The sequence below is a fragment of the Mesoplodon bidens genome (assembly GCF_964165515.1).
Source record: "Mesoplodon bidens genome assembly, chromosome: 13".
Classification (NCBI taxonomy): domain Eukaryota; kingdom Metazoa; phylum Chordata; class Mammalia; order Artiodactyla; family Ziphiidae; genus Mesoplodon; species Mesoplodon bidens.
Window position 1 is genome coordinate 5,936,723 of NC_138169.1, and position 142,009 is coordinate 6,078,731.

Here is a 142,009-nt window from a genome sequence, read left to right on the forward strand (position 1 = left end):
CTCAGCGGCCAAGGCCCGTGGGCCCAGCTGCTCTGCGGCATGTGGGATCTTCCCGAACCAGGGCACGAACCTGTGTCCCCTGCATCGGCAGGCAAACTCTCAACGACTGTGCCACCAGGGAAGTCCTTTTTTTTTTTTTTTTTTTTTTTTTTTTTAACATGAATGATCTTGAGGACATAATGCTAAGTAAGATCAGCCAGTCACAAAAGGGCAAATAACGTAGGATTTCAGTCATATGAGGTCCCTGGAGAAGTCAAATTCATGGAGACAGGAAGTAGAATGGGGGTTGCTGCCAGGGGCTGGGGGAGGGAGATGAGGAGTTGTTGTTTAAGTGGGACAGAGTTTCAGTTGGGGAAGATGGAAAAGTTCTGGAGATGGATGATGGTGATGGTGGCACAACAATGTGAATGTACTTAATGCCACTGAACTGTACACTTGCAGGATGGTTAAAATGACTAAAGAAAAACAGTGCACACATGGAAAAGTGTTTAGGAAATAGGTGGAGAAACAGAAAATAGTCATAGAGGCTCCCATTTGGTATCTTCTCCTATTAGGGATCGAACCCGTGCCCCCTGAAGTGGAAGCCCAGGGTCTTAACCACTGGACCGCCAGGGAGTTCCCGGTTATGTGTCTTTTTGTTTTTTTATTTTTTAAAAATGTATTTATATTTGGCTGCATTGGGTCTTCACTGCTGCGCGCATGCTTTCTCTAGTTGTGGTGAGCGGGGGCTACTCTTCATTGCGGAGCACGGGTTTCTCTTGTTGCAGAGCATGGGCTCTAGGTGCGTGGGCTTCAGTAGTTGTGGCACGTGGGCTCAGTAGTTGTGGCTCACGGACTCTAGAGCGCAGGCTCAGTAGTTGTGGCGCCCAGGTTTAGTTGCTCCGCGGCATGTGGGATCTTCCCGGACCAGGGCTCGAACCTGTGTCCCTTGCATTGGCAGGCGGATTCTTAACCACTGAGCCACAAGGGAAGCCCTCTTATGTGTCTTTTTAAAATCACAATTTAAAATGTTTAAAAAGTATTTTTAGAAAACAAGCGCACCAAATATGTCATAATATTAAGGTTCAATAGAGCTGGATGCTGAATATGTTATTCCCTATGCTTTCATGAATGTTTAAAATATTCCACAATCAGGAAAGAATTCTGAAAGTAGTTCTTTAGGATACATGGGCAAAAAAACCTATGATGTAGAATCTTTTTAGCTTTTATGTAAATCTTTAAACTTTAAAAGCAGCAATAAGGCTTTGATTATCTTTTTAAAATTATAAATTTATTTATTTACTTATTTATTTATTTGGCTGTGTTGAGTCTTCACTGCTGTGCGTGGGCTTTCTCTAGTTGTATGAGCCGCGAGCAGGGGCTGCTCTTCATTGCAGTGCACGGGCTTCTCATTGCGGTGGCTTCTCTTGTTGCAGAGCACGGGCTCTAGGCACACGGGCTCAGTAGTTGTGGCGCATGGGCTTAGCTGCTCCGCAGCATGTGGGATCTTCCCAGACCAGGGCTCGAACCCATGTCTCCTGCATTGGCAGGTGGATTCTTAACCACTGTGCCACCAGGGAAGTCCCATGTCTTTTTAAAATTAAAAAAATACCTAATACATATACACGATTTAAAAAAATTCAACAGTATTGCTTTGATTATCTATTGCTGCTTCATAAACCATTCCGAACTTAGTGGTGGAAAACCACTATGATCTATTCTGATGATCTCCCATGGTTCTGGGGTGAGTGGGCTCAGCAAGGTGGTCGCTGCAGGGATCTCTCACGTGCTTGGGGTCAAAAATGGGGGGAGGAGTCAGGGAGGCTTCCTCGAGCTGGTTTTGGCTGGGACCTCAGTGGGGGCTCTTGCCAGAACTCTACACAGAGCAACTTCATGTGGTTAGGGGTTCCTCCCAGCATGGTGGCTGGGTTCCAAGAGCCAGCAGCCCTTGAGAGCCAGGTGAACACTGCATCACTTCTGCCACCTTCTATGCCTAAGAAGCAAGTACAGCTAGAAGGTACAACTTCAAGGTCATGTTGTTAAAAAGGAACCTGGTTGTCCTCCACTCACTTTCCCTCTGCCCTTGGGCTGGAATGGGGACAGGCTGCCAGTGAGCCAGCTCTGACCCTCTCGGGCGGGGTAAGTGTACGGCAGAGCAGCGAGACAGCTGCCTAAACATTCAAGGGGAAGAGAATTAGTTTCTACTTTTTTGTTCTGGTTTTTGCTTTCTTTCCCCGCCCCACTCCAATGTGGTTAAAAAACACATAACATATAATGTACCATCTTAACCATTTTTAAGTATGCAGTTCAGTAGTGTTAACTATATGCACATCTTTGTACAACAGGTGCCCAGAACTTCTGCATCTTGCAAAACTAAAAGTCACTGAATAACAACTTCCCACCCCACTCCACCCAGCCTCTGGCAACCAGAATTTTACTTTCAGTCTCTATGAGTTTCACTACTCTGGGTACCTCATATAAGTGAAATCATACAGTATTTGTCTTTTTTGTGACTGGCTTATTTCACTTAGCATAATCTCATCAAGGTTCATCCATGTTGTATCATGTGACCGGATTTCCTTCCTAATTTTTAAGGCTGAATAATATTCCATTGTATGTGTATACTACATTTTGTTTATCCATCCATCAGTGGACTCTTGGGTTGCTTCGACCTCTTGGCCGTCATAAATAATGCTGCTATTTGCATGGAGGTGCAAATATCTCTTTGAGGTCCTGCTCTGAATTCTTTTGGGTATATACTCAGAGATGGAATTGGTAGATCATATGGTAGTTCTATTTTGATTTTTTGAGGAATTGCCATACTGTTTTCCATAATGGCTGCACCATTTTACATTCCCACTAACAGTGCCCAAGGTTCCAATTTCTTCACATCCTTCCCAACACTTGTTATTTTCTGTTTTATTTGTTTGTTTGTTCATTTTGTTTTGATAGTAGCCATCCTAATGTGTGTAAGGTGATATCTCACTGTGGTTTCGATTTGCATTTTTCTGATGATCAGTGATGTTGAGCATCTTTTCATATGTTAGTTGGCTATTTGTATAACATCCTTGTAGAAATTTCAATTCAAGTCCCTTGTCCATTTTTAAATTGGGTTATTTGATTTTGGTGTTGTGGAGTTGTAAGAGCTCTTTATATATTCTGGATTAACCCCTTAGTAGATATATGATTTGCAAATATTTTCTGCCATTCTGTAGGTTGCCTTTTCGCTCTGTTGACCGTGTCCTTTGGTGTATAACAGGCTCCACCTTTTCATGGATAAATGTCAAAGAATTCACAGGCATGTTTTAAAGCTACCACAAGCATGAAAGGGTTTTGGGGGGGTAAAAAATGTCTCCCTCTGCTTTGACTGCCTTCCGCTGAGATAACCTCTGTTACTGGTTTCTTGTGCAGCTTTCCAGAGGTTTTCTTTGAGGCTTTGTGATGTAAATTTTCCATAGAAGTTGTGCACAGTTTGTATTTATGCAAAATGAACTATGAGGTGGGCCTTGGATCCTCTGGAACAGGTCTCTCGGGACCTCATGACCCTCATTTGTAACATAGGACAGTTGGAGTGGGTGATTTGCAAAGACCCTTCATCCTGGATGAACACCGGCCACATGCTGGAAAAGAGCACTTTCCGGGCCTCCCTGGTGGCGCAGTGGTTGAGAGTCCGCCTGCCGATGCAGGGGATACGGGTTCGTGCCCCGGTCTGGGAGGATCCCATATGCCGCGGAGCGGCTGGGCCCGTGAGCCATGGCCGCTGGGCCTGCGCATCCGGAGCCTGTGCTCCGCAACGGGAGAGGCCACAACAGTGAGAGGCCCGCATACCGCAAAAAGAAAAAAAAAAAAAAAAAAAGAGCACTTTCCCATGTGCTCCTGGAGCCTCCTTTCACTCAGTTTATGGAGGTTTGGTCTTGCCTTGGAAACGATTTCTTAAAGGAGAAAGCATTTGCTCTGAGCAGAGTCTGAGTTGCTCATTCACGGGAATCTAAGTTTGTGTTTTGTTTCACTTAAATAAGAACACATTTCCTCTTGTCAGTTCCGTGCTGGGCAAAACTCTAATTTCAGTTCTTACTTTTCTGAAATTGCAAAGGATGTGAAACGTGGCACACACACACAGCAAGAAACAAATTTGCTGCCTTGGCCTAAGATTCTTCTCCAATCTGAGATTCGTAGTGTTGAATGAAAAAGGTTCTCAGACTCCAGTAAGTGTCATGATGGGCTGGATTGTGGATTAACAATGCAGAATTCTTGGAGTTTCAATCCATACCTGCTAAATCAATCTTTGGACTTGGCTATAAATATACAACTTTACTTATCATGGAAGAAAGGATCCAATTTACAATAGCAACCATAATGATGAAATATTTAGCAGGAAACTTCTCAAGAAATGCGGAGGATATAAATATAAAATGTGTTAAAATTCTACTATTAAATATAGAAGGAAGCTTGGATGAGTGGCGAGATGATCTTAGTTCTTAGAGAAGAAGAATCCATTTTGGAATGATGTCAGAGTTCCCTAAATATAGCCAGAAATCAGTGCAATCCCAGTTAAATAACCAACAGGAAATTATGGGGGACTTTGAGAAAATGGTGCTGAAGTACACAGAAAAAAATGAATACGTGAGAATTGTCAGGAAAATTCTGGAAATGGAGACTAGAGAGGGGAGATTAGCTTTACCAAATATTATAATGAATTATAAAGGTGGAGTATTAGATACAGTTGGCCCTAGAGAAGGAATGGCTGGATTGAGCATTGTCATAAGAGAAAAATCCAGAGAGAGATGAAAGTATATAAAGAAACTGGCTTGTTAAAGATGGTGACTTCATTCAATGGAGAAAGGACTTGTAATACATTGGATTGGCATAACTGGATTCCTTTCTTACTCCATAGCTGAAAACAAATTAATTCCAAATAGAGCAGAGATATAAAAATAGAAACACCTACAAATCCCTGGAAGAGAATGCAGATTTTAAAAAAATTCTTGGTTTGGGAGACTTTTCTGAATATAACACAAGACTAAGAGTTCATAGAAAAAGTAAATCTGATCACGAGAAAATAAAATTTCATCTTTTGCAAAATATTGAAGGCAAAGCTGACTTGGAAAATATATTTGTAACTCTGATGTTAGGCAAAGAATTGGTGTCCTTCATATACAAAGAGCGAGTGCTAACAAACAAGCCAGTAGAAGAAATGATCACAGGAGGTCAACGTGAAGTTCACAAATGGCTGATAACTATATGAAAAAATGTTCGGCCTCATTTATAATGAACAGAAGTGCAGAGCCAAGCAATTAGTAATTTTTCACCTCTCCAGTGTGCGAAAATGAAGAGTTTGAAAATACCCAACTGTTGAGGATACAGAAAAGGTTCTTGTGTATACTGTCACTGGGAGTATAAATGGTGATACTCTTTTTGGAGACTGGCTTGGGAAAGCTTTTCAAAATGAAAAAGGTGCATACTTTGGATCCAGCGGGCTCAGGGCTGGGTGTTCAATCCCATGGACATGCAGGTGGCACTGGTGGTTGCCTCGCCAGGATCTTTCTCCTCCTTCCTTCTCTGAGGCAGAACCCCCTCCTCTACAACGCATGTGTCCTGCGTGAATGCTGATGGGCCCACCCAGCAAGATGTAGACAGGGCCTCCAGCAAGCCCCTAAAATAAGACTTTCTGGTAACTTTTAAACAGAGGCTGAAGTCAAAAGGACAGGGAAGCCACAGCTGGTCGGAGAGTCTTTCCAGGCAGCGGGGAACAGCATGTGCAAAGGCTCGTGGCTGGAAGGAGCTGCAGCCGTAGGGGTGTGGGTTTCTAGGTCATATCACTTTGAGGGCTCTGGGTGGTAAGTAAGGAAAAATCCAATCAAAAGCGACTGGGGGGGGGTGGAAAGCGACTCGAACAATAGAGACCTTTGTTACGTTGCGCAACAAGGTGCCAGAAATGGGGCTGCTCCAGTAGGGGTTAATTTAGTACCTGAACATCGCCACAAGGACCCAGATTCTGGCTTTTCCCGCTGGCTGTCAGAGCACAGAACTGAATGAACTGTAATCCGTGGTTCGCACCACAATCTCATCATTTGGTCCTTTCAAGTCCTGCTTATGTTCTTTTTAACAGTTAATTGGATTCCATCTATATGAACTGTGCGAATAAGCAAATCCACAGAAACAGAAAGCAGATTAGTGGTTGTCAGGGGCTGGGGGAGGGGGAGCAGTGAGTGACTTTTTAAAGGGTATGGGGTTTCTTTTGGGGGAGATAAAAATGTTCTGGAATTAGATGGTGGTGAGAGTTGTACAACATTACGAACGTACTAAAACCCATGGAATCGTATGCCTTCAAAGGCTGAACTTTATGGTGTGTGACTCAATAAAATTGTTTTTTTTAAGAGGAAGTTAAGGGACTTCCCTGGCGGTCCAGTGGTTAAGACTCTGCCTTTCTACTGCAGGGGGCCCGGGTTCGATCCCTGGCCGGGGAACTAAGACCTTGCATACCATGTGATGCGGCCAAAAGGGGGACAGGGGAAGAAAAGTTAATTGGTTATTTTTTTTAACGGAAAAAAAATTTTTGACCACACTGCACAGCATGTGGGATCTTAGTTCTCCCACCAGGGATTTGAACCTGTGCCCCCTGCAGTGGAAGCTCAGAGTCCTAACCACTGAACCGCCAGGGAATTCCCCCTGTTTTTTTTTTTTTTTTTAAACATTCTGCTTTCCTTTATAACCCACCAACGCAAAAAAAAAAAACAAAACAAAACCAAAAAACTCCGTAGGACAAAAATGGTTTTGTACATGGGAGGAAACAATATAAATTCAAAACTTACAGATAAGGGTTAGCTCTATCACGCATCTCTTTAAAAAGTTTATACGAATATCCAGTCAACACCAACTCCCCCTGTTATTTTAAAGTAATCCATCATCCAAAATAAAAACCAAGGCTTTGACAATGACTGAGATCTGACTTTGTACGGTCCCCCCACCCTATTTTTCCTCACCATCCTTCAAAATCTGTCTTTAACATTGCCTTGTTTTTTCATATATACACATAAATATAAAGAGAGATGCAAACTGTGTGTGTGTGTTTTAAAACTTCCGTTGTTTTTAGCAGGGAGGGATAAATTGGAAGTTTGGGATTGACATATACACACTGCTGTATATAAAATAGATAACCAACAAGGATCTACTGTATAGCACAGGGAACTCTACTCAATGCTCTGTAATAACCTAAATGGGAAAAGAATTTGAAAAAGAACAGATACATGTATGTGTATAACTGAATTACTTTGCTGTACACCTGAAACTAACACAACATTGTTAATTAACTATACTCCAATATTAAAAAAAACAACTTCCGTTGTTTTACCTTGACATTATAACTATAACATATAATATCATAAGGATGCCAGGTTCTAGGCCTGAGGAAGGCTTTGCAAACTCTGCTGGCCAAGCACAGTCAGGGCTCTGTGAGCTGGGGAGGAGGGGCCGAGGAATGGCTGCTGGGCAGACCTCTGCTGTCAGAGTCTGCAGGGGAGCTTTTGGAGGTTTTCAATTCTGAAAAAAATTATGGTGCCCTCTCCCAAAGAAGTGATTCAAAATGACCACGTGGCTCAGCAGTAAAGTGGGTAAAGCAAGTCTAACAGCTTGCTTGCTTGTTTTTTTTTTTGGCCTCACCTCATGGCATGAGGAACTTCTCCGACCAGGGATTGAACCCGTGCCCACTACAGTGGAAGCCCGGAGTTTTAACCACTGGACCACCAGGGAAGTCCTCTAACAGCTTTCTGATGATCTTCTCACGCTGGCCACTTGGATGCATTTTAAAAATATTAAATACAAAATCGTTTCAGAATTGTACGAGTGGAACAGGAGGCTGGGGGACAGGCGAGGGAGGGGACTGGCTTCATCAAATAGGCCTTTCTGTTTCTCTTGAATTTTGTAGCTCTTAGGCTCTGAAATCTGAAGACCTGGGTTCAGATTCAGGCTTGGTCACTACCTGGTTGTGTGACCCTGGACAGGTCACTTCACTGCTCTGTGCCTCAGTTTCCTCATCTGGAAAGTAGGGATATTATGGGTTCTGACTTCAGAGGGTCAGTGTAAGGATTCAGTGAGCAAAGATATAAAGCATTCAGAACAGCGCCCGGCACAGTTCAGGGTCCCTAAATGTCAGCTATTATTATTTTTTTTAATATTTATTTATTTATTTTGGCTGTGCGAAGGTCTTAGTTGCGGCATGTGGGCTTTTCATCGCGGCACGCACGCGGGATCTAGTTCCCCGACCAGGGATTGAACCTGGGCCCCCTGCATTGGGAGTGTGGAGTCTTACCCACTGGACCACCAGGGAAGTCCTAATGTCAGCTCTTATTATGATCAATATCTGTTATGGTTGAACTGTGTCCTCCAAAAAGGTACACGGAAGCCCTAACCCCCTCAGAACGTGACCTTATTTGGAAATTGGGTCATGGCAGATTAGTGAAGATGAAGTCATATTGGAATAGGGTGGGCCCCTAATCCAAGGTGACTGGTGAGACACCTTTTAACGTGTCTGTGGGTCAGCGATCTGGGTACAGCTTAGCTGGGTGTTCTGTTCAGGGCCTCTGAAGACACACAGGGAGAAGATGGCCACGGGATGAGATGTGTCTACAAGTCAAGGAACACCAAGGAAGCCAGCGACCACCAGAAGCTGGAAGAGGAGAAGAAGGATCCTCCCCTGGAGCCTTCAGAGGGAGCGTGGCCCTGCCCACACTCTGATTCCAGATTTTAGCCCCCAGAATTATCAGGGAATACATCTCTGTATTTTAAGTCACCCCGTTTGTGGTACTTTATTACAGCAGCCCAAGGAGACTAATACAATATCTATTGAAAATTACTTGATAAAGTCAAAGAAAAGCAGTGCTTAAAAGCGATTCTTCCTCTATTTCTTCTTGTGCCCTGGAGCAAGGTGGAGGTGTCAGTTCCAAGTGCCCACAGCTGAGACCAGGCAGTAAGGGTGGCTTGTGAAGGTGTTCGGACTTTGTCCTGCAGGTCCTGAGAAGCTCCTGGAGGTTTTAAATCTGGGAGACACAGTTTCCAAGGTGAGTTTTAAGAAGCTCTGCCTGCCTGCAGGTGGAGGATGGAGAAGACAGTTTAGGCCATTTGGGGGATGGGTCTGTCGTCCAGGCAGGATGATGGTGTTTCAGTGATTCTCAAAGTGTGGTCTCCAAAATAGCAGCATCAGTGTCTCCTGGGAACTTGCTAGAAATGCAAAATTATAAGCCCGTCCAGACCTACTGAATCAGGCCCCCGGGTTGGGGCGGGGCAGATCTTTGGGTCCCCCCTACCCCCATCCCACCAGGTGATTCTGAAGTGCCTCAGGTGTGAGAACCACTGGTCTAACCAAGGCGGTGGAAATGGGGCATTCATTTGCTAGGACTGCCATAACAAAGTACCACAAACTGGGCGGCTTCAAACAACAGAAATGTATTTCTCAGAGCTCTGGGGGCCAGAAGTTGGAAATCACGGTGTCGCATGCTCTCCAAAGCCTCTACCGGAGGAAACATCCTTGCTTTTTCTGCTGGTGTTCCTTGGCTTGTAGACCCATCACTCCAGCCTCCCCTGTGTCCCCTCCTCTTATAAAGACACCAGTCATTGGATTTAGGGCCCACCCCAATCCTGATGACCTCATCTTCACTTGGTCACACCTGCAAAGTCCCTATTTCCAGATAAGGTCACACTCACAGGTCCTGGGGGTTAAGACTTGAACATATCTTTTTGGGGGGACACAATTCTACCCACTACATATGGAGAGAAATAAAAGGATTCGAGAAATATCAAGACAAGAGAAATCTTAATGGTTAGCTGGGAGTAGGAGGGAGAGAAAACAGAACGAAGAGGAAAAACGACTCAAATGCTTTTACATCAATAACAAAGCCTGGACTGACGCTGGTGTCTTGCTCCTCTCTGAATGAGTTCCTTAGGGTAGAGTTTCAGGAACTTGATTCCAGTATCTTATGACCGGTAAACACCTTGCTGAAATAAACTCCTTCCCGCCTGAGAACCTGTCTCCGTTCCCCGCGGGCCAGGTCTGGGGAGAGAGGAGCTGGAAGAGAAGATGCCCTTCAAGGCCCATGGAGCCTTGCACTAACTGCAATTCAGGCCACACTTGAGAGCCAAAATCAAAATCAAGGTCACAGAGCCCGAGGACATCTGAAGCTGCTGCAGGTCTCAGCAGCCTCAAAGGAAAGGATGGAATGGGAGACCATGGGCCTGTCTCCGGGCAGAGGAGCTGGGGGACCCGTCAGCGTGGGAGTCCCTCCCTCCCAACCACAGGCTGCACTCAAAGCATTTGTTCTTCTGGAAGATTCTTCTCCTCCCTTCTCGCAGTCCCCAGGAGTTCTGATCCCCTGGAGGGCTTGTGAAGACACAGATCTATGGGCCTCACTCTGGAGTGTCTGATTCAGCAGGTCTGGGGTAAGGACCAAGAATTTGCATTTCGATTTTGTTCCCATCTCTCAGAACGGAGAACCACAGCCCGAGATGAATGGCTCTGAGCCCCCGCTGCACGTGGGGGTCACACAGGGAGTTAAAAACACCAACCCCAGTGCTGGACCCCGGACCCCAAAAATCTCCGAGGATGGGGCATGAGCTCTGACTTTGAAGCCCCCCAGGATTCTAAAGGTCAGCTAAGTTTGAGGTTGACACCATTCCCTCGCTATGATTGGCTGAGAAGTGGGCACGTGACCAAATTCTGGCCAATAAGACGCGGGGGTGGTGTGCTGGGGGACTTCCGGGTTGATGGCTGCCGCCTTGCACTGGCGCAGATGCTGGGCCGGGAAGATGCAAAGAACGTGGGTGCTCGATGATGTCCATCCTTGACCACGGAAACTGAGAACCCCAAAGCTGCTCCATCTCAGGACTTGCCCCTTTTGTGGAAATAATAAATGTCTTCATTGTTCAACGGCTCAGGTTGGTGCTTTCTAGTACTTTCAGCCAGAAGCATCTCAATGGCTGAAGATGTGAAACCCTCTGGCAAGGAGCCAGCAGCCACAGTCAACAGCTTTATTGATTTACTTAGGCAGTGGATGTTTACTGAGTGTCTTCTGTGTGTCAGGATGGTTCTGGGTACTGCAGAGCATGAGAGAGGTCCCCGCTGTCGTAGAACTGCATTCCAGCGGGTGGAGACAGACACAACAGCAAGCCCACAAATAAACCAACAGAATAATTTCAGACAGCGTTCAAGAAGGAAAATAGAGTGGTTTGCTGGAGAGGGAGGGAGGGTGGGGCTTCTCTGGGAAGGTGACATTTGAGCAGAGAACTGAATGAAGAAGAGCCAACTGTGTGAAGAGGGGCAGGGGAAGGATTCCAGGCAGAGGGCACAGCAGGTGCAAAGGCCCTGGGGTGGGAGTGCACTTTGTTCAAGGAACTGAAATGTGGAATGTGAAGGTGGCATGATTATGCCAGCAGCCTCAGGGAAGTATCTAAAAGCACACAAAAGCCCCACAGTCCAACTTTTTCTCTCTCTTTCTCTCAATTTCTTAGGGCTTTTGTTTTCAGGTCCAAAGTGTGCTAGGACTGGTTTGTTGAAATCTGAGCGGAGTTTTTCAGGCTTCTCTTCCTAACTCAAGAGAACCACTTAACCTCTCACCGTGTGTGGCCTGCTGTACATTGGCTTTCTTCAATGAAAGCCAAGTGTTCGTGCTTCAGCCTAACTAAACAGCTCTGTCTGCAGCAGGTCCCCATCTGTTTTGCTGTTTTTCCTGCCAGAACATTTTCTGTCCTGCCCAGAAAACTGCAGCTCCTGTCACGGCCCCTTCCTTTACAACACCCACCTTGTATGCCTGGGGCCTGCCGACGCCCGGGGATACATCCCACAGCAACAGAGCAAGAGGACGGCCGCTGTGCCAACAGGCAGGAGTGTTGTTGAGGCCAACGTTGGTACAAAGACTCCTTTAGGATAGAAAAGGCCTTTGCCCTTTTAAAAAATTCACTCAACTGTAGAACAGCAAAGTTGCCATTTTCTTTCCTCAGTGGGGACACTGTTTCTGGACACCAGGTTGAGGTGTGTGCCAGGGGTGGCTGAAACCCAGGTCCAAGCAGGTTCCGGAAATATTCTTTGGCAAGAAGTGGATGGCAACACCATTCTGCACACGGCTGCCAGCAGCAGAAGCTCCCATTTGGGCAGAGATGGAGTGGTGCTGAGAGGGACCACAGGACACTCACTCACAGGGTTCTTTGTTTAACTGTGTTTACTGAGAGTTTCCTGTGAGCAAGGGGGACACGGTCTCACACAGGTCCCAGACCAGTGGGGACAAAGATATTATCCTCACACCACTGAGTCTATAATGCCACCTGCACCTGAGAAAAATGCTCTCAGGGAAAGGAATCTGCTTCCGGGAGGGTGTATTACAGAGGTCGCAGAGTGAACCTTTTTCAAAGCAAACAAGATCGAGTTACTTCCTGCTTAAATCCTGCACTGGCTTCCCGTTGCCCAGGTATAAAGCCCAGACCCCTCCCCAGGGCCCACAAGGCCCTGCAGCTCTGGTGCTGGTCCAGGTCCCCCACTTCCCCTGCCACTCCCTGAGATGCAGCCTCCCTAGCCTCTTGTGGATCTGCTGATGTGTCCAGCCTGTGCTCACCCCAGGACCTTGACATGTGCTGTGCTCACTGCTCTAAGCACTTTTCACAGGTCCCCACCTTCTCCCTCAAAGTCTGGCTCCAATGCCACCTCCTCGGAGAGGCCTCCCCTGGACGGCCCATCTCAAGTAACTCTCCTTATGACGTCTTCTTGTTTTATTTTCATGGCACTCTAATTTTACCCAGCCTGATTGCTTATGTCTGTCCCCCCCACTACTATGAAAGCACCACGAGGGCAAAGACATTGCCTGTCTTCACAGCAGGGCCCAATGCATGCCATGGTTTGTGGAATGAATGAATGAATGATTGAGGGACCTGACCCCATCTGGGCCAGCCAGTGAAGGCTTTCTGAATTGACATATGGTGGACAAGGAGGGCCTCACCTCTGCTTTTTTGGGGGGGCGTCACCGCGCGGCATGTAGGATCTTAGTCCCCTGACCAGGGGTTGAACCCGCGCCCCCTGCAGTGGAAGCCAGGAGTCTTAACCACTGGACCACCAGGGAAGTCCCACCTTTGCTTACTTTTTGACCTCACATCTCACATTCTCACCTCTCCCCTCTACCAACCTGAGACCTTTCAGTTTGTTTGTTTTATTAAATAAGCACGCTAAGGTTCTAAGGGCTTCACAGATAGGAGCTCACTTGATTCACACCACAGACCTCTGAAATAGGTATTATTAGCGCCATTTTACAGATGGGGCAATTGAAGTCCAGAGAAGTAAATATCATGCCCACAGGTGAGCCGAGATTTGAACCTGGATTATCTGGCTCCAGACTTGCTGTTTTTGTGTGTGTGTGTGTGGTATGAGGGCCTCTCACTGTTGTGGCCTCTCCCGTTGCGGAGCACAGGCTCCAGATGCGCAGGCTCAGCGGTCATGGCTCACGGGCCTAGTCACTCCACGGCAATGTGGGATCTTCCCGGATCGGGGCACGAACCCGTGTCCCCTGCATCGGCAGGCGGACTCTCAACCACTGTGCCACCAGGGAAGCCCGGGACGTGCTGTTTTTAATGACTATTCTTTCTTACCTCCAGGCTTTTGCCCCAGAACGCTATCTCTAGGATTCTCTTCCTCTTCTCTAATTAATTCCTTTTTCACCGCAGAATCAGTTCTCATATCTGTCAGGGTCCAAGCAGGAAGGGGACAGTGCACTAAAACTGGGAGATTTTGAAGAGGGTTTAGTACAGGGACTGTTTTAAAGGTGTGAGGAAAACAAAAGGAGTCGTGAAGCTGTTCTCACTCCTAGGGCTGAAGGTTGGAGGGGAGGGAATGACCTTGGAACCTGGAAGGAGAGGGGCTGCCTTACTTGGCAAGGGTCGTGGCCAGCCTGAGCGTTTCTGTTATCCGTTGCTGCTAAAAAAAAAAAAAAAAAACCCAAAAGGTAGTGACTTAAAACAACAAAATTTAGTATTTCTTATCATCTTCTGGCTTGAATAGTTCTGGAATGCCATGGTCCTATGCCAGGATATTGCCTGGCAGGTCCACAGATGCTGGCTGCCAGCTGGGAGCTCAGCTGGGCTGGTGGCTGAGGGCATGGTCCTCATTCACATGGCTTCTCCACACAGCTGCTTGGGCTTCCTCACAACATGGTGGCCGAGTTCAAGAAGGAGTGTTTTAGGAGGTGAAGGCAGAGCTGCTGATGGATTAAGGTCCACTCTTGGAGGCTACCCAGGGTCACTTCTGCCACAGTCAACCTGTGGTTGACAGAGGTCACAGTGTCAGCCCAGATTCTGGGGGAAGGAAAATGGATTCTAGATAAGAGGAGTAGCAAAGGAGGATGAATGGTATCTTTACTAAGAACATAGCACCAGAGGAGGCTGGGGAACATCTCATTTTCCCTCACTCAGCTTCTTCAGATCTCCTACCTCCTAGTGGCCAGAGCCAGCTAGAAACCAGAGGACAAAGGAGGCTGCTGACCTGGTTTCTGAGGGTCACCTTCTTAGGGAAGACATCAAGATGGAGAAGCAGAAGGTGGTTCTTGAGGGACAGGACAATATCCTGGCATAGGACCTCCCACTCTCAAGCTCTGTGAGAACTCTCTCTTTTTCCTTTGTTGTGCAGTTTGTAATTCTAGACCTCTGTGCTAATTTATTGTCAGTCTCTCCTTCAGTACTGTGAGCTCCAAGAGGGCTGGGACCATGGCTGCTTCGCCCAGCACTGGGTCCCCCAGCGCAGCACTGTGTCTGGCACAGGGTAGATGCTCAATGAATATTTGTTGAATGACTGAGCCCTTCCTGATATGACACAGATTTCTTCCCCGCCTTTACCCCTCACCCCCGATCCATCCGTCCCAAATACACCTTCCATCCGTCCAGGTCTCCCTGGCTTCCCCAACCCAAGTCACTACAACCCAGGCTGCTCAGGGCAACCTCATTCTCATCCTAGCTGAGCCACACTTTTTACTCTTGACCCTCAAGCAGCAGTCAGGGAGATGTATTTTTATTCTTTAAAAAAAAAAAAAAGGGAAATTGTCTTAGTTTGCTGTGTCTGCTGTAACAGAATACCGCAGACTGGGTAGCTTATAAACAACAGATATTTTTTTTCCTCATGGTTCTGGAGGCTCAAAGTCCGAGACCAAGGGGCTGGCAGATTCTGTGTCTGGTGACAGCCCACTTCCTGGTTCATAGATGGTTATAGGTTCCCTGTGTTCTCATGTGGCTGAAGTGGTGAGGGAGCTCTCTGGGGTTTCCTTTATACGAGCACTAATTTCATTCAAAATGGCTCCAACCTCATGACCTAATCACCACCCAGAGACCCCCCATCTCCAAATACCATCACGCTGTGGCTTAAGATTTAACACATGACTTTTGTGTGTGTGTGTTGTGTGTGTGGGAGGCACAAACATTCAGTCTATAGTAGGAACAGACACAAAAGTAGAGAAAATCGTACCATGAACCTCCATGGACCCATTTTTCAGATTCAACACCTATCAAGTTTTTTTGTTACAGCTGCTTCATCCATCCTCTTCACTTTCTCTTTTAGTGAATTATTTTGAAGCTACTCTCAGACACAATGGCCTTTCTCCCGTACATCCTGCAGTACACACCTCGAAAATGCTTCATGTAACAGTTATCACCCCTTCAAAATTAGCAATCATTGAAAGTTTAGTTTTTTTGGTCGCACCACACAGCACATGGGATCTTAGATCCCTGACCAGAGCTCGAACCCGTGCCCCCTGCAGGGGAAGCGTGGGGTCTTAACCACTGGACCGCCAGAGAAATCCCATATATTTCTTTTATTTTTTATTTTTTGGCCGTGCTGCGCAGCTTGTGGGATCTTAGTTCCCCGACTAGGGATTGAACCTGGGCCCTGGCAGTGAAAGCACAGAGTCCTAACCACTGGACCGCCAGGGAATTCCCTGAAAGGTATTTTAAAACCTAAATCAGATCACTCTGATTTAGGTTATTCTTCTGGTATGAGATCTCCACGGCTAAAATTGGAATTCTTTACCATGGCCTAAGAAAAACCTAACAATTCATTTATTGCACAAACTTTGAGAGTAAAAGGGGGAGGGTGCTAGCAATAATCATATTGGGACAAGAGATAGAAACTGGGCGGTCATGCTATCTGAGGGGCCTGCTCTTCATGGCACCGTCTCTGCTTATCTGTTCCTTGAACAGATGGGACATCTCCCTGCCACAGGGCCTTTGCACTTACTGGGTATTTTGCCAGAATGTCCTCCCCGGTCTCACCCTTCTGGTCTCACCCCTCCACCCCCTCATTTCTCTGGGGTGTTACCTCATCTGTTTCTCTCATTGGCACTTTAGCATCATATAAAATCCTTATTTATTTGCTTAGGTGTGTTTTGTTTTAAAATCTCTCTACCCTGCTGAAACGTGAGGCCGGGACAGAGGGGACCTGTCTGTCTTGTTCACTATTCTATCCCCTGCCCCTAGCACACAGTAGGCCTGGCACAGAGTGGGTGCTGGGTGAATATCTGCTATATGAATGGATGGATGGGTGTTCATCCCTGCAGGTCTGGCAGGGCCAGGTGACCTCAGAGGAGCCTCCTGGGTCCTGGAACTGGAACCATCCTCACGTCTCCAGCCATCTGGGCTGTGGGAACAGGCAGAGGCTTTTCTCTTGTGATCCGGCAGACACAGAACAGAGTTGTTAGCTCCTGGTTGCCAGCTGAGCCCTCCCACACACTTACACCTTTGAGATGGAAGGTGGTTTTGTGTTGGAGACTTAGCTCTTGCCAGAGAGACGTACATGTCTCAAGTCCTGAGAGGCAGGGGCAAAGGTGAAGTTCAACTGGCAGCTTTTAGTGAAGGAAGACGTCTGGAGACTCCCAAGGTGGTGGATGATTCTGCAGGAAGTCAGGGTTTTGTAGGGGCTTGGCTGAGTCTCCTAGGGGATGTGGTGGTGGTGGTGAGACTCTGGAGACCTCCACTAACATTAATATGCACACAGCTGCAAGGGTCTGTGTGTTTCCAAAATGGCGGCGGTGATGGATGTGGATACCTGGGGTGGCACCAGCATCAGTGCAGGCAAGAAGCACTTTGACATGAAAAGGGGGAAATGTGGTAGCCCTCTGAGCCTGGGATAGCGTTGTTGGTAACTGTGCCATCTGCAGGAACCACGTTATGAATCTTTGCATAGAATGTCAAGCTACTCAGGTGTCTGCTACTTCTGAAGATGCGCCGTTGCACGGGGGAGTTTAAGCACTTCCCCTGCATCTCCCGCTGCCTCAAAACACAGTAGTTGTGTCCGCTGGACAACAGAGAGCGGGAATTCCAAAAGCATGGGCATTAGAAAAAGAGCATTCGTTGATCAAGCTCAACTGTTTTGTTCTTCATTTAATGACTTGCCCTCCTGTTACTTAACTGTTCAATAGAACTGTGTCTCTCCTGCTTTGTCTTTTCAGTTTGCTCTTCCTGCAGCCCTATTGTACTCTGTGTCAAATAAAATCTACTTTCCTAAATTCTAAAAAAGTGTTCCGGGAATTGCCTGGCAGTCCAGTGGTTAGGACTCCGTGCTTCCACTGCAGGGGGCATGGGTTCAGTCCTTGGTTGGGGAATTAGGATCCTGCAAGCAAGCTGCCTGGCATGGCCAAAAAAAAAAAAAAAGGATTGTAAAAAAAAAATTGCAGGAGTCATTTTCACCTACTGAAGAAAAACAGCTCCTAAGAAGTCATTTGCATCAATGGGATATTATAGCATCTTAACGAACATCTATCCAGGCACACTCCTGCCTCAGGACCTTTGCACTGACTTGTTGCCTGGGCCTGGAAAGACCTTCCCCAGATATCTACGTGGCTCGTTCCTGCACTTACTTTAAGTCTTTGCTCAAATGTCATCCTCTCACAGAGGCCCTCCCCCAACCACCCCATTTAAATTGCAACCCTGCCCACTGGGGGCACTTACCCTGTTCTCTTATTTTTCCTGCTAAATCATGTATCATCCTCTAACACAGCGCAGTCCAACAGAAATGCAATGGGAGCCACATGTGCAATTAAAAAAAATTTTTACCGGCAGCATTTTATTTTTTTTTTGGCTTGTGGTATCTCAGTTCCCCAACCAGGGATCGAACCCTCACCCTCGGCAGTGAAAGTGTGGAGTCGTAACCACTGGACCACCAGGGAATTCCAGTAGCTGCATTTTAAAAAGTAAAAAGAAACAGGAGAAATTAATCTCAATAGTATTTTTTTTTTTTTTTTTTTTTTGCGGTACGCGGGCTTCTCACTGTTGTGGCCTCTCCCGTTGCGGAGCACAGGCTCCGGACGCGCAGGCTCAGCGGCCATGGCTCACGGGCCCAGCCGCTCCGTGGCATGTGGGATCTTCCCAGACCGGGGCACAAACCCGTGTCCCCTGCATCAGCAGGCGGACTCTCAACCACTGCGCCACCAGTGAAGCCCTCAATAGTATATTTTTAATTAGCCCAACATATCCCAATGTTGTCATTTCAATGTGTAATCAACATAAAAATATTGAGATATTTTATGATCTTTATTTCACAGTAGGTCCTTGAAACCTGGCGTGTGTAGGACACAGCAGCTGTCACGTGAACATCAATTCGAGTGTCTTGTCACCGTGCGTGGTCAGTGGCTACCGTATAGGGCAGCGCAGCCCTGGCATGTTATAAAAGTTACCAATGATTATGTTTACCATTTATTGATCTTGCTTGTCTGCTGGAATAGAAGATCAGCAAGGCTTTGTATGTTCACTGCTGGGTCCCCAGCACCTAGCAGAGTGCCTGGCATATAGTAGGTCAATATCGGCTGAATGAATAAAAGCAGCGAATGTGAGCTCTGGGTCCGTCTTCACCCAGTGGCGACCTAGGTGGCAGATGTGGCCAAACGTGATTGTTTCCTCTTCCTCGTTGGCTTTTTCTTTTTTCCCTGAGCTTTCTCTCACCCTCCCCAACTACTTCCTGTTTTCCCTCTCTCCACTTTTTCTTCAGCAAAGGGAGTAATGATTCATGTCTGGGCTCTGGAGCCGAGTGACTTGGTTCCATCCCTGCTCTGCCGCTAACCAGCTATGACTCTTCTGAATCAAGCCATTCAGCTTCCATGCAATACCGCTCATGCATTGCCCCAGGAGGTAATAAGAATTCCTCCTGGGCTGAGGTGGGGCGGACCAAGTGTGGCAGCCTGCACGCAGTGAGGATCCCATGTAAGGATGGCACCTCGATAAGTGTGTAACCAGGATTAGCTGATTTAATCCCATGACTACGCCAGGAGGTGGGCACTATTGAGATGATCTCTACTGCATAGATAAGGAAGAAGCCAGGGCACAGAGAGGTTAAGCAACTTGCCCAAGGTCACACAGCTATGTAACCTGGCTGCAGGTTCTTTTTTTTTTTTTTTTTTTTTTTTGCGGTACGCGGGCTTCTCACTGTTGTGGCCTCTCCCGTTGCGGAGCACAGGCTCCGGACGCGCAGGCTCAGCGGCCATGGCTCATGGGCCCAGCCGCTCTGCGCGGCATGTGGGATCCTCCCCAACTGGGGCACGAACCCGTGTCCCCTGCATCGGCAGGCGGACTCTCAACCACTGCGCCACCAGGGAAGCCCTGGCTGCAGGTTCTTAACCATTGGGTTCTTATAGCTGTTGTTTATCAATGCCTATTGATTAAGGACCTACCATGTTCCAGGCACTGTTCTAGGAGTTGGGGATACAGCAATGAACAAAATAGACAGATTCCTGCCCTCATGGAGACTTTTTCATTCCAGAGGAGGAAGAGAACCAATAAAACAAGCAAATACAGGAATAATGTAGTGTTGGATGGTGGTGAGCATAATGGAGAAAAATAAAGCAGGGCAGGGAGATGGGGGGATTGTGGGTGTGGCTGTAATTTGAGAAGGTTGATAGGAAGGAAGTCTTTGCTGAGAAGAGGACATATAAAGAAGGACTTGAAGGAAGGGAAGGTGACCACATGGAGGTTTGAGAGAAGAGTGGTCCAGCAGAGGGACCAGTAAGTGCAAAGGCCCTGAGGCAGGGGCAAGGCAGCAGGTTTGAGGAACACCTAGGAGGTAGAGCAGAGTGGGCTGGGGGAGAGGGGGACCCACAGAGCTCACAGAGCCTGTGGTGAGGACTTGGGCTTTTACTCTGAGTCAGGTGGGAACCACAGGAAATATGCTATACTTCATATAGCACACAACCCACTCATGTAAAATGTACAAGTCAATGGGTTTTAGTCCATTCACAGAGCAGTACAACCATCCCCACAATCGATCTTAGAACTTTCTGTCACCCCAAAAAGAACCCTTAACAGTCACTCCCGATTCTTTCTGCCCCCCAGCCTAGGCAAACACTAACCAACCTGTTTTCTGTCTCTATGGATTTACCTGTTCTGGGCATTTCATGGAAATGGAATCATACTGTATGCGGTCTTTTTTTTTTTTTTTTTTTTTTTGCGGTACGCGGGCCTCTCACTGTTGTGGCCTCTCCCGTTGCGGAGCACAGGCTCCGGACGTGCAGGCTCAGCGGCTATGGTTCACAGGCCGAGTCGCTCCGCGGCGTGTGGGATCCTCCCGGACCGGGGCACGAACCCGTGTCCCCTGCATCGGCAGGCGGACTCTCAACCACTGCGCCACCAGGGAAGCCCTGTATGTGGTCTTTTGTAACTGCCTCTTTCACTTAGGGTAATGTTTTCAAAGTCATCCGTGTTGCAGCATGAGTCAGTACTTCGTTTTTTAATATTAAATAGTACTCCATTGTGGGATATTGCACGTTTTATTTATCCATGTGTCAGTGGGGGTATTTAGGTTGCTTCTTCCACCTTCTGGCTACGATGAAGACTGCTGTCATGTACAAATTTTTGTGCGGACACAGTTTTCATTTCTCTCGTGTATACCCAGGAGGGGAACTGCGGGGATTTATGGCAACTCTGTGTTTAGTCTTTGGAGGAGCCGTTTCCAGACTGTTCTCCCCAGTGGCCGTGCCATTTTACAATCCCACCAGCAGTGTATGAGGGTCTCAATTTCTCCACCTCTTTGCCAACACTCCCACTAACTGTCTTTCGATCGTGGGAGGGTTTTGAGCTGAGGAGGAACGTCATCTGACTTGGCGTTTACAGGATCTCTCTGACATGCACGTTGATAATATTTTGCTATCTTTAATCTTTCTTTTCCTTCTGCATCATTGTCTTGCCTCGTCCTGGAAAAGCCTCCCTCTGAAACATGACGAAGTCTTTTCTCTGGCTTCTTAGGTCACCGCCCCCTACACCCCCAGTGGATGTGACTCCCCACAGCGAGGTCACAGCTGGTCACGTGTCTCAGACATCCTTTCATCTCTGCTTTCTCTCTTGTCAAGTGACAGTGTGGCGTGACATGAGAACACTCTTGCTGTGGCCTTGGGGGCTCTCTTTGGTAAGCATCACGTACATTTGGACCTTGAAGACTTGAAAGTTAGATTGGGTGAGATGGTCAAGGCGAGCCAGTCCTTGCCGAGGGAAGCTGGGTATCAGAGAAGGGGGTGGCGTCAGGGCGAGCACAGACCCCAGATTTTAGTTAATTCGTTAATTCCCAAGAACTACAAAAGTCAGCAAACATAAAACAATCCCCATAGCTGATAGCCGCTGAAGGCCTTAAGGAATTCAATGAAATTATATTAATTAATGAATGAGTTGGTTAATGAATTAAAGGTTAATTATTTCAAGCCTTTATTGAGTATGTACTAGGTGCCAGGCATTGTTCCAGGTGCTGGGGATACATCCATTCGCAAAAACAGACCAGCTTTTCTCTCTCTTGGGAGCTGGGGAGAGAAAGAAGTAAAGAGATAAACGAATAAGACAATTTTAGATAAAATGGGGTGATTTGATAGAGAGTAACTGGTGGGTTGGGACTTTCATTTTGGACAGATTACACAGGGAAGGCCTCTCCAAGGAGCAGGCTTTGAAGTGAGACCTGCAGGAGGAGAAGGCGTCAGGTGTGGGGACGTGTATTCTTTTTATTTATTTTAATTAATTAATTTATTTTTGGCTGTGTTGGGTCTTCGTTTCTGTGCGAGGGTTTTCTCTAGTTGCGGCGAGCGGGGGCCACTCTTCACTGTGGTGTGCGGGCCTCTCACTGTCGTGGCCTCTGTTGTTGCGGAGCACAGGCTCCAGATGCGCAGGCTCAGTAGCTGTGGCACACGGGCTTAGTTGCTCTGTGGCATGTGGGATCTTCCCAGACCAGGGCTTGAACCCGTGTCCCCTGCATTGGCAGGCAGATTCTCAACCACTGCGCCACCAGGGAAGCCCGGGGAAGTGTATTCTAAGCAGAGGGAACAGCAAGTGCAAAGACCCTGTGGCTGGAAGGAGCTGGGGCTGTTTAAGGAACAGAAAGAAGGCCCAGAAGGCTGGGGTAGAGAGAACAAGGGGCAGAGGTTGGGACATGGGGGCAGAAAGGTGAGCGGAAGCCAGGTCAGTTAGGACCTCAGGGCAGCAGCAAGAACAGCCAGCTTCAAGGTGCTCTCACCCTGGGGCACTATTCTACGCACGGTCACATCTTCCCAACTCATTTCATCCTCGCAATAGCCCTTGGAGAGAGGCTCTTATTATCCCCATTTGACAGGTGAACAAACTGAGGCACAGAACGGGCCAAGCCACTTTCCCCAGGACTCTAGGGTAGGAAATCCTGTAGCATGGACTTCTTGGAAGCTGTCCCCATCTGACACCACAGCCGCCTCATCTAGCCACCTTTGCCCCAGCCATCTGGATCTAGGTCAGGGGTCGGGTCCCTGCTCCCGGTGCCCTGGACAATGTTGGGTCTCTCAAGGGGAACACAATGCCAGGCAAGGCTCTCTGGCTAGTCACAGCAGGTGCCTGATAAATACTGACTCAGGCCAGGCTGTGTTGCTTAAGGGTGGGCCTGGGAGAAGGCTGCTTCCTTCCAGGGTTGAAGAAGAGTTTCAGAAGGCCTCATTCTGAGCCCTCAGGGACTGGCCTGCCTTACGCAGGTGCTGGGGACACTGCCCTCCTATCCCTGCGTGGCCCCCACTAGAGACTGAGGGGACTGGTCTACATCAGGGGTCCAGAAGTCCAGGTGGGGAGGAGGGCTTGCAGGCATTAGGAGCAGGTGGGTGGGGCTTGAGGGCTGCAGCGGAGCGCGCACCCAGGTTTCATTCCTTGTAGCACTTATCTGCAATCCCTCTTTCATTTGTTCACTTGCCAATCGCCTGTCTCCCTGTTCGTTAGAAAGCAGGGACTTGAGTTTGTTGACCTAACCCTCTGTGCCCATTTCCTTATCTGTAGAATGGAGTCGCTGTGGGCCAGGCACTTAGCACAAGGACCCCACCTAGAAGGCTCCTCGCTGATTCATTCTAAAACGTTCCTTGTGAGCAGGCGTTCCCAGCCAGGCAGCGCTCAAGCTTTGTCAAGAGACGAAGCTTCTGCCTGTAGCATTCTAGCGCCTGGCGATGGTCAGAACGCAAGAACACATGAACGTGGAACAGGCCAGGTGGTGGCCCGGTGATAAGGGTGAGGGGTGAGGGGAGAACTGGCCGCTATTTTATTTCACACAGGGTGGCAGGGAAGAGCCTTTCTGATAAGGTGGCGGAGCAGTCGTGAAGGAAGGAGCCGGGCAGATATCTGGGGGGGGACAGAATTCCAAGTCGTAGGGGTACAAGGTCCTGAGGCGGGAGTCCGCTGGGCTTGTTCCACGGAGAGAGAGGCTGCAATAGCATGTGTGCAATAGCATGTGCGCACACGCGGGAAGGTGTGTGTGGCGCCCTGCGGGGAGAGGAGGTCGCAGAGCTGGGGGCGGGCGCTCTGGAGTCCCTGCCAGAGTTGGGCAATTCCTACTAAATACGAACAGTGACGACGCTCAGGACAGAGGAAGTGGGAGGGGAGGAGGGGAGAAGAAGAGGGGAGGAGGAGGGTCTGGGAGGCAGGGGGAGGAGGGAGAGGCGGGGGAGGACGAGGAGACATTGGAGGAGGGGGGAGAAGATGGGGAGGCGGGAGCAGGAAAAGGGGTGAGCGGGGAGCAGCTGGGAGTGAGGAAGGGGAGAAGGGTTACGAGGTGCAGGGGAGCCGAGCCCAACGTTGCACGCAGCCCACGAGACCTCCGAGCCTCCCTCCCACGGAAACGGAAGCTAGAGCTTGGGGCCGGTGGCCGTGGCCCCGCCCCAATCGGACCATCTCTCCGCGCCCTGCCCCGGCCACGCCCCTTGCGAACTTAGGCCCCGCCCCTCCGCCCCCGCCCGCTGCTGCCCGCCCAGATGCTGGCGCCCGCCCAGATCTTGGTGCCCAGGGCGTCCCGGGGGCGGTCCGCCCCGGCGATGGCACATAAAACCGCTGGCCACCTGCCGGGCCGCTCCTCCGTGCGCTGCGGTCCGGGGCCCGCCGTGCCGCTGCGGCCCGCGTCCGCGGAGTCGCTGCCTCCGTCACCTCCGTCCCCGCCTCGGTCCCTCCACAGGCGCGGAGCCCCGCGAGCACCGCACGGGCGCCGGGGCGCGCAGACATGGGCAGCCGCTCTAGAGCGCGCCGGGCGGCCGCGACGCTGGGCTTCGCCGGGCTGCTGTGCGCCGTGCTGGGCGTTATCATGATCGTGATGGTGCCCTCGATAATCAAGCAGCAGGTCCTCAAGGTGGGTGAGGGGCCCGGGGGTCAGTGCACGCGGGCCCCTCCGGGGCTGGAGGGCGCTGGGCGCCGAGGAGGGCCGGGGCCCCTGAGCACCGGAGAGACCAGAGGGCATGAGGAGGGGCAGCTGGCCACCTTCCCAGGAACCTCCCCGACCCAGGACGCAGGCTGAGTTTGGGGGCCAAGGAGGGCATCCAGGGCTTTTGCTGGAGGCGCAGGCCCGGGTTGGGGAAGCCTGAATTAGAGACCACCTGGGAGCCTGACCTCACCTTAAGCGTCTGGGGTCCAAGGCGGGCCTGGAGTGTGGCCACGTTTCTGGTACTGCCTGGAGGAGCCCAGGAACGGGCTCGCATGCTTCTTGCCTCTTCTACGGCAGCCTGTGACAGCGTGTGGTAAAACGAGGGCTGCACTTTGCTTGTTTCCTGTGAGCACAGGAGGACGGGAACCCTCCATGCATGTGCATGTGAGACTCACATGGGTGCCCAGGCCGGTGGGTGCTCAGGAGAGCGGTCTCTGCTGTCCAGAACCTCCCCATACGAACCCCTTCTCAGAGCTGGAATGGGCTGCTCTGTCCTTCCCGGAGCTGCCTTCCTGATGCAGATTGGCAGCGATAAGCCGCTTTTCTCCCCAGATCCACACAGAGGCAGGCATAAGCCCAAGGCTGCATAAGCAGGGTCCTTGGGGAGTCCACAGCCTGAGAGCTTTCCTGCGGTCCTAACCTTATACACCACTGCCCTTTCAACCAGGGAGACAAATTAAGGCTGTCAGCTGGCCTTCAGACCGTCAGACTCTGCCCTGGGTGTCTGGTGGCATTTTTGAATGAGCCTGGAGTCACTGAAGGACAGGGAGATTGCAGAGTATCAGACTTGAGGTAAAAGCATTCAGCTCTTTGAAGGAAAGGCCAGCACCTGCAGGGCCGGGAGGGGAAACTGAGGCTCACCTTGGCCCAAGATCCAGCCAGACGCGTAAAGATGTGGCTGTCATCACTTGCTAATTGATTTCGCTTTTCCCCTTAACCGGCTTCTTTAGGCGAGTTTCTTGAGAATGGGGACTTGTCCCCATTTCGTGTCTGTGCCCCATGCCCAGCGCAGGATGCTTGGGAGATGAATGAATGAGCGAATGAATGAAGACTGCATCTGCTTGGACCCGGCTGCCATTTTTTGGCTTTAAAGCTGGAGCAACGTTTGGTTTTTCTCGAGGTCTCTGGGTGAGCGGTTGTCTGAGTCATCTTGGCCACACTGTGTCCTTTGTTTTGTTGTCAAATCTTGTCCCATTAAATCCTGTAATCTGATTGCAAGGAGATCCTGGCCGATGGTGACACTGAGCCCCGAGCTCCTCTTAGTGGTTTTTTTTTCTTGCCTGTGAAGTGGCGGGAAAAAGTTTCTTGGGGAAGCCTGAGAGCGACCAGAACTGCTTCTTTCTCTCCCGTGGTGGCCAACGGCTGTACCTGTTTTGCTTTACAAAGTAGCTGTGAGAGCTTTATCTTAGTGAAAGCCGGCGGTAAACGCCCGCCAAATTTGTGGTTTCTGTACTGTGTGAGCCCTGGAGAGACCATCACTTGGGTGCTGTAAGCGTGGCAAGCCCGTCGTGATCCCGTGCAGAGAGCCTGTTGCTTTTGGGGGTGTGGGGATAAGTGGGATTTATAGCTGATGCAGAATCTTGTCAGCCCAGTCCTTCTTGGACTTAATTCAGGTGTTTTCTTTTCACGGCTCTCAATCAGATGAAGGATGTGTGTGTGTGTGTGTGTGTGTGTGTGTGTGTGTGTGTACAGGCACACCTGCACGCCCTACCTAATTTCCCACTCCTCCTCAGGGCTTCCAAAGAGGAAAGCGCCACTGTCCTCAGTTGTCCCAGAGCTAAGATTTCTGGGCTTAAACTTGAGTGAGAGCCACCCAGCGTTCTCCGTGAATATCCCAAAGGTGATTGGTTTGTGGCTGAGTGGCGTGAAGGCACGGAGGCGAGCCCAGCCTGTGACAGTTTCTTCTTGGACAGCTCAGGCTGAGCCCTGGCCAAGCGCCTTCCCTTGGAAGAAGAGCATCTGTGTTCAGGGGACCGGGTGGGTGGGATGCTAGGAGAGGGAGGGATGGCCCGCTGGTGTTTTCTTTGGCTGCACGTGTCCACGTACAACTTGAATGGGAGGGCTTGTGCTTTGATTTCTACTTTTTTTTTTTTTTTTTTTTTGCTATACGCGGGCCTCTCACCGTTGTGGCCTCTCCCGTTGCGGAGCACAGGTTCCGGACGCGCAGGCTCAGCGGCCATGGCTCACGGGCCCAGCCGCTCCGCGGCATGTGGGATCCTCCTGGAGCGGGGCACGAACCCGTGTCCCCTGCATCGGCAGGCGAACTCTCAACCACTGCGCCACCAGGGAAGCCCTACTTTTTTTTTTTTTTTTTTTAATGCTTTGGGGTTAAAGAAGTCCGTGTATATAAAATACATGGATTCTTGTTTGTAAAAAAAAAAAAAAAATTCAAGTGGAAGGAAAAAAAGGTTCCCCCCATTTTATTCCCCTCCTGTGATAGTACCACCGTCATCTGAGAGTATCTTTCTAGATTTTTATGGAGATACACATCACGAGCATGGATTTAGACACATTAATATATATATATTTACATATATTGAACTAAACTATGTCAAAATAGCCTGCAGTCTGCTTTTCAATTCACAGATATCGCTTGGGAATTTTTCCGTGTCAAAACATATAAATCAGTCACACTTTTCACTGCTGCATAGTATTCCTTTGAATGGCTGTACACTTAATTACTTACCTGTTTCTCCGTTGACTGATAATTTTCTCATACATACATCTCTGTGTACCTGGATGAACACTTCCACCGGGTACATTTCTAGAAGAGAAGCCTCTAGTCCAGATGGTATGTCCAGTTTGCATTTGGACACAGCCTAATGGCCCTTCTGAAGACTGAGGGCATTTATAGTCCCATCCACAGAGTATGAAACTAGTCACTCCCCTGCATCTCTGCCATTATTGGGATTACCAATTTCTTATTATAATTTTGGGGTGGGGGTTAATCTGATGTGTGTGAGTTACATTTCTCAGGTTACTGATGGGGTTGCATAGGGGCGTAGCTTGTTTTGAATCCGATGTCAGTTTCCAGAGCTCAGGGTTTGCAGACCTGGCTGTGCCATTTGCTGGCTGGGGACCTCAGGCCAGTTACTTCACCTCTGAGCCAGGACATGTGTCTTCAGCTCTGAGGCAGGGGTTGGATTTAGTTTGTTTCCTGGCAGGATGATAAAGTACAAAGGCGGTGACCTGTGTGTGAAACTGCTCTGGATGTACCCGGTTTACACAGCTTGTAGCAGTTTCGGGCAGGAATCCTGACTGCCAAATCTGGTCTACATTTCAGTAGGGGCATAGGAAGTAAAGCAGGAGTCCTTCATCCAGTGGATTTCTAGGTGAAAGTTAGAGAGAAGGAACTAGATATTTACGTTTGGGCACAGAAAAGTAGAAAAAACACATTACTAATTGAAAAAAAGCTTTGAGGCTACTCGTGTTAGAAAAAACCAAAACAACCCCCCAAAACTCCACAAAACGATACTCTGTCTTTTCACTGGGTTTCTATCAGTGCATGTAAAAGCACAGAAAAAGGTGTGGAAGGGTGTGCACCAGACTGACAAAAGTGGTTACTCTCAGGGGACTGGGGGTGTGGCAGGGGAAATATTTATGCATTATCTGTAAGGCTCATACTTTTTCTTTGTAAATAAGGAGAATGTATTCACGTGTTATGTGTTTAGTTAAAAATTAGTAACGAATCCATAGCTTTCCCCAAAGAATGGCCAAATGAGTTAGATGCAGAATGCAGGAGGCACACAGTGGAGGGGCCCGGGAGATGGAGGTAGCTGGGAGAGGCCTTGGGGGAGAATGAGACTAATTTCTTCTCCTTTCCCCCAGTGGGTAGGGTTGGGCAAGAGGTGTTCAGACCGAATGCACTCAGGAGTATAATCGAGGGTGATGGTGTGCTAGGCATCTTTGTAAATGTTAATCATTTCCTTTAGTCCTGGGAGAATTCTGGGACACACATCTCACTCTCATCCACCGTTAGAGAAACAGAAGTTTAAGAGAGTAATTTGCCCAAGTTACCTTGCTGCTCTGTGTGTGTGTGTGTGTGTGTGTGTGTGTGTGTGTGTGAAAAAATCCTGAGGCAAACCCCAGGAGGACGGGCGCTCTTATATCCACAGCCTAGAACAGAGCCTGGCATGCGTGGCCCTCTGTGTTTGCATGGATTAGGAAGCACAGTCCAGGTCGTGTATTTCCAAGTTACTGGGTGTCTCTGGTACACCAGGGAAGGCCCCGCTGGGCCACAGGGGAAGGGGTTCGTTCGCTGGGCCACCATGTGCCATGATGGGCCTGGTGGCCTTCTCCACGGCCGGGGGTGGGGTGGGAAGCTGAGTCCCCCTCTGCTGTCTTCTATGTTTTCTAGTTGGAATCAGCCTTGGGTGCTATCTCCATGAATTTTTCCAGCTGCCAAGGTCTTCTCCCATCTGTGTCCCCATCTCAATAAGTGATAGCTCCATTCGTTCCCTCCAAGAGTAGAGGCAAAAACCTTGGGTCATCCTTGACTGCATGCTTTTTGTGATATCCCTGTATCTGGTCCATCAGCACATCTTACCGGCTTCCCTTCAGAGGCATATCTGCATTCGGACCCCTTGTCAACGTCTCCGCCACTCTGCCCTCCTCCATCCACTGCTTGGACTAGTGCAGTGGTCTCAGCTCTGGTCTCCATAGACAACCAGATCATGTGCCCCCTCTGCTCACAACCCACTGAGGTTTCCCGTCTCACTCTGAGTGAATACCAAGGTCATTTCAGTGGCCTGAAGTCCCCCCGCCACGAGGCAGCCCTCCTTCCCTCTCTCACCCCCTCTTGGCTCCTCTGCTCACCTGCCATGCTTATCTCTTTGAAGTCCTTGAACCCGGCAAGCCTGGTCCCACCAAACTCTGGCTTGCTTTCTCTACCGCCCAGAAGGCTCATCCCCAGATATCGGCACAGTTCACCCCTCATGTCCCTAAAAGTCACCCCCTTACGTTATATGTTTATTTGTGCATTCTCTTTCTGCCTCATGAGCAGGGGCGCGGGCTGTCCTGTCGCTCTCCCTGCAGTGTCCCCAGGACCAGAGCAGTGCTTGGGTTCACAGTAGGATGGTGGGGTGAGCAGACGCCGAGCACTTGGAGGTCAGCCTATTTCCTTAGCCTCTCCCCACCCCCACCCCCAGCCTCCGACTCTATTTTGCCCACTCCTCCCTTGGCGAGGGCCACCCAGAGAGCCTTCAGGAATACTGTGCCCTGCCCCCGTGCTTCGTGCCCTCTGGCAAATCTCCTTTGCCTGTCAGTTCAAAGGCAGGGGTTGGGGAGGGAAGACAGTCAGTGGAACCTGATTATGCACTAGACATTCAGTCACTTCATTTAGTATCTAAATAGCTCCCTCTGCCTCTCTTTTATTGAGGGAAATGGAAGCACAGAGCCGGAAGGACACTTGCCCCAGGTCACACAGCTGACGTGGCGGAAACAAGATTCCAGCGAGTCCGCCCCCTGTGGACCCCGTCCTCCCCACTCTCCATACAGTATTTCTGAGCAGCTCGACTTGACATTTGGGGGCAGGGCAGGCCCTTCCCCTGTTCTCTGCTTCGGTCCACCTTTCCTTGTCTTTTTCCTGCACAGACAGCGGGGCAGTGGGGTCCTTCCCAGGCCTTTCCCCTGATAATCACCTCCCCCAAACTACGATTACAGAGTACGTCCTGAAGTCTTCCCTCCAGGGCTGTCTGCTAGGCCCGGGCAGCTCTAGAATCACAGATGCCAAGGGAAGCTGCGGAGGGCAGCCTCTCCCTGGCCCTTGGTCCCAGCGACCCTCAGGGTGACCCCGCCTGTCCTGCAGGGTCTGCTCGGCCAGCTCTGTGCCCTGCCGTCCGTCTGGGCCTCCACAAAGCCCCGGGGTTGCGTCTCAGAGGGCGTCACGGCGTCCGCGGGCTGACCGCCTCTGACCACATCAGGCTCCATCTGGCCGCGGACTTGACCCATGGCCACGGACGGGGGGACGGTGCTCCCTTCTCGGGGGGCAGTGGGGTCGCAGGTGTGCTCCGATTCTGCTGTGTTTTTCTTCCTCTTTCCTGCCGGGAGCTTCCTATCCCTCCAGAGCCACAGCTGAAAATACGGGCTATTTTTAGTCTCCCCGAGCGTTGGTTATTTTTGTTCCCCTCTTTGCTGCTGACAGATTCGCTCCTCCGGCTTCATGTGTGTGCACACGTGTGCCGGCTGTGCACGCTGACTGGTGACACAGGAACACGTGTTGGCATGTGCCCATGCACGCCTGCGTGTGGCCATGTGCTGAAGCACGCACACACAGACAAGTGTTGCGTGTCAGCATGTGTTGGCATGGAGCACAGTGTCTGTGATGGCATACAGTGTATGTGCATGAACACATGTGTACACACATGACGTGAGCCCACGTGTGGTAGCCTGGCACACACGGGTTCACACGTGCCGTTATATATGTGTCTATGTGTGGGCTCACACACGTGTGTTGACACTGGTTGAGTGTATAGTTACACACGGGGACATGTGGACACACGTGTTCACACGTATCCGCATGTGTTGGGGTGTGTGCACACACGTGTGGCCATGTGTCCCACCACGGTCTGGCCTTCCTGAGGCCTGGCACAGGGCTGTGTTCAGTGCGCCTGGCTCTTCCCATTTCAGGACACGTTCCCCATCCCTTCCTAGAATGACTCATACTGGCTGGGCCTCCGCTCCATGACTCATGTGATTAGCTAGAATTTGGTGACAGTTACCTGGAATCATCCTGTTCTGGCTTCAACTTCCAGCAAACGGGACAGAAGTGAGTCAGTGTCGAGGACTTGTTTGTTGAAGAGCTTCCCTTGGGCAGTTTGGTCCCGCTGGAGCCCCGGCACAGGCATGTCCGCTCCATCAAAGACCGTGGGTCCTCCCGGTGGTCATGGTGCCCGGAAGGGTGATCCTATGCCCTTGGTCAACAGCAGAGAGGCCCCTGGGGTCATAAGCCGCCCCCAAGGCTGGTTTCAGCCACAAGGCTGACCTTTCTGGCTCATAATCTTAGAACTAGAGAATTCAGTTATGGGGAGTCCACCCTGAGCACCCACCTCCCTCTCACACCCCGGCCTTTCTGTGCCACAGAGATCTAGCAGCTTCGTCCCCATAAACACATTTATGGTGCAAAGAATTCAACTGCAGCAATCGGCCAGAAATAAAAAAGCAAGACAAAAGGTGAAGTCCTTTCATGTGCCTCGTCTCCCTCCCCCTTGGTCAAATGCGACCTTGGCCTCCACTGGCCCTGGGAGTGGCCACCAGAGCTGAAATGCAAAGAGAAGTAAAAACAACACACAAAAGTTAATTCTTGGCTTTAGAGATTTCCAGGGCCCAGGAGCTGGTGAGTTATAGGTGGTTCTGATTTGAAGCTCAGGATCATTTTGCTCAGAACCTCCCCAAACCCAGAGGTCCGGGCCCCTGATGGCTCAGGGCACAGCTGGCTTCATTGTCTTGCTTCCTTCCCCCACCTCCGCCCCACTGTTTCCTACTGTTCCCTGATTGCTTCGTGCTGGGGCGGAGGAAGGAACAGGAGTGCCCTGAACTATGCTTACTTCCTGGCATTTTGGGTGACGTTCCTTCCACCTTTTCTGGAAGCTTCTAGAAGGACTCTTTTTTTTTTTTTATACAGCAGGTTCTTATCAGTTATCCATTTTATACATATCAGTGTATACATGTCAATCCCAATCTCCCAGTTCATCCCACCCCCCGAGCCCTCCTGCCACTTTCCCCCCTTGGCGTCCATACGTTTGTTCTCTACATCTGTGTCTCTATCTCTGCCCTGCAAACCGGTTCATCTGTACCATTTTTCTAGAAGGACTCTTGAGACGCTTTAATGTGTGCTCTTCTGGGCCGCTCGTGGACTCAGATGCTGGTGTCTCCTTATCTCCCTGACCGCCGGCCATTGGCACGTCCCAGGGCTCAGGCCTTTCCTGGCCGCGCTCACCCGGTCTCACGTGTCAAATGCCATCTCTGTCCTGGCACCTCCCAAATTGATATCCCAGACCCAGACCTTTCCCCTTGAACTCCAGCCTCAAGCATCCAGTGGCCAACTCCATATCTCAACCTGGGTGGTCAAAGGCAGCTCACGCTTTCCCTAGCCAGCGCCTGACTTCCCATCACTCCCCGTGAAACCCACATTCCCATCTCAGGCCGTCGCTTGTCCATTCTCCAGCTGCCCAGGCCGAAAGCCTTGGAGTCAGCCTTGACTTTGTCTCACTTCTCACCCTGAACCATCAGGATATTTTATGACTTCATCTTCGAAATATAACCAGAATCCAACTTCTCTCCACACCCACGGCCACTCCCCTGGTCCAAGGTGCCATCGGCTCTCACCTGGATTCCTGCAGGATCCCTGCGCCCACCTTTGCTCCCTGGTCAGGTTTTTCAGCACAGCAGCCAAAGGAATCCTATGAAAATTGCCCCGTCCTCCTCTGCTGAAAGCCCTGCAGTGAACCTGCCCCGTCCCCTCCGAGTCAAGGTGAGCCCTTCTGTTGTCCCTTGAGGCCTGTGCCATCTGATCCTGACCCTGCCTGTCCTCCCCTTCACCTTGACCTTGCACAGGGCCCTTCTGGCAGTTCCTCAGACTTACTGGCACATCTGCCTGACTAAGTTCCTCCCTCCGCCCACAGCTCTTTCCCTGATGTGACATGTGCGTGATTCACGCTCCCACCTCCTTTAGGCCTTTGTTCAGATCTCACTTGCCCACGGATCTCTCTTTTTGAATATTGCAAGTTCCCTTCCCATTCCCTGGTGCTCCGAACCCTCCTTACCCCGTTGTGTTTTTCTGTCGTCCTGTCACCTGCTGAGATACGGCCGACTTTACCTAGGCATCCTGTTTATCACTTATTGTCTGTTTCTCCCTGTGAGAATGTCGGGCCCATGAGGGCAGGGGCCTTAGTGTTTGTTCATCGCTGTGTCCCAAGCACTTGGAACGACGCCTAGCACATAATGGTAGGTTCTCAAGTAGTTACTGAACGGATGCTTAGAAGATGAGGGTGGTTTCACAGGGAGGTCCGTGATGAGTGTCAGGTTGTCGTCCTGTGCGGGGACCTGGGGACCGCGCCCCTCCCGCTGCACGGCCCCCACTCCACATCCAGCCGTTCCACCTCTCACCTGCTGCAGGAGCTTCCTCTCCTGCCTGCCCGCTCCTATTCCTGCCCCTCTGTTGTCCGTTTCCCCTGCTGCAGCTAGAATGCTCTTTAAAATACTGCACGTTGGACCATTCCACAGCCCTGATGAAAACCTTCTTGCGTGTGGTCTGAAACCCGTCTGCCCGCCATGGCCTGTCAGCCACTTGCCTCCACGCCCTGCACTTCCGCCCTGCTATAGCCTCACAGGCCCTTCTTTTCCTCCAATACACTATGTTCTTTTCTGCCTCCGGACCTTTGCACAGACTGTTCCTTTCTCCTGGCTTTTATGTTAGGTTCCTCTTATGTTTCAGCTCAAATGTGACCTCTTGAAGAAGAGACCCCCCCTCCCCCCATGAACCCCACCCCAGCTGTGTTATAAGCGTTCCGTGTTACTGTCTTCCAAGCCGTCACCATGCTCTGGAATTATATGGTTCACTTGCTTGAGGTTCCATGAGGCAGGGGCCTTGTCTGTCTCGTTCATGACTGTATTCCATGGTTGGGGACCCTGGTCCAGGGCAGAGACCTGGCTGGGGTGGGACCTTGGGTCGAGGCAGTGAGACGATTCCAATCAGGATCCTCAAAAGCATGGAGTTTTGAAGCCAGACTCCTTGGCTTCCAATACTGGCTCTTCCCCTCCTCTCTGTGTGCCCGGCACCAGGGAGCACCCGGCACCAGGAGCACCCGGGAGCCTGCTGTCCGTGATGTGTTCGTGGATTCAGGGCCTAAGTCTTAACAAGCCCTGCCTGGATTCCAGAGACGTCTCTCTGACTCCAGTGACTGGGTGTTTCTACTGGCTGAGTGTTGATTGACCCCTCCTCCGTCCCAACGTGAAGGCGGAGTCGCCAGAAGGAAGGGACACAGGTTTACAAAGATATCGTTGGGGCCATCTGGGGGTGGTGGGTAAAGAAGGAGCATCTGTCCTGTCCAAGGGGCCAGGGGAGGCGTGGAGGCTGGTCTGGGGCTGCCTCGATCTGCCTCTCGGAAGGAGAAGGGATCTTCATGCTGGCATCTTGGCCTCAGCTGGGTGGCTTGGACTGGGGGTGTGGCGGTGTTTCCCTCCTGCTGCATTCAAGCCCAAGTTCAGCCTTAAAGTGGAGCCACTTGCGTTTCCTGTCCTTATGAGTGGAAACCTCATGAGGCTGGAGTTGGGAGACCCAGGTCCAGTTTGCTGGTGATACGTACTTGCTCTGTACGTACAGGATCGCACATCAGCTCAACCAGGCAAAATCTTTCACCTGCACTCAGTTATCCACAAGTCGACTGGGTTAGTGTTGGCCTGGAGAGCGCAGAGAGGGTGGGGAGGGAGCTTCTTGTGGCCCTGCTCTTCCTCCTGTGGGGTCCCATAATGGGTCCCGCTTGAATGCAATCCAACAGTTAAAAATTCATTTTTTGTATGCGTGCTTTTGTATCACTGGCCAGCAGCTTTATCTGGGGCTCAGATGGCCGTCTGTACCACATGGGGGAGAAACTGGCTCCTCTGAATTTCCCCAGAGGTCTCCAAAGGGAAACCTTATGGAGGGACCTTCAAAGATAATTAGAGAATTTTCCCAGTGGCTGGGAAAAGTTGTGGTGTGAATGCTCATGGGCTTTGATCGGCTGGGCTTGTCTCTCATGCTTATCCCTGAGCCAATCACTGTAGCTTGAGAAATGGACTGCTCCGACTGGTCAGGCTTGGATTACATGCCCATTCTTGGAGCTGGAGAAGGAGGACTTTTTTCCCCAAAGCAGAGGGACTGAGGTGGCGTGGGATGGTGCCCTAAAGGAAAAGGTGGGGGGGGGGCACTGTTAGCAGAAGGAGGAAAGGGTGACAGGCAGCAAAAATGATTGATGTGCCCTTTTCCCCAGAGTAGCTTTCTCACTTCATCTCATTGCTTCTTGTTATTATAGTATTAGAGATTATTTTCTTTGGCTTGACCCAAGACCTCTGGAGGAGATGGTAGCTTATCAGCTAATTGTTTTTATCAGGAAAGGTTTCATAAACTCAGATTTCTAGGTCTGGTGCTTGGGTTTTACTCAGTTCCATCTTTTATTTTTTCTTTGGGGAAACCAGAACCCAAAGGGAGCAAAGATTTAAGTAAGGCCACAGAGCAAATTAGCAGTGAGTACTGGCAGGGAAGACTGTCTCAGGTGGGCGGGGGATGTAGGTGGAAGTCAGATGGGCCCCCGGAGCAGGGCTTGGAAGAAGCCAAGTAGTTGTAAAAGCAAGTCATTAGCTAGCATTCTTCAGGCAGAAAGTCCCCAGGGTCCCCTGTCTGTATTCCTGTCCGCCCACCTCCTGGCACGATGGGAAGGAGGTGTGTGTTGTAAACTGGGAGAGGTGTCAGGGCTGGGGTGTGCCAAAGTGCAGGCTTTGTCTGCCCCGGGTGGGAGGCGCCAGTGGTGTGCCCTGGAGGGGATGGGCCAGAGGAGGGATGAGTAAAGACTCTGACCGTTATCATAATCTGCCCAGGTACAGTTGCCGAGGAGTTGATCTGGAATCCCTGTTGCCAGCAGGTGTGTTCTGCAATGTGAACCAGCACCTCTGTCATCAACAGTCCCCCGGATGAACGGCTGCCAGCTTGTTGGCCCTTGCCCCAAACTCTGGGGCACACCCTTCTTCACCTAGGACAGCAAGGAGCTGTGTGTGAGAGGGACCTGCCTGGACAGCCAGGCCCCCAGGGCCTCTGGGGGCATCCCTTTGTGTGCTGAGAGAGCCCTGTGTGCCCACATGATAACCTTCCACCTGAGTGAGAGGCATGAGGCAGACTGGAACATGGGGAGCTGGAAGGCAGTGGGGGCATGTCACCGTCTCAAGGTCAGGCATGGGTTCTCAAACCTGCATGACTCTCTCTAGCCCTTGGCCAGGGTTTTGGCATCCAGGAGTTTAGGTGGACCCAAGAGCATAGACTTTGGAGCCAGACAGCCTGGGTTCAAATCCTGGTTCTGCCCCTTTCCAGCTGTGTGTCTTTGGACAAGTAACTTAACCTCTCTGTGCCTTATTTCCCCCTCTGTAAAATGGCATTAATGTTAGTATCTCCTGTACAGGGCTCTTATGAAGATGGAGGAGTGGACACATGTAGAGCCCTTAGAATAACAGCTTGGCAAGTGTCACATAAGTGTTTGCTGTTGTCATCATCTTAACCTTATACACACACCTATAGTAGGATTAGTTAGTCTGTCATTTTACCGAAACGGGACCATACTATGCCCACTTCCCCACATCTTGCTTTCCTCACTGCGTCTCTTCTCTAAACTTTCCCCGGTTGCTTGGGTAGCTCTGACTGGGTATCTAGATGACTGAACATCCCACGGTGTGGATGTACGAGCCATTCCCAGGAGGGAGCTTTCAAACTTGTGAAATAATCCATAAAGCAGCCGAAAGTGTTCTTTTCCCACCTCGACGTTTCAGTTTGAAAAATTTTATTTTGGAAAAATCGCAAGAACAGTGCAACGAATTCCTGTAAGCCGTTTCCTGAGCTCCACCAATGTTTACAATTTGCTGCATTTTCGTTCTCCGTCTCTGTCTGTCTGTCTGTCTCTCTCGTTGCCAGACCATTTGAGGGTTGCTTGCAGACGCCAGGACACCTCGCCCCAGAATACTGCAGTGTGCGTGTCTTAAGGACAAGACTATTTTTTTCTGTAACCACAGACCACAGTCACACTCAGGAAAGCTCGTAATAATTTACATCTTTGACGCTCAGGTTACAATCAGAGTCTCTTATTGACCCAGGAGCACCCTTTGTAGCAGTTTTTTGGTTCTTATTGTTTAAATCACGTCCTGTGTCCAGTTGCCTTGTTTATTTCTCCTCCTTTAATCCAGACCAGTCCTCCAGCCATATTCTTTTGACTGGGTCCTTCACAACACTGGCGTTTATTAAGGGACCAGACCAGTTTTTCTGGCGGGATGCCTCTCGAGTTGGATTTGTCTAATTGTTTCCTCGTGAGTGCACATTTTCTTCCGACGGAGTCCTACACAAAAGCCTCCTTGTGTGAGTCAGATGGGAGTAGAGGTCTCCTGGCGGAGTTGGGATGGGCGCCTGGACCCCACCCGCATCCCAGCTTGGTGACCCCATCCCACAGCAGGCCTGCGCCCCCAGGCGAGTTTGAACCTCCCCTCGGACGGGAAGAAGCCAGTGATTCCATCAGGCCTTGCCTCGCTTAGCTGTTCCTCCATCTGCTTCCGCATTTTCTCAGCTCTGATTCCTTGCCCTCATGCCCAGGCGTGCGGATCCTTCCAGCAGCCCTCGGTCAGCCTGTCTCCTCCCCTCCAGCCCTCCCCATCTCCCAGCGCCATGGACTTGAGGGCCACGGGCTGGGTTGGATGCTGCCTAATCCTCTGGGCTGGGAAGGCGTTGCAGCCCTGGGGTGTCAGGGCCTGTCTGGTGGAGATGGGATGGCAGGTGGGGGGGCTTCTCATCTCTGCCGCCTGTCCCTCTGAGGCTCGCAGAAATTCTTGTGCCAGGTCCCCCTGGCCCCATCTGGCCCTTTGGCTGGCACAGGAAGGTCACTGTGGCTTTACTCGGCTGGGAGCCCGCTGTAGCTGGAATCCCTTGGCAGCTTTGAAAGACTCTCTAGGCCTCAGGACTTCCTTTGACCGCTTGTTCCCAGGGTCCCCGGATTCCACCTGCAGCAACCTCCTGCTTTGGACCTTCAACTTTGATTTCTGTTTATTGTGAAATCTTATGCACTTCAAGGAAAGTGCCTGAGACACACGCAATTAAATAAATAACTAAAACGAACACCAGTGTGATCATCCCCAGATGAGAAAGCAGAACCTCATCTGCCCTCCAGTAGCCCCTGCAGAGGAGACTTGTTCCCAGCTTGCTTGGCTTTTTATCGTGTTACCCCATCTATATCCCTAAACACTGGGCTTAGTTTTGTCTGGTTTTGAACTTCACTTGAACGGAATCATATTGCTATGGTCTGAATGCCTCAAAATTCATGCGTTGAAATCCTAATGCCCAAAGGGATGGTGTTAGGAGGTGGGGCTTTGGGGAGATGATTAGGTCATGAGGGTGTAGCCCTCGTGAATAGGATTAGCGCCCTTGTGAAAGAGACCCCGGAGAGCTCCCTCACCCCTTCCACCATGTGATAACATAGCGAGAAGTCTGCAAGCCAGAAGAGGGCCCTCATTGGACCATGCCAGCACCCCGATCTCAGACTTCCAGCCTCCTGACCGAAGGAAATCAATGTCTGTTGTTTATAAGCCACCCAGTCTGTGATGTTTTGTTACAGCAGCCCAGCCCTAACGGAATAAGGCACATGCTCTGTATTTTTTTATTTTGTCTTGTTCTTGCTTCCCATTATATTTGTGAGACCCATCCGTGTTGTTGCAATAAACCACACCCCATCTTTTAAAAAATTAATTAGTTAATTAATTAATTTATTTGGCTGCGTTGGGTCTTTGTTGCGGCACACAGGCTTCTCTAGTTGTGGCGTGTGGGCTCTGTAGTTGTGGTGCGCGAGCTTAGCTGCCCTGCGGCATGCGGGACCTTAGTTCCCGGACCAGGGATCAAACCCGTGCCCCCTGTGGTGGAAGCGTGGAGTCTTAACCACTGGACTGCCAGGGAAGTCCACAAGTTTTTTAATTAATAACCTATAGAGATGAAATTCAAAGAACATAAAATTAATCATTTTAAAGTGATCCATTCGGTGGCAGTTAGCACATTCACAGTGTGAACCATCACCTCTTTCTGCTTCTAAAATGTTTCTGGTCACCCCAAAGTGAAACCCCACTCTCCATCTTTTCTTCCTTCCAGCTCCCCCCTTCCCTGTCAGCCGTTAGTCTGCTTTCTGTATCTGTGGATGTATCTGTTCTGGACATTTCCTATAAATGGAATCCTACCCTGTGTGGTCCTTGGTGCCTGGCTTCCTTCACTCAGCATCACGTTTTCAAGGTTCTTCAAATGGTAGCTTGGGTCAGTGCTTTACCCCTTTTTTTTTTTTTTTTTGGTGGTACGCAGGCCTCTCACTGTTGTGGCCTCTCCCGTTGCGGAGCACAGGCTCCGGACGCGCAGGCTCAGCGGCCAAGGCTCACGGGCCCAGCCGCCCCACGGCATGTGGGATCTTCCCGGACTGGGGCACGAACCCGTGTCCCCTGCATCGGCAGGCAGACTCTCAACCGCTGTGCCACCAGGGAAGCCCTATGTGCTTTACTCCTTTTTATGGCTGAATCATATTTCACTGTGTGGATGGACCACATTCTGTTTCCTCATCCATCAGTTGAGGGACACTTGGGTTATTTCCACCTTTTGGTCACTGTGAATAGTGCTGCTCCGGATATGTGCGTACATGTGCCTGTTTATCTATTTTCCCTTATCTCCTTCTATTTCCTCTTCTTCCCCTTATCCCTCTCATGTCTCACCCCTGCTTGCCCTGGCACCCATTCCCTGGGTGCTATGTCTTTTAATAGGACATGTGTGTCCTTGTGCCACAGGTGGTGCCAGGAGTCTGCTCACAGAACAGTGGGCTGGAGCTCAATCCTGGAGCCAGGTGGGCATGGGGGCCAATCCTGGCTTTGCCACTTGCCTGCGGGTGACCTGGGGTAGGTTCCTCGGGTCTCGGGTTTGGATAGGCTCCTGTAAAATGGGACACACCACACCTTCCTGTAGGGTTGAGGTGAGGACTGAGCAGGCTAACAGGTGGTAAGTGCTTTGAGCTGGGCGTGGCCGAGCAGGCCCCACGCGCAGCACATGGGCTGCCAGAGCCTGGGGAGAGGGCGACCTCTGCCCTTGGTACCTGACTCCTGCTCTGAGCCCTACTTTTCTCCCATCACGCTCTTGGAAATCTATCTATGGTGCCGTATTCTTATCTGGCTCATGGCTTCCTGCTACTGCCTGGGTTTCCGAGTTTACATTCCTCAAGCTTTGTTTATTCCTTTCGTGACCAGTACCTGGTTCCGTCCGCTCCTGCCGCCCCAGACAGCAGACATCCTGGAACCTTCCATCTTAAAGTTCCCAAGAATTTCCTCGGGATGTGCGGGGAGTGGAGCTGCCAGGTCCAAGGGCACGGGAGGGGGGAGGCAGGGAGCCAGTGTCATCAAATGTGCCTTCCAGAAGGGCCGTTGCCGTTCCCTCCCACATCTGCTCCATCGCCCGATACCGTCTGGCTTTCTAGTCTGTGTGTGGTTGTGATGGGTGTTGTTTTGATTTGTATTTCTGAGTTGTGTGTTTGAGCCTTCTTCCTTTTCTAAGTCAGTGGGGGGATGGGGTCTGAGGCTCAGAGAGTTGGAGGGGCTTGCGGGGTGTGGGGGGCACACAGCAAGCTAGGGATAGATCCCGGGACTTGGACTTGGTTTCATCAGAAATCTTTGGTCCTCGGTGACCGAGGTCAGCTGCAGGGAGAGGACAGTGGATGTGAGGGGCCTCTCTTCAGCTGAAAAGGCTCAGAGGGAGAGGTCAGCCTTGTGCAGGACGGGGAGGGAATGTGGCTGACCCCACATACCCGCCTGCTGTCTGCAACCGGCTTAGGGGTCCCCTCCTGCTAGGGGCGGGCCTGTGGCCTCCTTGCTGTGTAACTGTAATGTGTGTATTACTTTCCGAGGCCTTTGTCCTCACGTGGACGTCCCCTCTGTGTCCTTGCCTCTTCTTATAAGGACACCTGTCATTGGATTTAGGGCCCCCCCAAATCAAGGATGACGTCATGTCGAGATCCGTAAGTTGTTCACATCGTCAAAGACACCATTGCCAAATAAGGTCAGCTTCTGCGGTTCCATGAATTCTGGGGGACGCCATTTGACCCACAACCAAGTGTTTGCCCGACCTGCAGACCCACAGAACTCCGGGTTGAAATCCAGGTCCTAGTTCTTGGGTTCTCTGGGAACTTGATTTTCTTTAAAAGCCGATGTCCTCTTTTGCAGTTGGGGCTGATTTTCTTACCTCCCACAGATTAAAATTCAGGTAGAGCAGCCTCGGATGGTCGCGTCACTTATGACAGCTGGATAGGATGTGCTTGGCAGGGCCAGCTCTTGCCCAGACAGCCCCCACTGGCATCAAAAATAAGGAAAGTACAGTGGGGTACAATGAAAAAAGATTGGAAGCATTACAACCTCAAAAAAAAAAAAAAGGGCACAATGTGAAAAGTCACCACTGTCTCTCCCCACAGTGGGTCTTGGCTCCAAAGGCAACTTGGGTTAATAGTTCCTTCCTGAAAAACATCGTTTGTGTCCACAGGGACCGGGATATCCTCCTGTCCCAGGTCCACCCTTGAGGACCCTGCATGCCTTTTTCCCCCTTGGGTTTGGCACTGAGGGGTGGATCTTGGAGACCTTTGTACTGGCCCAGAGCTCACCCTCCTGTGGCCTGTGGGTCTGCCTCTCTGCCCGGCGGGCTTTGTACACGGAGCGCTGCAAAGGACGGGGCTGTTTCCCTGTTACTGCTGGAGCAGTGATGCAAGGCCTGCGTGGGAAGGAGTCCTCGTTCCTTGGGACCTGGCAAAGGAAGGTGCAGGTTGGGATCCATTCTAGAAAAAATCTTCCTGCTGGAGACGCCTGTGTGTCTTCTGGAGCTTTCTCAGGGAGCATATGTTTCCTGGGGCTGCCATAACACGTGATCACAGACGGGTGGTTTAGAATAGAGATGTATTCTCTCCCAGTTCTGGAGGCCAGAAGTCTGAAATCGAGGTGTTGGCCGTGCTCCCACTGAAGGCTCTAGGGGAGGATCCTGCCTTGTCTCTTCTGCTCCTGGTGGCTCCAGGCATTCCTTGGCTTGTGGCCGCATCCCTCCAATTTCTGCCTCTGTGTATGCTCTTCTAAGGACACTCATCGTTGGATTTAAGGTCCACCCGCATAATCCAGGATGATCTCACTTTGAGAGCCTTAATTAAATCTGCAAAGACCCTTTTTCTAAATAAGGTCACATTCATAGGTTTTGGGGCAGAACTTAGTATGTGCCAGGCACCAAGCTGCGTGTGGTACAGGTTCATTGTCTTCATAACCCCCTCCGAGGTGTGGTTATGCTTATTTTCTGGCTGGAGTCATGGCGGCTCAGAGAGGTTGAGGCACCTGCCTGAGGTCACACAGCTGGTGGTAGAAGCGGAACCTGGAACCCTCACTTTTGTCCCAAGGTTACAGCCCAGCCTCTCCCAGACCCAGACCTCGCTGGAGAGGTGTTTTGTGTGGCCCACGCTGGTATTTAAAAAAAATTAAAAAATTAAATTAAAAATTAAAAAAATTATATCGGTCGCCAGCATTTAAAGACAGGCAGATTTAGATCCAAATCTACATTTTGAGGCACTCCTGACAGTTTGGAAACTCTACACGGCAGCTGTCGGCCGGGGGCGGCCCCCGTTGGATGAGGTCTCTTCCTCGGCAGATCTCATTCTCACCAGGTTGATGCTTCCCAGCTCCTTGGCCGTGGGCAAGTGACTTGGCCCCTCCAGACCTTGATTTCCTCATCTGTAAAGTGGGGATAATCATGGCCTGGCCTCATGGCTGTTGCTGCGACGGATAAGTGGGTTGATAAATGGGAAGTGAGTGAGTGCTACTGCGTCAGGCTGGCCTTGTGGCTGTTAATTACCAACCTTCTTTTGGAATAAATTCAGACTTAGTTCATGGAGGCCGTCCAGGGTCCTGGGTCATGGACGCGTTCATCACAGAGGAAAACTGGGCAGTCGGGAGCCCCTTGGGGTTCTGATGCAGCTTATGGCCTGAGGCTCATTGTAAGCCTCCTGCCTTAGTTTCCTCATCTCTATCAGCACCTGTTCTTTCTACCTGCTCAAATGAGGGAATAATGAAAGGAATTTAAAAATATAATTTTTTTTTCTTTTTTGCGGAACGCGGGCCTCTCCCGTTGCGGAGCACAGGCTCCGGACACGCGGGCTCAGCGGCCATGGCTCACGGGCCCAGCCGCTCCACGGCATGTGGGATCTTCCCAGACCAGGGGCACGAACCCGCGTCCCCTGCATCGGCAGGCGGACTCTCAACCACTGCGCCACCAGGAAGGCCCTAAAAATATAATTTTTGACTGTAATTATTATTTTAATATATGTAGCAGTATATAGAGAGTTGAGGATTCAGAAAACTGGCCATACTTGGGCAGCGACCTAATCTTCCTGAGCCTCAGTTTCCCCAACTGTAAGGTGGGATATGTTAGCATCCACTGCATGGGGCGTCGTGAGGACTCAGGGAGCCAAGTGCTTGAGTGTTGCCCCCTCCTGGTGAGAGCAGTGGGGATGGTGGGGGTGGCGGTGGGGATGGTGGAGGTGGGGGTGGGGATGGTGGGGGAGGGGGTGGTGGGGGTGGGGGTGGGGATGGTGGGGCGGTGGTGATGAAGGGTGTGTCAGGCACCTGGAGCTCATGGCCTGGGGGCGTGGGAGTGGAGGTGGCTGTGGCCATAGGCCTGGGGGGGAGCCTGTTCTTGGGGGGCAGCCTGGCCCTCCCTGTCCTCTGCTGCAGGAGAATGACGTCACCTCCGTGCTCCCTTGGGCTCCGGCAGCTTGTGTGTGGCCGCGGAGCCCAGATAAGTGGGGTACAGCTGTCAGCAGTCCTGGCCATCTGTGTCCTTGGCGGGGGAGGGAGAAAGGCCGGGGGCTGGGGCAGCGTCCAGCTGAGGTTTCAGAAGTCCTTCAACCCCGGTGGCGGGGGGTAGGCGTGGGGAGGGTGTTCTTTGACTCCTCTTTGTGGTTTGGGACGTAAGCAGCCTTCAGCGCGTGTGTTCTGAGCTCGTACTGTGTGCTGGGCATTGTACCAGGCATGGGAGCTGCAGTCCTGGACACCCCAGGCCGGGTCCTTCTCCTTTGGGTAGGTGGTCAGGAGGGCCTCCCTGAGGAGGGGCCGTTGGAGCTGATGAGGAGTTGGGCGTAGGAACAGCACGCCAGGCACAGGGCACAGCAAGTGCAAAGGCCCGGAGGTGGGAAGTGGCTATCACATTGGAGCGATCAGCAACTTATCACTCTAATGTGATAAGCAGGCCAGTGGGCTTGGGGACAAGGGGGTGGTGAGAGGGGAGAGGCGGGCCGGGGCCTTGTAGGACATGGGGAGGAGGTGAGATTTGGGTTTCAATTCCTTGAGATGCCAGTGGAGGGTTCTGAGTGGGGGGCGGGGCATGATCTGATGCCTGTCTTACAGAGCCCTCTGGCTGCTGCGGGGCGAGGAGGCAGTGTTGGGGGGTTGAGAGGAGGCAGGGAAGACAGGGGGTGCCTCGGGCCAGGGCAGAGGCAGTATAATTGGAAGGAGGGAACAGAGTCACGATTCCTCTTGTAGGGAGCGTGAACCAGGTATGCCGCTGCGTTAGACTTGGGCTGGGAGGGGAGGAGAGAAATAAGTCTCTTGAACTTCTATCTGAGGGACTCAGTGGCTGGTGGAGCTGTTTTCTAAGATGGAAATATCCGGGAGGGCAGTCAAGAGCAGATGGAAAGTGTGGGCCGTAAATCTGGTCCTAAATTCTTGGTGGGACAGCTCATTCACAACAGAAACCGACCTGATTAGAAAACGGGCCAAGGACTTCATAGAGATTTCTCCGAAGAAGATATGCAAGTGACCAACAGGCACACGAGGAAGCGCCCCGCATCACTCATGATTAGCAGAATGCAAATGCTAACCACAGTGAACCATCACCCGTGCCCACCAGGCTGGCTGCTATCAAAAAATGACAGTGATTAGTCAGGTTGTGGAGAAACTGGAACCCTTGTACAGTGTTGGAGGGAATATAAATGGTGCAGCTGCTGTGGGCAAGTCTGGTAGTTCCTCAAAAAATTGAAACATAGAATTACCATCAGATGCAGCAATTCTACTTCTGGGTACATATCCAAAATAATTGAAAGCAGGGACTTGAAGAGATATTTGCACACTCATGCTCATCGCAGCACTATTCACAATAGCCCAAAGGTGGAAACAACCCAAGTGACCATCACTAGATGGATGGATAAACAGAATATGGTCCATCCATACACTGGAATGTGATTCAGCCTTAAAAAGGAAAGAAATTCTGACACAGGCCATACATGGATGAACTTTGAGGATATTATGCTAAGTGAAAAAAGCCAGTCACAAAAAGGCACATATTGTGTGATTCTGCTTATATGAAGCAGAATATTTTGTGATTCTACTTATATGAAGTCCCTATGGGGGGCAAATTCATAGAGACAGAGAATAGAGGGTGGGTGCCAGGGGCTGGGGGAGGGGAGTTAGTGTTTAATGGGAATAGAATTTCAGTCGGGGAAGATGAAAATTTCTGGAGACTGATGGTGGGGATGATTGCACGACAGTGTGAATGTACTTAATGCCACTGAACTGTACGCTTAAAAATGGTAAAGATGGTACATGTGCTGTTATGTGTATTTGACCACAGTTTTAAAAAGTGATGGGGGAAATTCCCTGGTGGTCCAGTGGCTAGGACTCCACACTTCCACTGCAGGGGGTGCGGGTTTGATCCCTGGTCAGGGAACTAAGATCCTGCGTGCTGAGTGGCCCAGCCAAAAAAAAAACAAAAACAAAAAACCTCATGATGGGGTTTAACCTGAGGGGGATCAGTACCGGTCCCCCTCCCGCCCCTCCCCCCGCCCCACCAATCCAGGCGTCAAGGATCGGTTTCGGGTTCGTAGGTGGTAGAACGGATTGACCAGCCCCTGGCCAGGGTGATTACAGCACGCTGAGCCTCTTGCAAAAGATTGAGCTTTTGGAGGAGGCAGCCCCGAGCCCCTGATTCCTCCAGGCTCAAACCACCACTGCACCATCTTACGAGACCTTGGCAAGCTTCCGCACGCGTTCTGGAACCAGGGCCAAGGTGAGTGGCGGAAAGCTCATTTAGCAAGCGTCCTTGTGGCCCGTGTACACCCGGGTGCCTTCTTCAGAGCAGTGCGTGTCCTTGTCACTTGATTCTCGGTACTGCCACCAAGGAGGAAAGGGAGGTACTCACGTCTCCATGTGGCCGGTCAGGGGACCAAGGGGCAGAGGACAGGGGTTGGCACACTCTCTGTAAAGGACAAACAGTGAATATTCTCAGCTTTACGGGCCAAACAGGTTCTGTCTCCGCCTCTCACCTCCGTAGCCGTGGTACAGAAGCTGCGTGGACCATATATCTGTGAGGGGGCTGGCTGAGTGCCACACAGCTTTATTTGTCGACACCAACATGTGAATTTTATGTAACTTTCATGTGTCTTGAGTTAGTATTCTTCTGTTTTTTTTTTTTTTTTTTGAAACATGTAAAAATGTAAAACCGTTGCTAGCTCCCGGGATGAACAGAAACAGGCCAGATGTGGCCCGCAGGCTGTAGTTTGCTGAGCCCTTTCTTGCGTGCAAACAGGCTGCTTTATGATTGGGGTGAAATTGTGGTGTTTGAAGGAAGGGCTGTCCTCTGCCTGAATTATGTGGAGAAAGTGGGGCACAAGTCAGCCCTGTGCTCGTCCCAAAGAGCACAGACAGGTAGACTGCCTGGAGTTCCCATCACGGTAGTGTAGTTGGTGGGTCGGCTTACAGGTGGAGGGTGAGAGTGTGCTTGATTTGCCTGGGAGCCTGGGATCGGAACTGCGTGCGCCTTCCAGCAGTCATCTCCCTTCCCTGTGAGCCTTATCTATCCACACCTGCGGTGAGCCTCTATGGAGGCAGTAGAATGTTAGAGCTCAGGCTTTGGGGGCAGACTGGAGTTGAGGACCCTCTGTCACTACTGGGTTTGTGCCCTTGGGCAAGTAAGTAGTTTAATCTCTCTGTGCCTCAGTTTCCTCCTCAACAAAACAAAGCAAATAATGGTACCTACCTCACGGACTAATGGTCATATTTAGATGAAAGCAAGCATTGCATCGAATGGGATGTTTTGGGCTGCAAGCAACAGAAAAGCTGCTTCCAAGTGGCTGGTATAATACAGAGGTTTATTATTGTGCTTCATGAGAGACTGGAGGTGGTGGATGTCTCCAGATTTATTCAGCTGTTCAGTGATGTCAGGGGACTGGGTCAGTGTCTATGCAACTCTCTCAGCCTTGCCCTCATAGCCTCATGATGGCTGCCACAGTGCCGGACATCACACTGTCACACACATCATTCAAAGCCAGAAGGAGGGATGGTGCAATGGGAGGGCTCTGTTCAGTTCTTCCTCTTATTGGAAGAGGATCTTTTCTTTTCTCAGAAGCTGCCAGCAGACTTCTTTTTCCTTCTCATTGGTTAGACAGGCTCATGGGCCTGGACTACAGTCTGGGCCCATTTTCTCTGAGACTTAGGGCTTTCTCCCCAATACTAGAAGCAAGTCAGGGTTCACTTAGTGGGAGGAGGGGATAAAGGTGGCCTTTGGGCCTGCCACATCGAATGCTTATTTAGCATATGGCCTGGCACCCAGTAAATGCTGGCGTCATTGTCAACGTTAGCCTAGTACATGTCAGGCAGGCAGAACTTTCACAACCTAACATCCCCAAGTAATCAGCAGCACCCCCAGAATCCCCTGTTGCTACCCAGCCCCAAGGGTGACTGCTACCCTGACTTCTTCCAGCATAGCTTAGTTTTACCTGGTTTTGTACTTTATCAAAATGGAGTCAGCCAGCGGGTACTGTTGTGGTCTGGCTTCTTTGTTCAACATTAGGCTTGTGAGATCCACCCACACTGCACATGGCTGTTCTTTCTCACTGCTGTGTGAACATATAGTGATGTCTGATTAATATTTGGGTTGTTTCTGGTTTGAGGAGTAAAGCTGCTGGGAACATTTGTGTACAAGTCTTTGTGTGGACATGTGTTTTCGTTTCTCTTAGGTGATACCCAGGAATGGAATCACTGGGCTGTAGGGCATGGACTTTAGCTTTAGTAGCTAGTGCCCCAACAATATTCCAAAGTGCTTGTACCTAGTGACAGTCCTAATGTTAAACGATGTCTGGTGCTGGCCAGTGGTTGCCAATAAATACATTTGATGAGCTGAGCTCTTCCTGTTGTGTGTCTGAGTCGTTTGTGAGTAACCTGTCATTTTTCCAATCCCTGCTCAGCTCCTCTCCGATGAACTTTGCCCCCCACAGCACTGAGGACCAGCTTTGAGCATATTAGATGCTCAGGCAGGGTTGGAATGAATGAATGAATGAGTATCATGTTCTCATCCTGTGTTGCTGTAGGACAGGGATTGCAAACTCAGATACCCGTGAGGGTCATGCAGCAACTCCGGTGAGTGAAGCCACCTGGTGTGAGGCGATAGGGAGCACTGAGGCCTGTGGTAACCTGGAGAGCAGATCCCACACCAGGAGCAGCTGCTGCTCAGCTCAGCAGGCCCAGCGCTGGCACACCTCCTGGTTTTTCAGAATTTATCTGCCATTTTTATTTTTATTTTTAAAAATTATTTATTTATTTATGTTTGGCTGTGTTGGGTCTTCACTGCTGCGCGCGGGCTTTCTCTACTGGCGGCGAGCGGGGGCTGCTCTTCGTTGTGGTGCGCAGGCTTCTCAGTGCAGTGGCTTCTCTTGTCGTGGAGCACGGGCTCTAGGCGCACGGGCTTCAGTAGTTGTGGCACGTGGGCTGAGTTGTTGTGGCTCGCGGGATCCAGAGCGCAGGCTTCAGTAGTTGTGGCACTCGGGCTCAGTAGTTGTGGCTCACGGGCTTAGTTGCTCCGCGGCATGTGGGATCTTCCCGGACCGGAGCTTGAACCCGTGTCCCCTGCATTGGCAGGCGGATTCTTAACCACTGCGCCACCGGGAAGCCCTATCTGCCGTTTTTAAGATGTTGTCAGCAAATTCAAATATTTTGAAATACCATGTGATCCAAAACTCATCCACTGGCCAAATCGGACAGTTTGTGGAGTTGGCTTCAGGAAGACAGAAGACCTGTCTTTTTCTTTGGGGGTGGGGGAGGAGTTCGAATCTTTAAGTGGTTTAAAAGAAACTTGTTATGAAAATTTCAAATGTCCATGAAAAAAAAGGAGAGAACTCGGGACTTCCCTGGCAGTCCAGTGGTTAAGATTCCGCCCTTCCACTGCAGGGGGCGCGGGTTTGATCCCTGGTCCACATGCCGCGGGGTGTGGCCAAAAAAAAAAAGAAAAGAGAGAGAGAGAACAGTATGATTGCCCTGTGCCACTCATCTGCGTTAATGGACATTGAGTCCCGCGCCCTCTGGTTTCATGTGTACCACCACCTGCGTCCATTTCTCCTTCCCCGAGTTATTCTGAAGCATGTATCTGACGTCAGTTCGTCTGAGTCTCTAACACGGTGGTTCGCGGACTGTCTCCTGCAGCAGAAGCCCTGGAGGGCTTGTTAAAACACAGATGTCTGGGCCCCTCCCCCAGCGTTACTGAGTTGGCAGGTCTGAGATGGGGCCTGAGAGCCAGCTTTTCTATCAAGTTCCCAGGTGATGCTGACGTTGCTGGTCCAGGGACCACGCTTTGAGAACCACTGCTTGAACAGGTACGTGGTAAACAAGGACATGAAGCAGAAGACCCCCTGCCCCTGTTGCTGCCCCGATGCTGTTATCCCGTGAAAACAAATTCCAAGGAAGAGCCATGAGTTTTTGAAATGAGGAACCTGATCAGCTATTCAGAAATGCCCTGCGTCCCCACCCCCTGCAGTTGAGTCCCTTTTGGGGGGCTGAGGAAGTGCGGCTCAGTGGTCGATCGGTCTCTGCCCAGCCAGGAAGCTCCCCGAGGCCCCCTAGCATCCCGAATCACTCTGTCCTCTGACCTTTGCTCCCCCGAACCTGTCCTGTGGGAACCTGTTGGCTTTTGGAGGCCTGCTTTGGGGAGATGCCCCGCCCTGGTTCTGATGTTGCCCCAGGAGAGGGGAGGCTGGCCTTCCAGGGCCCCTCAGCCCCTCCTGCCCCGTGTTCCCAGCTGACACTGCAGCTGGCTGAGCCCTTTGGAGGGTGTCTCAGTTCCTGTTCTGAGGGACACCCTTGTGTCACCGTGAAGCCAGACTGTCCTTTGGTCTTAGAATTCGGGAGGAGGCAGGGGCCCGTCTGCAGCCCAAAAAGGGCTTCTCTGCAGATGCAAGCTTTGAGAACAAGGTCCCACCCACCCCGCACTGCAGCACTTGCACGAAGTCCCACCCAGATTGTGTTCAGCCCTGCGTTTCTTTTAAGGAAGCTCGGGCTGCAAATAAAGCACAGGGGTTCAAACAAGGAGGGGTGGACCGAGCATCCTGGGCCGGGCGTGGGGCTGCACTTCAGGACAGGGGGCTTCCCACGGCGGGACCTGGTCCACCGTGTCCCCGGCGGGGGCCCCGCCTGTTGGCTGCAGACAGGGATGCTCTGGAAAGGAAGCGGTACATGAGGAACAGATGTCCCTCTGCCGCGGCATTTGGGTGCTCCTGGGTGTGGAAGGGGCTGTATGGGAGGAAGCCCCGCATCTCTCAGTGGGTGTGGCAGGCGGGACGATGGGCCCCCCCCCAAAGACATCCTGATCCCGGGACCTGTGAATGTGTTGCCCCGCGTGACAAAAGGGACTTTGCAGATGTGATTAAGGATTTGGGTGATGGGGAGATTGTCCGGGATTATCTGGGTGGGACCAGTGCCATCCTAAGGGTAAGAGGGAGGCAGGGGGGTCAGAAAGTGTGATGATGAAAGCAGAGGTTGAAGTGATAAGGGCGCCACAGCCAAGGAATGCGGGAGGATTCTAGAAGCTGGAAAAGGCAGGGACTTGGATTCTCCCCGAGAGCCTCCAGAGGGAACGGGCCCTGCCGACACCTTGATTTTAGCCCTATTTCGGGGTGAGACCTATTTTGGACTTCTGACCTCCCAAAGTGTAAGGTACTAAATTTGTGATGTTTTAAGCTGGTACGTTTTCGATCATTTGTCACAGCGGCAATAGGAAACGAATGCAATGAATTTGCTTCCATGAAAGCCAGGGAAGTAAACTTCTAACACATTCTGGTTCCCGTTTAAGTAAAATCTTTAAACGTAAAATCATATTCTTTTCATATATCTACTTTTAAACATTTCAGTATTTTTTCAACGACTTTAATGTTCTGGAAAAAGAATGTATCTAGGGGCTCACATTTTTCCTTTGCTTCAAACTCTGATGTGACTTGGCCAGGCACTGATTTGAACCTCACGGTAGCCCTGTGAGATAGGTCCTGTTTTGTGTTTCAATAGCTTCCTATTTTAGAACAGTTTTAGATTTACAGAAAAATGGAGGAGATAGTACAGAGTGTACCTCACACCTGGTCTTCCTGTTGTTAGCATCTTTAATTAGTGTGGTCCATTTATTACAGCGAATGAACCAGTGGTGATACTTTAGTATTAACTAAAGTCTGCACTTTGTTGGGATTTCCTTAATTTCTATTTCACCTCCTTTTTCTGTCGCGGGATCCCGTCTGGGACACCATGTCACACTTAGTCACTGTGTCCCCTCAGGCTCCTCTCGGCCGTGCCCATTTCTTAGACCATCCTTGGTTTTGGTGACCTGGATGATTTTGAAGAGCACTGGTCAGGGGTTTTGTCAGATGTCCTTCTCTTGGGATTTGTCTGATGTTTCTCTCATGATTCGACTGTGGTTTCTGGGTCTGGGGAGGAAGTGCACAGAGGGCAAGTGCCGCGCTCATCCCGTTATGTCAACATGACGCCCCTGTTGAGGCTGGTCCTGTTCCCAATCCCTTTTTACAGATGAGGAAACCGAGGCACAGGAAGCTGTGTCGGGCCCCTGTTGGTAGGAGGAGAAGGGCAGGAAGTTAGGAGGTAGGGAGCAGCTCGCTGCAGACGTAGGGCTGGGTCTCCTTGCTTGTGAGGGGGCGCTCCCGGCCCCCCCCTCCCCGTGCCTCCAGCAGTCTCCTCGCTGTTCTCCAGGGGGTTAGGCGGAGAGCTTCGGAGGTCCGATTTGATGGAACGCAGCCCCCTTGTTGAGCCTTCGTGGGCTGAGGCTCCCCTTGAGGGAGTGATAAATGGCTTAAAAGCACTCACCTCCATATTAAATTTTTGCTTTAATTTTCTTTTTCATTAAAAAAAATCTAAATTTAGGGAATTCCCTGGCAGTCCAGTGGTAAGGGCTCTGTGCTTCCACTGCAGGGGGCACGGGTATGATCCCTAGTTGGGGTACTAAGACCCCACAAGCTGTGTGGCTCAGCCAAAATAAATAAATAAATAAATAAATATCTAAATTTAACATCCATACAGGAAAGTGCACAGCCTCAGGTGTGGAGGTTGATGAATTTTTATGTGGGCGTGCACACTTGCCACGCTCACCTGTAGAAGGCTCTCCTGCACCCCTTTCTGTCAACGCCCACCCCTATCACCAGAGATTAGCTTTGCCCGTTCCCTGGAACAGCACAGAAACGGACTCATGCAGCGAGTTCTCTTGGGTGTCGAGCATCTCTTCGTCACGTTGTGCTTGTACGGTTCATCTGTGTCCACTCCCTTTCTTTGCTGAGTGATGCCCCATTGTATGAAGGTGCCCCCATTTGTCATCCATCCACTTGTTTGTGGACATTTGCGTTATTTAGCTTTAGGAGATAATGCCACAGTGCTTTCTATGGCAATTGTACCAAATGACACTTCCACCAGCAGTGTGTGAGCATTCTTTTTTTTTTTTTTTGCGGTACGCGGGCCTCTCACTGTTGTGGCCTCTCCTGTTGCGGAGCACAGGCTCCGGACACGCAGGCTCAGCGGCCATGGCTCACGGGCCCAGCCGCTCCGCGGCATGTGGGATCTTCCCGGACCGGGGCATGAACCCGGGTCCCCTGCATCAGCAGGCGGACTCTCAACCACTGCGCCACCAGGGAAGCCCATGTGTGAGCATTCTTGGTTGCTGCACATCCTTGCTGACATTTGTTATTGTCAGTCTTTTTCTTATCCTTTTCTTTTTTCTGTTATATATATGTATTTAATTATTATTATATGTATATTTTTTCAGATTATTTTCCATTATAGTTTATTATAAGATATTGAATGTTGTTTCCTGTGTTATACAGTAATCCTTGTAGCTTATTTATTTTATATATAGTAGTGTGTAACTGTTGATTGCATACTCCTTATTTATCCCAATAGGTTTTTTTTTCGGTCAGTCTTTTTCATGTTTGCCTTTTTGGTGTATGGTGTAGGATCTCCCTGTGAGTCTAATGGACCTTTCTCTGATGACTACACTGCCCAGGGCAGGTGGGGTGGCTCTGTGAAGTCACGGGGATTGAGCTTCCTGTCTTTCTACTCTACCATCCTTTGTGTGTGGCTTCCATTCTCAAGACTGCCTCATGATCCAAGGTGGCTGCTGTAGCTCAGTCCATCCTGTCTGCAGTCCAGGCAGCAGGAAGGGGGACTTGTCAACAGATACGTAGGAATTGCCGATGTTGATGATGCTGGGAAGACAAAACAGGTGATGGATAGAATGTGATGGGGGAAGGGCTACTTTAGAAAGGGTGGTTTCTTTGTCCATGTCATCCACTGCTAGAGTCCCCAGACCTAGAACAGAGCCTGACATGCAGTGAGAAACCAGTAAATATTGTTGAGGGAAGGTCTTGTTGAAAAAGTGACTTCAGACTTGAGAAATGAGGGGGTCACCTATGTGGGCATCGGCGGGAAGATTGCCCTTGGAGGAGCAAACAGTGAGTGCAAAGGCCCTGTGGCAGAATCTTGCCCAATGGGCTCAGGAACAGTGAGGCCAGTGTGGCTGGATCAGAGTGAGCGAGGTGGACGGCAAAGGGAGCTACGCTTGGTATAGCTGCAGGGAGCCAGACGGTGCAAGACCTTGTAGGTCACTGTCAGAGATTTGGATTTAATTCCAAGATAAGTAGGGAGCCGTGGGAGGTGTTTGAGTGGGGGGAATACCATGATCAGATGTACCTTTTGAAAGGGTAACTCTGGGGCTTCCCTGGTGGCGCAGTGGTTGAGAGTCCGCCTGCCGACGCAGGGGACACGGGGTCGTGCCCCGGTCCGGGAAGGTCCCACATGCCGCGGAGCGGCTGGGCCCGTGAGCCATGGCCGCTGAGCCTGCGCGTCCGGAGCCTGTGCTCCGCAACGGGAGAGGCCACAAGAGTGAGAGGCCCGCGTACCGCAAAAAAAAAAAAAAAAAAAAAAAGGGTAGCTCTGATCTATGCGGGAAATAGACTAAGGACAAAAGCAAAAGTGAGAAAACCAGTGAAGAGGTGACTGCATCTGTCGGGGCAAGTGATGATAGGAGCTGGGGTGGTTGGATGGATTTTTGGTGCATCTTAGAGCAAGACTTCCTGATGGATGGTTTTTGGGTGGGAGAGAAATGGAGGAATCACGCATGACTCAACTTCTTAGCTTAAGCAACTCACCCCGCTGTTTCAGCAACGTGCTTGGGTTTTCTATACAAAACCTTTTCTTTTATCCTTCTTCCTTTAAAATCAAAAGAAGTTGGAACATTAGCCAAGGGTGTGGCGTTCCCAAATTCCAGACTGAATCAGCCCATGCTGCAGTCTTCCCTGCGTTCATGGGCCCCACGGGGCTGGGGACATCTCTGGAGCCCTCGGATGCAGGGGGTAGGAAGTGACTTATTGGAGTGGGAAGGGTCTGGTCCTGTCCCAGAACCTGGCCTCAGACAGGTGAGTCAGCCTCCTGGCTCATCTGGTCAGACGTGTGTTTCCTGTTATCACTTGGGGAGGGATTGGGTTTTGCAATTCAATGGCCAGGTCAAAATTAATGATTAATTTGCGAAACTCTTGTCCTGTGTGCTCTGAGCCCAGTGGGAGAGCAATGTGAGGACACTGGCCTGCATGTTGATGCAGGACCTGTGGCTTGGTCTCTTCCAGCACCTGTGACATCGGGGTGATGTTTGGCCCTCGATCTTCAGTGTCTGTGTCTGTTCAATGGGCCTTTGAGAATTTAATGAGGTGAGGTAGGTGGAAGTGTTTTGCTACCTGAGCCGTGCTTTACAGATGGTGGATAGGATTCTCCAGCTCCCCGACCCTCCCCCAGCTTCTCAGGGGCCCCGTCTTGTTCATCTTTAAATTCAGAACATATCATCTAGCACGGGGTGGGTGACTGTCCACAGAATGACCTGGGTCCTATGTAGGTCAGAGCAGGCTCATTGTAGTTAGCTCCCCAAAGGCTTCGTGGAGGAGGTGGCACCTGGAGAGTGGGGTTTTGGATTTGGCAGTCAGGGCCATCCTGGGAGCAGGGAGAGTGCCGTGGGAGGGCAGTGGCCACTTGTGGGTTCAAGCGACACCCTGATCACTTCGCTTTGCCCTGGCTTTTTGCCCCTGGGTTGGGCTGAATAGGGTCCCCCCCCAAAAAAAATGGTACGTCCAAGTCCTAACCCCCGTTACCTGCGAAGGTGACCTTATTTGGAAATAGGGTCTTTGCAGGTGTGATTAAGGTAAGGGCCAGGTGGGCCCCAAGTCCAACACGAACGTCCTTATAAGGAGAGGACACGTGGCGGGGGGACGTGATGACAGAGGAAGAGGTTGGAGGGATGCGCCTAGGAAAGCCCGAGACCACCAGGACCTAGACAAGCAAGTTAGGAGCCTTCCCTGGAGCCTTCCAAAGGAGCACGGCCCGGCCCACACCTTGATTCCGGACTTCCGGCCTCCAGAACTGGGAGAGGATACATGTTCTAAGTCACCCAGTGTGTGACTTTGTTCCAGCGGCCTAAGGGGCCTAACGCAGATGCTTTACTGCTCGGGAGATGGGCGAGAGGAGATTTCCTGGTAGGTGGTTTCACCGGGGTCACGGACTTCCTGGCCCTCGAGACCCGGCAAGAGATGCTTTTTCTGGCCTCTGAGGTCCCATGCTCTGGCTGTTGGCTCCTGAGGGTGAAGGTAGCGGTCCCTGGAGTCATGGGGCCCCTCTCAGCCTCTGCCTGCTTCTCTACTCCAAGCTCATCCCATGCGTGTGCAGGAGGCCTGCCTGGCTGACCTGAGGCCCCTGGAGGGACAGCCGTGTGAGGCCTGGGCCTCTCCCCTGCCTTCCGCTGGCCTCTCTGCGAAGCAGAAGGCTGGCCTGGTGTCCCTCACCCTGCATCCTCCGGGCCTCAGGACATCTGCTCTGCCCTGTCCCCGGGCAGGGTCCTCACTGCCTGGCCTGGAAAGGAGATGGGGTCTGTTGGAGGTGGGACCACCCTTGGATGGGACAGTGGCCTGAGCCTCATCATCCGTTTACCCCAGTCCTGAGGCTGTGGCCTGGCCTGTGAGGTTGCAGCTCACATTTTTATTAAAATGGTGATTTTTAAGATGTATTTCATTGAAACATGAAATTTTCATTTGTTCCATCACACATCCACTGAGCTGCTTGGGCCCCAGATAGGCCATGGTCCCTGTGTATTTAAAAAAAAAAAATTATCTCGGGAATTCCCTGGAGGTCCAGTGGTTAGGACTCTGCGCGTTCACTGCTGTGGGCCCGGGTTCAATCCCTGGTCGGGGACCTAAGATCCTGCAAGCCATGCAGCACGCCCGCCTCCCCACATTCCCTCAGTTACGAGCTTTTTAAAACATACACAAAGGAGAAAGCAGATCACCGCTCCCTAGACGTTTCTACTTTGATTCTATTTGTTCCCGAGCTCACATTGCTGAGCACCTGCTGAGTGCCAAGCACTGTTCCAGGCCCTGGAGGTACATCAGTGAGCAGCTGAGGATCCAGTCCTGGTGGATTTATGATCTAGCGGGGCGGACAGATGAAGAACAATAGACACAATTAATTATAATTATGCCGGAAGGTGACAAGGACTATGGAAAAACCAGAGCAGGTTGGGGGGTGTTCAGGAATTTGAAGGTGGATGGGGTGGGTCTTCCTGAGAGGGGGCATGTGAGGAAAGATTAGGAGGGGTGAGAGATTTGGCCATGCTGCTACGTCAGGAAAAACATTGAGGGCAGAGGGAACAGCCCATGCAAAGGCCCTGGGGCAGGAGTGTGCCTGCATATACAGGGGACAGCAAGGAGGCCAGCATGGACGGGCTGAGTGAGTGACAGGGACATGGTAGGATGTGGGGCCTGGAGAGGCCGCAGGGGCCAGACCAGATGGAGGGACGTATAGACCAATGCTGAGCTGGCAGCTTTTAGGTTAATATCATTTCCAAGATATAAAATGTTCCATGTTATTTTGTGTGTTTGAAAAATTCGTGTGAAGAGCCAATAGTGACTGTTACCTTTCTGCAGTTTGCCTTTTTTTTTCACTCAAGATTCTTTCTCTGAGCCTTATCCAGGTAGACCGGGTCCTTTCATTCATTTTGCGTGATATAGTTGTGTGCAGAAGCCCGATTTATCTCTGGCTGAGAATCTGCTGAACCGTCTGATCCTTTTTGAGATTCGACGATTCTGAGGCATGCGGGATCTTAGTTCCCCGACCAGGGATCGAACCTGTGCCCCCTGCAGTAGAAGCTAGGAGTCTTAGCCTCTGGACCGCCAGGGAAGTCCCCCGACGATTCTTTTGCAGCCCTCTCGCACACACGTGGGACTATCTCTAGGGCAGAGTTGTCCAGCTGTGGGCTGTGGTCCGATAGAGGGATGTGAGGTGAGTGGGGTCAGTGGGGACCAACACTGTAAAAACAGAATGGACTGGGAGAGAATATCTGAGGAGCAAATAATCCGTTGGGAGTGTGACATCATATTGGAAAGGCGGGTGTTCTTTCCTGAAGCTTGTTTCAGTCACCCCAAGTGTGTAGGTTGTGGTCCTGGGCGGGGCCAGCAGTGTCTGAGAGCCAGTGTGCAGAGCAGGAGACCGCAGGGTCATGGGGGCGTGCCTCACGTTCTGGGGCACCTCTGTTTCCCCACACCTTTACTCGCACTTGGTTTTCTCAGGTGACTTAATTTGTGTCCATCTTTTGGGAAATATCTCCTTTTAATTTGCAGCTAATCTTTTTTCTTTTTTAAATTGTGGTAAATTTCACTTAACATAAAGCTCACCATTTAAACTGTTAAAAAGTGTACAATTGAGTGGTATTGAGTCCATTTGCAATGTTGTGCAGCCATTACCACTGTCTAGTTCCAGAACTTCTTCATCACCCCAAAAGGAAACCCTATACCCATAAAGGAGTCCCTCCCCAATGCTCCCTTGGCAGCCACCAGGCTGCTTTCTGTCCCTATGGATTTGCCTATTCTTTTTTTTTTCGGCCGCGCTGCGCAGCTTGCAGGATTTCAGTTCCCCGACCAGCAATTGAACCTGGGCCACAGCAGTGAAAACCCGGAATCCTAACCACTAGGTCACCAGGGAACTCCCTTGCTTATTCTAGACACTTCACGTAAATGGAACCATACAGCGTGTGTCCTTTTGCAACTGGCTTATTTCACTTAGTAATGTTTTCAAAGTTCATCCATGGTATATAGCCTGTGTCAGAATTTCCTTCTTCTTCTTCTTTTTTTTTTTTTTTTTTTTTTTTTTTTTGCGATACGCGGGCCTCTCACTGTTGCAGCCTCTCCCGTTGCGGAGCACAGGCTCCAGACGCACAGGCTCAGCGGCCATGGCTCACGGGCCCAGCCGCTCCACAGCATGTGGGATCTTCCCGGACCGGGGCACGAACCCGTGTCCTCTGCATTGGCAGGCGGACTCTCAACCACTGTGCCACCAGGGAAGCCCAGAATTTCCTTCTTTTTAAAGGCTGAATAACATTGGATACACCACATTGCATTTATCCACTCATCCATCGATGGACACTTGGGTTGCTTCCACCTGTTGGCTATTGTAGATAATGCTGCTGTGAACATAGATGTGCTCATATACCCCCTTTTAAAAAAGGCTTGATGAAAATGTCCCTTCTCCTGATTTTAGTTTCCACGCTGGTGAGGTATATACATTGGATTAAAGCTCAACAAACTACACATAAAAAGGATGAATGATCAGGACCTCGATAACATTTTGCTAAGTGAAAGAAGACATATGTGCTTTTTGTGTCTCTGCTTGTTTTTAAGAAATAGAGAATTATGGACACATTTGAAGACTAGTATGATTCTCTTTATCGGAGAAAAGGCAAATCCGTAGAGACAGAAAGCAGACTGGTGGTTGCCAGGGACTGGGGGAGAGAATTGAGTGCTAACGAGGTTCTGTTTCGGGTGATGAAATGTTCTGAAATTAGACTGTGGTGATGGCTGCGCAACTCTGAGAATAGACTAGAAACCATTGAGTCGCACACTTTAAATGGATACATTGTGTGGTATCTGAATCAGATCTCAATAAAACTGTCAGAAAATCCTAGTGTCGTGTTTTCAAGGTTCATCCATAACATTCATCCTTTTTAAGTGCAGTTTGATGAGCTTTATCAAATGTATGCATCTCACCAAAATCAAGGGATGGGACGTTTTCATCACCCCAAATAGCTTCCTGGTGCCCTTTTGCAGTCAGCTTCCTCCCTCCCCCGAGCCCCTGGCAACCACTGATCTGGTTTCTGTCCCTAGCGTTTTCCCTTTTCCACAATGTCATATAAGTGAAATCATATAGTATGTAGCTTTTTGTATCTGGCTCTTTCAATTTAACATAGGCTTTCTTGTCTAATTTTTTTTTTTTTTTTGGCCTTGCCTTGTGGCATGCGGGATCTTAGTTCCCCGACCAGGGATCGAACCTGTGCCCCCTGCATTGGCAGCTCAGAGTCTTAATCACTGGACCGCCAGGGAAGTCCCTAACATAGGCTTTTGGGGTTCATCCATGTCGCATTTATCAGCAGTTGGCTCCTTTTTATTACCGAACATTTATTCTATTGTATGGATGCACAGCAGTTGGTTTATCCATTGTGGATGTTTGAGTTGTTTTAAAAACAAATTTGTGGGCTTCCCTGGTGGCGCAGTGGTTGAGAGTCTGCCTGCCGATGCAGGGGACACGGGTTCGTTCCCTGGTCCGGGAAGATCCCACATGCCACGGAGCGGCTGGGCCCGTGAGCCATGGCCACTGAGCCTGCGTGTCCGAAGCCTGTGCTCCACAACGGGAGAGGCCACAAGAGTGAGAGGCCCGCGTACCGCAAAAAAAAAAAACACCAAAAAAACATATTTGTGATTGACGGACATTTAGGTAAGTCATGCTCTTAAAGGCTTCCTAGCCTTTGCAGAGGTTGGGCGCCTGCCAGGACCGCCCTCCCCATCTTCCTTCCCTGGCAAAGCCCAACTCCTTTGTTCAATCCCCAGCTCACATGCCCTCTCTTCCAGGCAGCCCTCCTGACTGTCCGGAATGAGCCTGGAGAATCTGGTTGGATAAAAGGGAAATCTGGTTGGATAAAAGGGAGTGGCGTCCAACGAGGGATCACCTTGGCCTTCTCTCTCAGCCTTTGTTTTCGGGCTGTGATCTTTGACCTTAGGGGAGGGGGCAGGGATAGAATCAGTTGTTAGTCAAAAGGCCCTGAGCTTGGCCTGTGCACTGTTATCTAATCAGCTGCCTGGTCCTGATGCCTCTGGTCCGTTGTGACCGAAACAAAGTTATCCTGTGGATCGCAAGCAGTGCAAAGTCCAACCCCCACTGGAGGTGGGGCAGTGACGGGGAGGAGGAAGGGCTGGTCACTTCGTGCCAGGTAACTGCATGGCTGATCTTCTGGGTCCCCAGGCTCTACTGTACCCTGTTCTAAGCACTTTACCTCTACATACCCACTTATTTTGGACGCTATCATTATACCCATTTTATGGATGAGGAAACTGAGGTGCAGAGAGGATCAGTGACTTATCCCAGAAGGCAGAGCTGGGTCACAGGAGATTGCCCAATGAACAGGGGTGGGACCCCAGGGCCCCAAAACCCCTTCTGTTGGAGGGAGAGACACATGGCTTCATCTGGTGACTCATCGGTTTGGCGCTGATTTATCCCTGAACCAGGTGGGCAGGCCAGGAGATTAGGAAAGCACAGAGGGATTCCAGAATTCCAAAAAAGCCTTGTCCGGGTCAAGGTTCCTTTGCCAAGAAACAGGGCTGGGGGAGGGAGGCAGGAACTGGAAACTTTTTTTAATTTTAAACCACTTTATTGAGGTATCGTTGACATTTGAAAAAACTATATGTATATAATTATGCAACTCGATGAGTTTGGAGAGAAGTATACACCTGTGAAACCATCACCACGATCAAGACGTCCATCACCTCCGAAAGTTTCCTCCCAAGCTCTTTATTTATGTTTGTTATTATTGGTAGTAGTAGTAACAGTAGTTATGCATGATGAATAAGAGTTAGCAATACTGCGTTGTATATTTCAATATTTGCTAAGAGGGTAGATCTCATGTTATATATTTTTGCTACCGAGTCCAAGCTCGCTCTGCTTGCCGCATGCCAGGCCAATAAATCAGAGACGAGGTGCTGAGGCAGGCAATACGAATTTTTTTTTCAACATTTTTATTGGAGTATAACTGCTTTAAATGTTGTGTTAGTTTCTGCTGTATAACAAAGTGAATCAGTTATACATATACATATATCCCCATATCCCCTCCCTCTTGTGTCCCCTTCCCACCCTCCCTATCCCATCCCTCTAGGTGGTCACAAAGCACCGAGCTGATCTCCCTGTGCTCTGCGGCTGCTTCCCACTAGCTATCTATTCTACATTTGGTCGTGTATATGTGTCCATGCCACTCTCTCGCTTCGTCCCAGCTTACCCTTCCCCACTCCCCATGTCCTCGAGTCCATTGTCTATACGACTGTTCATTCGTAAAGCCAGCAGACGGAGAAGACAGCCGACTAATGTCTCAAAGTAACCATCTTACAGGGTTTGGATGCTAGTTTCTTTTATAGCACAGAGAGGGGGAGGAGATGAGGAAGTAAAGTAAAATGGCCATACGTTTTGTGAATATCCCCTGGAATGTCCAGCCTCGGGGAGGGGATGTGTTCATTTCTTCTTTCTTGCAGCCATCCACAGGTGGACAGGGTCAGGATGCTTCCCTGAACAAAGGCACTTTGGTTTAACATTCAGGCAGGGGGACCGGGTTCCCCGAGGCAGGCCGTTCTGTATAGACAGAGTCCTTTAAGTGAACACAAGCAGCGGAAAGCAAAGTTTAAAGTAAAAGAAACAGATCCAACGTGGAGTCCGATTGGGCTCTTCCCTGTTACATTTTATCCCAAACACGTCAAAAGAAGGAAACTGGATTGATGTCGCGTTTTCTCCTGGCCGAGTGCGCTGACTGAAGCCAGGACAGGCGGGCCCCCTACCTACTAGCCCCGGGTGTACCTGTTCTGTGGATGGGGGATGGAGAGAGGGCATGATGGCACCGCCCGTCTGTCGCTCCTCCCCGTGGGCCTGTCTTTGTTGCTTTGGGTTAAAGATTTCCATCCTGCATGACTAACAACCGCCCCCCCCCATGCCTGCAACCCCCAGAGCAGCCTCCAGGCTGACGTTTGAATTCCACTCTCCAAGCCTGTGGCTGGTGGGAGGGAGCTGGGGGAATGGCCTCTGGGGTGGGACCTGCTGTGGGCCAGTGGGGAGGGGGAGAGCTACCCAGCCTCCCAGGCCCCAGCCCCACCCCCGCCGTAACACAGAGAGGTCACCCCCTCCGGGAGATGGTGCAGGTGAGGTGCTCCGGCAGGTGTAACAAAGGGGCATCCTGGCGGTCCAGCCGTGGCCTGAAGATGTGTGATCTGCCTCTTGGGTGTGTTTTTTGTTTTTTTTTTTTTAATGTGATGGAACTGCACATTTAAAAAAAAAATTATTTTTTAATTTATTTTTATTTTTTGGTTGTGTTGGGTCTTCGTTTCTGTGCAAGGACTTTCTCTAGTTGTGGCGAGCGGGGGCCCACTCTTCATCGCAGTGCGCGGGCCTCTCACTGTCGCGGCCTCTCTTGTTGCGGAGCACAAGCTCCAGACGCGCAGGCTCAGTAGTTGTGGCTCACGAGCCTAGTTGCCCCGCGGATATGGGATCCTCCCAGACCAGGGCTCGAACCCGTGTCCCCTGCATTGACAGGCGGATTCTCAACCACTGCGCCACCAGGGAAGCCCCCGGGTGTGTTTGATTTTGAAAAATAAGTTGCTGCCATTGAAACAATTGGGAGATGCCATAGAAACATCTGGATTTATGGCAGCTCACAAAACATGGGAGGAGCTGGAAAAACCCAAGCCCCGGGGACCTCAGGGGCCTGGAGGGAAGTTGCAGCTGCTGCCTTTGTTTTGGGGGGGGTGACCCCTTCCGTCCACCATGTCCTCCCCACCTCCATGCTCACGCGAATTGCCCTCTTGGTTGTATGTGTCAGGACTGAGCTGGGGACGGGCCCTGCCTACAGCTGTACACGGGGACTGCCACTCCATTCCTCCTCCCCTTCTCCTGGCCAGCCCCGGGATGTGCCCCCACTGGGCTCTGCAGCTCCAGAGCTGGGGGCTGGGAGGCCCGGATGCTGGCTTCCCCCTCCCTGCCTTAAACTTGGGAGAGGCGCGCTCAGGGCTGGCCCCCACCAGGGTCTTGTGGCCTTTTCCCTCGCACTGAAGAGGTCAGCAGTCACCTGTCACAGTGGACCCTCCTGCACCCTGCACCGAACTCCCTCACTTACGTCTTCACTAAAACTGACAGAGGAAACCAATAATAATAATAGTAATAATAATTATAATCATCATAATAATAATAGTGGCTGCCTCGAAGGATCGTGGTGCTAGTCAGGGAAGTGACAATGCAGCTAAGAGTCTAGAACAAGCACCTGACACAAGGCCCGCTTGGGAAATGCTCGTGTTTTTCTTTTTTTAGTTTTATATTGGAGTATAGTTGATTTACACTGTTGTGTTAGTTTCAGGTGTACAACTAAGTGATTTATATATAGTAGTGTCTATATGTTAATCCCAACCTCCTAATTTCCCTTTGGTAACCGTAAATTTGTTTTCTGTGTCTGTGAGTCTGTTTCTGTTTTGTAAATAAGTTCATTTGTATCATTTTTTTTAGACTCCACATATAAGTGATATGTGTGATATTTCTCTTTCTCTGTCCGACTTACTTCACTTAGTATAGTCATCTCTAGATCCATCCATGTTGCTGCAAATGGCATGATTTTATTCTTTTTTACGGCTGAGTAACATTCCACTGTATATGTGTACCACATCTTCTTTATCCATTCTTCTGTCGATGGACATTTAGGTTGCTTCCATGACCTGGCTATTGTAAATAGTGCTGCAGTGAACACTGAGGTGCATGTATCTTTTCGAATTAGAGTTTTCTCTGGATACATACCCAAGGGTGGGATTGCTGGACCATATGGTAGTTCTATTTTTCGTTTTTTGAGGAACCTCCATACTGTCCTTCATAGTGGCTGCACCAATTTACATTCCCACCAACAGTGTAGGAGGGTTCTCTTTTCTCCACACCCTCTCCAGCAGGGAAATACCCTTTTTTGTTGCTTTGTACGAACCGTGTTTACTAGTCACCTTTATTTGCAGGTACTGGATGCTCGGGTTATAAAAATGATCCTTGTGACTCCCGTAGCTGGTAGGAAGACGTGTTTATCAATAAAGGATTGTTACACCTGAAGGCAAGTCTCTGATCTCCTGATATTTTCAAGAGAACCCTGAAGTCCAGATTTTATGTTCAATCTCCCAGTTTTTTGTTCTTGGCAATGAGTTCAACTTTTCTTCATTTAAATGCCACGTAGGTCAAATGAGGCACAGCTGAGGCTATAGAGTCACTGGCCCCATTGTACAGATGGGAAAACTGAGGTTCAGGGCCGACCAACTTGCTCGAAGGGCCCTCGGGTCAGACTCCCTCCAATCTGCTCCTTCCCAGAGCCTGCCGGTTGGGGACACGGGGCCGAGCCTGACCTCCAGCTCCAGCCTTCTGCCTCCTCTGGGGCTGCTGCCCATTGGTTCTGGGACAGTCTGTTTGGGGACAGCGGGGGTGGCTGTCCTTGTCCTGGAAGACCACGTTCAGAGAAAGGGTGAGGGTGACGCAAGCTGCCCAGACATCTAGCTTTGCAACATTGAGCCTCTATCTGATGGGCTGGGTCAGGCTGGGTGGGGGAGGGGTTGGGTGGCACTGGGGGGACCTCCTGTGTCACTGGGGCAGGGAGCTCAGAGCTGAGGAGCGAAGCAGGGATTAGAGGCCAGTGTATCTGACAGACTCTCCGAGTGAGCTTCAGACCTGTTATCTTCCGCCGTTTAAGGAAATCAAATTTTGGCCAAGCTTTATAAATCTGGAGATTTATAGCTTATATAAATTTCTGCTTTGCTGGCTTTTCGTGGAAAACTGCTTCTGGTCTCATCTCCTTCTGCTCTCCCCCTCATAGACTCTGCTCTGGCCATGCTGGCCTCCTTGCTGTTCCTGAATGCTCGGTCTCAGCTCCTCCCTGCCTCAGGGCCTTTGCACGGGCTGTGGCTTCTTCATGGACTTACCCACCACCACCAAATACACGTGTTCCCCTCAGTGCCCTTAGTTTTTAATTTTGGTTTAGTTTTGGTCTTTTGTTTTTCCTTACATTTCACCTGCCTGACTCCTCTGTTTAAAATTGCAGTCTTCTTCCCTGTCCCTGCTCTGTTTTCACTATGCCCTGCCACATAGCATGCACTTTACCCTAATTATTGAAGACCTTTCCCTTACTGGAATAAGAGCCACACGACGTTGGAGATCTGGGTCTGTCTTGTTCGCTCTCCTATCCCCAGCTCTTAGAAAAGGGCCTGACTTGTAGTAACTGCTCAATAAATGTGTGTTGACAGACATAGAAAACAAACTTACGGTCACCAAAGGGGGAAGTGGGATGGGGAGGCCTAAATTAGGAATTTGGGATTAACAGATACACACTACTATATATAAAGTAGGTAAACAAGAAGGACCTACTGTATAGCACGAGGAACTATATTCAATATCTTACCTATAATAGTAAAGAATCTGAAAAAGAATATATATATATATATGTAAAATTGAATATTTTGCTGTACACCTGGAACATTATAAATCAATTATACTAAAGTTTTTTTAAAATGTGTGTTGAATGAATGAGTGAATGAATGAATGACACATTTGGCCCACTTTCCGCTGGGTGCCAAGTGCTGTGGTCAAGCAGCAGCCACCTCCTGGTCCCCCAGTCAGGCTGCCGTTATGAAAACACATTTTAAAAATAACACATGGGGCTTCCCTGGTGGCGCAGTGGTTAAGAATCTGCCTGCCAATGCAGGGGATACGGGTTTGATCTCTGGTCCAGGAGGATCCCACATGCCGCGGAGCAACTAAGCCCGTGCGCCACAACTACTGAAGCTCACGTGCCTAGAACCTGTGCTCTGCAACAAGAGAAGCCACCGCAATGAGAAGCCCGCACACCGCAATGAACAGTAGCTCCCGCTCGCCGCAACTAGAGAAAGCCCACACGCAGCAACAAAGACCCAATGCAGCCAAAAGTAAAATAACTAAAAAATAAAATAAATTTATAAAAAAAAATACCATGTAAAAATAATATTACCTATTAACATTAATTATGTCAACTCCAGAGCAGCATTCCCACCTCCTCCTGCCCCCAGAGCACCCCCCTCCAGGGAGCCCCTTCCCTGATGTGCCTGTGGAGTCTGCAGCACAGGCTGGCACCGGGCAGCTGTTTTGGAGCCGGGTGGGTAGGTGGGCGGGGGCCCTGGCCCTCCTCCTCACGGACCTGTTTGTCTCACCCCCACAGAATGTGCGCATCGACCCCAGCAGCCTGTCCTTCAACATGTGGAAGGAGATCCCCGTCCCCTTCTACCTCTCTGTCTACTTTTTTGATGTCGTCAACCCCAAGGAGATCCTCCAAGGCCAGAAGCCGCAGGTGCGGGAGCGTGGACCCTATGTGTACAGGTGAGGATGGAGGGGGCTGGGCTGGCACTCAGGTCATCACCCCATTTTACAGATGAGAAAACAGGCCCCTCGCAGCAGTGGGGCTTGTTCAAGGTCAATCTGCTTCTCCCAGTCTGGTGCTGTAGTGCTTGAGACTTGGAGCGTGACTGCCTGGCTTTGCCACTCAGCAGCTCTCTGACCATGGGCACAGGCCTTTCCTTCCCTGTGCCTCAGTTTCCCGCTCTGTAAAATGGGGATGACAGTACGCACTGTGGGTGGTTATGAGGATTGGATAAGATGGTTAGCGGAAAGCCCAGCACAGTGCCTGGCATGTAGTAAGTGCTCAATAAACATCAGCTGTTAACATAGTATTGTTACCTGAGTTCAGCTGCTCGCTGCTCAGAAGGCAAGTGTTGGGACTTCCCTGGCGGTCCAGTGGCTAAGACTCTGAGCTTCCACTGAAGGGGGCACAGTGTCCCTGGTTGGGGAACTAAGATCCTATATGCCGTGAGGTGCGGCCAAAAAGTAAAAAAAAAAAAAAAAAAAAAGAGGCAAGTGTTGGTTGGAAAGGAAAGGTTGCTTTATTCAGGAGGCCGGCAACCTGGGGAGAAGGCAGACTCATGTCCAAAAACCAGTTCCAAAGATTCTGCTTGACCAGGAAAGTTTTTAAAGGGAAATCATTTGGGGAGCGGGTCAGAGCCTTCATCACCTCCCACTGTGTGCAGACTTTCTTCTGATTGGTTGGTGATGAGGTAACAGGGCGGTGTCCCAGGAATCTTGTGCTCGGCCTGAAGTTACCATCCTCCACCTGGGTGGGGGTCTTAGTTCCTACAGAAGAACTCAAAGATATTGTTCTGTGTATCCCTTGAGGGGGAACCAGGACCCTGCCCCAAGGCTGCACTATTGTCTCCTGACTGCTCCTCCCTTATCTCTGCATCCCCTCCCTCCCCTGATTAGCAACTGTTTGAACCTGCCCTTTGGAACTCAGGGGAGGTCAAGGAAGCTGAATGAAGCCTATTTCCTACAAACAAAAAACGGGGGACATGGAAAGGGTATGTTGGGGTCCTGCTCCGTTCCATTCTGACCACTGCTGCCTCAGCCTCTTCGTTTGATCGTTTTCTTTGGGAGGGTGCATATCTCCAGTGGCTACTGAGCTCCTTGGATTGGCCCGAGCAGTTTTCCAAGAGGCAGGGAGGCCTGTTGGAATAGGAGGCCCGATTTCTTGTTCTGCCTGTTGTGCCTTCAGGAAACTGTGATCCTGGCTTAGCTCACCCATGAAAAGCTTCTATATCAGAGCTGAGTCTGGTTTGCCAAAGTTCCTATTTATTCCTTCGTTCCGTAAGCGTTTATTGAGTGCCTCCTGTGTGCCAAGCACTGTGCCAGTTCGCTGTTTTTGTTTTGTTTTATTAAGTATTTATTTATTTGGCTGCGCTAGGTCTTAGTTGCGGCAGGCGGGCTCCTTAGTTGTGGCATGCAAACTCTTAGTTGTGGCATGCATGTGGGGTCTAGTTCCCGGACCAGGGATCGAACCCAGGCCCCCTGCATTGGGGGTGCGGAGTCTTAGCCGCTGGACCCCCAGGGAAGTCCCCCAGTTCACTGTTAAAGGCAGACAAAAGCCCCTGCCTCACAGAGCTGACATTCCGATGGGGAGCGAGCGGGGAGGGAATAAACAAGTGGACAAGTAAGGTAAAACCAAGCAGCCTAAATGCTGGTGTGTTAGGAGTGAGGGGGATAGTGGGAGAGAGGAAGCCCGAGAACGGGATGGAGTCAGATGGTGAGGACCCCGGAGGCCACAGTAGGAGCTTGATTTTATCCTGTGTGCAAAGGAGGGTAGTGGGCGAGAGGATGACGTGATCTGATTTCCCCTCTCCAAAGATTCTTCTGGATGCTCTGTGGAGAACAGTTTGCAGAACAAGAGGGAATAATGACAGCATAACAGCAGTGAAACTTGCAGCTGATTTGTAATGTTTTCTTTGCATCTGACAACCATTTTAATTGCTTGATGTGCATTAACTCACTTAATCCTCACAAGTAGGGGCCTAATGAAGTAGGTTTTGTTATTACTCCCATTTTATTTTATTTTATTTTTGGCCTTGCCCTGCGGCATGTGGGGTCTTAGTTCCCGACCGGGGATTGAACCCGTGCCCCCTGCAACGGAAGTGTGGAGTCTTAACCACTGTACCGTCAGGAAAGTCCCATTACTCCCATTTTATAGGTGGGAAGACTGAGGCTGGGGTAGTAAATGATGGAGACAGGATTCAAGTCCCCACCCTCTGTCTTCAGAGTGCATATTCCTAACCACCATCCTCCCCGCCTACCCTGGAGGAGCAGGGAAGCCCGGGAAGAGACTGATGAGGGACAGCGGCGGCTTGGCCAGGGGGAGGGGGGCGTGTTGGGATTTGGTTACAGAGGCTTTGGTGCCGTGTCCTGCAGTGGGCAGGCGGCGGGAGGACAGATGCAGGGGAGGCGGACAAGCTCGGTGCAGACATCCGAGGGCCTCTGGCTCCCAGGCAGCTGACCCACCGGCTTCCTCGCCCACAGGGAGTTCAGACACAAGAGCAACATCACCTTCAACGACAATGACACGGTGTCCTTCCTCGAGTACCGCAGCTTCCAGTTCCAGCCTGACAAGTCCCGCGGCCTGGAGAGCGACAATATCGTCATGCCTAACATCCTGGTCTTGGTGAGGCGCCCCTTCCGTCTCTCTGTCTGCCCCCTGCACCAGTCAGTCCCTTGAGGGCACAGCCTGTGGCTCCTGCGGTGACATTAAGCCCAGTGGGCTTCCTGGGCGCATCCTGGGCTCTGGTTTGGGGATATTGGCCAAAGTCATGGTCTCCCTCTTTTCAATTCTGTAAATCTAAAATCTCCAAAAGGAGGTACTGGCTGGGGGGAGCTGAACGGGGGTCCGTGTCGTCGTCTGTGGTGTTTAGGGGGAGGTTAAGGGCAGGGCGTCCGTTCTCTGCAGGTGAGAGTCATGGTAGTAGCTGGATTTACTGCCTGCCATGAGTGTCAGGGTCCCCAAGACCACCCCCAGGTTCGCTGACTCACTAGGAGGGCTCACAGGACCCAGCAGATGTGGTCCTGCTCTTGGCTATGGTTTGGCAGAGTGGAAGGAGACAGAACAGACTCAGCAGAGGGAAGGGGCACGTGGGGTGGAGACCAGACACAGGCTTCCAGAGCCCTCTCCCAGGGGAGTCACACGGCGCACGCTTCATTCCTTCAGCGGTGACTCGTGACAATACAGGTGGGTGTCCTCCACCAGGAACGCCCACTAGAGACTCAGCGTCCAGGGTGTTTATTGGGGGGTGGTCACGTAGGTGCCCTCTGCCTGGCACAGACCCAGGTTCCAGGAAAGCAGGTGGTCTGCATAAACCACGTTGGTACAGTCCAGGAGCAGTGAGCCCCTCTTAGTTAGGGGGTGTGAGAGCCCTCCTAAAGCCAGGATCTCAGACACCAGCCAAAGGCCAGCCTGGCCAGCAGGCCTTTCTAGAGAGTCTCAGGCCTGCTGGATGAGTATCTTGCTAACACTGCGTGTTAGAACTTGTGTTTAAGGCTGTACACATGTTACCTTGTTTACTTGTCAGCGATCCCATGGTCATTAGGGACCATTATTTTCTCCATTTGTAGAGGAGGAGAACTGAAGAACAGAGAGGTTAGGTGACTTACCTAAGGTCGCTCAGCTACTGAGTAGCAGATTAGGGTTTTGAACCTGCGAAGTTTGGGCTATGAGTCTGCCCTCTGTGGCACTCAGCCCTCCATTCAATCCTCTGTCCACCCAGTTGAAGGTCATCCGTCATTTGCTCTGGGCCTGGCCCCGGGCTGGGCTCAGGATCAGACGTGAAGGCACCTGGTAAGTCCGTTGGGTGGACGGAACAGAAGCTCAGAAAATGCAGCCCAAAGCCTTGCAGCTGCCCCCCTCAGAGATACGCATGTTTTGGCAGTGAAGTCATTTTCTCCCACCGAGCCGGTTGGCAAAGACTGTGTGATAACGCCCAGGGCTTAGGAGCGTGTGTGGAAACAGATACTGTCGTTAGGCATGGAACTGGTATGAGGTGTTGGAAGGTAGTGATTTTCAATGTAAATTGCACACGCCTTTGACCTCAGAAATTTCATAGGTAGGAATTTGTCCTCTTGACAGAATAACACACGTGGGCAAAGATGTTTGTTCTCAAGGATATTTATTTCAGCAACATATTCAGAGCAAACATCTAGAAGCAACCTAAACGTGTGTTATGTGGAGTTATGTTGTGAGAATCTACTGCGGGTGGGCAGTGGACTAGTATACAGCCAGCAAAAGGAGTCAGGGCTGCAGGGTGTGTCATGGAACAGTCTCTTAGTTAAATCTAACTGGGGAAAAGCAAGGTGCAGAACACATGTGTGAGGCCCCTACTTATAATATTTCTAAAGGAGAAATACTTGCACGCACATACCCACTTCCACACAAGCGCTTTTACGTGCCTAGACCAGGGTGGGCTTCTTCTGTAAAAGGCCAGATAGATATTTTAGCCTTGGATGCCTAGATGTTCTCTGTTGCAGCTGATCAGCTCTGAAAGTATAACACAAAAGCAGCCCAAGACAAAAACATAAATGAGTGGGTGTGGCTATATTCCAGTGGAACTGTTTCATGAATATGGGAATGTGAGTTTCATATAATTTTCATGTTTTTCAGAGTAGTCTTCTTTTGTTTTCCTTTCAACCATTTGAAAATATAAAAAAACATTCTTAGCTCCCGGACTGTACAAAAGCAGGCCGTGGGCTGGCTTTGGCCCACGGGCCATAGTTTGCTGACTTCTGGTGTAGATTCTCTCTGCAGGAATACTCAAGACCCCAGAGCGGTGGGTTGCCTTGGGGGAGAAGAATAGGAAGAGGAGGGTCAGGGGTTGGAGAGGGACTTTTGTTTTGTATCCTTTTATGATTTTTAAAAACCATCTATTTATTACCTTTAGAAAATCATAATGTTAAGGAGACCCTTGTGAGTTCCCATGGAATCAGACCTCTGTGTTTTAGGAAATGCTGGCTCTGTTCCCGTTTCTACAGGTGGAGATTAGCTTTTGGATGAGATGCCTTTAAAAAACAAAGCAAGTGCCAAGACAGTATCTCCAGAGGAAAGCAAAAATTAGAAAATAAAATCACCTAAGTTCTAAGCACCCAGATATTGGGTAGAACAGGTGCTTGGGGTCTTGGAGTTTGGGAGGGAGATGCTAAGGACGTAGAGTCGAGTCTCCATGAAGATTCTTTTGGCTACAAGGTTATAGTAAAAGGTGCTCTAAATTGGTATAGGCAAAAAGGGCATATGTGGGCTCTTGTTACTGAAAGGGCAGGAGTTGGTCTGGTTTCCGATGTGGCTTGATCCAGAGTGCAAAGAAGGTTGCCCGGATCTGTGATGGTTCCATGCTCTGGCCGACCTGCCCCTCAGGGTGGCTACAGCCTTGCACACCCCACGTTCAAGGACAGCCGCAGGCACTTCCCCTCTCTACCCAACAGTCCCAGCCGACTGGCTCCTTGGGGCTTGTTGGCTGTGATTGGGCTACATACACATAGAGAGGAACGTTTCTTTCTTACTGTTTTTTTAAAAAATACTTATTTGTTTGGCTGCATTGGGTCTTGGTGCGGCATGTGGGGTCTTTCGTTGCGGCGCGCAGGCTTCTCTCTAGTTGTGGTGTGCGGGCTCCAGAGCACACAGGCTTAGTTGCCCTGCGGCATGTGGGATCTTAGTTCCCCAACCAGGGATCGAACCCACGTCCCCTGCATTGGAAGGCAGATTCTTAACCACTGGACCACCAGGGAAGTCCCGAGAGGAACGTTTCTTATTGGCCAGGCCTAAGGCACATGCCTGCCTGTGGGGCTAGGGTTGGAGTTAACTCGGCCTGAACTCAAGAGCACAGGTGGCCCTATTCCTGAAGGATCAGGGAATGGTTCCGGATGACCCAGACGCCCTGCATGTCCACTGCAGGGACCCTTCTAGGCCTGAACGTTTCTCTAGATGGGCTGTGCCTTGAAGCCTGGCTTGAAGTTCAGGGAGCTCAGACCCGCTCTGTCTGGCCTCTAACCCGTGGTGTCCCCTGGCTCTGCAGAGTGCAGCAATGATGATGGAGAATGGGCCCATGAGCCTGAAGCTGATCATGACCTTGGCATTCAGCACCCTTGGTGAACGTGCCTTCATGAACCGCACTGTCAGCGAGATCATGTGGGGCTACGAGGATCCCCTCATCCACCTCATCAATAAGTACTTCCCAAACATGTTCCCCTTCAAGGGCAAGTTCGGGTTATTTGCTGAGGTAAGTGTGGCCCAGTGAGAAGCTCAGGGCCTCTGTCTTGTCCTCCACTGGCACAGCCAGGGAACCGGTTACCAGCTCGCTCTTGGAGCTGGCTGGGGGCCCAGGAGCTGTGGGTTGTAAATTACAGAAAATCTAACTCAAACTGGCTTAAGCAAAAGAGAGAATTCATTGGCTTATATAATTGAAAACTCTAGGGGTGGTTTCAGATGCAGCTTGATCCAGGCTCAAATGATGTTACTGTTGCTGAAAGAAAAGGGAGTGGCTGCTGGGGAGGCGGGTCACCAATGTCAACTATAGCATTGCTCTGAGTTGCCTGCTTTTTCTTCATCTTGACCCCTGGTAACCTAGTAGGGTCAGTGATTGGGATCCTGAATCATGATCTGATGTAGAGTCAGATCCCTGACCTTGGCTCCCTCAGCCACGAATTGTAACCAGTCCTCTGAGTTGCTCCAGCTTCAGCCTCCTTTTGGGGCTCCGCTGACCTGGTGTTGGGGGCAGTGGGAGGGAGAAATCCTGATTCTGTTCTGGGCACATGATAGCTGCTCAGTACCTTTTTGACTAGGATGACAGGTTCTGGGTGTGTGGGTAAGTTGGCAAGTTTAAGGTAAGTGACATGATTCTTGTCAAAGCAAACTGTAAGCTTGTAAACAAATGAAAGTTATTACCAATTGAGTAGCATGTTAAAACTTATTTTTGAGTATGTATAGTGGAAATCCCAAAATAACAGCCCAGCAGGGACTGTTCAGTGTTCCTGTGGTGGTCTCACACTCTTGAGGGATCTAGAATTCTTCTACTACGCTGCTCTGCCCTCCTGAGGGTGTGGTTTCCATGCTCAAGATTACCACATGGTCCAAGATGGCTGCCAGAGCACCGGCTATCGCATCCACATTCTAGGCAACAGCAGGAAGTAGGAAGTGGTGGGGGTTTTAGGGGCCGTCAGGGGAGCTGAGGACAAAGCAGAATGTACCAGCTGTTTCCCTCGTTAGGAGGGAGAAAACCAAGTTCCGCTTGCTTTCCATTGCCCAGAACTTAGTCATGTGGCCACACTTGGCTGCAAGGCAAGCTGGAAAATGTTACCTTTTAGCTGGTGTGTTGGTGCCCTGAGTAAGGTTTGGGTTTTGTTCTGAAGGAGAAAGGGGAGAATGGACTTTGGGTAGTGACTAGCAGTCTCTGATACACTTTGTCTATTATAATGACTGTGTTAGTATCCTTTTGGGTGAGCATTTATTAATAATAATAACAATAATAATAATAAAGCATTTTGAGTTCTTATCATCTCTCAGGCACTGTGCTCAGCAGTTTTACACATTAGCTCTTTTAATATTCTCATATTTAATAGTGGCTCCTGTTGCAGTCCCCTTATATTGGCTAAAGTTTGGGCTCATGAAGCTCTAAATGGACAGGTGACAGAACACACAGATATTAGGAAGCCAGGGCAGGCTTTGAACTTGGGCCCTGTTGGCTTAACCAGTCAGTAATCAAGGTAGCTCTTTGGCCACTAAACGACCCCTATTGAGTTCCTAATGGGTGCTACACCTTACATTGTATGGCGTCCTCGGAGGTAAAAGGGTGCTTTCTAGATTTTACCCAGCAGCCACTCATTTCTTTGTACGCTTTGCATGTTTTTGCTTTGAATTAGAAATCTTTTTCTAAGAAATACCCTCAGGGTGCCAAAGCCTGTCTAGAAAGTACTTGATAAACATCAGGTCCTGTGTGCCTGTATGCTTCAGGATACGCCAGGTTTAACAGCCCTCAAATCTCAGTGGCTTAAAACAACAAAAGTGTATCTCTTGCTTATATGCCATGTCCAGTGCGGGTGACCCGTGGGCCTCTGCTCTTTGCTGTCACTCAGGGACCCAGGCTGAGGGAGGCTCCAGCTGGACACACACTTCCCTGGTTTCTGTAACAGCGACAGAAAGCACGGGGAAATTCTCATGCACCGGCTCTTAAAGCTTCCACCTGGAAGTGACAAACCACTTCTCTCCTCATTGATCGTTTTCACTGATCAAAGAGGTCACGTGGCCATGCTTTATTTTAACTTGGGGGCAGTAACGGGGTGACCCTACCATTCACCTAGGAGGAGAACCAGACTCTCCTAGAGTCTGGGAGGGAAGGTGGGACTCTTTCTAGGACGGATGCTGTCATCAGGGGAGTGTCCCTCCTAGAAAGCCCCCAAGTCCTCCTCCTCTTGACCCCCAGGCGCTGGGGATGCAGCGGTGAACAAGATGACGAGGCCCCTGTCCTCCGGGTGAAGAGGGAGCCGCCTGTAACTAAGCGGGCTGGCTTGACTACTGGTCCCCGGGTCCTTTGTCTCCATCCTGGGGCTTAAAGGTGTCATTCTCTGCCGTTGTCTGCAGCTCAACAACTCTGATTCCGGGCTCTTCACGGTGTTCACGGGGGTCAAAAACTTCAGCAGGATCCATCTCGTGGACAAGTGGAACGGGGTCAGCAAGGTGAGGGCAAGAGGCGCCGGCCGTCCTGTACAGGGGCCGGGTAGGGATGGCAGGGGCTGCCAGGGCAGGCCACCTAGTACACCTTCTTCCTCTTAAAACAGGGGTTTGGGATTGACATGTACACACTGCTATACGTAAAATAGATAACCAACAAAGACCTACTGTATAGCACAGGAAATGCTGCTCAATATTCTGTAATAAGCTAAATGGGAAAAGAGTTTGAAAAAGAATAGATACACGTATATGTAGAACTGAATCACTTTGCTGTACACCTGGAACTAACACAACATTGTTAATCAACTATGCTCCAATTAACAAAACAAAACAAAACAAAAACAGGAGGGGGTTGCACCCGCAGGAGAGATGCTCTCAGAGTTGGGGATCTTACCTATGTTTAAGGCTCAACTAAGACTTCCCTGGCGGTCCAGTGGTTAAGACTCAGGGCTTCCACTGCAGGGGGCACGGGTTCAACCCGGTTGGGGAAGTTCCACATGCCGCAAGATGCGGCTAAAAACAAAAACAAAAAAACGAAAAAAAAACCAAACCCAAAAACCTAGCTCTTTGTTCCAGGTGTGTGTGGGGGGCATAGACACTGATTATGTACGTGTATGCTAGGAACAGAAGTGTTTCTTTGATGCTTCACTTACAAGAATGCTTCAAAAATATTACACTGATGATATAACCATCCATTGCAGTAAAAGATTATTGAGTAAAAAAAAAATTACGCTAGAAACACAGGAAGACATTCGCATGAAAAAATAAAATAATAGATATAAAGTGCACTTTGTATAACTTCACACACCCAGCCCCACTCCCACCTGAGTCACAGAGGAAACCCTGAGTTATCAGCGTTGGGTATATTCTTCCTGTCTATTTGTATCGATTTGCACGTGGGTTTTTTTTTTTTTTCTTCTTGGAGCAGAGTGAAATCATCCTATGTGCATTGTTTTGCGACTTGCTTTTTTTACCTGGTGGCCTTTTGTTATCATGCACAAGAATGATTGTGCAGTGGTGGTGCTCACACCTGCCAAACGCTTATCTGGGTGATGGTGGCAAAGACCTGAGGGGGGGCGGACAGGTTATTCCCCATCAGTGCCCAGAGTGGCAGGGTTACCATTTGCAGCCATTAATAACCGTTCCGAATGGGCGCTACTGAACTTCTCTTTGGCTTGCTTTTTCAATATAAAAATGTACAGGGACTTCCCTGGAGAGCCGTTGGTTAGGACTCTGTGCTTCCACTGCAGGGGACCTGGGTTCGATCCCTGGTCGGGGAACTGAGATTCCACATGGGACCCCCCCCAAAAAAAAATATATATATATATATAAATGTACACATGCTTAAAAACCTTCTCCTAGGACAGAGGGGTAGAGTGTGAGAAGTCTGTTTTTTTTCTGTCCAGATCTCACTCCCCAGAGGCAACTACTGTTTTGAGATCTGGTAGCCACCATTATTATTTTAAATATTTTCCTTACTGGGCTACCTTCTAACTTGATCTGTTTTCAGGAAGTGTCCTTCCTCTCTGAGAGGTGAGGAGGTCAGTGTCCCCTGCTCACTGTGCTCCTTGGAGATGTGAGTGACAGGTCCATTTTACAGATGAAGTAACTGAGTCCCCAGCAAAGTTGCACATTCAGGGATCTATGGTTAGGGAGTGGGGAGCTGCCGTCGACAGTGTCTCTGGCTGTCTACACAGCCTGCTCACCTTGCACCAGGCTGTCTCTCCGAGGGGACAGGCTTCTGTCAATTGGGTAGTGACATCCCCCAGGGCACATGGCCCGTGAAGTCACAGCTCCAAGTCAGGTTGGAAATTCCCAAGAGCATTTCTTTAAGAGGTCTTGCGTCCCCACAGGTCAATTTCTGGCATTCCGATCAGTGCAACATGATTAATGGGACTTCCGGGCAGATGTGGGCACCATTTATGACTCCTGAATCCTCGCTGGAATTCTACAGCCCCGAGGCCTGCCGGTAATTGCCCTGACGTGGGACATTCTGGGCCTCCTGGGAAATCTGCCTTGTGGCTGCTCAGAGCCGAATCAAGTGGCTTGTGGTGTGAACTTGCAAAGCGCTTGGCTCTCTGTGTGTCCACCGGCCTTTGGCGCCATCTTGAATTCTCTTTGGCGCCATCTTGAATTCTCTTTGGTTGCACCATGAAGAGCCAAACGCCAATTGCTGGTGCTTTTGCAAGGCCCAGAGAGAGGTCGTGGTGGGCAGGAAATGGGTAGGATTGCAGGGGACTGTGCAATAAGGCAAGCGATGGGCGGGGGTGGGGGGGGCTCCCTGTGCTGTTTGCCTGGCTGCCCTAATTTCCCATTGGATGCTGTGACATCTGGATGCCTCTCCTGAAGCCCCTTCAGCCTCCAGAGTAGCAGCCTCGGAGGTCAGCTTGCGGCTGAACAATTGCAGTGGCCCCGGCCGAGGGGTGAGAAGAGACAGTGGCTCCTAGAGCTCTTCTCTGGCTGCTGCCCTGTCCTCGGCTTCTCTGTTCAGGCCACTCTGGAAAAACCCTTTGCTTGGGATCTCACTGATGTGAACTCCGACCCACCTGCCTCCCCAGCAAACCTTGATGGAGCCCTGTCTGTGCGAGATACCGGGGTCCCCGCAGAGACAAGCTGGGCCCCGTCTCTGTTCCCTGGGAGTCATGTCCTGGCGGGGGACTCAGGCCCACGCACCCCAGGGGAGGGTCAGAGAGCGGAGGTGCTTTTGCTCTGCGTGTGTTCACTTCTTAAAGTTAGGAATTTCAGCCTAGAGGAAAGTTGCGAGAATGTGTAACTTTCTCCGCATTGCCTTCCCCGATTTCCCAGTTGTTTCTCTTTGGCCCCTTCTGCTTTATCCTCATCCCACACTTCTCTCTTTCTCTCTCTCTCCTTCTGTATATTTTTCCTGGACCCTTTGAGAGTACATTGGATGCCTAAATACTTCAGTGGGTGTTTTCTAAAAATGACATTTTCTTACATAACCCCATCATGTCACCAAAATGAGGAAATTTAGCATTGACGTGATACTATCGTCTAGGCTAGCACTCTCCAATAAAAATATAATTCAAGTCCCATCTGCAGTTTAAAACTTTCTAGTGGCCGCACTGAAGAAAAGTAGCGAGAAATAGGTGAAATTAATTTTAATGGTGTTTTGTTGGACCCAGGAGATCCAAAATGGTATCACTTCACAATGCGTAAACAGATGTAAAATATTGAAGAGCTGTTTTCCATTGTTTGGGGGTATCAAGTCGTAGAAATGTGGAGTGCATTTGACACGTAGAGCTGCATCCTGACTTGGACTGGCCCTGTTTCAAGGGCTCTAAGGCCACGTGTGCTGAGTGGCCCCCGTGGACAGCACGGGTGGAGCGGTTCTGATCCACAGCCCATGTTCGAGGTTAGAAGTGCCTTTGAGAAATACGGCAGGGCGAGCGGAGGAAGAGAGAATAGGGTGTCGGCCACGTTGCTGCTGCCTATGACAGCCGCACCGTGACCTGAGTGGAGAGCTGAGGTCTGAGGTGGCGATGAGACGGAGGAACATTCCAGGCTCCAGGAGCAGCAGATACAAAGGCCCTGGGACAGGATGGAGCATGTGGGAGGAATACCACCTGTGGGGTGCAGTACAGGTAGGCAGGGGCTGGACCCTCTACAAGCTCGTGGGCCATGGTGAGGACATGAGATCTTATTCTAGATTAGACTGGAAGCCATTGCAGTGTTAAGTGGGGTCGCGATATATGCTGTCCTTGTTTTAAAGCTCCGTCTGCTTGCGGAGAATGGATTGGCGTAGGCGGGGGAGGCAGGGAGACCCATAAGGGAGGTCATTGCAATTCGCCAGGCGAGAGACGGCGGCTGCTGGGACCCGGGGTGGGGGGGGGGCGGCCGTGCCCGTGGGGCGTGGCTCAACTCGGGCCACCCACTTCCAGCCACCTCATTCTGGGGTGTCATCCTCCATCGTTTGTCCCCGCAGGTCCATGAAGCTCATCTACAAGGAGCAGGGGGTGTTCGAAGGCATCCCCACCTTTCGCTTCGTGGCTCCGAACACCTTATTTGCCAACGGGTCCGTCTACCCGCCCAATGAGGGCTTTTGCCCCTGCCGGGAGTCGGGAATTCAGAATGTCAGCACCTGCAGGTTCAGTATGTGTCATTCCCCATGGGAGGGCGGGAGGGTGTGGCCTGTGATGAGGGGCTTATCTGTCTCTTTACTCCATGGCCTCTGATAATCCCATTAGGCTGGAGATAAAGAGGGCAGCAGAAAGATAACTTGAAAAAAAAATATATGCTTTGGGTATATCGGTTGCTGTCGTAATAAATTCCCACAAACCTGGTGGCTTAGAACAGCTCAAGTTTATGATCTTAAGCAGTCCCGTAGTTCAGGAGTCGGACACAGGCCTCTCCAGGCTAAGATCCAGGTGTCAGCAGGCTGCGTTCCTTTCTGGAGGTTGACGGGGAGACTCCGTTTTCTTGCCTTTCCCAGCTTCTAGAGGCCCCTAGAATTCCGCGCTCAGGTTTCCCTTCCTCTGTCTGCAAAACCGGCAACATCACAAGGCTTTGATCCCACGCCTGTGGTCCCGTCTCTTTTCCTGAAGCTCTTCTGCGTCCCTTGTCCAGTTTTCAGCGCCCTGGAGACTGTATCAGGCCCACCTGGATAATCTAGGCCACTGCGCCCTATTTTTAGCGGATTAGCAGCCTTCATTCCTCCTGCGTGCGACCTAATTCCCTTTGTCGTGTAACCTAACAGGTTATGCACAGGTCTGGGGGATGAGGACGCGGACATCTTTGGGAAAGGCATTGTTCTGCATCCCAGGTCCTGATAGGTGGCTTGAGGGGGAGGCTTCGTGGGGAGGACCTTCCACTCCACCTGGGGAGGGGAGGAAGCTGGCAGCAGCCCGATGGTTCCGTGAAATCGTGTTCCGCAGTGTGCAGTTGTGGGCTTGGATGTGGGCCCTGGCGCTGGCACACAGTCCTCTGACATCGTCAGTGTCTTCCAGCTGTGTGCCAGTCCCCGAGACGGCCCCGCCTCACGTGCTCAATTTGGACGCTTGGATGTCAGCTCGATTTCCCTCTCCCAACCCTCATCCGGGTCGCCAGCAAGCCCCGTGCATCCTGCCTCCAAATTAACTCCTGCATCCTTGCTTTCTTCCACTCCCCCGCCGCCTCGTGGTCCAGGGCCCTTTAGTTGGCCCTCCTCTTGCACTGTGGCCATCCTGTGTACCATCCGTTTCCCAGACTGTCCAGTGCGGTCACCGCTGGCCTCGTGTGGTTATTTAAATTGAAATCGGGGACTGCCCTGGCGGGCCGGTGGTTAAGACTGTGCTTCCACCGCAGGGAGCACAGGTTCGATCCCTGGTCGGGGAACTAAGATCCTGCATGCTGCACAGTGCGGCACCCACCCCCCCACCAAAAAAAATTAAAAAATAAAATAAATTGAAATTGGTTTGAATGAACTCAAATTAAAAAGGCAGTGCGTTCCTTGCACTGGCCACATTTCCAAGGATCCCCACCCACACGTGCCTAGTGATTGCCCTGTGGGACGGACAGTGAAAAAAGAGGATATTTTCATCCTCGTAGAAAGTTCTGTTGGACTCGCTGTTCCAGCGAGCAGCCCAGGGGACCTTTCAAAAACTCGGATTGCCACCCAATCCCTTGCTTGAAATGTCTACTAGTGCCCTGTGCGTTAGAGCCACATCCCTACAGAGGCCCCGGTGCTGTCAGGATCTGGCCTCTGCCAGTGTCTCTAATGTCATTTCTTCCTGTACTTTCCCCACTGATATTCTTCAGCCCCGCCACCTTCTCCCTGTTTCTAGGAAATATCTCGTTTGGTCCCGCCTCAGGGCCTTTGCATCAGCTGTTCCCCAGGCTGCCGCAGATCTGTGTGAATCGTTCCCTTACCCGCTCCTGGTCTGTTCGGATGCCACCTCCTCAAGGAGGCCTGCTCTCTGACTTCCCGTCCTAAAGTTGCTCCCCTGCCCCACCTCCCAGCTGCTCCTGTCATTTCACCCTTGATTGTCTTCCTGGTGCTCATCACTCCCTGAAATCACTGAGTGTGTCTTTTATTTTACTTATTGTCTGTCTCCTGTATTGGATTGTAAATACTCTATGCAGGGCTCCGTCCTTAGCTTCTAGAATTGGGCCCAGTATGTAGTGGGTGCTCCCACAGTATGGGAACATACGGATGTGTGGGTGTATCTTGCACTGAGGGAACTGAGGCTCAAGGCTAGGGTGTGACACCCTAGCTGGTAGGACAAGAAGCCACTCCTTATCTTCCGACGTCTTGCCTTCTGGGGCCTGTTTGGTTGGAACCACATTTCCAGCTGGAGATGGGAATTTGGGAGGGGTAGTTTGCTGCAGGGTTGGGGGGAAGGGCTGTCATCAGGTTGGATGGGTTCCCCAAGTTCGGGCAGGATGAGGTGCTCCGTGGGTGAAGGGCTTGGAGCTGGGGCCTGGGAGTGCCCACCTCTGTCGTGGCCTCTTCTGGCCCACCTGCCCTTGTCCCCTGTTTGCTTAATTCTTTCTTCACTGGTGTTGACAGGAATTTCTGCTCGTAGGCGAGCTGACACTGTGCAGAGACCTGGTAGGCTGTGTGCTACACCGTTGCCGTGGCAAGTGGCCGGCGCTACACCAGCCTGATGAGGCCTAAAAGGGCGCTTCTTGGTTGACCTTTGCATTAGGCATAGCTCTAGAGCTCAGCCGTTGTCCGAAGCTGCCTTTCGCCAGGTGCCAGCTCAGTTTTCCTCCAGACTGGTTTGTTGCCAGGCAGGCTCTCCCCTCCAGCCTCCAGGCTCACCTCCTCCCAGCTCTGGGTCCTGCAGAAAGGGGACAACTGGCTCCTCTTCACTCCAGCAAAAGTTCCAGAGTTTGCTCTGATTGGACTGGCTTGCATCACATGACCAGCTGTGAACCAGTAAGTGGCCAAGGGTGGCCTATGCTGATTGGCCAGGCTGTGTCACATGCTCAGCCCCTGGCTCCAGTGGGTGGGGCCAGCACCCACATGACAGGAGGCGGAAAATAGGGGAGGGGCTTTATCGGGGTATAGGTTCCAGGAGAAAGAGTGGGTGCTGGACAGGCAGAAACTACGTATCCACCCACTCACTGCCAAGGGCTAGGGATGAAAATTGCACTGCTTCATCTTAGCACATGTGCCAAAAGAACTTCAAAAGTGCAAGGGAATTATGTATGTATTATGCAAATAAAAATTTTTCTTTTACATTGAAATAGACGTATATACAGAGAGATGCCCAACTGACACGTGCACTTTGAAATTCCACCAAGTGATGCAGAAAGAGGACAGGAGTGACCCCCTCCCCCCCAGTCACTGGCCTGACTTCTGGCAGCACAGCTTTGCTTGCCTTTGGTGTTTATGTGAGCGGAATCATAAAGCATATATTCCTTTTTCTCTATTTCTGTCCTCTTTCACCCATTTTTGCATTGGTGAGGTCCATCCCTGTTGTTGTGGGTGCCCTCTTCCTTGCTGTATAGTATTCCACGGTGGGACCACACCTCCATTGCCTTACCTCTTTTGCTGTTCACGGGCATCCGACGAGGTTCTGCTTGTTGACCATTACCCTAGGGCTGCTAAGAACATTCTCTCATACATGTCTTTGGGTGCACCTGTGTCTGTATTTCTGTGGCATTTTATCTGAAGATAAGAAATACCCACACATTTCCCTTTCTGGGCCTTGAGCAGTTCTTGGACCCAGAGAACTCTTTCTCCTCCAACCTCTGTGCTGTGTAGGGTCCTGAGACTTGCTCAGTGGAGGCCCTTAATCTGGGGTGATCCTGGGCAATTAGATCTGGTTAGATGTGCCATAAAGCTATAAATTAATTACCACTTATTACTTGGGTGTTGTCTCTCAGTCTGTTTGGAAATAAAGTAGAAAGAAACACATACATGCATGCATACTATTAAAGAACCAAGCAAGTTGGGCTTCCCTGGTGGCACAGTGGTTGAGAATCTGCCTGCCAGTGCAGGGGACACGGGTTTGAGCCCTGGTCTGGGAGGATCCCACATGCCGCGGAGTAACTAGGCCCATGAGCCACAACTACTGAGCCAGCGCGTCTGGAGCCTGTGCTCCGCAACAAGAGAGGCCGCGATAGTGAGAGGCCCGCGCACCGCGATGAAGAGTGGCCCCTGCTCGCCGCAACTAGAGAAAGCCCTCACACAGAAACGAAGACCCAACACAGCCCAAAAAATAAATAATTAATTAATTAATTTAAAAAAACCAACCAAGCAAGCGGAAGCAAGGGAAGGTGATGGCAAATTGGCCCAGCCCATGTCAGTCTCCCCCGAACCCTGCCACCCTGGCCTTGGAGGCATGATGGGGCTTGTTTGAGATTCGCCGCCTTCAAGGGCCTGGCTCGGTGACTGCTTCCCTTACAGGGGGCGGGGGGGGGGGCTTGTGCTTGCTCTGTTGATCTCCTTTCACAGTGAGATGGGAGAATGGGAAACAGGGTTTTCCAAATTGTGAAACATTGTCCCTGGTGGTGCCCAAGACTTCAAAGGTCCAAAGAGGTAGCTTTAAATACCATTGACTTACATGGCGAGAGAGGTCTGCTCTCCATTCTCTTTCTGTCCTTCTGATCACCTCCAGAAGAAAGTACCTTTCTAACACTCATCTGTCTTTCTTTTTGACAGAGAAAGAGCAAGTCTCAGGGTCCAAGCCTCATGTAGGTAACAGTCTCTAGTTAGAATCTACAACATTCATTCGTTCGCATTGTATTTATTCCTATATTTATTTTCTAGTTCTGGCGTGTGTTTGCCAAGTATGCCTCCGATAGCAAGCTCCTCCTTTAAAATATAGCTGTTTATGTAAAGCAATAGCAGTTGCTTCAGAGAAGCACATTATGTAACAGGGCAGGGGGTATCTGGATATGACAATACATCAAAGAGGTACTAGGCTGAATAAATTAATGTCAAGAAGCATTAAGGCAATGAATGTAAAAGGACTCTGGGAAAAATGAAGTCAGACAGCAGTTAAATCCCAGCTTTTATTCCAAACCAGTGCTTGGCTCTGCTAAGAAAAGCAGAAAGAATCTAGACATTTGAGGTTGCCAGACACACATAGACAGGAATGCGGGTCACCTGGCTGGCAGCAGATGGGCTGCTGGTTTTAGGAAGAAGACCTTGTGAGTTTTGTTTGTTTTTTCTTTCTTTTTTTCGTATCGAGGTGAAGTTCATTAATCCGCAATTAGCCATTTTAAAGTGCACAATTCAGTGACATTTAATACATTCAAAACGTTGTGCAGCCACCACCACAATCTGGCTCCAGAACATTCTCATCAACCCAAAAGGAGACCCCGTACCCAGTTACACTCACTCCCCATCTCTCTGCCCCGGCCCCTGTCACCACCAGTCTGCGTTCTGTCTCTATGATTTGCCCGTTCTTGATCCTTGTCAGTTTTTGAGAGGCTTATTCTTTTCCTCGTTGACTCATTGTCCATCAGGCCTGTTGTATGTTGACCTGAGCACAGGAGGATGCATTGGTGTTTGCCTGGCTTGGTCAGTTGATGGAGAGGTTCAGCCTCGGGTGTCTGGGTGTGAATTTCCCACTCAGAGGGACCCAAGTCAGTCCCTGTTCTCACACGTTGGCGTCCATCCCACAGATCAGCTGCTGGGAGAGAAGGAGCAAAACAGGTGTGTCTTCTCCCCTCCTGTGGACGTTAGGGAGACCTGGCTGCAGGTGTGCACACCTGAGCATCTCTGATCATTGCCGTGTTGCGTGCAGAAGACAGTCCGGGCTGCTTGGCTTGGCGATCCAGATGCCCCTCCTCTCACCCAAGTTCAAGTCTTTCTAGCCTCAACTCCCATCATTCCCCTCCAGGCACTGTCTGCTCCATATGCACTGCGCATTTGCCCACCTCCCTGCGTTTGCTTCTGCCATCCCTTCCACCTGCAACGCCATTCCCTCACCTTCTCTGTCTGGCATCTTTGAGCCAGCTTCTTCTCCTTCCTTTGATCTCTCCTGACAGAAGCAGCAGCTCCTATTTTACCACTCCTATGGCACCGAGCTTGTCCCCTGCTGGGTGGGTTCCAGTCCCTGGTGCCTCTTGGGCGCTTGGTAAATATTTGCAGACTGAATGAATTCTGTCTGTCTAGTTATTGTTGTTTGCATCTTGTCGTCATCATGAGGGGGGTGCACTGCAGGCAGTGGCTGTGTTTCATCACCTACGCATCCCCTTGCCCAGCTCAGGGTGTGACAGGGGCAGGTCTCTGGATGTGCCAACATGCTGTCTTTGTCTGACATCCCCTCTCTGCCCCTCTGCCTTCTAGACGCACCCTTATTTCTCTCCCATCCTCACTTCTACAACGCTGACCCAGTCCTGGCAGAGGCAGTGTCTGGCCTCCACCCTAACCCAGAAGAGCATTCCTTGTTCCTGGACGTCCACCCGGTGAGCCCCTGCCTGTCAGCCTGTGGGTGGGTGCGGGGATTTCTGTTTGGTGCACACTTGGCTTTCTCCTCTCCCCACTAGGCACCAAACTGTTCCAGTGTGGGGGTGATGGGAAGCCTGGATTTCTTTGGCAGTGATAGCTTCTAGGCTATCAAGCCTTCAAATTTTGCCCAGACTTCATAGTGCAAGAACTTTATCTCTTTATAAGGGAATTGTCTCTATAAAAGGATTATAAGAAAGTAAATTAATTAGGAATTATCAGCCTGCAAATTAGCCAGAGGCAGCCCTCTGGCTGTGCCAATATACCATAAAGATCTTTAGGTACCGACAAGAGCCTGGAACATCTTGTGGATAAACTGGGTTCTGGGGAATTGGTCCTGTGTGTTGTTTTGTCTATAAACAGGGACCAGGAAGGTATCAGACCTGTACACATGGCCCTCCCGTGGGCATGTTTTTACCCAGTTGCTTCTTTTCTCAGCGCCTCCGTTCACTGGAAATTTGCCCATTTGGACTCGGTGGCTTTTTATCATTGATTAAATAAATTCTGTGGGTTTCTGTTTCCTGAGTGGACACTTGTGGTCTCCTCCACAGGCCTTTCTGGAAGCTCTTCTACCTGGTGCCGTTCCATCCCGTTTTCCTTGGTACTCTTCAGATTTTCTTAGCCGCTGACTCAATCCTCAGCCCCCAGCACTCCACCTTCTAGCTCTCTCTCTCTCTCTCTCTCTCTTTTTTTTCACTAAAAATCCAGGCTGAGACTTCCCTGGCGGTCCAGTGGTTAGGACTCTGTGCTTTCACTGCCGAGGGCACGGGTTCAGTCCCTGGTCGGGGAACTAAAATCCCACAAGCTGTGCGGCTCGGCCAAATTAAAAAAATAAACAAAATAAAATAAAATAAAATAAATAAACATCCAGCTAGTGAAGTCAGCTATGACTGCACACACTTCACATTCAGCAAATATTTCTAGAATGCTCATTATGCTCCAGGCATAATTCTAGATTCTTCCACCCACACCAACTCATTTAATTTTCGCAATAATCTGAGAGGTGGGCATTGCTATTCCCATTTTACAGACAGGGAAACTGAAGCCCAAATACTTTAAGTGCTACAGCTAGTAAATGGGATTCTTGGCTCCATAAGGGAAAGGTCTGTTCTGTCTTGTTAATCGCTTGGATTCTAGCAGTTACCACAGAAGTACTAGTATCTCAGTAAATACGGGTTTGATTTACTGAGATATGAGTGCTTGAGAGTGAGGAAGGGATGAGGCCAAATTCAAACACAGGTCTTCTTTGTTTTTTAATTAAATTTTTTTTATTATTTTAAAATTTCCTTTTTCTCTAAACCTGAATACTCAATGGCATACGTCTGTTTTTTTTTTGTTGTTTTTTTGTTTTTTTTTTTGCGGTACACGGGCTTCTCACTGTTGTGGCCTCTCCCGTTACGGAGCACAGGCTCCGGACGCGCAGGCTCAACGGCCATGGCTCACGGGCCAGCCGCTCCGTGGCATGTGGGATCTTCCCAGACCGGGGCACGAACCCGTGTCCCCTGCATCGGCAGGCAGACTCTCAACTACTGCGCCACCAGGGAAGCCCCATACGTCTGTTTTTTAAAAAAATTAATATACTTTCATTTTTGTTTGTTTGGCTGCACCATGCGGCATATGGGATCTTAGTTCCCTGACCAGGGATCGAACCGGCACCCCCTGCAGTGGAAGTGCTGATTCTTAACCACTGGACCGCTAGGGAAGTCCTTACTTCGGTGTTTTAGAATAGTTTTAGGCTTACAGAAAAACTGAGCAGAAAATACAGAGAGTTCCCAGACATCGTTTTCCCCTGGCACGAAATTTGTCACAGTCGATGAATGAACATTATTATTAACTATAGCTTACATTAGGCTTCATTCTGTGTTGTTCAGGTTTATGGGTTTTGACAAATGCATCATGACCTGTATCCACCATTACCGTCTCCTACAGAATGGTTTCACTGCCTTAAAAATCCCGTGTGTTCTACCCATTTATCCCCCTACTACCTTCACTCCCATCCAACCTTTGGCAGTGACTGATCCTTTACTGTCTCTGTAGTTTTGCCTTTTCCAGAATGTCATATAGTTGGAACCATAGAGTATGTAGCCTTTTTTAAAAAATTGAAGTATAGTTGACATACAATATTATACAAGTGACAGGTGTGTAATGTAGTGATTCACAATTTTTAAAGGGTATACTCCACTTACAGTTATTTAAAATATTGGCTGTACAAACAGTTGTTTTAATCCCCACTACATTCTGTCCTGTATTAATATGTAGTTAATTAAGTGGGTATTAATGAATTGACTATCATTGCGTGCTCTATGTTAAATTCATTCTTTTTTTTTTTTTTTTTTTTTGCGGTATGTGGGCCTCTCACTGTTGTGGCCTCTCCCGTTGAGGAGCACAGGCTCCGGAGGCGCAGGCTCAACGGCCATGGCTTACGGGCCCAGCCGCTCCGCGGCATGCGGGATCCTCCCAGACCGGGGCACGAACCCGTGTCCCCTGCATCGGCAGGCGGACTCTCAACCACTGCGCCACCAGGGAAGCCCTAAATTCATTCTTTATTGTTAGATGTGTTAAGGCTTTTCCATACTGTCTTAAACTTTGAACCAGTTTTTAAAAGGCTTTTATTATAAAGCTAACAAATGGTTTTCCACTGTCTCTTGTAGTTCATTCACTTCACTGCTTCTCTTTCTCTCTCTCTCTCTCTCTATCTCTCTCTCTCTCTGCTGGCTTCTGGGCATTCCAGCAAGAGCAAGATCTTTTCTCTGTTCTCACTGGTGACTTTCATTGTGCTGCGTGGCTTTTCTTTTTTTCCCCACATTGAGAAAGAAACAGTTAAGTTTGGGAGGCTGGAGAGATGCAAACAGCTGTTTAGCAGCAGCCCCTCAGCTGATGCAGAAGTAGGCTTCTCCTGCTTCTCATTTCAGGTCAGAGGCAGACGGGGAGAGGAAGTGGCCTTGGATTTTGTTGTCGATTTGGGGAGGATGATCATGGGGTCGATTTGCTGATTTCTGATCTCATTAGTCCGGAAAACAAAATGCCTGCTGGAAGCGGCTTCTCTGGTGCCTTCTTTTCTGCTCCTGAAACCGGGATGGGGGGGGGGGTGGTGACAGACAGGGCTCACGGGTCCAAGTTTCTGTTCTGAGATTGCGGGATGGTGGGGGACAGGCGGGGCTTTGCCCAAGAAGAGGTGGCTGGACAGCAGCTGGAAGGACAGCCAAGGAAGGAAGGAGACACATTTCCTGGAGAAGGAAGTGGCCTGAGTGGAGACCCCAGAAAGTAGAGTCTAGAAAGCAGGATGTGTCGGGGTCTGCAAGATCACCCCCAAGTTGGAGGATTTGCTAGGAGGACTCCCAGGACCCAGCATATGGTGGTACCCACAGCTGTGATGTATTGCAGTGAAGGACACAAGGCACAGTCAGCAAAGAGAAAGGCACATGGGGTGAAGTCTGGGGGAACCAGGCACAGGCTCCCAGAGCCCTCTCCCAGGGGGGTCACACAGGACACCCTTCATTCCCTGTGTGAGGTGTCTTCTACCAGGGACACCCAGTAGAGACTCAGAGCCCAGGATTCTTACTGGGGCTGTTGATTATAGGCGCCGTCTACCTGGCACAGACCGAAATTCCAGACTCCCGGAAGGAAATCAGGTGTCGGCATAAACCACAGTGTTTGTACAAACTGTCCTGGTACAGTGAGCCCCTCTTATCTGTCAGGGAGAGGTGGGAGCCCTCCTGAAATCCAGGATCCCAGACGCCAGCCAGGGACAACCTTGCTAGCAGGGCAGCCTCACCCCTGCTGGCTCTTTTGCACACGGGTGATCTCACTCCCGTCCCACCGGGTTCTCAAGTTCAAGCTCTCCCCCGTCCTGGGAGCATGGCCCTTGGCCAGTTGCTCTGTGCCCCTGGGGTCCCAAAAGACCTCAGGATGCCAGGCTATATTGGAAGATAATGCCCTCTCCCACTGGTGTATGTGATAACAACACAACATTTATGGCTCTGAGTGTGGCTGTCTTGCATCCCCTATTTTGCCCTTGCAGAAACCCTGTGAGGTGGGGAGAATTGTCTCCACTTTCCAGAAGAGTCTCAGCTAAGAAGCAGCAGTCTGTCCTCAAACCTAGGTTCCTTTCCACTCTCATTTCCTGACATCATTCTGGAAGCACCTTCCTGGTTTTGGTCCTATATGTGTGTCACTTTTTGTGTTATTGACTTACTACTTAAAAAAAAAAAAATGATCCCATCAAAAAAAAAAATCCTGCACAAAGGAAGCTTTCTATCATGACCTCAAATTGGAAATTAAAAATTTCTCTAAATGGGGAATTCTCTGGCGGTCCAGTGGTTAGGACTCCGCGCTTCCACAGCATGGGGCACGGGTTCAATCCCTGGTTGGGGGACTAAGATCCCACAAGCCGTGCAGCACCGCTAAAGAAGAAAAAAATCTCCGATGAAGAACGCAAAATATCACTAGGCTCTCTGTAAAATACCGTCGCCTGCCCTTGGCATGAGCCTGAGGCCAGATCTGTTGAAATGGAGATTGGGTGGAGGTGTATTGCAGAGGCACTAGGGGCCGAGCAAGCTCCCTGCAGGCTTTCTCTCTGAGACGCTGGTGGGGAGGGAATGGGGGGTGAATGGAGAAGATAGTGACCTTATTAACATGCAAATCTATTTTATTTTATTTGGAGGCTGGAGGGAGGGGCGATGACTGGGAAAGGTCCTTCTGCACTGGGGGAGGCATCGTGCAAGAGAACAGATGGAAAGGGTTAGTTTTTTTTCCATCCAGAGCGAGGCTGGCTCACCAGAGGGGATCCCTCGAGGTCGTGGACATAAGAGCCATTTGGGGAACATGTGTTTACCCATCAGGGCTTTGAATAGGTAGCGGAAGCCCCATCGGATGGGCAGTTAATTTGGGATACGCACCCTCTTGAGCGTGACCAGGGAGAGGGCTGTTTGAAGGGGTCCCCAGGGCTCCAGGGAAGCCAGACCCCTCACTGCTCTTTTTGTTGCAGGTCACTGGAATCCCCATGAACTGCTCTGTGAAACTGCAGCTGAGCCTCTACATTAAGTCTGTGAAAGGCATCGGGTGAGTGGGGTCTGGGAGCCCCGGGCTGCCTTGCTGTTGAGAGATCAGAGACTCGGGACTCTGGCCATGTCCTTGGGAACCTGGCATCTGGGGAGATAGATGGTCCTTCGGGATATGGAATCTGGTCCCTGCCCCTTGAACCCCTGAGGGGGGTCTCAGCTCTCAGCCGAGCCCAAACTACATCCTGACATCCCTGCCCTGTTCTCTCTTGACATTTGTCCCCCCAATTAGCCAGACTCTTCCATCCAAGCTGTTTCCCATTCGACAGAGTAGCAAAAATTAAATCCTGCCAAAACCAAGTGTTTGAAAGTGGAAACTTAGCAAACAGTCTTCTGAAGTGAGACCATTCACTTGACGGGAAGAATTCTTTAAGCACTGGTTTTCTTTTTCTTTTTTTTTTTTTTTTGAGTTGGTTTTCAGTAACCGCTTTATCAAGATTTAATTCACATAGTATAAAACCCACCCTTTAAAAATGCACAATTCGGTGATTTGTGGGATATTCACAGAGCTGGGCAGCATCACCACAATCAATTTTGAAACATTTCCATCCACCCCCTGGAAAGAAACCCCACACCCTTTAGCAGCCACTGCCCATTTCCCCAGCCCCAGGCAACCCTTAATTTACTTTCTGTTCCTGTGGACTTACCTATTCTGGCCATATCATGTGAATAGAATTATAGAATATGTGTCTGGCTTTTTTCACTTAACATGATGTTTTCAAAGTTCATCCATGTTGTGGCCTGTGTCACTGCTTCATTCCATTTTATGGCTGAATCATATTCCATTGCATGGAAAGACCATGTTTTTATTCATCAGTTGATGGACATTTGGGTTGTTTCTACTTTTCGGCCATTATGAATAGTGCCGCTTTGAATATTTAAAGTTTCTGTGTGGATGTATGTTTTCTCTTGGGTAGATACCTTGCAGCAGAATTGCTGGGTCATATGGTGACTCTATGTTTAAGAGTTTCAGGAGCTGCCAGACTGGTTTCCAGGGCGGTTGCGACATTTTACACTCCCACCAGCAGCATGGGAGGTGCCAGTGTCTCTACATCCTTGCCAGCTCTTGTTATAACATCGAGTTAGGATAGAGCTGGGTGAGGGAGCACGCTGGTCGTTACGTCAGGGTCTGTACTTCTTTATTTTAAAAAATTCTTTTGGTCGCACTGTGTGGCATGCGGGTTCCTAGTTCCCCAAGCAGGAATCGAACCCGTGTCCCCTGCCTTGGAAGCACGGAGTCTTAACCTCTGGACCACCAGGGAAGTCCCCTGTACTTCTTAGCATATTTGAAATAGTTTCATTTTTTAAAACAATTCCCCCGGAAAGATTCCTGGGCTGCAGGAATGTGAGCATCTGTTTGGCTTTGTGAGACTCCGCTCAGCTGGAAAGAATAGCACTTTGTCTGAGCGTGGAGAGGATCGTCAGCGCAGCTCATCCTCACTCCCCCACTAGCTTTTCATTTTTACATTTTGAGGCTGCTCAGAGAGTTTGTTCCTGAAGCGTTTGTGGCTGGTGAAACGGCCCCACGCGTGCATTAGGCGTCTGCTGCCCAGACTTGAGCTCCACAGGGCTCCCGTCCCTCAGTGCCTGGTCTGCTAACTTGGATGTGCAGGGCCGGCAGGTGACTAAGTGGAACCTGTAGGGGTGGGGCTGAGGGCCAGCCTCTGTCCAGCACCAGGGCCCATGCACGCAGTGTGGCCACATCCTATGCATTTGCAAATGCAGTTTTCAAAATCTGGATGTTAACACACGCTCTCTCAATTTCACCTGTTGGGAGTTCATTCAGATTTTTGACAAATGCTGCTCAAGCCGGCAGTCTCTCTGGGTGGCTGGATTCTGCCTGCCGGTGGCCCTGAGCCACCACCCTGATGTCTCTGGGCCTCTGTGTTCCCATCTGTTCGGAACCAAGGCCACACAGCTGCCTGGCTGCCCCTGTGGGCTGGGATGGTGGTCTCAAGGGCGGTGGTCTAACAGCAGTGCTTATCAGCATCCCCGAGGGCTGTTGAGGAACCCACGTGGGAAAAGTCCGGAGACACCGCGCCCGGAAGCAGAGCTGTCTAGCTGTGACTCGTTGGAGGGACTTTTGTGCTGTTTGCTCACAAGATAAGGGCAGCAGGGTTGCACACGCTGTGCATTCAATGTACATCAGTTCTTACAAACTCAGATGAAAGAGGCTGAAGTGAAGGGGATGTGCCGTTGTATTTCCAGAGCGTTCTCTGTGTCTGTGTCTGTCTCTGTAGGTGATACGGTGTAAATTCATTTCACTGCACAATACTCTACTGAATAAGCACTTTTTGAGAATTGTGATTGAGGATTTTGACCTTTTGTGCTGACTCTGGTGCCTGTCCCCTGAGAGGGTGCCAGCTCCCCTCCAGCTGTGCCTTCTTTAAGCAGACCCAAGAATGGTGAAGTTACAGAATACTTGTTTGTGCAGTTGTTTGCTGGCATTTGACAATAAGACAACAATAATAAACATCAAGCAGTATATGTCTTTTTTTTTTTTTTTGGCTGTGCCATACGGCTTATGGGATTTCATTTCCCTGACCAGGGATTGAACCCAGGCCACAGCAGTGAAAGCCCAGAATCCTAACCACTAGGCCACGAGGGAACTCCCCTAGAGCACTTTTTATATGCTGGGTATTTTTCATGGTGTCGCGTTCCGTCCTCACTAGAGCCCTGTGAGGAGTTCCATTATAATCCCCATTTTACAGAGGAGGAACAGAGAAGGTAAATAGCATGCCCAAGGTCACACAGCTATCTAGTAGCTGACTGTGTCGGGGGTCCCCAAGACCACTCTCAGGTTTGATGATTCACTGGGAAGACTCAGAGGACCCAGCGTGTAGTTAATAGTCACGGCTGTGAATTATTACAGAGAAAGGATTCAAAACATAATTGGCAAAGGGAAAAGGCTCACAGGGTGAAGTGTGGGGAAACCAGGCACAGGCTTCTAGAGCCCTCTCCCAGGAGGGTCACACCAGGACACGCTTCATTCCCCCAGTGACAACTTGTGACAACATGCGTGAAGTGTCTCCTACCAGAGATGCCCAGTAGAAACTCAGCACCCAGGGTATTTACTGGGGGCTGGTCACGTAGGCGCCTTCTGCTTGGCATGGACCCAGATTCCAGACTCCCCAAAGGAAAGCAGGTGATCAGCATAAACCGTGTTGTGTGTTAGCTGGGCGTATTGCCATCCTGAATAAAATTGGGATTCTGTTTCTAAAAAAGAACAAATGGATATCAGCTAGGTCCCTGGCAGCCCCTCCACATAAGAATTTTTCATTTAAAAGGGTATTGTTGGATTGTCAGGTTGCGCCCTGTCAGGAGATGCCCATTCCTCAAGCCCATGCCGATCAAGTTGCTGCAACATCAAATCCCTCCTGACCCTGGGGCTTCCGATCACAGGTCCAGAGCTGTCTGATCTAAGACACCCCGACAAAACTTCTCACTTGCTTGGTCTCGCTTATTTCCAGACAAACTGGGAAGATCGAGCCGGTGATTCTGCCACTGATGTGGTTTGGAGAGGTAAGGCTGCTTCCCTCTCCCGGGGTACTGGGCACCCGCGGGCGTGGTGTCTGGTGCCTCAGTGAGGAGTTGATGTGGGCATTTGGGGCAGGAGGCTGTGTGTGGTGGGGAGGCTGGGCTGGGGTAGCTGGACTGGGTAATGCAGAACAATCTGTTAGAAACTTCGCCCTCTCCAAGCACTTTATGTCAATTTTCCCACTGGGTTGAAAGGATCGCATGAGATGAGGAACACAGGAGCTGCGTGAAACTGTAAAGTCCCTGGTCAGGGTATAAAATAATTTTGTTAATGCACGTGGCCCCTTCTCCTGAGATGAAGGGAAGCTGGTTTTCAGGGTGTCAACTTGTTATTGAAATTTCTTCTCTCCCAGCTTTTCAGGGTTCCTTCTGGCTTAGCTCGTTTTAAATCAGGGTGAGCTAACAGCTGGAACAGACAGGCTCCAAATGTGAATTTCACTTCCCACTCACATCACAGTCTGATGGGGGGCAGGCGGAGCTCTGCTCCTCGCAGACATTCAGGGACATCCAGGCTCCTTCCATCTTCTGGTCCTGCCCTCTTGGAGATCTTCAGAATCCGTCTCCATTCAGTAAATTGGGAAAGAGATGGAGAGAATCACATGGGAGCCAGGCGTGGAAGTTGTAGCATCACTGTGCCCCCATCCCATTGGCCAGAACAGGTCACATGGGCCTGCCTAGCTGCAAGGGAGTCTGGGAAATGTAGTCCTGTTGTGTGACCCCAGAGGAAATAGAGGCATGGCTGGTTCCGCCCATCGCATGCTTTGGCCAGTGGGCTTGAGATGGGAAAGGGGTTGGGGGACAGAGGGGTGTGGTGTGGGGTGGCGTCTGCACCCTCAGCTCACAGTATGTGGCACCAGTCCATTTGTTTGTCCTTCTCCTTCCCCAGAGCGGGGCAATGGAGGGTGAGACCCTTCAGACGTTCTACACCCAGCTGGTGTTGATGCCCAAGGTGCTGCATTACGCCCAGTACGTGCTCCTTGCCCTGGGCTGCGTCCTGCTGCTCATCCCCATCGTCTACCAAATCCGGAGCCAAGTAGGTGGTGGCCAGAGCGTGGCCGGGGCCGAGTGCCCCTTGCTTGCCTGCTTGGGGGAAGGAGGGGCTCAGATCAGATTCCCCAGCCGTCCCTTCCTGCTGTGCCCACAGACACCTTCAGCCTGCAGCCCACCTCGGGCGGCAGTCCTAGGTCTCTGCCTGGCTGGGGAGCTGTTGCTGCATCCTTGCTTCTGTTGCATATTCTGTTATCACTTCTCTGCCTATTCTGGGAGGCCTGGGGGCCCTCCCTTGGAGGGGCTGCAGGTGGTTTTGGATCATGAGACCTGGTACTTGAGTGGTTTGTTCTTCAAGTCAGCAGCTGCTGGCTTTCAGGCTCTGGCAGGTACAGGGCATATGAGAGTGAACAAGGCAGTTCCTACTCCGGGGGAAGGGGGGTGCGGGGACTAGCATTCTAGTTGGAAAGACAGGTGGAAACCAAGTAAATAAACAGAAGAGATGATTTCACCGATGATAAGGATCATAGAAAATGTGATGGGCTTAGGGCAGTGCTGTCTGATACAAATACAACATGAGCCATGTGTGTGATTTTAAATTTAAATTTTCTAATAGCCACCTTAAGTAAAAGGGAATTAATCTTAATCATATCTTTTATTTTATCCGAATATATCCAAAATATCAATATGACCATGTCAACCTGGAATCAATATAAAAAATATAAATTTTTTACATTTTTTTTCGGGTTAAGTCTTTGGAATTCGGTGTGTATTTTACATTTACATCAGGTCTTGACTGGGACTCGCCCCTTTTCAAAGCCTCAATGGCCATATGTGGCTACCAAGCTGGACACCGCAGCATCCAGGGAGGCTGGCGACAACTATAGAGATAATGTCAGAAAAGGTTTCTCGGAAGAGGTTGAATTTAAGCTTAGAAGTGAATGCTCAGCACAGAGTCAGGGAAAGAGTGCTCCGGGTGGAGGAATGGCCAGTGCAAAGGCCCTGAGGCAGGGGTGGGTGAGGTGTGTTGGAGGCTCCCGCAGGGCCAGGGTGGCTGGAGGGGAGTGGGCATGGGGGCAGTGGGGGAGGAGGTGGTGTCTGAGAGGCTGACGTAGGTCATGCCTGGTCCTGTAATGCAGGGTGAGCAGCTTGGAACTGATTCTGGGGGTGATGGGAAGCTGTTGGAAGCTGTAAAGGAGAGGAGTGACTGGGTCAGTTAACGTGTGGCCACTTGGTCTTCAGATGGGAGAGCGGAAGCAGGGGGACCAGTGAAGAGGCCCAGGTGAGCGAGGATGGTGGCTTGGACCAGGATAGGAGCAGGTATTTGGGGAAGGGAGCACAGATGGAGAAGAGCCCTGAAGAGCCAGCCCTGGGGCCTCTACCATTCAGAGGCAGGAAAAAGAGGGGGCGACAACAAATACCCCCCCTTTTTTTGGCCGCATTGTGCGGCAGGCAGGATCTTAGTTTCCCAAATAGGAATCGAACCCATGCCCCCTGCAGTGGAAGTGCATAGTCTTAACCACTGGACCACCAGGGAAGTTCCAACAAATACACCTTCTTGATTTGGCATCATTCATTCATTCATGGCATTCACTGACACCTTCATAGCTTATTGGGGGGGTCACTGTGCACAGTTTTGGGGATACAGACATGAGTAGGATGTGAGGTCTGGAGACCAGGGGGCTTTAAGCAAGTTACTGCCGTCACATGGTGACAAGGCCTGTGGATGCAAGGCCCCCGGGGCAGCGGGGATGGGTGGGCAGCTACCTGGTGGACAGGGGACACTGCTCAGTGGCAGGGAGTCTTGAAAGGCCATTTTGAATCCATGAACCAGAACCTCCCCGCCCCGGGTGCCCCCTGCCCCCTGAGTTGTCCTGGAGCCACAGGCCTCAGCCTCGGTTGGGGGCTGCCCAGCTCCCCTGTTGCCCCTCGGGCCACCTGCAACGCCTGCTTTCTTGCTTTAGCTCTGGAAAACAGCTTTTTCTCTTTTTCCTCTTCCTCGGAGGCAGCTCGCACGCTTGCTTGCTTGTTTGCTGGGGCGAGGATAAACCTTTCCAGGCTCGTAACCTGGGCTTTCAGACCCTTAACCTGATTTCCCTTCCAAATTCCCAATCCTTTGGGGGAAAAGGTTTGCACTGGTGTGAGGGTACCAGGGCCTCTGGTGTTTTGAGCCCCCAGTGAACGCTGGGGGCCCGGTCCTCTGTCACTGCCCCAGCCAGAGCAGAAGGGAACTCCCTAGGGTTTTTGGAATGAATTTTGCTGGGAGGACACAGGGGCCGGGAGCCCTAGCCCCCAACCCGTGGATGCCTCCCTGGGGCCAGCATCACCGTGGGTTTCCAGGAAGGAGGCCCAGGGGAGCAGCCGGTGAGGGGCTGGACCAGACAGCCTCTGCCCTCTGTCTCTCCTAATGGTCCATCAGAAGGGGGAGGGGGAGGGGGAGGGGGGGAGGATGCACAATGTGAAAGCTTCCCTGCTTCACATCCCCCATCCGCGTCCCCCAAATCCGATAAGAATATCATTGTCTACTGACCATGGTTGAGGCACCCTCCCCGCAGGTTTTGCTGGAGGCCCAGTCCTTGAAATTTATCCCATTATGTATTTTTTGGTTTAGCAGGGGTTAGGCCTTACGTGTTTTTATGTATCTGTCCTGATAGGGGGAAAAAAAAAAAAGAATGGCACGTCATTAAACTCAACGTATTTTAATTTCTCTTCAAAGACATTTTTCTTGTCAAGTCATTCTTTTTTTTTTTTTTTTTTTCTATTTTTGTTTCTCTTGTCAAGTCATTCTTGAAAGAAAAAAAAATTTGTTTTTAGACAGAAATGTCGCTGTTTCTGGTCGATTTAAAATGCCACCTACTAGCTCAGTCAGTAGAGCGTGAGACTCTTAAAATGCCACTTGCACAACTCTCTGAGTCTCGGCCAATCCACCTTGCCCAGCACGGCCCATCTCCCCTCCTGGATTCGGCCTAAATTTTCAGGCTGACAAACCCTTTTTCAGCTCAGCTTGCCCGTCTGACCAAGTGCGTTTCCTGAAGATGCTCGTATTTCTGTCTTTGGTGAAAGACACCATCACTCCCCAAATCTCAGCCAACTCCCGTCATTAATGGTGGTTGGACTCTACAATTCTGTACCCCACCCTCTGCTTTTTGAAAATCGGAGAACCGTATAAAAACCGTGTGTGTTCAGCTGCAACGTCAACTATAAATTAGCTTGGTTATCTTCTAGGAGAAGTGCTATTTATTTTGGAATAGTAGTAAAAAGGGCTCAAAGGATAAGGAGGCCATTCAGGCCTATTCTGAATCCCTGATGACATCAGCTCCCAAGGGGACTGTACTGCAAGAAGCAAGACTGTAGGTGGGTACCAGGTAACACCTCTCGCCCCCCCATCCCCTCCCATAGCGAGTAGAACTCTGGCGGCTTGAAACGCTTTGGATCTTACACACCTCTTCAGCCTGACCTTCACCTGGAGTGTCTACAGATTGAAAATACGTCTTTGTATATTTTGCTGTCTTCTTACGTTCCGAGGGATCCCAGGCGTGGTAGGCGATGGAGCGTGACTAGTGGGCTGGCATCTTATTTGCAAGGTTGTCTTAGAAAGGCAGGATCGAGGTTTAGGTCTCAGCTGCTTCTCAAACCTCTGGTGCCATATAGACTCTTCTGGGAAAGTCTGCGAAAAAATGCAGATCCACGGACATCCTTCTAGACCTCCTGGAGTAGCATCATGGATGGGGCCCAGGAATCTGTATTTTAATGGCCCCCTAACAGGATTCTGATGTAGATAAGTTTAAATAAATCCGGATGACTGGCCAAGAAAAAAGAATTTAGGCATCACCTGGGCACCAACTGTAGATCTAGGACTCGGTCTGAGGGTATGGTTGCCAGATTGAGCAAAAACAAGCAAACGACCCCAAGAAACAACAGCAACAAACGGATGCTCAGTTACGTGTGAATTCCAGGTAAACAGTGAATGATTTTTAGCCTAAGTGTGTCCCATGAAATGATCAGGACAGGCTTATACTGCAAAACTGTTTGTTGTTTACCTGAAATTCACATGTAACTGGCAGCCCTCTTTCATGTGGCAGCCTACGTGCGGGAGACGGAGGCTAGTGCCTTTGGGGGTTCACCTCCTGGGCTGTGTTCCTTTAGGTCTGAGGTCTTAGGAGAGCCGAGTCCCCCCAGGGGATGTGGCAGGCAGAGCTCTGGGCCCTACAGTTGGGGTTTGGGCAGGGGTGAGTCGCTCTATGGCTATACCTCTGATTATAGTTATTTTGGTTTCTGAAAAATGTGCCACCCTCTCCAGCTTCTGGGGCTGGGCCTGCTCGGGTTTAAATAGCTTTTTCTTGAGAGCCACAGGCTGGGGATGAGGTGATAACCCTACTCTTTGGGACCAGTTGGCTGCTTCCAGTTTGCTTCGATTGCCAGGGCTGGAGGAGGAGATAAAATAGAACATGGGCGCTGGGCGTGGGTGTGTTTGCTGGCAGGTACTGCCAGCCCTGCAAGGAGTGGGAGGGAGGGACTGCTGTGTCCCCAGCCAGGCTCTGGGGGGCTCCCCCTGCCGATCTGGGCATAAGAGAGCCCGACCACGTCAGGGCTGGGTGTTAAGGGGGTGTCTTCCTGAGCTTGGGGGGCAGGGTGTCCTAGCTGGAGACGAGGCCCCCGTTGCCTTCCTCTCTCCCAGAATTCCTCTTGGGATGCCTTTCTTGTGTACAATTTGGCCTCATTGGCACCCCTGCCCCCTTGCAGCCACGATTCCCTTCTGCAGAAACTTGCTTGGCGTTCTTGCGGTGCAGGGGTGGGGTCTTCAGGCACAGAGATGGGGGTTATTCGCTTTTAGCACAGATAGAGCTGGTGTTTGTGAGGTCTCAGCCCCGTGGCTGCACCTCCCTGGACACAGCCAGGGTGTCCTGCTCCCCGCCCCCCCAAAATAAAAATAAAACAAAACCAAAGCTGGAGTCTCTTCATGATTTTACCAACAGAATCCAAATGTCAAGTTATTAGGGAAGGTTTTGATTAAAGAGATGTTACTGCCTTGTCTTCTGGAAGGCAGGCCAGCCTTTGGCCCGGATGAGACCCCTACCCCCGGTCACGTGTACTTGGGGAAGGCAGTGTCCAGGAGTGTCCTGTCGGGTCTACTTTAGGGGACCAGGCACCTGGGAAGCGGCAGTGGTCCTGGAGACCTGGAATCCCTGCAGCTCGGCCTCCAGCCTGTGCTGAGTCCCTGGGGGAGGTCCTATACCTTGCCCCGCGTCTGGGCACGGGGGTGGCCTTGAGGGGCTGCTTTGCTCCAGGAAAGGGAGGACATGGGGCCTCCACTAGCCCAGAAGGGTGTTTTTATGTGAATAAGAAAAAACAGCCCCTCTGTGCAGACATGGCCTGCTTTAGGGCTGAGCGCTTGGCAAAGAGAGTACAACCCATTTATACCCACTTGGCTGGGTGCCCTTGTGCCGTGAACAGCCTGGACAATGGTACTGGGCAGCCCTTCCGTGACATGTTCCAGGATCTCTCTTGCTGTCTCATGAATCTTTCTCTCATTAATTCCAAGTCCTCATTCCTCAGTTAAACGGAAGTGTATTCCTTGAGGGTTTGTACATGTGTCTTTCTTGGGAAGGCAGTTTCCCCTTTGCACTTTTTTTTTTTTTTGCGGTACGCGGGCCTCTCACTGCTGTGGCCTCTCCCGTTGCGGAGCACAGGCTCCGGACGCGCAGGCTCAGGGGCCATGGCTCACGGGCCCAGCCGCTCCACGGCATGTGAGATCTTCCCGGACCGGGGCACGAACCCGTGTCCCCTGCATCGGCAGGCGGACTCTCAACCACCGCGCCACCAGGGAAGCCCTCCCCTTTGCACTTTTGAGCGAGGCTTTCTCCAGTCGTGGCTCTCTGGGCCCACATCGCTAAGAATCCCCCCACCCTGACCCCCGCTGTCCCGTGCTGCCTCTGTGTCGGGGTGGGTGTCGGCAGGGGCGCACACCCACCCCCCCTTGCCCCTGGCTGGAATGTGGCTCGGTCCGGGGAAGCCTGAGCCCTGTCCCCGAGGAAAGGAGTCAGGAGTCCTCCAGCCCTCCCCACCCAGAGTGGGGTTTGATTTACCCCACCCCGCGGTGAAGCAGGCCCCTGGGGGTTGTGAGCAAGGCCCAAGAGGGTAGGGACGTCTCGGGTTTTCCGACCACAGCTGCTGGGCAAGGAAGCCTCTCCATTCTTCGGGGGGAAGGAAGACAGAGGGCTTGGGGGGATGAAAAGTTGCCCCCACTTCTTATCATGGCTGCCTTTAAAATTTTCCTTCAATTGAGAAACTTAAACATGTAAAACTAGATGAACTGCACGCTCTGAGCTCCCTCTCACCCAGACTCAACAATCCTGCTAACATTTTGTCCTATTTCACCTTTTCCCTGTGTGTCCTTTGCCCCTCTCACCAAGTCCCACTGCCCTTCCCCCTCTCCCCAGAGACATCCATCGCTAGGATTTTGGGGTTTGCATGTTTCTTCCCCTCTAAATCTGTATATATGTATCCGTGAACGATAGATAATTTTTAAAAAGCTTACCTCCGTGGTGTCCAACTCTATGAATCACTGCGCAGCTGGATTTACCCTCTTCAGTTTTCTGTGTGACAACTGTGTAGGTTGACTACCATCTCGTGACTCTGTCTTTTAAATGCATTCGGATATCCGTGGACATTTAGGTGGTTTCCAGCTTTCCTGTGTTAACGGTATTACTTATATAAGCCCTGGACTCCTTGCTCTGACCTTCTCACTGTATTAGGCAAGTCTCTTAGGGTCTCAGTTTCCCCATCTCTAAGATGGGTGAGAGCAGGGCAAGATGGTGTTTCGTGAGATGAGGAGACCCTTTGTAGTGGAGTCCCAGGAGTCTGTAGGTCACTCCAGTCTTCTCTCATCTCGAGCTTGATAGTGGGGGGGGGCTGCAGATGGGGGCTCCAAGGGGGGTTTCCATGCTGCTGGAGGATGTATAGGGGCGGGTCCGGGGTCCGGGCGGGGCTTGGTGGGCGGGGCTTAGTGATGCAGCCCCTCCCCTTTTCTCCACAGGGTCCCAAGGATGCCGCCAGCCAGCCCAGCCTGGCTGCTCAGCCAGACCAGCTCACCAGCCCCTACACCCCGCTTCTTCAGGACTCTCTCAGCGGACAGCCCACTAATCCCAAAGTCTGAGCCACCCCCTGCTACCACATGCCTGTTGCACACTGCACACACCCCCAGCACGTGTCCACGTGTGTGCACAGGTGTGTGCAGACACTCAGGGATGGAGCCGCTGCTGAGGGGACTTGGGGAGAGGCTCGTCAACAAGGACTGTTCCGGAACCTTCTCTCCATGTGATCCACAGGCCCGACCACAGGTGTTGTGGGCACGGGGTCCCCTCCCTTGGGTGAGCAAGCCTGGGCTCTTAAGGACTCAGGTCACCTCTCCCCAGCGGTCTTCTCAATCAGTCTTGAAACACTGCAGCCCCCACCTGGTGGCTCGCCCAGGCAGGACACGGCCTTTACTCCGAGGGGCTGGCCACTGTCCCGAAACCTAGCCCAGGAGTGCAGACTGCTTGTGCCCCAGCCAGGTGGGCCGTGGGCCGTGGCTCAGCGCCCAGCCCGGACCCAGAGCTGTGGCCACTGGACACCCATCTGGGCCTCAAAACGGAGATGTCTCCGACCGCAGCCTTAACTCCCTGCAGGATCGTGATCTCCCTGAAGTCTACACAGGCGCCGGATTTGGGTGTCTGCGCCCCTTCCCTGCAGCCTGAACTGACATCCTCATGTATGCTGAGCCGGCCACTCCCTGGCCAGGGTGGCGGGAGCCTGTGCCCCGAGCCGCCCCCCACCAGGGTCCTCAGCTCTTCGGTGCCGGGGAGGAGGTGGAGAGGCCCCGGGTCCATCAGCCTGGGTGTCTGGTCGGGTGACCCGTCTGCCCGGGGCTTCTGATCTCTGGGGCAAACCTCTGTCTCTTTTCTACTGGAAGAGAAATGAATTTTATCATCTTTTAAAAATAATTCACAGTTGAAATAATAAACCTTTTTAAAAAGTGACTGATTGAGTCTGTGACAGCCTGTTTGAGGGGGGACGGGAGGGCTCCCTGGGAAGTTCTGGGCTCTTCTTTTCTTAGCCAGTAGCTCCTTTCTGGTTAGTGCCATGAGTGTCTCTCAGGGACTGGGCTGCAGACTTGCCTTTCCCTTGTTTTAAAATTTACTTATTTATTTATTTACTTATTTATTTTGGGCTGCGTTGGGTCTTCGTTGCTGTGCACGGGCATAGATGTGGTGAGCGAGGGCTACTCTTCGTTGCGGTGCGTGGGCTTCTCATTGCAGCGGCTTCTCTTGTTGCGGAGCACAGGCTCTACGTGCGTGGGCTTCAGTAGTTGTGGCGCATGGGCTCAGTAGTTGTGGCTCGTGGGCTCTAGAGCGCAGGCTCAGTAGTTGTGGCGCACGGGCTTAGTTGCTCTGCGGCATGTGGGATCTTCCTGGACCAGGGATCGAACCAGTGTCTCCTGCATTGGCAGGCGGATTCTTAACCACTGCACCACCAAGGAAATCCCTAAAATTTAAACTTGTGTATATTTAACATTTTATATAAATTCTGTGTGGATTCAGTTCTTGTTTAGAAAGCATAGCATCCACGTGGACCACTACCCCGACCCCCCTTTTTATTGTCGAGCAGAATTCCATCGTAGGCACGTACCACAGGTTTCCAAGCATTCATGAGTTGAAGGACATTTCAAATGTTTCCAGTTTTTGACGATTATGAATATAAAGCTGCTACAAACATGAATGTACAGGTTTTTGTGTGAACATATATTTTCTTTTCTTTTTTTTTGTTTTGCTTGCTCGATCTTAGTTCCCTGACCAGGGATCGAACGCGGGCTGACGGCAGCAAAAGCCCCGAGTCCTAACCACTGGACCTCTAGGGAATTCCCAATTTTCATTTCTCTTAAGTAAAATACCTAGGGGTGAGAGTGCCAGGTCATATGGTAACACGTGATATAGGTCTGTGTTTAACAATATTCACAGTAGCTGCACCATTCTGCATTCCCACCATCAAGGTATGACCGTTTCACCTGCTCTGCATACAGGCTGATACCTTGGTACTTCCAGTTTTTAAAAAACTGTCGTCACGTGTAGTGTCGTCACACTGTGTTTTTTATTTGCATGGAAATACATCTCCTAATGAGATGGCGATTTCCTCTTCACCCCCAACGAATTTATGTATCTATGAATGACTGTTACTGCCAGGATGCGACCAATTTTGTCATCGATTCTATTCTTATTTTGTATAAGTGCAGAGAAGCCTTGTTTACATAAGTAAATAGCTGGCAGTGGAAGGAATATCCTGATAGAGTCACTCAATTCTTATACTGCTGAGTAATGGGCAAAAATCAGGTGACAATCTGTCATCAAAAAGTATTTTTACTGATTTATCAGCTGACACGTCCATCTGACCTTTCTTCACATTTGTAGAAGGCAGCAAAGTGGAAACCACGGACTTGCAAAAGAACTGCAAAAAGATTACTCAATCTTTAGATCAGTTCTCGAAACCAGTGTTTGGGAGTGTCCCTCAGGTCGGGGCTGGAGGGCTGGGGAGAGCTGCGCCTGCCTGCTGCGGGGTCGGGGGCCTGGGGAAGGGCGCCTGCCGCCTGGCCCTGATCCCGGGGAGACCCGAAGGTGAAAAGCGTTCCCCAGCTTGAGTCTGATGACCACTGAGAGGATTGTTGACTTTCCTGTGTCCAAGCCGCATCACAGACACTTGCAACTTTTGCATTCAGCCCTGCCTGCTCATAAAGAGAAAAAAGAGGCAATCTCCATAAAGCATTCTGGGGTGTGTGTGTGTGTGTGTGTGTGTGTGTGTGTGTATATATATATATATATATATATATATATATATATATGTGTGTGTGTGTGTGTGTGTGTGTCCCAAGGGAACATGGGAGGTGAATTTACCCTCCACATGTCTCATTGTGTGAGCATCTTGCTTGTGAACATCTTGGCAAGGTTCAAGCTGATTTTTGGGGGGGGGGTTTTGGTACAACTGTGGTCCCTAAACCCAGCCAATGACTTCATCCAGGGCTCAGAGGGAAACTGCCCTCTGGTCCCACATGGGAAGGACGGGCTGTGAGGCCACCTTAAGGGACATGGCCTCAGGTCTCCTCGTGGCCTCAGGAATTCTCAGGGGTGTCTTTGACCCTGAGGCTTGATTCCTACTCTCTCACTTTACACCGCAACCCCACCCACTATGTGACTCTGCTAACAATATTTTTTTATTCAATTTGATCCACCTTTTTACTTAAATTTTCTTTTAAAAGAAAAATTTTCTGTAAAAAGTTTGTTTCTTTTGAAAAAGCAGTTTTATCTGAACTTGTGGGTCCAAGCGGCAAGTTATATTTTTCTAGTATCCATGAAAATAAATACTTAACTATGTGGAATCTAAAAAATGAAACAAACTAGTGGGACTTCCCTGGTGGTCCAATGGTTAAGGCTCCCCACTCCCAATGCAGGGGGTCTGGGTTCAATCCCTGGTCAGGGAACTACATCCCACATGCCACAACTAAGAGCCCGCATGCTGCAACTAAGACCCGGTGCAGCCAAATAAGTAAATAAATATTAAAAAAAAAAAACACTAGTGAATGTAACAAAAAAGAAACAGACTCACAGATGTAGAGAACAAAGTAGTGGTTACCAGTGGAGAGAGGGGAGGGGGGAGGGGCACGATAGGGGTAGGGAACTAAGAGGTACAAACTACTGTGTATAAAAAAATTAGCTATAAGGATATACTATACAGCACAGGGAATACAGCCAATATTTTACAACAACTATAAATGGACTATAACCTTTAAAAATTGTGAACCACTATGTCGTACACCTGCAACTTACATAATATTGTACATCCTTTACCTCAATTAAAAAAGAAAAAAATATTAAAAAAAATACTTAACTGTTAAAGCTTAAAGATGTTCCCCCAGGTGCTACCAGACCTGCCCTATTTGAGAACACTTCACTGTGCCTATCGTGTCCTGCACTCCCTCATCTTTCCACTCTGCCTGTGGAATAAGTGTGTGGAAGGTTCCCCTCCTCTGTCTGGCTCAGTCCTGGCCGTCATCAAAGACTCAATTCCAACCACGCCCCCTCCTCCAGGAAGCCTCCCTGGTCACTTCTGCTCACTCAGCTCTCCCCCCTCTTGGAATTCCTGGGTTGCTGCGTCTGTACCCTAGATGATACTAGAATGTTCTAGAATACTACAAGTCCTAACTCCAGTTGCTGGAGCCCCTAAACCCCATGGGCCTGTAATGTAATCCCTGGTACCTGCAATCGCACGGGAAACTGGAAGATTGCTTAACCGAGATGGTTACTCTCTATTCCTTCGCTAAGTCACATGGTCACTTTTTCCACCAGTATTTATCGAGTGCTCGCTATGCACTGTGACTAAAGTTACTAGGGTGGCTTTTCTCCTCTGAGAAAAAAAGGGGGGGGGAATAATCTAATACCTGCCTGGCAGGGTCAGTGTGGAGTTCAAAAGAGTTGGCGGCCCCGCGTGATGGGTTCAGCAGTGGGGACCCTGCATTCAAGCCAACTGTTCCAGAGCTGTCCTGATTGACGCCCCTGGGGTCTCTGCCAGCCTGGCCCACTTGGCTCCCACAAGTGTCCTGTGTGGTCAGTTCTCCAAGCAGCGGCCTGAGAGGTCTTCCTGTAATGTAAACTATCAGCAGGTTCATCCCTTGTTTAAATCCTTGTGCGGCTTTCCCGCACCTGGAGGATCAAGTTCCTTTCTCGAGGGCTGCTGGGAAAATCCTTCCCGGTTTCTGGCTGCGATTCTGGGTTTCTGGGCAATTCCCGGCAATTCCGGGCTCGGCCACTGGGGGGCGAGCTGCGCACACAGGTTGTTCAGAGGTCCGCGTTCTCAGAGGTGCTGAGATCACCTCTTACATTCCTTAAATTGGTGGGGTGTTACCTGGGGTCACAGTCGGCTTCAGGAAACTGCAACCTCCAGAAATTTCATTTTATGCCTATGTCTGAGCTTTTTTTTTTCTGGGGAGCGTTTTCTTAATATTCTTCAGATTTTCAAAGGGACCTTGACGCTCTCCAAGGGTCCCGTGGGCAAGAGTGACACTCCTAAAATAAAAGCAGGGTCATGGCATATTCGCGCTTCCTTAGCATGTAAAGGAAAGGGCTCTGGCCTTGGAGGCAGGCTACCTGCATGCTAATCCAGTTGTGCCAGCGGCTGGGCAGCCTTGCAGCAATCTGTAACCTCTCTGAGCCTCGGGTTTCCCACCCATGGGAGTGAAGATCGCTGCTCTGTGAATCCCCAAGAAGCCTTGTGAGGGTGGAATAGAAATGGCTGTGTGAGCATTCTCTACGGGGTCCAGGACTATCGTGAAAGATCTCAGATGCTGAGCCTCCAGCGAGCATGTATTAGATGCCTACTGGGTGCTGAGCACTGGCTGGGCACTGAGAGAGAGTCAAACTCAGAGGGCTGTGTAGACTCATCCATCCATCCATCCATCCATCCATCCATCCATCCATCCATCCATTCAACAAATGTTTTCTGGGTGCCCACTATGTGTCAGACTCTCGAGTATATATTGGGAGTTGTCTTGGGTTGGCGATGCTGACACATAGATTCCCGGCCAAGAGCTGTCCCAGGAAGGCAAACGGCTCCAGCAGCCAGAGAGGGCAGTTTTCCGAGGAAGACCAGCAGGTACTGGGTTTTGAATGCCAAAGTGTCCGGAAACCAGGGGGACGCAGAAACAGTCAAAAGGTGTCTATTTGGATTTGTTAGAGCACCAGTGTTATCTGCCTCAGAAGTACAGTGGTGGAAAAAGCAGGAGAGGTCCCTGCCCTCGTGGGTTTATCTTCGGGTGGGGGAGACAGTGAACAAGTAAATGAATAACTTATTAAGTTATCTCATAACTTATGAGATAACTCCAGAGAGTGATGGGTGCAAGCAAAGAAAAGAAACAGGTGCCTGAGGAGAGGAGGTGTTTGGGGGAGGGAGGTGCTACTTAGATGAGAGAAGTGTCCTCTGAGGAGGGCCATTTATGCTGATTCCCTAAGGATTTTGAAGGGATCAGGAAAAGAGCCCGTTACGAACTGAGAACTGCACGTGCAAAGACCCTGGGGTAGCGACACGCAGACCAGAAATGAGTGGGGCGTGGCTGGAGTGTGGTAAACTGAGAGGCTGACGAGATTGGAGAGCTAGGCAGGGGCTAAACGCAGCAGGGCTCTGTAGTTTGGATTTTAGTACAATGGGAGCCATTGGAGGGTTTAAGCTGGGCAGCAACGTGATCGCTGATTGGCTGTGTGGGGAATTGCGGTGGGGGGCAGGTGGGATGCAGAGGCATTCGGCAGGAGGCACGCTACAGTTTACAAAGTCTCTCTTGCCCCCTGCTCTTGCCACGCGACCCTCGGAGCCCCCGTGAGATGGCGGGCAAGAGAATCAGGCCAGTTTTACAAGTGGGGAAACTGAGGCACCTTCCTGGCTTCTCCGTCCTTCTTGCTGCGTAAGTGGTCCCTTTAGGGGAGGCTGCATCCCTTTGCTTTTCACTCTCAAGGCCCCTGCCCTTTGGGCTTTGATCTTTATTTGTGTGTAAGCATTTGGTTACGCTCTGCGCACCGCCCCCCCCGCCCCGTCCCGTCCCCAGACTGTAAGCCCCTGAGGGCCGGTGCTGGGTCTGTGAGGCTCCCGGCTGCATCCCCAAGAGCCTGGCTGGAAGGTGTGTGTGTAAAGTCTCTGTGGAATAAAAGAACGACTCGTTGGGGAGTGGTGGCGTTGGGGGTGTGGCTGCCGGAGGAGAGAGTGCAGAGCCCGCCCACGTGCAGCTGCCCCGCTCCGCACCGCTCCCTCCTTTCCCCCCCTCACCCACCTCCTGTATTCAGGCCTCAGAACCCGCCCAGGGCGCCGCCAGATGCTGGAAGTGTAGGCTTTGGTCACCAGGGGGCGCTGTGGGCTCGCCCTCCGAAAGGCAGCTCTTGGTCTAGCGTACAAAGACCTGGGCTCACCTTGGGCCTGTCTGGCCAGCCCGGGGGCCTGAGCCACGTCTGAGCCACGTCTATATTTTGAGGATCTGGGTCTATTAAAAGTAAAAAAAAAAAAAGAAAGAAAGAAAAAGAAAAATTGACAGACCAGGGCTGCATGACCTGTGCTCCTTGTATGTTTCCATGGAACATGTTAAGAGTCTCTACACATAAAAATATGTGTAGCATTCCCGTGTGAAAAATAGGGTCTATAAAGTTATTAATGAGCAATGTCCACAGAGGGCAGGATTAGCTGATGGGAAATGACTACGATTCTTTCAGTCTGGGTGGCCGGGCTCAAGGACAGTACATTCAACCTGGTCTGGAGAATGGCTCCTGGAGAATGCAGGGCCCAGGCCGCGGGGCTGGTCCCCCAGGGCTGGGCTTGATCCCCATCAAAATCTCAGATACGGGGGCTTCCCTGGTGGCGCAGTGGTTGAGAGTCCGCCTGCCGATGCAGGGGACACGGGTTCGTGCCCCGGTCCGGGAGGATCCCACGTGCTGTGGAGCGGCTGGGCCCGTGAGCCATGGCCGCTGAGCCTGCGCGTCCGGAGCCTGTGCTCCGCAACGGGAGAGGCCACAACAGTGAGAGGCCCGCGTACGGAAAAAAAAAAAAAAAAAAAAAAATTCTCTGATGCTGGTCCATCTCGGCCCAGTCATCTGGCCCTGGTGGACCGGCATCCTCTCCTAAAACAGGTCGTTGGTAACATTTACTGAGTGCTTCCTATGTGCCGTGCACTTTTTAAAATCCTTGATCTGAGTGCATCTCATTTTCCTCACAACCCAGGTAAACGCTATTATCGTCACTGTCCTCCTTTTACAGATGAGGAAACAGGTGCAGAGAGGCAACGTAAACGCCCAAGTTTTTGTTTGTTTGTTTTTAAAAATATTTGTTTGTTTTTTATTTATTTGCATTGGGTCTTAGTTGCGGCCTGCGGATCTTTAGTTGCGGCATGTGGGATCTAGTTCCCTGACCAGGGATCAAACCCTGGTTTGATCCCTGGTTTGATCCCTGGCCCAATGCAGGGCCCCCTGCATTGGGAGTTGTAGCCATTGGAGCCCCAGGGAAGTCCCCGTCCAAGGTCTTATGGTTGGAAAATGTCAGGGTCCAGATTTGAAGCTCAGGTCCAAGGCACGTGTGCTCAGCGGCTGCAGTCTTCATCTCCTCGTGGTCCAGTTAACCAGGACTCGTGACTGTTGCTGGCCACCAGAGACTCCTACTCTCTTGTATCCCCTCTGGAATCACGCTGGGGAAACCAGCTTCGAGGAACGTCATTTCAAAGCAAACTGTACAGATGGGTCCTGATTCAATCTGAGACTGAAAAACTCATTTACTCCGAACTGGATCCCAGCTCCATCCAGCATGTGCCCAGCGACTGACTCCTCCGGAAAAGCCTCCAGCAGGGAACATCCAGGCTCATTCCAGAGAGGTCGAGAATGGGAGGGGAAGGAGAGGATTAAGAATAAACATTTCTAAAAATAGCGCTTGGCTCTCTCATACCCACAACAAAACTCCAAAGGGAGGGCAGGGGAGACTGGAGGAAGCCACCCAGGACTTTTGCCAGAGGGGCGGCTACAGTCCACTGCTTCGGTAGGAGCCATTTCTCTGACTTGTCTCAGGTGCCAGCTCCTGAGGATTCCAGGTCTGGCGTGTCTTCCCAGGGCGGGAAGGCCAAATGGCTGCATCTTGGAGTCTGGAGTCGTGAATGTTTCCAAATTTTATGGACACATTTGCCGTGAAGCCTGAGCTGCTGCAAACTTGGCAACATCCAGAGGTCCTCGGCTAAGCGGGAAGGGGGGCCTTCGAGACGGAGGTGTTTGTTTTTGACTTTAAGCGACAGATGTGTGAGCAACATTAGCCACGATGCACATTTCTGCAAACTGGATCTCATTCACCTCCTCAACTTCCAGTACAAAATGGGACTTCCACTCCCCTGGGAAAACATCTCAGCAGATGTGTTGGAACACGGCGGTGTGGAAAGCATTCATGTGGCGGCCCAGCCTGTGGCAGGCTTTCAGAGCTGTGGAACATTCTTCTGGTCTCTGGGATCTTCTGTCTGTGTGTGTCATCTGCTCTTCCATCTGCTCTTCCCTGGGCTGCTGGAATTTCTTCCATTTTAGGGGACAGGAACTCGCAGAGGAGACACTAAGATCTCTGGTCCTGTTCATGGTATACTCAGCCCTAGGGTCTCCGGCTGTAGCAGCAGCAGCTGTTTGGGGGAAGGATGTGGTTTCTCCCATGATATCAGCCCCAGAGATTAGGCAGGTGGTGGGGTTGGGAAGCCAGAGCTGTTTGCAGAAGAGGCCTGGACATGCTGTGTCCTGCAGGCAAGTCACTTTGGCCCCCTCGGCACCCCTGCTCTCTTCTTTCCAACAGGCACTCTAACTCCTGCTGCGTTGATTTCACAGGTCCTCGTGGGGGTCACACAGAAGGACATTTTATGCACTTCAAGATGAAAATAGTTTGAAAACATTTTATTTTATTTATGATTTAAGAATTTTTTTTAGCCACGTATGCAGGAATCTTAGTTCCCTGACTGGGCATTGAACCCATGTCCCCTGCAGTGGAAGCACAGAGTCTTAACCACTGGACCACCAGGGAAGTCCTGAAAAGACTTTCAAATGTGTCACAAAGTACTCTTGAAACAAACACGAACGTTCAGGGTGCAGTTTATCTAAATATTTACACGGTCTAGTAGAGCCGAGCTGTGAAACGGTACATCATCAGGAGATGTCACTGTCACACACGGCGTGGACATTCTCACACTTGAATCATCCGGTGGATATCCTACTGCAAAGAACTAGCTTCTTTAAATGGTGTGTGTAGATCAGTGGAGGTGAGTTCAGCCCACAGAGCAAGGCAGCAGTGTCAATATGCCCAGAAGCCCAGATGTTTGGTCTCTGAGCGGTAGGGTAGCTAGTGGGGGAAGGTTTTACCTGCACAGAGCTTAGCTAGACAGCTGGTGGGTATGCGTGGGGACGGCTGATGCTTTCCCTCCCCAAAGTGGCACATTTTCAACATTTTTAAAGGTACACAGTTGACACCATCTTTTTTTTTTTTTTTTTTTGCGGTACGCGAGCCTCTCACTGTTGTGGCCTCTCCCGTCGCCGAGCACAGGCTCCGGACGCGCAGGCTCAGCGGCCATGGCTCACGGGCCCAGCCACTCTGTGGCATGTGGGATCCTCCCGGACCGGGGCACGAACCCGTGTCCCCTGCATCGGCAGGCGGACTCTCAACCACCGCGCCACCAGGGTAGCCCGACACCATTATTGCTAAGACTTCAATGAAATTATGTTAAAGTGTGAAAGTGACGCTGTTACATCTGTAGTTAAAGAGAGCAGCATTTTGTGTCTTGGGTTCTGGGCTAATTGACACCCCTCCTTCCAGACTCCAGTCCAGGCTGCCTTTCTGTCATCTGAGAACCTAGCTTTGTCTTCAGTCATGCTGACGACTGCCTTATGGGAATGCAGGCTATTGCTGCCAGGTCTTTCCACTTTTTTTTTTTTTTTTTAATTTCAAGAGAAGATGGTTTTTAAAAACCTGAAATCTCCTGATTTTTAATTATTGGAAACATATTCCAATTAAATAAAATACTCTGTGGGCCGAAGCAAACATGCCTTGAACAGGACTTCGTCTATTTGTTTTTGAGCAGTATTTGCCTTTGCTTGTTAGTTGTGTAATTTAAGTATAAGTGACTGTGGTGATACACCCCATTCTGGAGGTGTGTAGGTAGGTGTCTTGCATCAGCCCAATTCACTGAAATGAATTTTAATCTTTTTTTTGGGCAGCGTTGCACAGCTTGTGGGATCTCAGTTCCCTGACCACGGACTGAACCCGGGCCACGGCATTGAAAGCCCGGAATCCTAGGCCACCAGCGAACTCCCAGAATGAGTTTATCTTATGTACAAACAGGGTAGAACAGCTCATACTTTGGGGTTTATAAATGGTAATGGCTAAGTTACTAGTTTCTAGAGTCAGACAGAGCAGGGTATTGAATCACAGATCTGCTGTTTACTAGCTGTGTGATCTTGGGCAAGTCACTTAACCTCTCTGAGCTTCAATATCCTCATCTATAAAAATGAGGATAATAAAAATACCAATGTGGTAGCCATTGGTAGTCTGTACACCAAATCTTTTTACTTTCACCCTCTGGGCACCTGGGAGGAAGGTACTTCCTGGCCCCTGCATGGTTGGGTAGGATCATGTGATTCATTCTGGCCAATGAGATGAGAGTTGAGTATCACTTCTTGGGCTGCAGCGTTTAACTGTGGGGTTGAGAACCTTCAGAACTCCTTTTCTCTCTGCCCTTGTGACAGGCAATGTCTGAGATTTTGGGTGCCCCACTAGCCCAGGTCCTGGAATGAGGACTCCACAAAGTATAGCCCTATGTTGACTTCTCTAATGTGAGCAAGATACAAACCTTTGTTATTTTAAACTACTGAGATATGGGGGATTGTTTGTTACTGCACCATAACCTAGACCATCCTGACTGATACAACCCACCTCCCGGCACATTTTCAACATTTTTAAAGGTACACAGTTGACACCATTATTGCTAAGACTTCAGTGAAATTATGTTAAAGTGTGAAAGTGAGTGTTACATCTGTAGTTCAAGGATTCAATGAAACAGGCCTGGGGGATAGAGTAGTAAGCAAAAGAGACCAAAATCTCTGACCCACTGAGTCTCCTTTCCAGCCACCCGGTGGCTGTCTCCTCCAGGTGGATTGAAGGAAAGTCCACAGATGCAGGGAAGCAGGTATTGGGGAGCCCCTCCCCTTGGAGGAGGAAGCAGGCAGGTTGTGGTCAGGTTACCCCAGGCTGCCCACTGTGACGTCAGTAACAACCAGGCCTTGGGCAGAGGCCAGTATTGACACTGCCTGGGGAGCAGGAGACACAGAGCTGGTACAACACACATCTGCGCGAACTTAGGGAGGAAGGCACCGCACATCTCAGAAAATCTAAAGGTGTAAAGCTTTTAGTTCAAGCTCTTCGATACCTAAACCAGGAAGCGGGTAAAAGAGGACGTGGGGAATTTCTGAGAGGACGCTAACATTCCAAGTGCCTTTTCATGTGCTTAGTGCTTACTTAATCTTATGCCTTTCAGTCCCTACAAATTCCTCCTACAAGGAGAAATTCATCCCAGATTACAGGTGAGGAAACCAAGGCTCAGAGAGGTTGAGTGAGCTGGCAAAAGCTGCACAGCAGGGTTGTAGGGCAGCTGGGATTCAAACCCAGGTCTTCTACCCTCAGGTCCTATGCTAACCTCTCATGATATTCTTGGGAACAAGAGGAAAACACAGACAAGACAGTCTTGGGGCCCCTTCTCTTCTCCCAGAGGATCCAGCCAAGGCCATCTTTTATTGTTCCTTTTGGTTTCGATGATTTTTGCCCTGGTGACTGAGAACTGCTGTGTGCCGGGCCCTGCTGGACACCCTCATTCCATGATCACAGTGCCTCACAGAGGCCCGTTATACAGATGAGGGCACCGAGGCTCAGGGAGGTGACCTGACTTAGCCAGGTGGCCAGCTGGCTTGGGGCGTCTTTGTGGAGATGATTTGGCTCAGAGCTCTGGGGACAGGTAAAGGGTCAGCGAGCTTCAGGTGCATGTTCACTGGGGCCCATTGGCAGGGAGCCACCATGGCTGTGTCTCTGGCCATGACCCGGGGCAGGTGAGTTCTAGGGTAACTCCAGGCCAGTGTGAGGTCATCTCCCAAGGGAGAGGAGTGGCCGTGGACCAGACCAGAGGGTGCAAACCCGTGGCCTATAGGCTTGTTGTCTTTGGCTTACGCAGTGTTTAAGGGGGGTGGGACCTGAATTAGTGGCCAATACTTAAAAAGCAAGGGACTTCATGGAAAAATCTGCATTTCAGCTACTTTTGCAAAATCTAGTAAGGATCTGGCCACACTGGGCCCTCATGCCTCCCTGGCAGCTGTCCCCGTCCCCCTCCCCTGGGGTCGTGGCTGAGAGTGACATTCTCCGTGTCACTGCCCAGGCCAGCTGCGCTCGATAAATGCTGACGTGCCCTGGTGGCATCTGAGCCCGCAACCTTGCACTGAACCTGAACTCTTGGAACAGACATTTAGAAGCTGGCAGGGGGCTGTCCAGGCTGCGGGGACGCGTTCTGAGGAGCAGGGCAGCGCCTCATTGCCATCCTGCTGCCACATTGAAAACGACCCCTCGACGCTCCAGGTTTTCTCTTGAGAAGCAGCATTGAACGGTGGGGAGCAAACCAGATTGGGGGGCGTGGGACCGAGCCAACGGTGACGATGATGACTGTGTGTCCCCTCCCTCACAACGTCCACGTCCTGATTCCCAGAACCTGGCTTGGTCGCTCCCCTGCCTCCATGCATGATATTCCTTCCCCAGCCCCTTCCCCTGTTCCCCTGGCAACAGCTCCCCACTGGTGCCGGCCCCTGGCTGCCTCACCACCCCTGCCCAGCATTGCCCACGTCTCTGTCCATGGTTCCTTTGATTAAAATCTCTTAAACCACTGGAGCTGGCTTCTCGTTCCTGCTTGATGTATAAGGGCCATCTCAACTCATTCCTGGGGCAACCTCGTGGGGCAGGTTTATGAGCCCATTTTACAGATGAGGAAACAAAGGCCCTGAGAAGTCAAGTTGCTCACCCAGTGTGACCAGCTGGCAAGTGACCAGGATCTGAGCCCAGGCCACCCTCTTCCTGTGACCCCTGTGTCTTCCTGACTGCTGTTATGACTGGGCATGCCCACCTGGGGAACCTCCGTTTCCTGGTCTGTAAAATAAAGAGAAAACATAATAACAGTCTCAAAGGGCAGATGAGAAAACTTAACTGAGACAGGGTTGGTTTTTGTATTTATACTCCAGGATAGGCTGCTTTCTTTTTTTCTTATTTTGGCCGTACCACGCAGGATCTTAGTTCCCCAACCAGGGATCCAACCCGTGCTCCCTGCAGTAGAAACGCAGAGTCTAAACGACCGGACTGCCAGGGAAGTCCCAGGATGGGCTTTCATAGGCTCCCCTTTCCCCGCCATCTACAAACTATAGGTTGTATTCCATCCCTTTAGAGGCTCCCCCTGGATGTTTAAGCCACGTATTTGTACATTCTCTTCACAAAGTGGGCAGCTCTTTCTAGATTCTTCTCAACCACCATCGAGGCTCTTTGTCTCCAACAAACTCACCAACGCCTCCCCTCTCATAACCATCACTGTTGACCTTTGGACTGGACAGTTCTTTGCGGTGGGGCCATCCTGGGCATCAGCATCCCTGGTCTCTACCCACTAGAAGCAGCCTTCAGCAGCATCCCTGGTCTCTACCCATTAGATGCCAGTAGTGCCCAAGCCTTGGTTGTAACAACCAAGGCCGTTTCCAGATGGTGCCAAATGCCCTCCTGCGGGGGGAGGGCAAAACCACCCCTGGAGGAGGAAGCAGGCAGGTTGTGAGAACCGCTGGTTGAGAGTTTGAGTTTTCACTGGTTTGTGTTTGGAGCGCTGAGACTTCCAAAGCGTGAATTCACTTGACTCTTTTTGCTTCCAAAGTGTCAGGTTCCCATAATGTTAGCCTTATGAGTCTGACTTCTGGTTGACCCCTTTCCGCTGTCCACCAGTTCCACAGGGGTGTCCAGGTTTCTTTCCTGCGTTGTTCCAAAGCCTCTGCCTGCCCTGTCCCCAAGCACCCCCTCCTGGAGCCTTGTTCCCTCTGAACTTTGGCAGATGTTTCTTCGGCTCTTGAGGACCCAGAGGAGTTGCAAAATGGGATTTCCTCCAGACGTTCTTCCCTCGACCTCTTTGCCCCTGAACGGAATTAATTTCCTGGGGAAAGAAAAAAAAAAAAAAAGCACTACCTTTCTCCTCTATGCTCATAGCAAACCGCTTTGCAGGACTGGAGTTGAAGCCTTATTAATTGTGATCAGGGTGAAGTGCGCTCCGATTTGGGGATGGGGATGGATGGGACGGGGTTGGGGTGCAAGCCCAGCTGATGCCCTGACATCATCACTTCCCTGCCACGTCCCGCCACCCTGCCAGCCTTGTCATTGAAGAGGCACGACACACACGGAGCCCCCAGAGATTCATTTGTCTCCCCTCATTTGCAAGCGCTGAATGAAATCGTTCAGCATTTCCTCGACAGGACAGAATGCAGCAACTCCAAACGAGCTATTTATGGGCCATTTTTTTCAGCATTACTTGCATATTATAATTAAGAGATAATGTCAGTGGAATAGAACATTGTCACCGGGTAATGGTTTCCCGCTGCTTCCGAAATGTCAAGGCAAAGTCACAGCATTTATCAAAAATAAATGTTGGCGGGAAGACGCGACGTTTGTTTTCACAGCAGGGACATTAATCCTGGGACAACGCTACGGCAACGTCTTTATTTCTTTTCTCTGGAGTGATGGATGCCAGCGGATGGTCGTGTTTGACGGGGTCTTGCGGATACAGAGGGAGGCCAGCTGGGGCAGGGGCGCCGGGGGCAGGGCCAGGTGGCCACGTTTGGATGGGGTTGGCAGGAGGGTTCTGGCCCTGTCACTGCCCAGAATCAGCAAATTCACTCTCCACCCACGCGCTGGAGGTGGCCCGTGGGGAGTGTCCTGGGTCCCGATTGGGCAGGGCGACTTCTGCAGCTGGAGGTGGCCTGCTGATTGGGTGGCGAGAGGGCGGACATGTGGCTGAAGGCCTCCTCTCTGCCGCCTCATTGGTGCCCGGGGACAACCTCAGCTTCTGCATCGCTACCCCAGAGGGAGCCAGCCCGGGAAAGGGCAGCCGAGACAGCGGGGACACTGGCGACTCCTGGTGAGCCGGGCACTGTCCGCACTGCACTCTGGCACAGGGACCTCTGACTCTCCAGGCAGCTTTCACAGCTGGGCTTAAGTGCATGCTGGGCTCACACCCCTTCCGCACCGCTGCCCGAGTGATCTTTCTCAAGTGCACATCTGATCATGCAGCATACGGTTGAAATCCACCCGCCCCCGGGCCCTCAGGATAAAGTCCGAGCTCAGAAATGGCTCCAGCACAACTTTCTCAACGACCTTGCCATTCTTCCAAGCAGCCAGGCTCTGTCCCCGCAACCGGCCAAGGCCTTTACCCCTGTTCTTCTGCCTGGGACACCCTTCCCTGATTCTACCTATACACAAACGTCACCTGGCCGTCTCCCACTTCTTCAGGCCTTCATTTCAACAACTGCTCTTCCAGGAAGCCTCCCCTGACCTCCCAAGCCTGAGCTATGTGCCCTTCCCATGTGCTTCTCCCACAGCCCCTATACTTAAGACCTTCACTTAATCACATCATCATAAGTACTTGGATCTTGGTCTGTCTCCCCCCATTCGACAGTGGGCTCCAGGAGGGCCTTGCCAGCTGTTCTGTCCTGGATACAGAGTAGGTGCTTCAAACGTAAGTGTTGGAGCAGCTGAATAAATGATTGAAGGGCTGGAGGCCTTTTATGTGAGTTTGTATCAGTCATCTATTGGCAGAATAATGCTGTGTAACAAATCGCCCCAAATATTGATGACCTCAAACACTAAGCATTTATTTGGCTCATGAGTCTGCAGGTCAACAGTTGGGGCTAGACTTGGCTGGGGCTTCTTCTGTCTCAGCTGGGCTCATGCACGTGTCTGGGGGTGGCTGGCTGTTGGCTGATCTCGGGTGGCCTCTGCGTGGATTGCTGGGAGGGCTCTGCTCTGTTCCGTGTGTCTCTACCAGCAGGCTAGCCTGGATGTGATCCACGGTGATGGCGGAGGTGCAGGAGGGCAAGCAGGAAGTTGTGCATCTTGCAAAACTGGAACTCTGTCCCCATGAAACACTAACTCCCCATCCCCTTCCCTCAGGCCCTGGCAGTCACTCTTCTACCTTCTGTCTCTATGAATTGGACTCCTCCAGGGACCTCATGTGAGTGGAATCATGCAGAATTTGTCTTTTGGGGACTGGCTTATTTCACTTAGGATAATGCCCTCAAGGTTTATCTGTGTTGTAGTGTGGCAGGATTTCCTTCCCTTTTTCAAGGTTCAATAGTATTCCATTGTATGGATAGACCACATTTTGCTTATCCATTCGTCCACTGATGGAAATCTGGGTTGCTTCCACCTTTTGGCTATTGTGAATAAAGCTGCTATGAACACGGGTGTGCAAGTATATCTTCGAGACTCTGCTTTCAATCCTTTTGCGTATAGAGTTGATCCTTGAACAATGTGGAGGTTAGGGGTGTGGACCCCCCCACCCCAGTTGGAAATCTGAGTATAACTTTGTAGTCAGCTGTCTGTATCCAAGGTTCTGCGTCCATGGGTTCAACCAGCCTTGGACCGTGCAACCCCGTAGTGTACATGGTACATTTATTTTTTTAAAAAATCTGCATAAAAGTGGACCCATGCAGTTCAAACCTGTGTTGTTCAGGGGTCAACTGTATACCCAGAAGTAGTTTTGCTGGCTCACAAGTGGTGTGGCTTTTAGCCTAGCAGGGAAACCCTTTGGGACATAAAAACGGATCCACACATTTGACAGAGCAGCAGTTAATTGGACAAGCTCTGTCCTGGGGCCTGTCTGGTTTGGATCCCAGCTCTGCTGCTTCCTAATTGTGTTTTCTCAGCTGCGTCACCCACTCTGAGCCTCACTTTCCTCCTCTGTGAAAGGGGGATAATATGGGCATCTATTCAGAGAGTATGAAGATTAAATGAGAAGGTGTTTAGAGCCAAGCCTGGCACAGAGTAAATGACACCCATGTGTTGTTTTATGCAAAGTTCTTGCCTTGGCTCCTGCCTTTGACCCCACCCCTGATGTATTGCTAAGAGTGATGCTTTTCTTCTCTTTCTGAACATAGCCAGGGGTTATCTGTCCTGGGCAAACCCCAAGGACAGCTGGGTTAGTTCTTGGTGACAGGCACTGACACACTGCCCCTCTGCTGATGTGTCCGGCTGGGTCCTGGGGAGGGGAGGGGGCCGGGGACAGTGCAGCCTTGGTTGGGGGGGAGGGTTTCCTGCCACAGCTGTTCGGCTCCCCGATTCAGGCCTCCGTCGCCTTCTCTTCCCCTGGTGCAGATTGCAATTTGGGCCCGCCAGGAAGAGAGAAATGAGCTTGCATAATAGAGGAACATTTGGTTCTTTCGGGCTGGGCCTGGAGAAGGTTTTTGTGCTGAAGTGTGCAGTGCGGGGGCAGAATGGAGATGTTTCCTGTGTGCAGGGCTGGTGGGAGCCCAGTCCACCTGGAGGGACGGAGACACTGAGGGCCAGATGGACGTGAGGGGCGGGCAGCTCCCCCAGGAAGGGCAAACAGGGTGGGGCGCAGAGGGTCCGTGACTTGGCTGTTTCCAGCAGACGGGAGGGCGGGCTCGAGGGAGACCACACAAGGCGGCACTGTGGCCTCAGGGGCTCTGGGCCAAGTGAGCGGCCACAGAGGGCTGTCTCTCCTGGGGCCTTTCGGGGCACTTCCTTCTTACCCCAGAGAGATCTGTGTCCTCGGCGTGCAGTGGAACCTGAACTTCCCGATCCAAGGGAATGGGTCTGAGCTGCACCGTGGGGCCTCTCCAGGACCACCGGGCCAGGCTGAGAGACACAGACTGACCAAGATGTGGATGTGACGCCGCCACCCACAACTGGACCCCTGGCTCTGGACCCTGTCCCGGAGATGGGACGGTCACCCCTGTCCCCTGCAGAGATTTAAGGTGGAGGTGGGGTCAGAATCGTGACTCTGGGAGGGCTTCTGTAACTCCCAGAGTGTTGCTTGCGTGCCTGACCTGGTTTAATCTTCATGACAGTGTAGGGAGGTTGGGGACAGCTTCTCGTCTTTTGACAAGTGTTTACTGAACACCACTGCTGTCCCAGGCCCTGTTCTAGGGGCTGGAGATACCACCACCGCCAGGAGCGGAGCAGGTAAGGAGCCACACACAGGAGGAGGTTACACTCCGGTGGAGAAGCAGACACTGAGCAAAGAAACAGATAAACAAAGATGGTCACATCTGTGTGGAGGAATGCCCGCTTGGGCTCTGTTTTTCACCCCTCCCTGCATCTATGCTCTTTGCTGTGTGACTTGACACTTCTGCTCACCAAAGGGATAGAGCGCACTTCTCTACCCTTTGACTTTGGGTGTGGCCATGTGACTTGCTTTGGCCAAAAAAAGAAGTGGAAGTGATTCTGGGCTAGCTCTGTCCCTTAAGGGGCTTTGTACTTTTCTGCACCTTTGCCATGATATGTGACAAATACACCCTGGATTAGCCAGCTGATCCAAGAGGGTGAGACACAGGTGGAGCAAAGCTGACCAGCCAAGCCCCAGCCTGGATCAGGTGACCCCTCAAATGCAACTGACAGATGTGTGAATGATAATGCACCATTGTTGTTTTAAGCCACTGAGTTTGGGGGTTATTTGTTACACGGCATATTGGTGGCAATAGCTCACCGATATAACCAGCTATTGGTAAGTGCTATTATTAACTCCATTTCCATAGGCAAGGAAACTGAGATGAGGAGAGATTCTTGATGTTACAGAGTCGATTTAGCCGAGTCCAAACAAGAACCCAGCTGTCTTGACTCCACCTTGCTAACTCATTCATTCAGCCCATTTTTACTGAGCACCTACTACATGCATGTAATTGTGCCAGCAGCTAGAGACAGCACAATGAAAAAGACATTCCTTCTGCAAGCAACCTCTGTTAAAAGGGAACTTCTCATACACTACCAAATGTAAAACAGATAGCTAGTGGGAAGCAGCTGCATCACACAGGGAGATCAGCTCAGTGCTTTGTGACCACCTAGAGGGGTGGGATAAGGAGGATGGGAGGGAGGGAGATGCAAGAGGGAGGGGATATGGAGATATATGTATACGTATGGCTGATTCACTTTGTTATACAGCAACAATTAACACAACATTGTAAAGCAATTATACTCCAATAAAGATGCGAAAAAAAATTTTTTTTAATAAATAAAATATTAGATCTATAGTCAAGAAAATAAATAAATAAATAAATATACTCCTCTTATTAAAAAAAAAAAAAAAAGACAACTTCTCTTTTCTTAGAGTTTCAACAGAAATCTGAGAATCGAGTCCCATCATCCCAGGGTATATCCCCACCCTGAACCAACCATGGCGGTGACAGGATGTGGGGCTGCGAGTGGCTGGGCTAGATCATGTGTCCACTCTCTGTAGCTGGGTGGAAGCCATGACCCCACCTGACCCATACTGACTGAGAGTGAGGAGAGATGATTTTCCCCAAAGAAAAAGTGTTGCTGTTAAACCTTAAGAAGGGGAAATAGATGCTGAGAAGATTAAAAACCAATGACGCTCACCCCAGACCTCTGGGGTCCTGAGGAAGACCTCCCAGCAGCTCTGTGGTCCTTAGTGAAGTCCCCCAGTGTCTGTGGCTGCTCCAGGCCAACCCCCTGCCTCTGACGTCCCTCAAGGGAGCTCGACCTGACTCTCGGAAGATCAGATGTGATTTATTCCTGGCATCTGTGCTGCCACTGGCTGCGAGGTGCTTTGCAGCAGAACAATAAGTTACAGGGCCATTTATCTTGTTGGCGGCTTCTGATAAAATGAGCAGCCTGAGCAGACAGGGCCTCCAATGAACATGATCGGGGCTGTTCATTTAGAAACCAGAAGACCCTGAAATTGGCTTTAATTGAAGGGGTTAGCAACAAGGGGTTTGGCTGGATGTGTTGAGAGTGGAGACACCCCACGTCCGGAAAGGTTGCAGAGACGGGCAGGCCTGGCTTTGAGTCTTGGCTGTGCTTCCATGTTTGACTTTGGGTAAGCTATGCGACCTCTTCCAGACTTTGTTCCTTCATCTGTGAAACGGAGGTGTACGACTTTGTTTCCTCATCTGTGAAATGGAGGTGTACAGGTCAGCGTCAGCTCAGTTATGTTGCAGTAACAAACAACCCCTGGAATCCTGTGGCTTAAAACAACCAAAGTTCGTGTCTCGTCTATGCTCCATGGCCTCCTCATTCTGGGACACAGACTGATGGAACATGCCCTGTGCAACATGGACCATCACTGGGCATGGGGGAAATTGTTCACTGGTTCTTAAAGCTTCTTCTCAGGAGCAACTTACATCACTTCCACTCACATCGCGTTGGTCCAGGCAAGTCACATGGCCATGCCTGACTTCTGGAGCGGTGGTGAGAGGAGAGAAGAAAAATCCTACCATGTGACCATTAGCAGGAAAGCCAGAAGGGTTAGTATTTATTAGAGATAGCTGTTCTGCTGAGCCATCATAGAAGTCAGGGTTTTTCTTCTCCCTTCTGGAAATGCTAATTATCTGAGTCTAATCCATTATGCATTTCCTGGCCAGCTTCGTCACCCTCCCCCCACCTCTGCCACGTCACTCCATCTGCTGTGCACGTCCATGTCTGTTGCTGAGCCTTAAAGCTGGTCAGCCTGGCATTTAAGAACCCCTGGGCTGGCACCTCTCAAGGCCCCCAAATCCAGCTCACAGAGGACTGTGACTAGGTATTTCTTACCCCCCACTGTATCCGCAGAATCTAGAACAGTGCCTGGCACACAGCAAGTGTTCAGTAATTACTTGTTGCCATTGTGAAATGATGTACCCAACATCACATGTCCTGGAAAGCATCAAAGGCAGGATCCTACGTGCTCGGTGCCCCTGCCCCAAGGTTCATTGCCACTTACAGGGCACTCAGTGCAGGCCAGGCCTCATGAGCCAACTGCCCTGTGTGCACGCGTTCCCCGCTTCATCCTTCAAACAACCCTCCACAGTAGGCATGGCTGTAGCAGGATTCTTTTGTTTTTCAAGTTTAATTCCCCTCCCGCAGTTTCATTGAGATATAATAGACATAAAATATAGTATTCCCCTTTTAGGAGTTCCACATGATGATTTGACATATTTATACATTGTGAAATGTTCACCACAATAAATTTAGTTAACATCCACCCCCTCACATAGTGACAAGTTTTTCTTTCTTGTGATGAGAACTTTTAAGGTCTACTCTCTTAGCAAGTTTCAAATATATGATACGGTTTTGTGGACTATTGGCAGGGCTCTTCATGGAGCTGCTCACTCATGTTTATTCACCCTGTAATTTTCTTTCCTGGATTCCAAGGCAGACTTCAGCCCTTTGTATTTTCTTGATTTCTGTTTTTTTCCAAGTAGAGGGTAGAAGTTTCTGGAAGCTAGTCTATTTGCCTTGTATTAATCTGGGCTCTTTAGAGACACAGACTCATAGGATACTGTATACCTCTATCCCTAGCATCTCTACCCATCTATTTATAAGGAGATTTTTTTTTTTTTTTTTCTGGTTGCACTGTGTGGCATTCGAGATCTTAGTTCCCTGACCGGGGATCAAACCCATGCCCTCTGCATTGGGAGCATGGAGTCTTAACCACTAGACTGCCAGGGAAGTCCAAAGAGATTTATTATAAGGAATTAATAAATAAGGAATTGGCACACATGGTGTTGGAGGCTGAGAAGTCCCACAATCTGCCATCTGCAAGCTGGAAACCCAGGAGAGCTGATGGTGGGAGCTCCAGTTTGAGTCTGAGTCCCAAGGCAGGAGAAGATCAATGTCCCAGCTTGAAGACAGTCAGGCAGAGAGAGTCAATTCTCCCTTCCTCACCTTCTTCTTCTACTCAAGCCTTCACATGGTTGAATGAGACCCACCCACATTGAGGAGGGCAATCTGCTCTACTTGGTCTACTGATTCAAATGTCAGTCTCCTCCAGAAGCATCCGCATGAACATACCCAGAATAATGTTTAACCAAATATCTGGGCAGCCCAGGGTCCAGTCAGGTTGACACATAAAATTAACCATCACAAGCCTTTTGTGAAAACCCCACGTATTAGTCAGGGTATAAGCTCAGCTGCTGTAACAAAGACCCACCCCCCCACCAAAAAAGCCAAAAAAAGAGAAAAACCACATAGATTAAAACAAGAGAGAAGTTTGTATCTCTCTGAAGAGGTCTGAGGGAGGGGAGTATGCCCAGGAGGGCCAGAAGTTCAGCTCTGCAGCCATTTGGGGACCCAGATCCTTCTGTCTTATTCCAGCACCTCTAGGATATGGTCTTTCACGGCATGGTTGAAGCAGAGTCAAAACCAGATCCACGTGCTCTCAGAAATGGGGAGAGGGCTTCCCTGGTGGCGCAGTGGTTGAGAGTCCGCCTGCCGATGCAGGGGACACGGGTTCGTGCCCCGGTCTGGGAAGATCCCACATGCTGCGAAGTGGCTGGGCCCGTGAGCCATGGCCGCTGAGCTTGCGCGTCCGGAGCCTGTGCTCTGCAACAGGAGAGGCCACAACAGTAAGAGGCCCGCGTACCGCAAAAAAAAAAAAAAAAAAAAGAAATGGGGAGAAAGAGAAAAAGTGGAGGCAGGCAACTTCCTGTTAAGCAAGTGGTGTGCAAGCTGCACAAACCATTCCCGATCGCACCCCAGGGGAGCAAGAGCTGCTGGGTGAGGGCGTCTCTGGCTCAGCAGCCAGGTCCCAGCGGAAGTTCTCTTCCTGTAGGACAGGAGGCATCCCGGAGCTGGCTGTGAAGTTGCTTTTGGTTCTGGAGGGAGAGAGAGAGAGGGAGGGAGATTCGCACACGCTGGAGTTGGCAGGAGGGAAGCAGGCCTGATGACCTCATTTGGTAGCAGTGCTCCTGGGAGGTGACAGGATCTAGAAGTTACATTGTGCACCAGGAAGAGGGTGCCCTGACCGAAGAGGTCCCAGGGCAGGCAAGCTCCCTCCCCCCGGCCCCACCACACAGATGCTGAAGAATTTCCCACCAGAAGGGGCCACATGGTCCTGGATCCCAAACATCTCCCGGGTCCTCAGTGGGAACCAGTGGCCAGAGGGACCTCTCAGATTTGGTCTCTGACCGGAGCCAGCATGGAGGACCCACAATCCTGAGACTGAGACTAAATTTTCTATCATATTGGGAGGATGAGGGCTTGGAATTGACTCTGCGTCGATTGGAAAGAAATCAAAATTGGTTCTATCCTGTAGACCTGGATTTGGGGCCTGGGATGTATAGCTGCTGTATCGATGTCCCCATTTTAAGTGAGAAGATAGGCTCAGAGATGTCAAGTCACCGTCCCCCGGTCACACAGCAAGTCCGTAGTAGAAGTGGGATTTGGGGGCTTCCCTGGTGGCACAGTGGTTGAGAGTCCGCCTGCCAATGCAGGGGACATGGGTTCGTGCCCCGGTCCGGGAAGATCCCACATGCCGCAGAGCAGCTGGGCCCGTGAGCCATGGCCGCTGAGCCTGTGCGTCCGGAGCCTGTGCTCCGCAAGGGGAGAGGCCACAGCAGTGAAAGGCCCGCGTACCACAAAAAAAAAAAAAAAAAAAAGTGGGATTTGGAACAAGGCCTGTGGTTAGTAGACCCCGCGGGCATCACTGCTGCACCCTCCTGCCCCTGCTTGGTGGGCAAGTGTCGTTCGGAGTTCAGACACAAGGCAGGAAGGAGGCGTTGGGGTGGTGGAGGATTCTCGTTGCCTGAGGAGAGGGCTGTGATGTGTGATGTGGGTTTTGGCTTAACGTTCTAGAAAGTTCATCAGGCCCCAGGTTGGGAAGACTCTTGGAGGCGCTTCCATATGTATGTCTCAGAAACAATGGGCTGTTTTCTACACAAGCTGTCACCGCACCCAGGCTGGGCTGGAAGCGGCTTCTGTGCAAGCCCCCCTCCCCACGCCCTTGCTGCTTGCAGTGCGTCTGCCTGGGGAAGCCTGTCACTCACGCTTGCAGGGGAGTTTGCTGTAGGATGTGTGGCTGAGAGCTTATGTCTGGTCTGCCCCTTCTGGGCCAGGCCAGTTCATTCACTTCTCTGAGCCTCAGCATCCTCATCTCTTAAAGTGGGTGAGAATACAGGTAGATATTTAGCCCAGTGCCTGGCGTGAGTAGAAAGTCCTTAATATAACGGCTGGCATTTTCTAGTAAACTTTCCTGCTCCTTGTGACTCAGTCATTTTTCTCTTAGGTATGTGCCAAAGTGAAACTCTTGCATGTGGGCCCTGAGTGATGGGTACAAGAATGTGCACGGCAGCTCTGTTCACTGTGGCAAAATCTGGGACCAAACCAAATACTCATTGGCAGGAAGATGGATAACTACCTCGTGGTATGTTCACACCATGGAGTATTACACAGCAGTGAAAATGAAAAAGCAGCAGCTCCAGGCCCACACAGGGTGAATCTTAGTAAGAGAGTGTATTGCAGAATTTCTCAACTTTGACGCTATTGACATTTTTCTCATTATTATTATTATCTTCTTTTTGGCCGTGTGGCATGTGGGGTCTTAGTTCCCCAACCAGGGATTGAACCTGCGCCCCCTGCAGTGGAGGTGCAGAGCCTTAACCATTGGACTGCCAGGGAAGCCCCTCATTATTGTTTTGTTTTTTGTTTTTTTTTGCTACACGGGCCTCTCACTGCCGCGGCCTCTCCCGTTGCGGAGCACAGGCTCCGGACGCGCAGGCTCAGCGGTCATGGCTCACGGGCCCAGCCGCTCTGCGGCATGTGGGATCTTCCCAGACCGGGGCACGAACCCGCGTCCCCTGCATCGGCAGGTGGACTCTCAACAACTGCGCCACCAGGGAAGCCCTCATTATTGTTTTTAATAGCAATTTTATTGAGATGTAATTCATGTACGACGCAACCCACTCACTTAAATCGTACAATTTGATGGATTCTAGTCTATTCACAGAGTTGTGCAACTATCACCACCATCAGTTTTAGAACATTTGCATCATCCCTGAAAGGAAGCCCCCTCCCTATCATCAGTCACTCCCCTTTCCCTTGTCCCCAGCTCCTGGAAACCACCAATCTACTTTTTGTCTCCACGGATTTGTCCTTTCTGGGCATTTCACATAAATGGAATCACACAATATGTGACCTTTTGTGTCTGGCTTCTCTCACTCAGCATCACGTTTTCAAGGTGCATCCACACTGTGGCATGTGTCAGAACTCCATTACTTTCTATGGCTGAGTCATACTCCTTCGTATGGATAGACCGTATGCTATTTATTCATCTATCGATGGACATCTGGGTTGCTCCCGCTTTTCGACTATTGTGAATAATGCTATGATGAATATTTGTGTACAAATTTTTGTGTGGACAACTGTTTTTATTCCTCCTGAGACTGTTGACATTTGGGGCAGGATCATTCTGTCGGAGGGAGCTTCCTGGGTGTGGTAGGATGTTTTAGCAGCATACCTGGAGCCGACCCGCTAGATGCCAGTAACACACCCCGCCCAACCAGCCTTGATAAGAAAAATGTCTCAAGACATTGAGCAACCGCCCCTGGAGGCAAATTTGCCCCTGGTAGAAAAATCACTGGGGTTGAGTGACAAAACCTAGCCACAGAAGACCACCTATAACATGACACCCTTGTTATGAAGTTTGCAAACAACTAAAACTCTGTACTATATGATTTAGGGCCGTGGTTCTCAAAGTGTTGTCCTCGGAGCAGCAGAATCAGCGTCCCCTGGAAATGTGTTAGAAATGCAGATTCTTGGGCCCTGCTCCAGACCTGCAGAATCAGACACTCTGGGGGTGGGGCCCGGAATCTGTTTTCAGAGCCCTCTGGGTGATTCTGAACACACTCAAGCCTGAGGACCACTGGTGCGGGCACACGTACCCACAGACGCAACCAATGACCTTGATCCAAAGAAGCAAGGGAATGGGGACTTCCCTGGCTGTCCAGTGGTTAAGGTTCCACGCTTCCAATGCAGGAGGCGTGGATTCAGTCCCTGGTTGGGGAACTAAGATCCCACAAGCTGCATGATGCGGAAAAAGAAAATAAAATCAAGGGAATGACAAACACAAATTCCGGATTGTGTGCCTGGCCCGGAGTGAGGACAAAATAAATACTTATTACATCAAGGAATAGTGCTCACTCCTGGGGAGAGGTGAGGGAACACATGGGTACCTGTAGGAGTCATAGCCTTGTTCTTGCATTGGGGAGTGATTCACATGAGTGTCCGCTATATTATGGAATAATAAATTAAATGGCACAGAAAGTAATAAAGAAATAGACAAACCTATAAAATAAAAACAGGCCAGGTACCCACCAACAATGGGAGTGAGTCAGGAGATTATGATTCACCCTGTTTTGTGCACCTGAGGTCATTCAGAACTAATGCTGGCTATTACTTCTACATCCTAGTTTATTCATCAAAAGGGGAGGAGGGGGTCTTGATGAGTCCCACAAATAAGCCCTGGCTTCTGCTGCCTGTTGGTTATCCCTCCCCCCTTTTTTCAGACATCCCTTGGCCCTAGAAATTAGGAGTATTGGCTGTGATTTATTGAGCTGTTACTGTGTGCCAAGTCTATATTAGCTTAAGCCCTCCCAGTCACGCTGGTGGGCATGGTGTCCCATTTTACAGACGAGGAAACTGAGTCTCAGAGATTAAGTGATTTGCCTGAGGTGTTCAGTGGCTTGGGAATGGAGCCAGACCTCAGTGCAGGTCTGTCTATGGCTGGACCTTCAGGGGCTGGGGCAGGGTCACTCTGAATATCCAGGCCAAGGCCTTGCTGGGATTTCCTCCAGTAAAAGCCAAGTTCAAGATGTCTTGGTTTCCTCATAAATGGCCCTAATCCTGTCTATTAAGGCTTGGCTGACTTGGACTGTTTTTCTTGAAGTCCCCAAAAGATGACAAGGCCCAGAGAGGTGAACATATTGCCTAAGATCCCCAGCAGAGGCAGGATTCAAACCTGGCTCACCTCCTCCAGGAAGCCCTCCATGCCTGCTGCATTCCCTCAACTCCTACAGAACTTGGGGGCCTGGGGATGCATTCCCAGAGCCTGTTTGTCTTCAAACCCAACTCAGTTGGTTAGAGCAGAGCCCAAACCTTGCAGTTCTTCTTATGTACCTTCTCTTACCTCCCTGTTTTTCTCCCATCGGCCTAAGATGGGCACACACCAGACACCCAGTAGGTCCTCTGGATGTGAGTGCTCAGAGCAAGAAGGCAACCCCGGGGCTCACACAGAGGACCCTCTCTGAGCATTTGCCCTTTACTCCCCCACCTCAGAGTGGTCTGAGGCAAAGACATTCAAGTCTGCAAACTGAAACAGGGAAGCGCCAGCTCCCTAAACAGTAAATCCAACGATCACCAGCTGTTACCAAACACTACATGCCCAGCACCCTGCCTGGATGAACACATTCAAGACAGACTATGGGGGGCTGGGTGGGGGAGGGATAAATTGGGAGACTGGGATTGACACGTACACACCACTATATATAAAATAGATAACTAATAAGGACCTAACTGTATAGCACAGGGAACTCTACTCAGTAATCTGTAATGACCTATATGGGAATAGAATCTAAAAAAGAGTGAATATATGTGTATGTATAACTGACTCATTTTGCTGTACAGCAGAAACTAACACAATATTGTAAATCAACTGTACTCCAATAAAAATTTTTTAAAAAGAGAAAGAGGATTTCCTGTAGACAGACAAAAAATAAAAATAAAAAAGACAACCTATAGCCTTTCCTAGGATTATCATCATCCCCATTTTACAAATGAGGAAACTGTGGCACAGAGAAGTTAGGTGACTGGCTCAAGGTCACACAGCTACAAAGAGAAGGAGCCAGGACGTGAACCCCTCCTTTGTCCAATTAGGACAATATTTTAGGTTCCCCGTAGGTAAGGGTACGAACAAAGCCTGGGAGGCCTGTTAGGCTGTTTTTAGGTTTTTGTCATGATCCTCCCGGGTTAGCCAGCCTGGGCGGCAGCTCTAATCCATGCTCAGCCCCAGCCAAGGAATGTCACCGCGGCTGTCGCTCAGGGGGCGGGCGTGGGGGACAGAGGAGGGAGTGGCATCTTGGCAGCTGTGACAAATAGAAAACAGATTGTGTTTCCCTTCGCTTCCACCCCCAGCCGGGGGAGGGGATGCGCCGGAACCCAATTACCCACTTACAATGGATGCTCTATTGTGGGATGAAGCAAGGTCAGGGGCAGTGGGGCGGGGCGCCGTGTCCCTGGCACAGCCGGTTGGTTGGGCTCTGGCTGACCTGGCTTCCTCCTGCCAGCTCCACCCACCCCCTCCTGGCTCACAAAGGCCCCGTGTCCCTTTCCAAAACTGGGGTTTGCTCTCCAAGTAACCTTGGCACTCTTACTGTCCAGGACAAGATCTATGGATTCTGCTCTGAGTGCTTCAGACTCTAGAAAAGCCTTCTGTTCTTCATTCATTCATTCATCCCTCCCCCCTCCTCCATCTCCCTATCTCCATCTGTCTTGTTAATGATCTAGAAAGGTTTGAACAGCCAGGCAGCTTGACTTCCATTGAGATTCATTCATTTATTCACCAACGATTTGTGCAACACCTACTAGGTGCTAAATGCGAAGGCCATGTGCATTGATTTGCCAAGTGTCTTTGGAGCACCTACTGTGTACAGGTGGTGGGAATGCTGCGGTGAACAAGACAGACATGTGCTCTACCCTCAGGCATCTTATGGTCCAGTGGGGGGCAGTCACTCAATGACGATTCGATGTGATGTGCGTTCATTGCACACTGACTGTGTACAGGGTCCTTAGGCTCTTTGAGGGCAGGATTGGTGATGCGTGACGGTCAGTGTTGGCAGCAGGAGTATGAGTCAGACTCAGATGATTAGAACCCTGCCTCCCTCATGAACTAAGTTTGTCACCTTGAGAGACTGACTTTACCTCCAGGATCTCAGTTTACTCAACTATAAGATGGGTGGTAGTGAAACTTAGCAAAGCTGCCTGGGAAATATGAGTTGGGGGATTTCCCTGGCGGTCCAGTGGTTAAGACTCGGGGCTTCCACTGCGGGGCTCTTGGGTTTGATCCCTGGTCAGGGAGCTAAGATCCCACAAGTCACGCGGCGTGGCCAAAAACAAAGAAAAGAAAGATAACAGAAATATCAGTTGGCTTCTGTAGGGAACAGAAGTTGCTTTTGACGGCTCAGCACCTGTTCCTCCTTCTGAGAACGGACCCCTGAACTTGTTTGGGGAAACGATTCCCTTCTCTCCTCTCCTCTCCGCGGCTGTGGTTCAGGTGGGGCGGGTCCCTCCGGCTGGTCCCTCCCACCACACTCCTGGAGAAACACATGAGCAAACCTGGCCAATCAGCTCATTCCATCCCCTGACCACAGTCATTGGTTGGGAGGGGTCACATGATCCAGACAGCATTCAATGAGATTCAGTTTTGGAACATTAACGAGAGAACCGCTTTAGGCTGGGCTTGGCAAGTGGAAGGGATGTGGTGCTCCCATCTTGCCTCATGAGGGGAGAGCCTCCCCGAGAATGAAACTAACCCGGAACAAAAGGAGAGGATGAATACTGATGGTGTCCCTAGATCCAGCTATGCCTGAAGCTTGTGCAACTCCTGGACTTTTCAATAACATGGTCCAATAAATTCTCTTTGTTGCTTCAATCCTTTTGAATTGGGATTTTATCACTTGGAACCAAGAACCCTGACTCATAACTAGGTCTTTTCCTTCATTTCATAAAACAGAAATGCTACCTCACCATGCGCGGAACAGGTAAAATTCATTCCCTTGCTTTCTAAAAAGCTGATGAGAAATGGATAATGAGAGAGGCCGCATGACCACTCCTTTTTCTTTGGTGTGTGAGGACATCCATTTTCCCGCGGCCCCTGACCTCGCCTCACGGAGCTGGAGCAGAAATCACTTAACCTCCTGGGCCTTGGCTTTGAAAGGTTTATGATGGATCATGCTTGGCCTCGTGGGCAGAAATGGAAAATTCTCTGCTGTCTGGTCTGTCCCTGCTGTCTGGTCTGTTCCGCATTTCCCAGCTCGTCCAGGCTGGGAAAGTTGTTCTAGAGCTTAAACGGGTGACATACAGAGGCGGCAGACTTTTTCTGAAAAGGGCCAAATGGTAAATGTTTTAGGCTTTGTGTGCCGTAAGGTCTGTTGCATGTTCTTCTTTGTTTGGTTGATTTTTTTTTACGACCCTTTAAAAATGTAAAAAAAAAAAAAAATCATTCTTAGTTCTCAGGCTGCACAGAAACAGGCTGGGTTTGGCTTGCAGCTATAGTTTGCTGACTCCTGGATTAGATTATAGTTATGGGGACTGAACATCTCTTCTTTCTTCTCTCCTTATTTTTTTCTTTTCCCTCCCTCCCTCTTCCTCCCTCTTTCCTTCCCTCCTTCCTTTTTTCCTTTCTTTCTTTTTTGGGACAAAAATCCTCATTCCCCCAAACCCAGGAAATATCCTGGAAGTTCTAATATTTTGGTGTCAAAACTCATATTTACAAGTAACCACTGTCTCCTTTGCCTGCCATTTCTTTCTGTGGAACTTATCACAATTTGTAACTATAGATTTCTTTCTTTGATTGTTTGGGGGTGTCTGCCTCCTCATTCTAGAATATAAGCTCCATGAAGAAGGAAAGCCCTAGGAGGCCCAGGGTCTGGGGTTCCTGGCAATTTGGGACTGATTTCAATGGCTGTGGGGCTGGGGGAGGATGAGCGGTGAACTTGACAAAGTACAGAGATGCACTTGCAGCTGTGTGAGCAGAGCTGGGCGAGCGGGTGGCTGCTGGAGTCCTCTCTGCAGAGGTGAACTCAATTCATGGTCCTGAGTCAGGAACTCAGAAAGGAGTGAGTTCCCCGTCCCTGGGGGTGTGTAAGTGGAAGTCAGCTGCCCGCTGGGGCCAGCTTGCAATTGTGATTCCTGTCCCCAAAGATAGATCACTCCTCTGCCAGAGTATGCCCACACATGCTAGCTTGCTTGAGAACCCCTGGCTATAATTTGTCAAGATCCAGATTTGGCTTCTTTAGGATTAGGGAGCTGCCAGGAGTCATCCTACGATCTTACACTTGTTAAGCAGAATCAGAGAGACACGTGGGTTCAGAGGCTCTCTCTGAGCCCAGCTCTCTGGGGGACTCCTGGCTTGGTGAATTTCAGCAACCTGGACTTCTAAAGTCCCGAACCATCCATGGGACCCCTCTAGCCGCTTGCCTGAGCAAAGAGAGAAGCCCTGCCTGGCGGGTATCAGGACCAGGCAGGCCTCAGAGTCTCCCCTGGGTGTGGGGAGGACAACCTGGGTGGAGAGTGGAGGGTGCCCCCCTACCCCATTTTTCCCAGGCTTGGCTGCTGTCCCTGGAATCTGCACAGGGCCCCAGTGACTCACTCATCCTGGGCACCGTTCCTGCTCCTCTAAGGTCCCCCTGGCTTGTCACAATGCAGGTATGGGCTGGTTGGAGCACCCACCTGGCAGAGCTGCATCCCCTGGCAGGTGCCCGGGGGGCCCAGTTACCTGGATCCATGCCAGCCCACTGTCCTGGGTGAGGGTTATGGCCGGTTTCGTTCTGATGGTGGGTGCCTAGGCCGGCAAGCCTGTTAATATTTATAACATCACCCCTTTGGGCCTCTATGGGGCAGTGTGACCTCAATCACAAACTTAAAGTTGTGTTTTGAGACCACCTCCCCATCTCTTGTTCGAATCACTTTTGAGAGCCCCCTGAGTCCTATAAGAGGAGGGACTCAGGTCCACCCTTGACAAGGTGGCTGCTCTGATCATCCCCATTTCACAAAGGAGAAACTGAGGCACAAAAAGGTCAAGTGCCCAAGGTCACGTGGCTTGACTGCATCCTCAATTATTTATGTATTTACACATCCATTCAGGGATGGTGCTGGGTTCAGAGTTGAATGAGGCCGTTCCTGTCCTCATGGAACACAGGGTCTGTTGGGGGCTGGTGGCAGACACAGCAGAGGACTTGACTAAAATGCAGGGGTCCAGGGAGTCTGCCCCGAGGATCACAAGTCCCCAGCTTGGTACAGCTCAGGGGTTAAACAACCAGCCCTGTGGACAGCTCTGTCCGTCTGCCACTCACCAGTTGTGCCAGTTTTCTCATCTCTTAGACTTTTGGTGAAGATTAAGTAAGTTATGTGTATCTATAATAGATGGAGCAGAGTCTGGTACACCCTAAGTGCCATATATACATGTCATTAATTCTTTGTATCAATCTCAGTTGATTAAATAAACAAAAGTGACACATCTACTTATTCTTCGAGCATCAGTAGGAGACAGTAGCCAGTCAAAGGTATAGCCAGTGTGGGGAAGGGTGTTCCAGGTAGAAGGAACAGCAGGTGCAAAGACTTACATTGTTGCTACACCTAAATGCACTATGAGCTGAGTGCAAGGCTTAGTGCGGATGTGGCAAAGGCTGAGCCCTGCCCTTCGGAGTTCACAGAGGAGACATGAGACCCTCTAGTGTGGGATGGGAAGGGTTCAGGCAGGTGTGTTTGGGGTGGGATGCAGGAAGGAGAGAAGGTACACTCCCTCAGACCTCATTTCTCAGACGTGTGTGGGAACAAACATTGCAGGGACTTTGTTAATGAAAATGATAGCTCAGTTCTGAGGACAGAGACTGAGGTTTTCCAGGGAGATTTTTCTTCTCTCATTTCCTCTTCTTGCTCCGTGAAAACCCTCCTCCCCAGGCCTTGGCCGGCTGGCCCTGCAGCCGCGGAACATGAGGAGTCTGTCTTTTCCGGGTGCACAAAGGGACCTGCTGTGATTCTCATTTAAGAGCGAGGCGCTTCCTGACCAGAAATGACTCAGATAGATTTGTCGGTGGAGGGCTGCAGCTGCCATTCCTGGAGTAATTTGGAAGTGCTGGCTCAGGATGGCAGGGCTGCTGGCTGCCCACGAAGGTCAGGTCTTCTCTGAGCCTTCTGTCTGGGTCACTCTCAGGGCCTCTCTCTGAGCAAGCTGCCACCTCCAGAGAGGAAAGCACTGGCCTGCAATTCACCCCTGGAAAATTCTGCTGAGGCTTCTCTCTGCCCTCTTGTTCTAGCGATGGCGCTGATGGAGGGCACATGGGAGGGTGTTTATACGGTTGTTCAATCAGCAAATTGGTATTCAATCAGCAAACACTTGTTCAGTACCGCCTGTTATGCCAGGACTGTGCGTGGTCCGAAGATGCAAAGTTAAATAAGGTATTGTCCCTGCTGTCAGAGAACTTCCGCCTCACGTGAGAGAGACTCTCAAGACTCTTACTCATTGTGACATTCTTATGGGTTCAGGATTGTATTAGTCAGCCTCTGTTTGCAAGTGATAAAACAAAGCAGAACCCTCAAACTTCGTTAGGCAAAAAAGGGATGCAATAGAGTCATCATGTAACTGAAAGGTTCAGGTGCAGCTTGACTCAGGGGCTCAAAACATTGACCAGGATTTACTTTCTCTCCAGCTCAGAACTCATGGTTTTGATTTCTGTGGTAGGCTGAATAATGGACTCCTCCAAAGATGTCCATGTCCTCATCCCAGGGAACCTGTGACTGTGGTACCTTACATGATAAAAGGGACTTTGCAGATGTGATTCAGTTTAGGATCTTGAGATGGGCAGATTACCCTGGATTATCATATGGGTAACATGATCACAAGGGTCCTTATCAGTGAAAGAGAGGAAGGAGAACCAGTCAGAGAGAGGAGGTGCGACTCTACGGAAGTAGACATCAGAGCGATGCCATTGCTGGAAGGGGTCACGAGGCACGGAAGGTGGGCAGCCTCTAGAAGGGGCTGGGAAAGGCAAGGCATGGCTTCTCTCCTAGGATGGCCAGAAAGAACACAGCCTTGCTGACATCTTGATTTTAGCCCAGTGAGGCTCATTTCAGACTTCTGAGCTCCAGAACCATAAGATAATAAATCTGTGTGTTTTTTTAGGTTTTTGCAACTTTATTTTTTAATTTAATTTTTATTTTATATTGGACTATAGTTGATTTACAATGTTGTGTTAGTTTCAGGTGTACAGCAAAGTGATTCAGTTATACATCTCCATATATCCATTCTTTTTCAGATTTTTTAAAAATTTTAATTTTATTTTGTTTTTGGCTGCGTTGGGTCTTCGTTGCTGCACGCAGGCTTTCTCTAGTTGTGGCGAGTGAGAGCTATTGTTCGTGGCAGTGCGCGGGCTTCTCATTGCAATGGCTTCTCTTGTTGCGGAGCACGGGCTCTAGGCACGCGGGCTTCAGTAGTTGCGGCACGCGAGCTCTAGAGCACAGGCTCAGTAGTTGTGGTGCACAGGCTTAGTTGCTCCGAGGCATGTGGGATCTTCCCAGACCAGGGCTCGAACCCGTGTCCCCTGCATTGGCAGGCGGATTCTTAACCACTGTGCCACCAGGGAAGCCCCTTTTTCAGATGCTTTGCCCACATAGATTATTACAGAATATTGAGTACAGTTCCCCATGCTCTACAGCAGTAAATCTGTGTTGTTTTAACTCACGTCTGCCTTGGTTCAAGTCTAGCGGAAAAGGTGGAACACTTTCTCCCCTGTAACTCCTAAACAATCCTAGTCTTTACTCTCATTGGACCAGCTTAGGTCACATGCCCATCTGTGAGCCAATCACCTGGCTAACAGTGCTCTGATTGGCCACGTGTGGGTCAAGGCTCTGCCCCTTGAGGGGGTGGAGCCTCACAGGACCATCCTGTACTGAAGAGTCTTGGCAGGTGAGGGAAATCCAGGGTTCTGCTCCTATTAGAAAGGGGAGTGTAGCTAAAAATAGCAACCATTCTCTACAACAGGGGAGGGAGAATTCTCCCCTGGTTCTAAGGTAAGAGGAAAGAGCGTTGGGGGGGCATTGGGAGACTGGGGTTTTATTCCCAATTTTCTGTCTCATGAGCTGTGTGACCTCGGGTAGGTGGTGCAACCTCTCTTGTCGCCTGTTTTCTCACCTGTAAGAGGAGCCTGATGGCCACAGCCCTGTGACTGCCTCAGGCTGGATCATTCTCGAGTAACAGGCCAGCTCTGACTCATCCTCAGTTACCGTCAAACCAACCCCAGGGTCCTGGGGGGTGTGCGTGCTCAAGCTTCAGCGGTTTCAGTGGTTTTGCTTTATCGGGGCTTTAAAATAGAATCTTCATCTGGTGACTCAGACTTCAAAGGAGACTGAGCTTCTCGGCAAATCCTCCCTGGCCTGTTGGTGGCATGGGAGAAGGAAATGTGGCTCCTTCCGTCTGTGGTCTAGTGACTCCTGACCCCATCTGCATGCTTCTTTTGCTGGCGTGGGTGCCAGCCGTCTTTGTGTGTCAGGGGTTCCTGTCAGAGGAAGGCTGGGACTTCGGCCCATTTGTTGAGAAGGGATGGGCTCATTGAGGGCCAGCTCACCCCCTGGTTTGACTCAGAGTGGGTGTCAAGGGTTGCACGATCTACTAAGTAGGACTTACTGGCTGATTAAAAAACCAGCCAAATCCAATGTGTTCAAATCCTAGTGTTGCCACTAACTAGCTGTGTGACCCTGGGCAAGTCACTTGACCTCTCTGAGTGTCAGTTTCTTAACCTGTAAAATGGAGGTAACCTTCTGTGGGCAGCTGGCTTTGTTTTGTATTTACAGACTGCAGCCACTAGAAATTCCCTGTGGATCCACGCCCTGCTCAGTAAATGGATTTTCTATTACACGCAACCTCTTAACTTTACATTTCTCTGGCCCTTTGTCCTCTGGTTGTGGTGGTGGTGCCTCCTCTAACCCTCTTGAGGCTCTGTCTTTTATTTATTTTATTTTTTTTAATTTATTTTATTTTTGGCTGCATTGGGTCTTCGTTGCTGTGCGCGGGCTTTCTCTAGTTGTGGCGAGCGGGGACTACACTTCATTGTGGTGCACGGGCTTCTCATTGCGGTGGCTTCTCTTGTTGCGGAGCACGGGCTCTAGGCGCTCAGTAGATGTGGCTCGTGGGCTCTAGGGCGCAGGCTCAGTAGTTATGGCGCGTGGGCTTAGTTGCTCTGTGGCACGTGAGATCTTCCCAGACCGGGGCTCGAACCCGTGTCCCCTGCATTGGCAGACAGATTCTTAACCACTGCGCCACCAGGGAAGTCCTAAGGCTCTGTCTTGAGTCTGGCTTTCTCCAGGCTTGTCCCTGCTTTCCTTCACTTCTCCTGGATTTTTCAAGAGCGTCTGGGTCACGCAGGGTGAGGAATCAGCAATTTGTTGCTCAAGATCGGCCGGTGGGGGATTCCCAGTGAGACTGTGGACACCACCCTGGGGGGGGTGTCTCTGTGCCCTCCCGGGACTTGGGGTTTGGCATCTGTATCAGGCCAGGCCTCCACCAAAAGCTTTGTCCTCTGCGGTAGGCAGAATCCTAAAACAGCCCCAAGACCCTCCCTCCTCTTGTGTGCGAGCCTTGTGCAATCCCCACTGCTGGGGTTTGTGTATGATGGGATGGGTGTTCCCTTGATTAGCTGATGTTAAAGGTTCAAAATAAATAAATAAATAAATAAATAAATAAATAAATAAATGTATAGTCACCCCCCTGGTTACGTTATACAAAAGTTTGTATTAGCGGATGGGAGAGAGACCACCCCCCCTCCCCCCCACCGCCCCGCCCCACTGGCTTTGAGGAATTAAGCTGTACGCTGGGCGCAGCTTAACTGGTCTCTGAGAGCCAAGAGCCAGCCCCAGCTGACCACCAGCAAGAAGGTGGGGCTCTCAGTCCTAGCGAATTCTGCCAACAACTGAAGGGGGTTTGCAAGAGAAACCGGAGCCTCAGATGGGATGACAACTCCGCTGACACCTGGATTCCAGCCTGGTGAGACCCTGAGTGGAGGACCAAGCTAGCCTGGGCCTGCATTCCTGCCCCACAGAAACTGTGAGATAATAAATCTGTGTTGTCAGCTGATAAATTTGTGGTGATTTGTTACCCAGCATTGGAAACGAATACACTCTTTGAAGTCTGGGAGAATCCCAGTTTGGAAGGAGTGAGAAGGAAATGGCCACTTGGCTTGGAGGGTCCTTTGTACCCTGACCCATGAATCTGTCTCATGTAATGGTCTCCCCTCCCTATCTAAAGTGTATAGCCCTCCAACATCCCTTCCTTCTCCTGGAGAAACCCACAAGGCGAGAGAGAGGAAAGAAGTTTAGACTTTGCTTAGTGTTTGAGTTAGGATTAGATTTGGCTGAGTAAGAGAAAATCCATTTAAGAGTTGATTAGGTAAAAGAGCTTTTTCTTTTACTATAAGAAGTCTGGAGGCAGGTAGACAGTTGAGGGCTGCTGTCTTCAGGTTTCTCCTTCCATTTTACACTACCATTCTTATTGTGGCCTCTGTTTGTCTCATAGTGACAATATGGCTGCTGTAGCTCCAGTCGTCATGTCCACATGTAGGTGGGAAGGAGGGGAAAGGGGCAAGGGCAGGTTCAGTAGGTGAATGGATAAATAAACTAACGTACCCATACAGTGAAATAAGAATGAGCCACTGATTCATTCAACAACATGGGTACATCTCAAATTCATTTTGCTAAGTGAAAGAAGATGTGTGATTTCATCTACATGACATTCTGGAAAAGACGACACTAGAAGAACAGCAGACAGATCAGTGGTTGGTAGGGACTAGGGTGGGGGAAGGCTTGACTACAAAGGAACGAGAGAATTTGGGGGGTGATGATACAGGTTCTGTATTTTGATTGTGATGGATACACAAACTCTATGCATTTGCCAACATTCATTGAACTGTTCATAAAAAGGCTAAAATGTATATCAGTTGCATCTTTTAAGTCAGTTTTTTATTTTGGGTTGGGGGGAGTAGGAACAGGTAACCGGAAGTCCTGATGTGTAGCCCTTGCCCATTTCCGTGGTGTAAATACTCCCAGCACTGCCGATTTCAAGATGCCAACAGTTTAACCTCTGCACAAAATTCCTGAAAACTGCTGGAATGCTACTGAACACTGTGTATAAATTATGCCTCAATAAATCTGACAAAAAAAAAAAAAAGCACAAAAACAGAACGGTTTCCAAGAAGTCTGTCCTAACAACTGCTCACCACTCATCGACCACCTATGTCTGCAAGGGAGGCTGGAAAAGGAAATCTTCAGCCAGGAGCACACCACCCACGGCCCCCCAGCCCCGAGAGTCAAAGACAGCTTCTTAACTGCTCCAGCTGCCTCCAGGGTTTCCAGAAAGAGTAAATCTTCTCTGACAAAGCCCACAGAGTCCTCCTGGTCTGATTTGACTTCATATCCAGGCCCTCCAATCATATTCACACACAGCCTCAGCGGCACACACGCTGCCCCCCACACTCACAGACTTTCCTTTCTTTTCCTTGGTTACTTTCCCACTTCGGGGCTTTTGTGTTCAACGCACTTTCTACCTGGAACCAGCCTCCCCAGGGTCTTAGCACAGCTGGCTCCTTCTTACCTAGTTTTTGGCTCAGATGTCAACTGTGCAGAGAGGCCTGCTCTGACCTCTTAGGCAGAAGAATCTAAGGCCTCATCAGGCTCTCCTTGCATCCCAGCATGGAGAAGTGTTATCTAAAATGACCCTTTTTTTTTTTTTTCTT

At 50.4% G+C, this 142,009-nt stretch overlaps 1 protein-coding gene and 1 pseudogene across 4 annotated transcripts; both read left to right on the forward strand.

Moving 5' to 3' along the window:
* Positions 1-17,009: 17,009 nt before the first annotated feature.
* On the forward strand, positions 17,010-17,326 carry LOC308627146 (E3 ubiquitin-protein ligase RBX1-like; annotated as a pseudogene). The gene has a single exon. The product of its transcript is annotated as an E3 ubiquitin-protein ligase RBX1-like (transcript).
* Positions 17,327-24,215: 6,889 nt separating this feature from the next.
* Positions 24,216-103,903, forward strand: SCARB1 (scavenger receptor class B member 1). Of its 3 annotated transcripts, XM_081252800.1 has the most exons (13): positions 24,216-24,577; positions 67,038-67,195; positions 69,716-69,857; positions 73,249-73,452; positions 75,810-75,905; positions 77,753-77,868; positions 79,843-80,009; positions 86,143-86,261; positions 91,289-91,362; positions 94,832-94,883; positions 95,785-95,931; positions 99,111-99,239; positions 102,922-103,903. In XM_081252800.1, the coding sequence occupies exons 1-12, from the start codon at positions 24,452-24,454 to the stop codon at positions 99,237-99,239; spliced, it is 1,530 nt and encodes a 509-aa protein (XP_081108926.1). In that variant the 5' UTR covers positions 24,216-24,451; the 3' UTR covers positions 102,922-103,903. The 3 variants fall into 3 exon arrangements, with proteins under 3 accessions (XP_081108926.1, XP_081108927.1, XP_081108928.1); XM_081252801.1 differs by lacking the exon at positions 99,111-99,239; XM_081252802.1 differs by lacking the exons at positions 95,785-95,931; positions 99,111-99,239.
* The last annotated feature ends 38,106 nt before the right edge of the window (positions 103,904-142,009 follow it).

Bases quoted from the DNA above. Each gene is read 5' to 3' on its own strand.
- SCARB1 (XM_081252800.1), top strand. From the start codon at position 24,452: ATGGGCAGCCGCTCTAGAGCGCGCCGGGCGGCCGCGACGCTGGGCTTC. The intron at 69,858-73,248 runs GTGAGGCGCCCC...CTGGCTCTGCAG, and splicing joins TGCCTAACATCCTGGTCTTG to AGTGCAGCAATGATGATGGA. The intron at 75,906-77,752 runs GTGAGGGCAAGA...GCGTCCCCACAG, and splicing joins AGTGGAACGGGGTCAGCAAG to GTCAATTTCTGGCATTCCGA.